Source organism: Cupressus sempervirens, chromosome 4 (assembly GCF_028749045.1).
Source record: "Cupressus sempervirens isolate cs-2001-9-10 chromosome 4, ASM2874904v1, whole genome shotgun sequence".
NCBI classification, from domain to species: Eukaryota; Viridiplantae; Streptophyta; class Pinopsida; order Cupressales; family Cupressaceae; genus Cupressus; species Cupressus sempervirens.
This window is the reverse complement of record NC_143121.1, coordinates 31440630-31584808: the sequence shown is the minus strand read 5'-3', so window position 1 is coordinate 31584808 and position 144179 is coordinate 31440630.

Genomic DNA, 144179 nt, shown 5'->3' with positions numbered 1-144179 from the left:
ATTGAAAAGGTTGTGACTGAACTTGATAAGAGTGTGAAGAAAATTTCCATTGTTTGTGAATACACTACATAATTATAGAAAGTAACAAGAAAAGATTCAAGTAAGTAATCATATGATAATCTCTGTAGTGTCTCAGTTTTGCAAAGTTACAACTCAAAATTCCTCCAAAGAAGGGATTTTCTAGTTAGGATAATTACTTGGATAGGAATTTCCATGATGATTTACTTGAATTGCTTCCAAATTCCACTACTAAAATTGTGCAAGTTAAAAAGCTTACTACATGAAACCCTAGGTTGAAAATAGCAGATGGGTTGTATGAAAAAGGGAATTGGGTCAAGGATGCCAATACCTCTCAAATTGGGCTAGACCTATTTTAAAAATGGTTTTTAGAGAGGAACCTGTTTGCCCCACATGCCAACATTTGGAATTTTGATTTAGGGAAGCTGGTGGTTCCTAGTGTTTTCATGGACTATGATCTTCTTGAACCCGTGGCAAAGAACTATGACCAAGCCATTAGAATAGTAAGAATAACTGATGGCCAAGTCCTAATTACAATTAGCCTAGATGAAATTAGGGAAGTTTTTGGTTTAGGGCCTCTCACTGATTACCATGTGCCCATTTATTTGGAAGGGTTAGAAAAAGAATACAAATCCAAGAAAGATTCCATTAGGCAAGGTGCACTAAAGGCACATATAAGTAAAATTGGGACCCTGCCAACAACAATAGTAGCCTTCAGGGAACCTTTCAAAAGGGCATACTTCAACATGAAGGCTGTAGAGATATATAGGACCCTATGCAGAGTTTTTTGGATAGATGATGAAGAGTTTATGCCTATGGATTTTATGTATATGGTTACTTAGATTTCATCTTTTGGTGTGGACATAATTTTCAATTTTTCTTCTTACTTAGCTGAAGAAATTCATAGTTCATTAATTGGGATTGGCAAGAGCAAGGTGGAAAAACTTTTGGTCATTATTCTTTGTTGATGTATATGTTTTTGTTTGAGGGAGCCACATATTTTGGTAAAGAAATGAAGTTAAATAGAGAAGAAAATGGACAAGCACTGCCAATCAAATTATGCAATGTAGATATGACTTGGGATGTAGAGAATGCTAGTTTTGTCAAAATTGACAGGTATTTTGCTTCCAAGCTAAGATGCCTTTTATTAAGTGACAATCCCATAATCCCTTATGCACTAATGGGTCTCATTAGGCCTATGGATAACCCCAGTGGTTTGAAAGTTTCACATAATTTGGGGGGATATTATCCCATTCTCAATTTCTACTATTTTTATAATTTATGGTTTTAAGGGAAGTCCTCATGTATTACTTTACCAAGTGCCCTTAGAGGTAGGAGTAGCTAAATTTTTGTGGCAGTTGGGAGGAGTAGAGGAAACCTTTTTGTTGAAAATATCAACAAGGTCAATTTTTCCAACTTTCATAGTGACCCATCATTTTGTAATCACAAAAGGGGGTTGGCTCTCTCTGAAGAAAATTTTGGATCCTTACAAGATGGCTATTTATCACCCTCATTTTTGTGACTTTGAGGGATTTTATAATTTGGCTGTAAGGCATAGAATTAAGCTTGGAAAAATTGAGCGTGAATTCTATTTTCTAGAAGATATAATAAGGAATGAGTACTCCTTGCAAGAACATGAGACTAGAAAAAAAAAGTGGAGAGTCTTCTCTAAAATTTTGAATTACATTCATTGTTTTGATGTAGATTATAGTCCTTTGGATGATGCATTTGCAAATGTAGATAAGATAAATAAATTTATGAATACTTTTCCTAAAATAATAGAGGTAATGAATGAAAATAAGCAATTCTTTATTAGATTTTACCTAGATAAGGCCAAGAAAGCAATGAGAAGATTAGGTTTTACTCCCAATACAGGGGCAAGTCAATTAACTATCTAGAAAAGGCCAAGGTATATTGTTATTCAAAATAAAAGGACCACTATGGAAAAAGGCAAGCAAATAGTTGAGTCCACCAGTGATTTCATGGAAGAGAGGCCTTTTGAACCCTCCCTTAAAAGGAGAAAGATAATAAGGGAAGAGGATCCTCATGTTGAGGAATTCTCACCCTCATAGACCCCTTTGACAATTGAAGAGGAACAACTCACTGAATGAATCACAAGGGGGAATTTTTGTGACACAATCAAAAATAAATGAAGGAGACCCTTAGGAGCCTCCAGTACCAAGTTTTGAATTGATAGTTGTAGATTACAGAGGAAGCAAATTGGACCTTGTACTAGAACAAGCAAGTCAACAATTCTTATCAGATGATAGTTTTGTTAAATCTAGGGCTTTCTGCCAATTTGCATGGAGAACCAACACGAATAAATTTGAAGAAAGATGCAATAAGTTGAGGACAAAACATCCTAAATTATAGAGGCAGCCCTAAAAAATTAGATAAAGGAACAAATGATTCAAGAGTTCCAAAACATAACCCTTAAAGAGGGGAGGCAAAGGGTAAAGGCTTCCAATATATTATTGTTACTCAATTGGGATATTATAGATGCATTGATTTTTTATTCTATTTCAAATAACTTAGAATAACAAGACCCTAGTAGAAAGGAGTTTGTAGGGAATTCATTCAATTAAGATCAAGCTACTCTAGTTATGTGTTCACTGAGAAAGGGATCTAGGGTTGTTTCATCATAGCCAGATGAATCAAGACTAATTGGAAACATCATTGTGAGGAGAGTGATTGATACCTCTCATGTGTAGGCTGCATATTGGAATGTAGATTCATCCCAATTTATTTTGCCCACTGCTAAGAAGGAAGAACAGGCCATGTTTTAGTTACAAAGTAAATATAAAGAAATTCTAGAGGCCTCCAATAAGGAGGTTCAAAATAGGATTGAACTTGAGAATAAATTAATGGGGAGGTCTACAAGACCTAGAATAACATATCCTCACCCTCCAGTGGAGCCTTTTAAATCCACTCCTCTCATAGAGATGAAAGATACCCCATAGAGGCCATAGTATTGTGATGCTGAAGACTTTGAAGAAGAAAAGAGTATGTTGTGGGCCTTACATGTGGAGTTGAATGTAAAATACAAAGATAAATTAAGAAAGTCTCTCGCATATTTGGGGGACAAAATTGAATGGCCACTAGTTTATGATCAGTTGGCTAGGGTGATAAGTATTTGGGAGGAACTAAAAGCAACTGATGAGGCTTTGAAGCCTATTGTGAATAAGTGGGTAAGGAGGAAACAAATAACATTTTTATGTCATTCTATCATAAAAACCTCATATGATCAATTTTTTTTAAAAAATGATATTGTTTCTGATCTTTCTGATTTTGACAATAAGAGAATTCATCTACAAAGAATGATAGTGGGCTACTTGAACAAGTATAAGAGCCAAAAGTTTAGGTTGTTTCATCATACCCTAGATAGAAGAAATAATTTAAAAATCAAAGATGAATGATCTAAAGAACTTGATGATTTATTATGTTTAAGGATGAATATAATTATGAATAAAATAGGACATGCATGGTGGGCTACCACAACTAAAGAAATAGTGAAAGCCCAAACATTATTTAATTCTTTGAAATAAGAATTTTTTGATATTGACAGGGAGGTAGAATATGTTATCAAGAAACAATAGGATATTTTTCATTTTGACTGGGCAAATGATGCACTTTTTGACAAATGGATGGAGGATATTGCTTCTGGTGAGAAACTAGAAGAATTTAAAAGTGATGATGATGAGATGCACAAAGATGAATTACAAACCATCAATCCACCTCCAAGTGGTTTACACATGTAACTATTAATAGGAATTGGCTAATCCTTAGGTTGTGTGAGTAATATCAATTTGGTATTGAACATTGTGTTGTTCAGTAGGTTTAAAAGACTGACAAGAGTAATAATAAGGGGTTTTGACCTAATTATAAAATACAACTTAACTTCTAGATTTCAAATCTCTTCTTAGCTCATAACATTGCTTGGCTTTCAATCTTTACAACTGTGATAGCTTTCCCTCCTTTCAAGATTCATCTCCTTGAGTCTCCATGCTCAATGTACCAATGCAATCATCTATCTCTGACCACTTATCAAAGAAAAGTCTCTATACTCTATTCTTCCTTCTCCTAAATGTCTTCTCCTTGACTCAACCACTTTGCAATTTGGCACACTAGCAGCTCTTGCTTCTTGATCTATGACTTCTTAAATAGAAATTTGGAACTTCCTTTCCTAGTCAATTCTTCTCTCTTTTAATTTCAATTCTTATGGATTAGGTAGGATTCATTGAATCTAACCCATATTATGCTCCTTTTAGAAACATCATGAAGAATCCTCTTGAATTCACTCAAAAATGGTTTACATAGAATTCTATGCCAATAAATCATCATCCTTATCCTCCAACTAGTTTACAAAATTCAAAGTAACAAGTTTGTTGGCTTAGATTTGATGAATCTTTGACTTTTCCAATAATGCAACAACTCGGCGCTATTGAAATTGTGGTGCTCGGTACATACTTTTTTACTCAGCATCAACTGTGTTTTACTGATGCTCGGCACTTGAAGTTCACTAGACACCTACTAAGATTTTTTGTTTACTCAGCTCCTTCTATATCACATAGTACTTGTAATGCCCTGCCAAGGGATCCAACGAATTAACCTAGAATTTCACTAAGTTTAGAAATATATATATATATTTTTTCATGATAGTAAACATCACATATAACTATGCACAATAACGGAAGCAATAGCATTGTCCATCTTAAAGTAAACATAACATAAATAACAGATTACATTCTTTAAGATCCCTTAAAGTTGAATTACATTCATGAATCCATCTAGTACAACATCCTCATGAAATGATAAGTCCAATGTTTATACATTACATTTCAAATGCTCATTCATCCACTGTACATGTCACAGGGTATGACAAGCTCAAAAATATACATACATAGAATAAGGTACATCATCCTATTCTAATCCATGATACATCAAAGTAGAGATAATCACATGATACAACATCATAGAGAACATATACATCCATCATAAAGATCAAACATAATAAACTAAGTGCACGGTTCCTCCCAACCGTCAATAGCATCATTAGACCATCATGGATCCTAGCCATCCCTCTGTGTGTAACATTCCAAATCACCAAAGAGATCATCGGTATTACATAGTAGGAATGTCACTCCTAATTAATACAACATCATATGTAGAAGTAATCTAACATGCAAATAAAAAAGCATAAGATAAAATCATCTAACATATGCTAATCATCAATGAAAAAGGATACATATCCACCATCATGAAGGATGTATCAGCCACGATGTCTCAATAAATCTTAAAATGATAAGAGTGGAAAATACACTACCACCCGACCGCATGGTACCTAAGTGGTCCACTCCCACCATGCTAAGGAGAAAATCTCAAGTCCCAAACAGGCTATCAAAATCGCATAGCACATATCTCTATAAGTCCAGGAATCCTAAAAGTATACTAACTCAAGGTTCCAAACACAAAATCTAACATCTAATCCCAGAGGAACACAATGACATGTAGGAACCTACTATGCAAGCGAGAAAGTGTCATCTCAATTATCACGTACAAGTTACCCTAGCAGTTAGCTAAACTCCACGAGTCCATACTGATTTCATGCAGCCACTAGTATCCTCTCATATTGATGAGGCATACTATGAAATGCAAGGTTGCAACCATGTGTCTCACTACTCCCATCCTAGCTTGTACAAGCACTCAAGGCATGGGTGAGAATAAAACACTTATCTTTTTAGGTTCATTCAGTTAGTATTAGGTGTGAATGTTATCACTTATTAATCCAACTTACAATGAGTTACCCTGGCAGCCTCTTAGGGCCCTGACCCCCATTGCAAGCCACTTCCCATCACTACATGCAGATATCCTACCCTAATGCTCATGGACTCATAAATCTCAAAATCACAAAAGATAATCCATAAAATCATCAAATATGCATAAAAGCATCAAATCTCCATGAGCTAACATCCATAGAAAATCATGAACACAACAGCTCTCTATTGGCAACTGAAGTATCACTGATAATCAAATATCTAATGGTTCTCAATAACCAAAAAAAAAAATTTATATATATCTCAATCATATTGATCGAAGAATCCAAAAATGGTTGAGTCAAACATGTCACATCATGACATCACCAAAATAAATCCACATTATAGTCCCATCATGGCGACTAGAAAAATAACCAAGGATAACTGATCGATGACTAAAATAATGGTTAAGTCAAGTGTCTCATACATAAGAATCTCAACTATAACAATCAGTAATCACAACCAATGCATAGAGCATTCCATCACATAACCATGGTTGGGTTTATAAAGATCGAGATTAAAACATCATCATGTCACCACAATCACATAACCCCCAAGCCTCTGGTAGACGTCCTATACTGGTCAACACTAGTCAACCCAAAACCCAAAACAATAGCATAAAGAATACACAATATAGACACATGTTTTCGTTTTACAACTTGAATGTAGAGATCTCAGTTTAAGTTTCCAAGTCTAAAGAATGAATCGAGGAACACATATATTGTTTTGGATAAATAAAAGTTTTCCTTATTAGAACTAAAAATCCATTTTCCAATTTATAATATTTGTTTGATACATTCCCCACCAACTATCAATCCTTTATTTAATAATTTAAAACAATTAAATTATTAAATAGTTGGAAATTATTAAAGAGTCACCTTTATGAAAATAAACCATCAATATAAGTCATTGATCAAATAATAACTTAAATTTATAAATAACATATTTACATATTACATATATACATATATATATTTAAATATATACATACATACATACATATGCAAATACGTTTTCATTTTAACAATTTTGATTGACACCACATGAGAATCGATTGTATATAAACGTTTTAACATAAACATTTTTTTTTTTTGCATAACATCAACATCAATTAACCCCCCAACTCTTGTTGCGGTACGTAGTACCTGCGGTTGCAAGCACTGCACTGACAGCGGGTACGTAGTACCCTTGTCGCCATAGACATGCAACGACAGGTCTCTGCCTTCCATCGGTGCGCCGTACGAATCGTGCCCATTTTATAATAAATCAATAATAAATGTATACATATACATATACATTTATATATATGTATATGTATGCAAATTTGAATATATAACCATGTATGTTTTTTCCACAAAGATTATATCTACAATTAAGAATAAGATATTTGCATTATAGAATGCATATTAAATTCTCCAATTAAATTAATCTACCCACATTGAGAATGCATATAAATATGAAACTTCTCAGAAGACATATGGAAGACACGAAGAAGACAGGGAATGCATGCTGCGAAAATAGCATAAATAAAATCATAAAAATCTACCTGAATTTTGATGCTAAGTCGTTCTTCCTCAAAAAATTCGTAGAGCAAGCTCCTCCCTTCTTTAGCATTCTCGAGTCCTATTATGCCCAATTGCTCTCCCAACGCTACCTCTAAGCTTCTATGAATGCCTGAATATAAAGAGCTTTTAGGAAACATCTAGAATGCTTCTTGAAATAGCTGGAAGGTGTCACGAACTAAGCATGGGTCTTTTGCAACCTTCAAGACGAGCCTTAGGGTTGTAGACACCATGTGCTTAATTGATGCACTAACCCCCGTGTTGTTAACACATGAGAAATAGAGAAGTGTGTTAATTCTCATGCAAGCTTATAACTCCAATTCGCTTTTTATATAATTTCTATTTAAATATTTATAACTTTCATTTTAACTTTATAAATTTTATTATTATTATTTATTTATTACTTTATTATTATTTTATTATTATTAATTTTAATTTCTAATTTTCTTTTATTTAATTCATTTTCCTCAATAATTCACATTTAATTAATTACAATCAAAATATCAAATAACTTGATATTTTATATTAATTTTCTCAAATAATTAATTTATTAATTAAATCCATTTATTAAGACTTAATTAATAGAAAATTCACCATAGACCTCCAAGATAAAATATGAAAACCCATCATAGAAAAAATCACTCAAAATCAATCTAAAGGGTTAAAAATCATGAATCATGTCATTCAACACATTCAGTGGGTAAAATATCCAGATACTTGTCCTACCTCACTAGGACAATTGGTTTAAAGGTTTGAGATTTGGACTTGAGAATTTATCTCCCTTCTCTTATCATTGAGATAGTATAATAGGGTACGCTCATCTTGGCAATTCAGGGAAGTCGATACTCGGTACCTTCAACTTGCAAAGAAACCATGCATGTACATACAATATATATATAATGCTAAGCTAAATAGACAATGGCAAGAAGTAGTGCATCGTGTAGATCCCGATTAAGCAGGTGACTATGACTCCCTTCCTTAACCACTTCAGAAATGCCATACAATAAGAAAACACGCACACCATACACATGCAAGTATGGGGTAAGTATCCATAATAAAACACATAAGATAATAAACCATCCATCTAATCATCAATAATAACTGAAAATAGTATAATGATCATCATGTATGCATGAAATGTAAAATCTAAATGATCTCATCATATAGCCACTGAATCCATAACATAATGTCTGATAGTGTCAAAACAATACCACTAATCCATCAACATAAAACTAGTCTATCATAGTCTGATGATAATAACAATGTCTAGAAAAGATGTGAACGAGGGTAGGCAGTACATCCACCCCCCCTTGGGTTAGGCTTACTCCTGGAAGCCTACAAACAAGTAGGGATATAACTCCTTCAATCTAGCTACATCCTCCCAAGTAGCTGAAGAATCATTAGTAGGGTCCCATTGGACCCTTACCTACTCGATGGTTCGACCCCTGAGGGTCAACCCCTGCTGCTCCAGAATATGAACTGGCTCCAAAGCCAGTTGTCCATCCTCTACCTGCAACACATTCCAATCAAGAACATGTACAATATGAGGAATATACTACTGAAGCATTGAAACATGGAAAACATCATGAATGCGAGCTAGGCTGGGCGGTAGAGCAAGACAGTAAGCAACCGGGCCAATCCTCTCTAGAATCTTGAATGGTCCCACAAAGAGAGGTGCTAGCTTAGAACCCTTTCCATATCGGAGTCGAACTCTTTTGCGGTCATACTCTCAAGAAAACCTTATCACCCACAGTAAACTTCTTATCAATCCTATGAGCATCGGCATACTTCTTTTGCCTATCCTATGCCATAGTCAAATGCTCATGGATACGCACTACTTGTTGATCCATATCACGAAGCACCTCAGGTCCCAATAGGATGCGATCCTCAAGACTATCCCAACTCAATGGTGTACGACAAGGACACCCATATAATGCCTGAAATGGTGCCATACCAATAGAACTATGATATCCGTTGTTGTAAGAAAACTCCACTAGGTAGAGATAATCCTCCTAATGTGTTTGCCTATCCATCACATACATTTGTAACATATCCTCCAAAACCTGATTCACCCCATATGTCTGACCATCAGTCTCTGGATGATATGTCGAACTGAAGTTTAACTACGCTCCAAGCTCATGCTACAGCGATGTCCAGAATGCAGATGTGAATACAGGATCCCTGTCAAAAATGATCTTTCTAGGAATACCATGTAATCTCACAATATCATGCATAAAGACATTAGCTACAGAAGCTACTATGTAGGAAGACCTAATCAGTGAAGAATGTGCCACCTTAGTCAACCGATCAATGGTGACCATGATAGCATCATGACGTCGAACTATCATAGGTAATCCCATAATGAAATCTATGGAGGTGATATCCCACTTCCAAGAAGGAATGAGATTAGGCTGCAAAAGTCCAGCCAGGTGTTGATGTTTTGCCTTAACTTTCTAACACTCAAGGCACCTAGCCACAAAATTAGCAATATCTCGCTTCATCCTAGACCAAAAGAACAAACGTCTCAAATTAGCATGCATCTTATTGACACTTGGATGTGCTGAGTAAGGTGTACGATGGGCTTCTACCAGTATCAAGGTGTGAAGCTCATCTAAAAATGGCACATAAATCCTCCCCAAATGTCTCAAAAGACCATCTGACTCTCAAACGTAACCTGCAAACTTACCTTCCAAAGATCTTCTTGAATCAATCTCTCTGCACACTTCCTAATACTAGGAATCTGTAGGAAGTGCCTGAAGAATCTAACTCCTCAAATCCACACTAAGAGTCATCGATGATAACACATGTCTCCTGTGACTCAAAGCATCTGCCACCACATTCTCCTTACCCTGAATGTACTTAACCTCAAAATCATACTCGCATAGAAACTCCATCCATCGCCTCTGGTGAACATTCAAATTAGGCTGAGTAAAAATGTACTGAAGACTACGATGATCGCTATGTAGCTCAAATTTGTGCCCCAACAAGAAATGTCTCCACCTTGTCAAGCATGAACTACTTCTGCTAACTCAGGATCATGTGTAGGATAATTTAACTCATGATCCTTGAACTTGCATGATTCATACGCAATCACGAGTCCATTCTGCATCAATACTGCCCCAATCCCTTCAAGAGAAGCATCTATGCATACCATGAAATCACCTTTTGGATCAGGTACAGCTAGTATCGATGCACTGGTCAAAAGATCCTTGAGCTTTTGAAAATCTTCCTCACATTTCTCTATCCATACAAACTTCTTTCCTTTCCTTTGAAGAGAAGTGATAGGATGTACTATCCTAGAGAAGTTCTAGACAAATCTACAATAATAACTAGCTAAACCCATGAAACTATGAATCTCTAACACATTAGTTGGTGTCAGCCAATCTATTATTGCCCGAATCTTTGCAGGATCCACTGAAATACCATCACCTGAAATAACATGCCCTAAATACTAAATCTTTGATTTGAAGAATTCACACTTAGTTGCATTCGCATAAAGCTGATTGTGTCTCAAACACTGTAATACCAACTGCAGGTGTTCCTCATGCTCCTTCTAAGTCTTAGAATATATCAATATGTCATCAAGAAACACGAGTATAGACCTGTCTAGATAAGATTGAAACACACAATTCATCAAACTCATGAAAATCGATGGAGCATTAGTCAATCCAAAAGGTACCACTGTGAACTCATAATGCCCATAACAAGTTCGAAAAGCAGTCTTGTGAATATCTGCTTCCTTAATGCGAAGTTGGTGGTATCCTGACTTAAGATCAATCTTGGAGAATACTGTAGCTCCCTTGATCTGATCGAATAAATCATCAATCCTAGGTAAAGGATACCTGTTCTTAATAGTCACCTTATTCAACTGTCTATAGTCAATACAAAGGCGCAAAGAACCATCTTTCTTCTTCACAAAGAGCATTGGAGCTCCCCATGGTGATACACTCGGTCGAATGCTCCCTTTGGCTAGAACTTCTTCTAGCTGAAGACATAGCTCACCCAATTCTTGAGTAGTCATGTGATAAGGAGCTTTAGAAATAGGCTCCGCTCCAGGAATCAGATCAATACTAAAGTCAATGTCCCTCTTCGGAGGCATGCCTGAAATCTCACTTGGGAAAACATCTGCGTACTCCTGCAAAATTGGGTGATCCAAAGTCTTCCTCATGGAATCTTCCTCATCAAGATTATTTACCATAACAAAAAATATCTGACATCCCTTATGAAAACTTTGCTTCAATTGCATAGCAAAAATCATCCACAGATATATAGGCCTCGGTATCCCAACTATTTGCACATCATTCCCTTGGTCATCTTGGCACATAATAATCTTCTTCCTTGTAATCTATACTGGCTCTATGAGATCCAAGCTAGTCCATGCCTAGAACCACATCATAGGAACCAAGGGGTATGACTCAAAGATCCACTTCCATATCAAATCTTCCTAAGTTAAGCCCACACTTATGAACTATAGAGTCTATGGAGACCTTAATGCCTGAGGCTAGTTCCACTTGCCAACCATGATCTTGCTTCACTGCATCCAACTTACACTTAGAAACTATAGATGGTGAAATAAATGAATCTATAGCTCCTGAGTCAAACAATACTGAAAGAGATATACCTCTAATAGCACCTGCCATTGTTCCTTAATGTTCTGCCTGACGCTGATCAACTGCTACAAAAACTCTATGAGTTCTACCTACATCACCCACTGTAGGCTCTGAAATTGTAGGTCTAGGTCCTGAAAACTAAGGTGCTCACTAAGGACACTGAGCTGCATAATGTCCAATCTAACCACATGAAAAGCATTTCATATTTCTACCAGAACCTCTTCCCTTAGGTGGTACATTTGATTGCTGACGATTGTTCCTGCTAACAAAAGATTGGCTACTCTGAGCTGGCTGATTGGTCTGGTTCTGTTTATTGCATTGAGCATTGTGGTTGTTCTTGATGTTAGAACCTTTGCCACCACCTTGAGCTTGAAAATTTGAGCCCTTCTATTATTGTGTCTATTGAGACTACTGCTGATACTGTTTCCCCTTAGAGAAAGAAAACTTCTTGTTACCACCTGAATTGTAGTTGCTTTTAGATCCTGATGCCGCTGGCACTCCTACAAAACCACCTTGATCAAGGTTGACACTTTTCTCAACAAGGATAGCTCGATGCACCACATCCTTGAGGGTTTTTGGCTCAAACACCTTAACTCCCCCAATAATACAGTTATTCAAGCCCCTAATAAAATGTTGTGTCAATTGAGCAGAATTTTCACTGAACCCTGAAAAAGGCATGAGCTCATCAAACTTACGCTCATACTCGATCACTGACAAAGTGTACTGTCTGAGATTATGAAATTCATCATCCCTTTGTTGTTTCTATTCCTCTGGTAGGAATCATTCACAGAAACTCTCCAAAAATAATTCCCATGTAACACTTCTCATATCGATTCCCAACTTCTTCTCCTCTATCGTCCACCAAGTGGCCCCAAAATTCTCTACATTAGTGATCACAAACCTTGCCTTAACATTGTTGTTGAACTCCTGCATGGAAAAAATCCTGTCAAGAGAAATAAGCCACTGCTCAGCCACATAACCTGAACCTTGCCCATTGAAAGGCTTAACCTTGGATCTTGGAAGATCCTTCATCTGAGTGGACTCAATGGATCTCTGACGTTCCTTCCGAAGACTTCTAGATCTGGGTCTATGCTCTTGTTCTGCCTGATGCACTTTAGGCTGTTCTTGAATAGGAGGTAGACATTCTAGAATAGTCTAAATCATCTACCTCAAGCCAACCTTTTCAGACTCAGCTTGGTCCTCTCTATGGCTCTCTTCCTGTTTCCTACTAGAGTGCTCTTCCCTACTCTCTACATGAGCCGATCCCTCATGGGTAGACTCATGGACACTGATAGTTCTGCCATGACCATGGCCTGTACCATGGCCTCTAATAGAAGACCTAGTCCTGGATACCATCCTACAATAGTACAAGGTACTAAGTTTAGTTCTATGTCTAGGTTTAAGGGAAATTTCCAATTTTGAAACTAAGTGTTGAAGTATGAAAAATACTCAAGTAACAGTTTGAGTCCTGTTCCAGTTCACCTAGATCAAGTTTGGAAAGTTATACTTAATAGTGCATAGTACTAGTTGTTCCAAAATACCCAGAGCTCCCAATGTAGAAACTCGGGCTCTGATACCAAATGTAATGCCCCGCCAAGGGATCCAAAGAATTGACCTAGAATTTCACTAAGTTTAGAAACAAATTTTTTTTTTATGATAGTAAACATCATATATAACTATGCACAATAGCATAAGCAATAGCATTGTCCATCTGAAAGTAAACATAAAATAAATAACAGATTACATTCTTTAAGATCCCTTAATGTTGAATTACATTCATGAATCCATCTAGTACAACATCCTCATGAAATGATAAGTCCAATGTTTATGCATTACATTTCAAATGCTCATTCATCGACTATACATGTCATAGGGTATGACAAGCTCAAAAATATACATACATAGAATAAGGTACATCATCCTATTCTAATCCATGATACATCAAAGTAGAGATAATCACATGATACAACATCATAGAGAACATATACATCCATCATAAAGATCAAACATAATAAACTAAGTGCACGGTTCCTCCAAACCGTCAATAGCATCATTAGACCATCATGGATCCTAGCCATCCCTCTGTGCGTAACATTCCAAATCACTGAAGAGATCATCAGTATTACATAGTAGGAATGTCACTCCTAATAAATACAACATCATATGTAGAAGTAATCTAACATGCAAATAAAAAATCATAAGATAACATCATCTAACATATGCTAATCATCAATGAAAAAGGATACATATCCACCATCATGAAGGGTGCATCAGCCATGATGTCTCAATAAATCTGAAAATGATAAAAGTGGAAAATACACTACCACCCGATCGCGTGGTACCTAAGTGGTCCACTCCCACTGTGCTAAGGAAATAATCTCAAGTCCCAAATAGGCTATCAAAATCACATAGCACATATCTTTATAAGTCACAGAATCCTAAAAGTATACTAACTCAAGGTTCCAAACACAAAATCTGACATCTAATCCCAGAGGCACACAATGACATGTAGGAACCTACTATGCAAGCGGGAAAGTGTCATCGCAATTATCACGTACAAGTTACCCTGGTAGTTAGCTAAACTCCACGGTTCCATACTAATTTCATGCGTCCACTAGTATCCTCTCATACTGACGAGGCATACTATGAAATGCAAGGTCGCAACCATGTGTCTCACTACTCCCATCCTAGCCTGTACAAGTACTCAAGGCATGGGCGAGAACAAAAAACTTATCTTTTTAGATTCATTCAGTTAGTATTAGGTGTGAATGTTATCACTTATTAATCCAACTTACAACGAGTTACCCTGGCAGCCTCTTACGGCCTCGGCCCCCATTGCAAGCCACTTCCCATCACTACATGCAGATATCCTACCCTAATTCTCATGGACTCATAAATCTCAAAATCACAAAAGATAATCCATAAAATCATCAAATATGCATAAAAGCATCAAATCTCAATGAGCTAACATCCATAGAAAATCATGAACACAACAGCTCTCTATTGGCAACTGAAGTATCACTGATAATCAAATATCCAATGGTTCTCAATAACAAATATATATATATATATATATATATATATATATATATCTCAATCATACTGATCGAAGACTCCAAAAATGGTTGAGTCAAACATGTCACATCATGACATCACCAAAATAAATCCACATTACAGTCCCATCATGGCGACTAGAAAAATAACCAAGGATAATTGATCGATGACCAAAATAATGGTTAAGTCAAGTGTCTCATACATAAGAATCTCAACTATAACAATCAGTAATCACAACCAATACATAGAGCATTCCATCACATAACCATGGTTGGGTTTATAAAGATCGAGATTAAAACATCATCATGTCACCACAATCACATAACCCCCAAGCCTCTAGTAGACATCCTATACTGGTCAACACTAGTCAACCCAAAACCCAAAACAATAGCATAAAGAATACACAATATAGACACATGTTTTGGTTTTACAACTTGAATGTAGAGATCTCAGTTTAAGTTTCCAAGTCTGAAGAATGAATGGAAGAACACATATATTGTTTTGGATAAATAAAAGTTTTCCTTATTAGAACTAAAAATCCATTTTCCAATTTATAATATTTGTTTGATACATTCCCCACCAACTATCAATCCCTTATTTAATAATTTAAAACAATTAAATTATTAAATAGTTGGAAATTATTAAAGAGTCACCTTTATGAAAATAAACCATCAATATAAGTCATTGATCAAATAATAACTTAAATTTATAAATAACCTATTTACATATTACACACACACAGATATATATATATATATATATATATATATATACATACATACATACATACATACATACATACATACATACATACATACATACATATGTAAATATGTTTTCGATTTAACAATTTTGATTGACACCATATGAGAATCGATTGTATATAAACATTTTAACATAAAGGTTTTTTTTTTTTGCATAACATTAACATTAATTAACCCCCCCCCAAACTCTTGTTGTGGTACGCAGTACCTGCGGTCGCAGGCACTGCGTCGACAGCGGGTACCATAGTACCCCTATCGCCCCAGACCTACAACAGTAGGTCTCTGCCTTCCACCGGCGTGGGGTATGAATTGTGTCTACGACATATAATATATAAACTTTGTTTCATGCGATATGAATCGTGATGCGAAATAATAAATTTTCCACTGCGATTTTATCAATCGCTCAATTCGATGCATTATATATAAATATACATAAGTATATATATATATCAGTATATATATATATATATATTTATGTATATATATATATTCAAAATTTATAATAGATCCATAATAAATGTATACATATGCATATATATAAATATATATTTATATATATGTATATGTATGCAGATCTGAATATATAACCATGTATGTTTTTTCCACAAAGATTATATCTACAATTAAGAATAAGATATTTACATTATAGAATGCATATAAAATTCTCCAATTAAATTAATCTACCCACATTGAGAATGCATATAAATATGAAACTTCTCAGAAGACATATGGAAGACATAAAGAAGACAGGGAATGCATGATGCGAAAATAGCATAAATAAAATCACAAGAATCTATCGAGATTCTGATGCTAAGTCGCTCTTCCTCAGAAAACTCATAGAGCAAGCTCCTCCCTTCTTCAGAATTCTCGAGTCCTCCTATGCCCAATTGCTCTCCCAACGCTATCTCTAAGCTTCTATGAATGCTTGAATATAAAGAGCTTTCAGGAAACATCTAGAATGCTTCTAGAAACAACTGGAAGGTGTCACCAACTAAGCATGGGTCTTTCCAACCTTCAAGATGAGCCTTAGGGTTGTAGACACCATGTGCTTAATTGATGCACTGACCCCTGTGTTGTTGACACATGAGAAATAGAGAAGTGCGTTAATTCTCATGCAAGCTTATAACTCCAATTCACTTTTTATATAATTTCTATTTAAATATTTATAACTTTTATTATTATTTATTTATTACTTTATTATTATTTTATTATTATTAATTTTAATTTTTAATTTTCTTTTATTTAATTCATTTTCTTCAATAATTCACATTTAATTAATTACAATCAAAATATCAAATAACATGATATTTTATATTAATTTTCTCAAATAATTAATTTATTAATTAAATCCATTTATTAAGACTTAATTAATAAAAAATTCACCATAGACCTCCAAGATAAAATATGAAAACCCATCATAGAGCAAATCACTCAAAATCAGTCTAAAGGGTTAAAAATCACGAATCATGTCATCTGACACATTCGATGGGTAAAATATCCAGATACTTGTCCTACCTCACTAGGACAATTGGTTTAAAGGTTTGGGATTTGGACTTAAGAATTTATCTCCCTTCTCTTATCATAGAGATAGTATAATAGGGTACGCTCATCTTGGCAATTCAGGGGAGTCGATACCCGGTACTTGCAACCTGCAGAAAAACCATGCATGTACATACAATATATATATAATGCTAAGCTAAACCAACAATGGTAGGAAGTGGTGCATCGTGTAGATCCCAACTAAGCAGGTGACTACGACTCCCTTCCTTAACCACATCAAAAATGCAATACAATAAGAAAACACACACACCATACACATGCATGTATGGGGTAAGTATCCATAATAAGACACATAAGATAATAATCCATCTAATCATCAATAATAACTAAAAATAGTATAATGATCATCATGTATGCATGAAATGTAAAATCTAAATGATCTCATCATATAACCACTGAATCCATAACATAATGTCTGATAGTGTTAAAACAATACCACTAATCCATCAACATAAAACTAGTCTATCATAGTTTGATGATAATAACAATGTCTAGAAAAGATGTGAATGAGGGTAGGCACTACAGTACTTGAAATTCACTCAACACCTAAAGTTCACTTTGCACACACTAGATTTTGCATTTGCTGGAGTTCAACTAAAAATTTTCTCAGCTTAAACTAGCTTGCTTGGCACCCATTGATGAACTTAGTTTAAGCCTTTTAGTCAACCTTATTACAACTTATTCCTCCAATGTTCCTAAGTGTGGCTAGCCTCTATATCTTCAAGTATGTTATCAATAGAACATTTAACCATTTCCTTAACTAATCCTTGTACTCCATTACAAAACCATAACTCAACCTTTCTCTTAGGTGCTTTTGTTACATCCTATTGATCAAATCTTGTTCATCAATCAACTAAGTGATAGTACTTGGATCTTATAAGAAAATTTAATTCCTACAAATAGTAGGTTTGACATCAATGAAAAAAAAATGATTAAAAACATTCTTTTAACAACAATCTCCCTCTTTCAATCAATATTCTTTATCAATGATATTTTCAATCAAATTTCTAACAATCTCCCTCTTTGGCATTGATGGAAAACAAAAATGATCAACCATCAAACTAAAAGTTTCAACCATGTTATCAAAGTTCTAACTAGGTTAGAATAGTAAGTTAAATGCCAAAAGGAAATTGTGCTACCATTAGTTATCTCATCTCTTTTTCTTGATCTACTATCCTGATTACTTTACTTCTACTTCTCCCTCTGTATGTATTACTCATCTTCTACTATTTCTTTCTCTATTCTGATCAACTTCTTCATCTTCTCGACCTACTTTTGATCAAATGCAAATGTTGTTGATTAATTTCTTGACATTTCTCCCTCTTTGACAAGAATGCCAAAGACATATTATCTTAGCATCTCAAGATGCAAATGTAGAATTTGTAGGCTCTTTTAATTTCTCCTTCTGTCACCTTTCTTGTGACTGATTTTTGTAGATTCTACACTTTGATTACTTCAGGCATGAATCTTAAAGTAAGTATCCTCTACATCAATGTGTAATATTTCAACAATCCACTCATTTGATGTAGGGCAATCTTACTTTTGCTTCAAGTAGCTTTGGCTAGGGGTATCACCCCTAACTTACCTCTAAGATCCTTAAAAGCATCTTTAGGTAGTGCTTTTATGAAGATGTCAACAATCTATTCCTTTGAGCTAACATATTCCATATTCACTTGTTTGTCTTCCACCAATTCTCTTACATAGTGATACTTAATTTCAATATGCTTGGTCTTGGCATGCATTATAGAATTCTTTGATATGTTGTTAGCAATTGTATTATCACAATAAAGTATCATAGGCTCATTTACCTCTTCCTTCATACCTTGTAACAAATATTTGATCTATAGAATATTATTGTAGTTGATAGCAGTTGCAACATATTCAGCTTTTGCTATGGACTGAGGTATAACTTTGCTTCTTGTTGTTCCATGTAATCAATATTCTTCCCAAAAAAAGTGTTCCACCACTGGTACTTTTTCTATCATCAATATTTCCTCCCCAATTTATATTAGTGTAGGCTCTTAGCTCAAAATTTTTACTCCTCTTGTAGTATAAACCAAAGTCGTCAATTTCTTTTAAGTATCTCATTATTCTCTTTACTGCCATCAGATGATTTTCTCTTGGATTTCTAGAAAATCTTTCCACTATTCCAATAGCTAATGCAATGTCTAGTCTACTATATACAACATATTGTAACTTTCCAATCATTGATATATACATTATCTGATTTACTTCAATTGAATCATCATTCTTGGATAACTTATGTCTTGTTACCATTGGTGTGCTAACTAGTTTTGAGTCTTCTAATCCAAATTTTTTGAGTATCTCCTTGATATATTTTGATTGGGTCACAAATATGCCATGCTTCAATTGATGTAGCTGCAATCCAACAAAGAACTTGATTTCTCGAAACATTGACATTTCAAACTCATGTTTCATTTTATCAACAAAATTTTTGCATTGAGCATCTTTTCCTCCAAATATTATATCATCAACAAAGATTTTAGATATCAAAATTTCTTTATCTTTTTTTTTCCTTGATATACAAGTTGTTATTATCATTTATTCTCTCAAATCCTATCTTCACAAGATATTTGTCTAGTCTTTCATACCATGCTCTAGGTGCTTGCTTCAAACCATAGAGTGCCTTGTGCAGTTTGTAGACCATATCCTTATTGTTGTCATCAACAAATCCCTCTTGTTTTTCTATGTAGACTTCTTCTTCTAGTATACCATTTAGAAAAGTAGACTTCACATCCATTTGGTAGACTTTGAAACCTTTGTAAGTAGCATATGCAAGTAGTGTTCTTACTCCTTCCATTTATGCAACAGAGGCAAATGTTTCCCCATAATTCAATCCTTCTTCTTATGCATAGCCTTTGCAAACTAGTATTTCTTTATTTCTTCTTATCTCACCATTCTCATCAAGTTTGTTCCTAAACACCCATTTGGTACCAATTACATTCTTATTAGCTAGTCTAGGAACTAGGGTAAAGGTTTTGTTCTTCTCAATCTAGTCTATCTCTTCTTCCATAGCTTTATACCAGTCATCATCTTGTAGTGCATCTTTTACTATTTTAGGCTCAACCTTGCTTAGAAGACATGATTCATTCCTTAGTCTATTTCTTGTTATTGGTTTGCAATTCTTTTCACCAATGATTTGATCTGTAGGGTGATGTCTTCTTACATACTTGGCTAATCTTGGTTCTATCCTTCTTTCCATGTTTGATCCTTCAACTTGATTGGCAACATTGTCTTCAGTAGTCATTCTTTCATAAAAGTAGGCAAAAGATCTATAATATTTTGATTGCTTGGACTAATCAACCTAAACCTAGGCATGTTCATCAAAATTTACATTTGCACTCTCCACATTCTTGTTAGTGTTAATATTCAAATACTTATATGCCTTACTTCTAGTGGAGCATCCAAGGAATATTCCTTCATCACTTTTTGCATCAAACTGTCCATTTCTAGTATCTTTAAGAATATATCATTTACAACCAAAGACTTTGAAATATTTTACATTAGGTGAGTGACCATACCACAATTGAAAAGGTGTTGCAGTTGTTCCTTTCTTGACTTGGAATTTATTCAAGATGTAAACAAAAATGCTTACAACTTCTCTCCATTACTTTAGAGCAACATTTTTCTCCATCATAAATGTTCTTACATAGTCTATCATTGATCTATTCCTTCTTTTAGAAATTCCATTCTGAGGTGGAGTTCTTGGTGTTGATGTTTGCCTTTTGATACCTTTGTCATTATAGAATATCTCAAACTCTTTTGAAGTAAACTATCCTCCTTTGTCTAATCTTAGGCATTTCAGACTCTTTCTTGTTTCACCCTAGCCAAATACCACTTAAACATTTGAATACATCAGATTTTTTCTTTAAAAACATAGCAGTCATCATCCTAGAATAGTCATCTACAAATAACATTATGTATCTATCTCCTAGGTAACTTTGCACTTCTATTGGACCACATAAATCTGTATGGACTAACTCTTGTACTTCTTGGGAAGTGTATGTTTTTCTAGACTTAGTCATCTTTTGTAGTTGACATTTTTTGCACATTGTGTTTTCAGGTTTTTTCAATTTGGGCAAACCTCTGACTTTCTTCTTTTTGGTGATGGTAATCAGATTATCAAAGTTGACATGACACAATATTTTATGCCATAAACACACATCATCAATTCTAACAACAAGACAAGTTTTATCCTCCATATCTAGGTAAAACAAGTTACTTCTAGTTTTCTCACCTTTTCCTATCAGATTTCTATCAATGTCATAGATTCTAGCAGTTTTCTTTCATAATTCTACTTTGCAACCTACATTTCCTAACTCTGATACTCTCAAAAAATTGTAGTTCAATCCTTCAACATAGTATGCATTATCACATGAAATATTCTCTATAATTTTAATTGAACCTTTTCTTTTGATTTGACACGGAGCATCATTTCCAAATCTAACACTATTTTTATCATATTTAGTAAAAGTAATAAATTTACTTTTATCTCCTATCATGTGATGTGAACATCCACTATCTATGATCCACTTTTCATTCTTATTCACATAGGTTACCAATATTTTTTCCTCATCTTCATCTAATTCATCCTTCATAGCCACATAGACTACTTCATCATCATTCTCATCAGAATCTTCTTCAAAAATGTAGCATCTTTTGCCTTTGTCCTTGTAATCTTTGTAATCATCTTTTCTTTTGTTCTTGTGCTTGTTTCCTTCTTTGTAGTTTTTCTTCTATTTATATCTTACAAAAAATGACCTACTTCACTTCAATTGAAACAAATGATAGGAAGCTTACCTTTGAATTTACCTTTGCCTCTATGGAATCTTCTAGCCAATAGTACTTCAAATTGTTTCACATCTTCCTCATCTGTGTTGCTATCGCTAGATGCATGTTTTTATTTTATACTCTTCTTATTTGATTTCACCTCCTCAATATCTTTCAAAGTTAGCTTGGCCTTGAAAGTAGATTCAATTTTCTTAGGTCTATAGTTATCAAAATTGGACAGTTCAAATGTAGTAAGTCTTCCCACTATTCCTTCAAAGGTTAGTGTGTTTCCTTGTACACACCTTAGCTTCTGGATGGCTAAAACTCTAATAGAATAGATAGGGAGCAGGGTTCTCAAGTATTTTCTATTGATAGTCTCTTCTTCCAATTGACCACCTAGACTTCTTATTGCACTTACCACTTCTTTCATTATAGATCCATATTGAGTAGCATTCTCACCTTCTTCCATCTTCATGTCATCAAACTTTCCTCTCAGGCTTTCTCTTTTTGCTCTATAAATATTTTGATCTCCTCCATAGATATATTTTAGGGCTTTCCACATCTTGAATGTTGTATCACATCCTTTGATGTCATCAAGTTCAACATAACTGAGTGCATAGGAAATCTCTACCATTGCCTAATTGTGTTGCTTCATTTTGCTCAAGTTAGTTGCAATTAAAGCTTTTTCATAATCACCTATTAATCCAATGTGTAATTTCATTAGACATTTTCATGCAATGAAGTTATTTCTATTAAGCTTGGAAACTTCTCTCTTGAACATCTTCATCCTCCTACTTCTAGTACCTTGAAACTAAATCAACACACGGCTCTAATACCAATTGTTAGAAATACTTTTAGAATAACTAAGAGAGGGGGTGAATCAATTATTCAAGGTCCAAATGTCCTATTCAAACTATTCATCAAGTAATGTATGTCCATTAAACTATTCATTCATTCAAGCTTTAACTTTCTTATTCAGCAAGTTACTATAAATCAACATGCAAGCATAACACATGAAAAGATTCAACACATAACACAATGATTTACATGGAAACCAAATTTGGAAAAAATCACTAGTAAAATGCTACTCGATTCTCACTCTTGTGAAGTGATGCCCTGTAAAAGGCCTACCTTGTTAAAGGCTACAAGAGACTGTTAAATGTGACCTAGTTAAAGGATTTAACCACCCTATTAGAAGTGGACATAGTTAGAGGACTTTAGAACATTCACTTGGAATGTCACCCTGTTAAAGGATTTACAAATGGTTATTAAACCAACCTAAGTCCATAGGATTTTTCTTTACCCTAATTGATACAATTTCTAAAGAGTGACAATAAGGGGTTTTGACCTAATTGTAGAATACAACTTAACTTCCATATTTTAGATCACTTCTTAGCACATAATATTACCTGACTTTAGTCTCTACAAATCTAATAGCTTGCCCTCCTTTCAAGCTTCATCTCCTTGAGTTTGCATGGTCAATGTACCAGTTTAATCATCTCTCTTTGACCACTTATCGAAGCAAAGTCTCTGTGCTCTATTCTTCCTTCTCCTAGATGTCTTCTCCTTGACACCTTTCAACCACTTTGCAACTTGGCAAACCAATAGCTCTTGCTTCTTGGTTTGTGATTTCTTAAATAGAAATCTAGAACTTCCTTTCCTAGTCATTTATTCCCTCTTTTAATTTTAATTCATATGGATTAGGTAGCATTCATTGAATCTAACCCATATTATGTTATTTCTATAAACATCATGAAGAATCCTCTTGAATTTGCTCAAAAATAGTTTACATAGAATTATGTGCCACCATCTCATCATCCTTATCCTCCAACTAGTTTACAAAATTTAAGACAACAAATCTATCAACTCAGATTTGTCGAATCTTCCACTTTTCCAATAATACAGCAACTTGGCACTATTAAAATTTTGGTGCTCAATAGATACTGTGTTACTCAGCATCAACTATGTTTTACTGATGCTCGACACCTAAAGTTCACTTGGAACCGACTAATATTTTCTATTTAATAAACTCCTTCTATATCACTTAGCACTTAAACTTTACTTGGTACTTGAAGTTCACTCAGCACACACTAGATTTTGCATTTGCTTGGCTCCAACTAAAAATTTGCTCTGTTTAAACTAGCTTGCTCGGAACCCACTAATGAACTTAGTTTAAGCTTTGTAGTCAACCTTATTACAACTTATTTTTTCAATGTTTCTAAGTGTTTCCAGCCTCTATATCTTCAAGTATGTTATCAATACAACATTTAACCATTGTCTTAGTTGATCCTTGCACTTCATCACAAAATCATAACTCAACCTTTCCCTTAGGTGCTTTTGTTACATCTTGTTGATCAAACCCTCTTCATCAATCAACTAAGTGATAGTACTTGGATCTTATAAGAAAATGTCATTCCTACAAATAGAAAGTTTTACATCAATTAGAAAACAATTATTGAGAACATTCTTTTAACAATAATCTCCCTCTTTCAATCAATCTTCTTCATCAATGATCTTTTTAATTAGATTTCCAATAGTGGAAACACAAAAAAGAGGACAACCACTAATGGAGAAAGAGGTGAAACAAAAATTTTGATTCATCAAATAATTAGCATATATGCCCAGCTATAAGGCCTTCTGGGTTATGGCCAAATACAAAATGCCTTCATAACCATGATCTAGTTTTAGATTCAATTTTCCAAGCACATAGCTTCCTACTCCCAATCATCTAAGTTCTACCTAAAACTCAATCCTAAACTTCCTTAAATAATTTTGAGGCCATAGGTAGGTATATTACAAAATTAAATCTTACATTAAATGAATGCATAGCCACAAGTTGGCTCACATCAGATATTAACTACCTATAATGAAATTAAATTCAAGCAAGGTCGGCCCAAAATGGAACTAAACATAGATAACTTAGCAAATAAAGACTCCATGAAATATTGGCACTCAACAACCACATGAGCTCAGCATCAAAAGAGTGACTCAGCAAGAAATATGCACTTGACATCCTCTAACACTCAATAGTAATTAGAACATAATAGCAACTGGAAGAATGAATGGAAGTATAGGATTACAAGAAAAACCATGATGCTCCTACATCAGAAAACTAGGGTTAGAAGAAATGATTCTCTTGAATCATTCAAGTGTCACAACTTGAGCTAAATCTAACTCAAATTGAGAAATCCATGTAGCACCTTTAATTGGTCTATTCTTCCACTTCACTAGATACTCATAGTAGTCATTTCCTCTTGTGCTCTTATTGACTCTTTGATCCAATATCTGGTCAACTTCTTCAATCTACTTCTTAGGATAATCTTTTGATACAACAATTTCATCATTTGATTCATGATACTTATATAGATCAACAAAATCAAATATAGGAGATATATCCATGTCATTAGGAAACTTAACTTCATAAGCATTACCACTGTCAAAAATTTTCAAGATTTTACAAGGTCAAAAATTCTTCATCTTTAGCTCACTATATGTTCCAACAAGAAATCCTTCTTTCTTCAAATGAACCATCACCTCATCATCAACTTGAAAAACATGATGGCTTCTAGACATATTAGCATTCTCCTGATACTTTTGATTACTTTGTTTAAACCTCAACTTCACTTCCTTATGTAAAGACTCCATAAAATTAGCAAATGCTTCCCCTACAACACTTCTCTTTTCTTCATAAACAACATCCCTCAAATATGATACTCCTCTAGGTTGCATTCTAGTAATAATAATAAAAGGTGTCTTACCTATACTCCTATACACAGAATTATTATATGAAAACTCATCTTGTGCCAATACCATTTCCCAATTACTTGGCTTGTATCCAACTAAATATCTCAGTAAACTACCCAAGCTTATTTTCACAACCTATGTCTATCCATCTATCTGTGGATGGAATGTAGAACAAAACCTTAATTTAGTACCCATCTTCTTCCACAAAGTTTTCCAAAAATAACCAACAAACTTACAATCTCTATTAGAAATAATACTTCTTGGTAATCCATGCAATCTCGCAATCTCTTTGAAGAAAAGTTTAGTAACATGCTTAGCATTTGATGTATTCTTACATGGTATGAAATGAGCCATTTTAGAAAATCTATCTATAACAACAAATATAGAATCATACCCCTTCACTGTGTTAGGAAATCCAAGAACAAAATCCATACTAATGTCACTCCAAGAATTCTTAGGAAAAACAATAGGTACATTCAAACCAATATTCTAACTTACTCCATTTGCAAGTTGACAAACTCCACAACTCTTTACAAATTTCTAAACATCTTTATACATTTGTGTCCAAACATACTTCTCCTTTAGCAAACTTAATGATTTATCAATTCCAAAATGTCTAGCTAATCCACCATTATGCTTTTCTTTAATCAAATTAACTATCATTGAACTTCTAGGAATACACAATTGAATACCTTTGAACAACATACCTTCCTAAATTAAATATTCATCATTCTCACTTATGTAATCTATAAAATTTTGTGCTCTTCACTCTCTCCAAACCTTAGAAAAAATAGGGTTAGTATCATACAACTCTTTCATTTCACCAAAACTAGGAACTTCAATCTTCATCTCAATCAATAAAGAATGTATTCTGCTAAATGCATTAGCAACTCTATTAGTAAATCTACTCATATGCTTGATAAAAAATGTGAAACTCTATAAATACTCAACCCACTTCATATGTCTCTATTTCAAATTATGTTGACTTCCCAAGTGTAAGGAAACTTAGGTGTAGAAACAAATTCCTACACTAATCCATTAAGGAAAGTATTGTGCAAATTCTATTTAAATCCTTAAAATTTTAGATTCAATATTATTTAACAACAATATTATAGTCAACCATGAATATAAATAATAAATAGAGAACTAAAACAAAAAGATATGCTAGTGGGGAAAAACCTTTCGGTAAAACAACCCCACCCCTCCAAAACCAACATAATGTATTATTTGTCAACACAAAGGTTACAACACACTTGCATTACAAGTTCTTTTAGGACACAAAAGACAAATATAGTTGCAAAAAAAACTACCATTAATATACTTTCACTCTCTCTTATCAACAACCCTAAACTATCTTATATCATGTGCTTTCCATTTAGGTAAACTTCCAAAGAAGAATCATATTATAGTTTTACCATTCTCCAAAAAAGTAGGAACCAAAAAAATATTGACACTACATGCTAGATGGAGACTTGAGTGTATAGTACTCAATGATCAATTTCCACATGTCTTACCATCTTCACCCATCATCATATTTTCCAAAGATAGCTCTTAGGTATGATAGGAATCTATCATAACCATTTCATTCATGATATCCTTACACACAGTTCTAACACATAAAAGTGGAATGACACATAAACATTCCAACTAGAAATGTACACTTACACTTAATTACATTATTTGCAAAAAATATATTTACAAAAGGAAAAAGAAAAAAAGAATAGGAATTATCAAAAGGTTGAGACATGTTATTTGTAACATTATCCCACTTTTCAAACACCTTGTAAGAGCAACAAGAACATAACAAGAACTAACTACTATCGGTCAAAAGGCCCATAGACTCCAAAAATCATCTGAACTTCTCTATGCCCACTAGTTTCATCAATGCCCCTACAACATTCTTTATAGAATCTACCTTCTCCAAATTTATCTTTCCATCTTCCACCATATCTCTCACAAAGTGAAACTGCACATCAATGTGCTTTGTTCTGGCATGAAAAGTTGGATTCTTTACAAGGAAAATAGCACTCTAACTATTGCACCAAATAGTAATTTGTACTACATCAATACCAATATTAAAACACAATCTATTAAGCCAAATGGCTTCCTTACAAGAATGAGTAGTAGCCATGTACTTAGCTTGTATAGTGGAAAAAGAAACCATAGGTTGTTTCTTACTCATCCAACTGATGGTACCACCAAACATAGTGAATACATAAGCACTGGTAGATCTCCTACTATCAATATCACCTACCCATGAATACAAACTAAATGCAGAGATCTAGAAGAGTTACCATAATAAAAAATGGAGTAAACTAATGTACCCCTCAAATATTTGAATAACATCCAAGATTAGCCATAAACTGGCTCAGAACTACCACTACTTAGGAAATGTTTGGTCTAGTACAGACAAAAGCATACATAAGCCTACCAACTACACTAGCATAAGGTACTCTACTCATGTCCTCCACCTCACCGGGAGATTTCGGTAAATCATCTACAGATATTTTTTTTCCATAGAAATAGGAACACATAATGGTCTAAAATATACCATGTTGAACCTATCCAACACAGACTTAACATACTTACTCTGACTCAACCAAAGTTTTTTGTTAGACCTATCTCTGCTGATTTCCATACCCAAGACATACCTTACTTCCCCAAAAGCTTTCATCTCAAAATGTACTAACAACTAAGATTTAAAATTAGAAATCATACCCTTACCCTTCCCAAATAGCAATAGGTCATCAATATATAATGCAACAATAAGAATGTGATCATTTTCAACTCTAAAATAAACACAATGATCTAGGTTTGATCTTACAAAACCAATTGACAACACAAAGGAATCAAACTTAAGTTACCACATCCTAGGAGATTATTTCAAACCATACAAGGGCTTCTTTAATATGCAAACCAAAGATTGTTTACCTTTAACAATGTAGTGCTTAGGATGTGACATATAAATCCCTTCCTCCAAATCACCATGAAGGAAGGTTGTCTTCACATCCATCTATTTTATCTCTAAATCATATGATGCAACAAGAGATAAAGAAATCTAATAGATATCAAATTTTAAATAGGAGATAATATTTCACAATAATCTATTCCATCTACTTATGAGAACCCCTTCACAACCAATCTATCTTTGCACCTTTCAACATTACCATCTACACAAAAAAATTCTTGAACACCCATTGGCTAGCAACAGGTTCTCATCCTTTACAAAAAGGTACAAGGTCCCAAGTTTTTTTTTTTATTGAATGAATCCATCTCATCATCCATGGCCTCAATCTAGGAACCCACATCTCCCATATCCACAACCTCTTTCATAGATCTAGGCTCATCAGTGTTAGTAATCAAAGAAAATGCACAACTAGAATCTAACCTAGAATAACCAAACCTTTCTAGCTACTTTCTTACTCTCATGGATCTCCTCAAGGGCTAAGGCTAAGGTTGTTCTTTCTCTCCTTCTAAACTATTAGAGCTACTAGAGCTCTCCTCATCATTAGACCCAACATGATCTTTTTGTTCAATCTTCTTAGGGGTAGGAGGCAACTGAACAATATCTTCTTTCTTCTCCTTTTCATTTGGTTGTAGCACAATAGGAGAAGATGTTAGCTCTCTAAAAATTAAATTTCTAATATACAACACCTTACTAGTTGCAGGGTTAGAAAGCTTGTATCCCTTCACACCAACATCATGTCCGATGAAAATACATTTGATAGCTTTGTTTACCAACTTAGATCATTTCTCCTTTGGAACATGGGTGTCTTACCAAGAAGGGTTGATGTAGGAGATCTATTAACTAGACTGCAAGTAGTAGCCACAACTTTAGCCCAAAACCTTTATTCAAGACCAATTCCACTAAGCGTACTCCTAGCCTTCTCTATCAGTGTCCTATTCATTCTTTCTACAACTCCATTTTGTTGTGGGGTATAAGGATTTATCATATGCCTCTTGATACCTCATTCTTTATAGAACTATTCAAACTTTGTTGAGAAAAACTCACCACCATTGTCAGTTCTCACATACTTAATCTTCTTACTAGTCTATTTCTCTACAAGAGCTTTAAATTCCTTGAATCAACTAAAGACTTGTGCCTTAATTTTCATTAAATAAATCCATTTCCTTCTACTATAATCATCTATGAAAGATACAAAAAATAAAAGTTGGAGGATTGAAGGAACTTTTATAGGAACAAATACATCAAAATGAATAAGATCCAAAACATCAGAAGATTTGTGAGAACTGGAGTAAAAATAAACATGGATTTTTTACCATAGACACAATATTCACAAAAGTCAAACTTGATATTACAATCACTTAAACCCTCAACAAGGTTCTTTTTTTAGGGTTCTTAGACCCTTCTCACCAATGTGGCCAAATCTCATATGCCACAACATTATCTTTTCTGTAGGAAGCTTTCCTTCCAATGTGTTTGCACCTTTAGGTAAACATGTTGCACTACCATCGAAATCAATAAGCATAGTATTCTTTACAACTCATTTAGATGGTGGGGATGAATTAATAGTTGCTCTCTTCTTTGAAATAGAAGAACTATTACTCTAAGAAATGCATGCATAATGCTAAAATAGAGTACCTCTCCTAGTACCCTTAGCAAGCACCATAGCTCATCTCATCATCTTACATCCATCTTTAGAAAAAACAACTTGCACACCTACATCATTCAACATACTTATAGATAATAGGTTTTATGACAAACTAAGGATGGAGATTACCCCATTGATACCCTTTACTCATCCATCAAGGAATCTGATAGTGACCCATCCTCATTGAACTATCTTTAAGTGAGAATAATCACCCAAGTACACCTTTCCACCATCAAAAAATTCATACTTTGAGAACCAACTTTGATGAGAGGTCATGTGGAAAGATCATGTTGAGTATATCAACCACACATCATCAGGTGCATGCACTGCCAAGGTTGCAATGAAAGAATAACCATCTTCTTGAGATTTCCCTAAACCTAAATTTGAAGCCTTCTTCTTCTTTGGCTCTTTATAGTCTTTTTGAAAGTGCCCAGTCTTATCATAGTTCCAACATTTTTCCTTGCACTTTCTAGGAGAATTTAATTTTCCATGGGATTTGGATCTACCCTTTCCAAACTTTTTGTCATTTTTCTTTGGATCTACAGTAAATAACAAGAGCTTCCTAAGCCAAATCTAAATACATTCTCTACATCTCCTCAGATAAAAATCAAAACACCACATCATCCATTCTAAAAGTGACTAAAGTACTTCCAAGAGCCATCACAAGATGGTCGAATGAATCTGGAAAGGAACATAATAGGGTCATACATCAATCCTCCTCCTCTATCTTGACACCAGATGATGTCAACTATGAAATTGGTAAATTGAAAGCATGTAGATGATCTATAATAGATCCTCCTTCATTCTTAGAGAATAAAACTTCTTACTCAGGAACAAATTTTTCACCAGAGATTTGGCCTGATACATAGACCCAAGGCATGTCCACAACTTGTTTGTGGTCTTCTCATCAAGAACATTCAGGAGAATAAATCAGCTCAATAGAGTCTAATGAGACCCTTAGCTTTCTGATCCTTGAGATCCCAATCTACTTGAGATATTTTTGTGGGTCTCACTTCAAGTGAAGTTACCTCCCATAGATCACGATCTTCAAGGAAGTCTTCCATTATGAGTTTCCACAACTTGAAATTATTGTCATTAGATTTCTCTACCTCCATATTTCTGTATGATGAACTAGGCATCTCAATCTACAAATAAGATTCAAAATTCTCTACAGAAAACTCCCAATTAACTTGAGATTATTTCAAAAAACCTACCCAACAACTAGGATCAAAAGTTAATCAAACTTTGATACCACTTATAAGGAAAATTTGGTGTAGAAACAACTTCCTAGACTAAACCCTTAAGGAAAGTATTGTGCAAATTCTATTTAAATCCTTATAATCTTAGATTTGAGATTATGTAAACAATAATATTGTATTCAACCATGAATATGGAAAATAAATAGAGAAATAAAACACAAACACAAAGATATTCTGATGGGGAAAAAACTTATAGTAATACAACCCCACACCTCCAAAACTTGCACAATGTATTATCTTTAGCACAAAGGTTACAACACACTTTCAATGCAAGTTCTTTTAGGACACAAAAGACAAATCCAATCACAAAAAATTACTACCAGCAGTACACTTTCACTCTCTCCTATATGCAACCCTAAAGCCCTTTATATCATGTGCTTTCTATTTTAGGGAAACTTCCAAAGAAGAACTACATTAGGGTTTTACCATTCTTCAAAAAAGTCAAAACCCAAAGAAAAATTTGGGTGATGCCCTGAACCCCATGTGCTAGATGGAGACTTGAGTGTACAGTACTCAATGATCAATTGCCACATGTCTTATCATCTTCACCCATCATCATATCTTCCAAAGATAGCTCTTACACATCATCAAAATCCATCATAACCATTTCTATCATGATCTCCTTACACATGATGCTGAAAAATGCAAGTGGAGTGTGTCATGTCCCCTTTTCAAATAATTAAAAATAATAAACTTTGCTAAGGCAGGTAGGCTCCAAAAAGTGAAGTTTTGGCAAAAGGGGCTAATCTTTGGAAAAAAATGGACTACTAAATAAAAATTATTGTTAAATTATATTTTATTAACCCCTCTTGGATGTGAGTTAGGGTTATGCCCTCTTTTAAGGGGTTTGGAGGCATTTTGGGTGGATTCCAAAACTTGATTTTTGCTCATTTCTTTGTTGTTCTTCAGAGGTTGCCAAACCTGTGGAGAAGGAGACCCAAGAATGGGAGTTTTCAAGTTTCCAAGAAGGCTAAGGATGATACTTTGAAGCCATTCCATGTGCATGCTCATACAGAGTTTTCCTTTGTGCTGAACAGTGCAGATTTGTGAGATTTCGGGTGTGATTTTTGTAAGAGTTTGGTGTTTTCGGTTTAGTATTTTATATCAGTTTGGGTTGCTACTGTATATCAGACATTTAGATGTTAAAATAGATCTAAATATATGTATTTAGTCATGATTATACTTCAATTATAGATTATCAGTGCTTTTGTGGTGTTTCCAGCTATTTTGTGTTGTCTTCGGGAGCTCGATGAGCATTATTTTTTCCCTCCATTTGGGAGTTGTTGTGTAAATGTTATACAAATCTGGAAATATCATTTTGTAGGCTGTTATACTACTAAAATTTCTATAAAAAATGTCCAATTTCAGATTTATTAATAATATGTGAAGCTATGAAGTTTTTGGCACTATTTTCGACATACCTGATTTCGAGTTTATTGAGAAATTGGTAGATCGTTGAAATATTGGTTGTTTGATCTTAAAGATTCGATTAGAGGTTTAAAATATCATACAAAATCACTAAAGGGAAATTTCAATGCTATCAGAGCTATGATCTTGCTAGCTTGAGGGTTTGTAGAATTTTGCATGTCAGTTTTGACAACTACCCAAATCTTGCATGTCATAATTTATGGTTGCATGTTGCTTCTAATTAGCTGCATGTCAAAATTTATTGTTGCATGCTACTTCTAATTATTTGCATGTTAGTTCTTGGTGAATTTTTTGGTTGCATGTTGCTTCTAATCAGTTGCATGTCAAAATTTATGTTTGCATGAAACTAAGTGAAAGAGGAAAAAGATATTTGCAGCGAAAAAAGAATAAAGAAATTTTGATCAAACTTCTAGTTGAAAGTAAAAGTACAAAATCCAAGGAAGGGAAAGGTATGTCTGATCTAGATGAGATGGAAAAGAAATTCTTCCAAGACATCCAAAATACTCAGAAGCAAATAGTGGATAGTTTGGCAGAAACTAGAGAGGCTTTGCGAATATTGACAGAAAAACTGCAAGGAGTTACATCTATTAATGAGAAAGGGAGCACTTCAGAGGAGCCAAGAAATCTAAAATACAAACCATCTAAACCAACCAAAACTATTTTCTTGCCTATAGATGAGCCACTAGTATTGAATCCAGCCCTTAATCCCGTGGAAGAGGTTACAGGTAACTTGATTGCATTAAGAGCTACTTATAATGGCTTAGATGATGACTTTCAAAGTTTGATTTCTTTTAGAGAATATGTGGATATGATGAACACTTTGATGCCCAAGAAAGAGAATAGGAGGGAGCATGAAATAAGTGCAAGAGAGCTCAAAAATAAAATAAGCAAGTTTACAGCACCTACTTTTGATGGAACAAATAAAATTTCAGCTAGAGCATGGCTACAAAAATTACAGACTTTCTTCACACTTAACCCCATTAAGGAGAGTGATGCTGTTCAATTTGCAAGTCTACACTTGGAAGATGTAGCCTATGATTGGTGGTATCATGGAATGACTACTCAAGGTCATGATCAGGTAACTACATTTGATGATTTCAGTTAAAAAGTGATAGATAGATTTGACCTCAAGGATGATGAAGAGTACTTTAAAGAATTGTCAAAGTTGAAGCAAACCAAATCAATTAATGAGTATATAGAAGAGTTTCAAAAAGAGGCTGTTATGGTACCTGATATGAGTGAAAAGAGGATTGTTTATCTTTTTCTTGATGGTTTAGAAGATTCTGTTAAGGGTCTGGTTAAGGATTTCTCACCCTCAACCTTACAGGAAGCTATCAAAAGAAGCTTGCAACTTGAAACTTGCGTGCCTCTGAAACCAGTCACTAATCAAAAAACTTCAAATCTTTGGCAACATAAGGGAAATTTTCAAAAAAAGACTTTCCCAACACTACCACCAAAATATGTGATAAATGTGGCAAAAAAGAAGGTAAATGTCTTAAGAGACTAGGAGTGAATTATGAAGGAAAAAGCTTTGTTTTACTTGTAGAGAAGCATTAGTTCCAGGACATAGATGTTTTGGGAAAGGTCAAGTGTACTATATTGAAGTTGCTTTAGAATTTGATTTAGATGAGCATGAGGAATTTCATGACACTAAGGAGGAGGTAGAAGAAGAGAAAGAAAATGAAATCATCAAGGATGACACTTTAGCAGCATTATCAGGAGTCCCAAGATACCATCCCTTTCGAATTTGAGGGGTACTAGTAGGGAAAAGGTTCATAGTTCTTCTTGATAGTGGGGCAACTCACAATGTTATTGATGAGGGATTTGTCATAAAAAGAGGGCTTAAAGAAGAAGATTTTGAGGGATTCAATGTTACTGTAGTTGATGGATTCATTATGCCTTGCACATGGGTGGTGAAACAACTCAAGATGTCCTTAGGAGATTATGAGTTATGTGATGACTTCTATGTGGTTGGTATTGGGGAGACAGATCTAGTATTGGGTGTTTAATGGTTGCACTCTATTGGAGGCTATTACATGAACCATCAAACTATGGAGTTTAAATTTCATTCCAATGGGAAAGAAGTCATATTAAGAGGCTTATCAAATGGAGCACCTAAGACAGTCTCTGGAAAGAGGATAGAGAGGACTTTTCAAAGAGGACAAGTAGCATGGGCAGCAGGAGTCATAATCCATCCAAAAAGTTCTCCAAAGAATCAAGGTAATTTCCATTTTGAAATTCAAAATATTATTGATAAGCATAGTATAGTTTTCAATGACTTGCCTCCAGGATTACCGCTAGATAGAGGTTTTGAGCATGTTATAGAGTTAAAACAGGGTGCCAAACTAGTTATAACAACCCCATACCGCCATCCAAGAGGTTATAAGGAACAAATTGAAAAAACTATTAAAGAACTCCTGGACATGGGATTCATAAGGCCTAGCTCTAGTCCATTTGCATCATCTATGGTACTTGTCAAGAAAAAAGATGGTACAATGAGAATGTGTATAGACTACAGGGCTCTAAACAAGAAGACCATAAAAAATGGGTATCCAATACCACGCATAGATGAACTCATTAATGAGTTACATGGTGTTGTATACTTCTCAAAAATTGACTTAAGATCAGGGTTCCATCAAATCCAAATGAGGAGTGAAGATGTGGAAAAGACTGCTTTCAGATGTCACTATGGGCACCTTGAATTTCTTGTTATGCCATTTGGCCTCACTAATGCACCTGCAACATTTCAATCTTGTATGAATAAGGTATTTAGCCAGCATCTTCAAAAATTTGTTTTGGTATTTTTTGATGATATCTTGATTTACAGTAAAACATGGGAAGAGCATCTAAAGCACATAAACACTATTTTGGGAATCTTGGAGTAGCAATCCTTCTATGCTAAGCTATCTAAATGTGAGTTTGGTTTGACAGAGATCCTATATTTGGGACATATTATAAGTTCTAAAGGAGTACAGGTTGATCAACAAAAATTCCAAGCAATTTTGGATTGGCCTCCACCCACTAATTTTACACAGTTGAGAGGTTTCTTCGGGTTGTGTAGCTACTATAGGAGATTTTCCAAGGGATTTTCTCAGCTTTCTACCCCCTTGACTGATTTGACAAAGAAAGAAGCTTTTGTTTGGATAGAAGAGGCACAAAAAACATTTGATAAGATTAAGGAGGTAATGAGTTCATGCCCTGTGCTTGCAATTCCAGATTTCTCTTTACCTTTTGTTGTTGAATGTGATGCTTCTGGAGAAGGTATAGGGGCTGTCCTAACTCAAAGGGGACATCCAATAGCACTTGAGAGTATAAAATTAAATCAATCAGAGAAAGGTTACTCCATCTATGATAAGGAAATGTTGGCAATCATGCATGCACTTCATAAGTTTAGACAATATTTGGTATGTGGGAGATTCATTGTAAAGATAGACCATAATAGCCTTAGGTTCTTCTTGAACCAAAGGGATTTGAATGATCATCAACAAAAATGGGTAAAAAAATTGTGAGTTTATGATTTTGATATTGAATACATGAAAGGAAAGAATAATGTGGTTGTTGATGCTCTCTCAAGAAAGCCCACTTTGTGTTCCTTAACATTTATCTCTGCTGATTGGAAAGTCTCCATAATTTCAAAGTATGCTAAAGATTCCTTTGCCACCAAGATTTTGGATAAGTTAGTGGATGATAAAAGGTACAAGGTTGTTGATGAATTGATTTATTACAAGAACAGGATCTTCTTAGTGCTAGGATAAAAAACTAAGGAGAGGATATTGAGGGCCATTCATAACACACCTTTGGCTGGTCATTAGGGATACTTCAAGACATACAGGAAAATTTGAGAGCATTTTTCATGGAAGGGTATGAAGGAGGATGTGCTTAAACACATTAAGGAATGTATGGTATGCCAACAAAGCTAGAGTGAGCAAAATTTTCTTGCAGGGTTGTTGCAGCCACTTCCTATTCTTGAACAAAAATGGAAAAGTATTTCCATGGACTTCATCACTGGGTTGCCCAAGGTTCAAAGTAAGGATTGCATATATGTGGTGGTAGATAGACTAACTAAGTATGCACATTTATTTCCTATCACATCTAATTTCAAGGCATCACAAGTGGCCGAATTGTTCTTCAAGGAAATTTTTAGATTACATGGCTTGCCTAGAAACATTGTTAGTGACCGGGATAGTAGATTCCTTAGCTCTTTTTGGAAGGAGCTCTTTCATTTGGTAGGAACTAAACTCACTCCTAGTACTAGCTATCACCCTCAAACAGATGGACAAATAGAGATAGTTAACAAATGGATAGAGGGATATTTGAGGAACTATGTTTCAAATCAACAACATGCTTGGGTGAAATGGTTACACCTAGGGGAGTATTGTTACAATACATCTCATCACATGTCTATTGGTATGCCTCCTTTTTGTGCTCTTTATGGATATGATGCCCTTTCCTTTGTTGATCTAATAATTTTCGATAGTAGAGTACCTACAACAAGTGATTTCATCAAGCAAAGCCAAGACATAATAAGGTCCCTCAAGGATAATCTACAACATGCACAAAACCAACAAAAGTTATATGATGATAGGAAAAGGATTGAAAAATCTTTTTTGGTGGGAGATTTGGTATTTTTTAGGTTGCAGCCATATAATAAAAGCACCTTGAAGAGGATTGGGGCAGAGAAACTCAAGCCAAGGTTCTATGGGCCTTATACGATCATCAATAAGGTAAGAGAGGTAGCTAATGAATTGAAGCTCCCACCAATTAGAAAAATACATAATATTTTCCATGTATCTTGCCTAAAGAAGGTTTTAGGCCAATAAACCATAGTATCTACAGAATTACAACCTCTTGATGATGAATGGAAATTAGTTTTGATACCAAAAGAGATTTTGGATACAAGAGAGAAAAGATTGAGAAACAGGAGCGTCATAGAGAATTTGGTCAAATGGAAAGGATTACCACTAGAGGATGCAACTTGGGAAGGAGTACATATTCTTGAGAATTCCAACCTTCATTTCTTGAGGACAAGCAATATTTGGGAGGGGAGGACTTGTCATGTCCCATTTTCAAATAATTAAAAATAATAAACTTTGTTAAGGCAGGGAGGCTCCAAAAAGTGAAGTTTCAGCAAAAGGGGCTAATCTTTAGAAACCAATGGACTAATAAATAAAAATTATTATTAAATTATATTTTATTAACCCCTCTTGGACATTATTTAGGTTTATGCCCTCTTTTAAGGGGTTTGGAGGCATTTTGGGCGGATTCCAGAACTTGATTTTTGCTCATTTCTTTGTTGTTCTTCAGAGGCTGCCAAACCTGTGGAGAAGGAGACCCAAGAATGGGAGTTTTTAGGTTTCCAATAATGCTAAGGATGGTATTTTGAAGCCATTCCATGTGCATGCTCATATAGATTTTTCCTTTGTGTTGAACAGTGCAGATTTGTGGATTTTCGGGTGTGATTTTTGTAAGAGTTTGGTGTTTTCGGTTGAGTATTTCGTATCAGTTTGGGTTGCTATTGTATATCAGGCATTGAGATGTTAAAATAGATCTAAATATATGTATTTTTTCATGATTATACTTCTATGATAGATTATCAGTGCTTTTGTGGTGTTTTCGGCTATTTTGTGTTGTCTTCGAGAGCTCAATGAGCATTATTTTTGCCCTCCATTTGGGAGCTATTGTGTAAATGTTATATAGATTTGGAAATATCATTTTTCAGGCTGTTATGCTGATGATATTTCTATAAAAAATTTCAAGTTTTAGATTTATTAATAATCTGTGAAGCTGTGAAGTTTTTGGCACTATTTTCGGCATACCCGATTTTGAATTTATTGAGTAATTGGTAGATCTTTGAAATATTGGTTGTTTGATCTTAAAGATCTGATTAGAGGTTTGAAATATCATAAAAAATCAGTAAAGGGAAATTTTAGAGTGACACATCAACATGCCAACTAGATATGTACACTCACACTTAATTATATTATTTTCAAAAAATACATTTACAAAACAAATAATAAGAATAGGAATTATCCAATGTTGAGACACCTTATTCCTAACACCAAGTATAGTAAAGCTTTATGATCAATATACAACAAAAACTCCTTAGAAATCAAATAATGTCTCTACTTCTTCAAGGATTGAAAAATAGCATAAAACCCTTGATCATATCTAGAATACTTTCATTTAGCATCATTCAACTTTTCACTAAAGAATGTAACAAGTTTTCCTTCTTGACTCAATATAGCTCCTATTGCAGTACCGATAGAATCACATTCAACTTGAAATACTTTATTTAAATCAAGCAAAGCTAATATAGGAAACTCAACAACCTTTTGTTTCAAATTCTCAAAGTTGTTATCAGCTCCATGTGTCCACTTGAATTCCCTTTTATCTCCTCACATTGTCTAGTCATAGCATTACAAACAGAACTGAAATTCCTTATAAAATTCCTATAGAAACTAGCCAAACCATGAAATAATCTTACCTCACCCACATTCTCAAGTGTAGACCATTCCAAAAAAAATTTAATCTTCTTAAAATCCATCTTCAAATGACCAATTGAAATCACAAATCCCAAATACATAATCTCCTCGTGCATAAAAGAAGACTTTTTCAAATTAATCATCAACTTCTCCTCTTTCAATCTCTATAATACTTGTCTAACATGCTCAAGATGTTCTTCCTTAGTCTTACTGAATATCAAAATTTTATCCAAATAAACAATCACAAACTTACCCTAAAATCTTTTCAAAATTTCATTCATCAATCTCATGAATTTACTAGGTGCATTAGTTAGACCAAAAGGCATAACCAACCATTCATAAAAACCATATTTTTTCTTGAAAGTAGTTTTCCATTCATCACCTTCTCTAATTATAATCTAATCATAGCCACACTTCAAATCAATCTTTGTACAATACTTTTCTCCACTCAAAAAATCTATTATTTCATCCAATCTGAGCATAGGAAACCTATATTTCACTATGATCTTGTTGATAGATTTGGAATCAGTACACATTCTCTATTCTCCATTCTTCTTAGGTGCTAATACAATAGGTACAACACATGGACTAAAGCTTTCTCTAATCAAACCTTTCTCCAACAATTCATGCATTTTTTTGTTAAGTTCTTCACTCTCTATAGATTTCAATCTATATGGTGCTTTATTTGGAAAACTAGCTCCAAGAATCAGATCCATACAATGAATTATACTTCTCATTGGAGTTAAACCATCATATATATCCTCTATAACAATCTCTTTATATTCCTTCAGCAATTTTTCAATTTCTTCTAGTACTCTATTAGTACTTCTAGTTGTCACTCAATCACCACTGACTAGTACTCAGCTAATACTATTTTTTGGCACTCAATTTATATTGCCATAGCTCAGTCTCCTTGGAATTATATCAAAACAAACTTGGTTCTTTTTCATTTTCTTTTCAAAATTTTTCCATTAACCATGCAAATTTTCATAGTAGTACAATTAACTTCATCTAGACTTTCAATTAAAGGAAATAATATTTGCTTCTTTCCATTCACCCAAAGATTATATTGATTCAATCTTCCATCATGTATAGCATATCTTTCATATTACCAAGGTCTACCCAACCAAATATGACAACAATCCATAGGCATAATATCACAGAAAACTTCATCAAAGTAATGTCCAATCTTGAACTTCACAAGGTATTTCTCACTTACCAATATCTTATGCTCATCTTTGATCTATGAAACATGATAGGGTTTAGGATTCTTCAACCTCAACAACTACAAATTTGTAGCTAGCTCTTCTAATGCTAAATTTTTAGAACTTCCACTATCAATGATTACCTTGCCACATTTTCTAGCCATCTTACATATGGTTTTAAAAAGACTTCTTCTAAGGAAAAGTTCCTCATCACTTCCCTTATATCATAAGGTTCTTCTCACCATTAAATTTTCCTTGAGTCACAACATTTTATTTACCTTTCCTACTTTTAGAGGATATACATTCAAAAGATCTATGCCCCTCTTTACCACATCTAAAACAATTACCATGAAAACCACCTCTAGAATAAGAATTGCCTCTTCCTCAGTAAGAACCAGTACTTTTTCAATAAGAACTACCAACTTTCCACTTAGGTTTTCCCTTGTCATCATTCTTTCATTTAGATTTTCCCTTATCTTGAACAAAATTGTCAAATATGCCACCTTCTCCATAAGATCTACCTCTGGCTCTCTAGAATCTACCACCTCTATCTTTTTTTCTTTGTTCATGTTTCTTTGTCAAGTTCTCCTCAGTTTTCAAGGCATATTGATATGCTTCTTCCACACTCTCCAAATTTACAAAACTTATTTCATCTTGAATTCCAAATCTCAATCCATTTATGTACCTTGCAATTTTCTCAACATCATCATCCACATGTCCAAATCTAATGTCCAATATATAGAATTCCTCAGTATACTCCTTCACACTCATGTCTCTTTGTCTCAAATTATGCATCTTTCTCAACAATCTAACTTGGTAATCATCATGTAGGAATCTATTCTTTACTTTTTTTATCATCTTCACCCAAGTTCTGATCTTCTCCTTTACTCTCCTTTGTCAATAAATTTTCAAATTCTCCTACTATGGTGAGGCATGACCTTTCAACCTTGTAACTACAATCTTCATGTTCCTATTATCAAAAGTGTCCTCATACTCAATGAACTTCTCCATTTCAAAGATCCAATCCAACACAACATTGGTGTCTAGTTTTCCATCATAAGGAACAACTTCTATAGCAAACTTTGAGTTTTCTCTAGACAATACTCTCAACAACCTTGCTTTATCTTGATCTTCTTCAAGTTCTAGATTAGGGTTTGGTGCTACTGGTTCATCATCAAGATGTGCTCCTCTCCTCTAGTTTGTCTCCATAGAATCTAATCTAGCTATAATTTGTCTCAATGTATCTATTATTGTATTATCAACATTTTCTCTACCTTGAACCATCATTACAAACCAAGTTCTTACAAGAGTGTAACCCTCTATGAGTTATAGTTCAAATCCACAGATTTTCAACCCTATAAACAAATTCTCGTAGGGTTCTACATGATCCAATCACTATAAGGATGAACCTTGACTCTGATACCACCTAATACAAGGAAGAATGAAGTAACTAGGGCCAAATGCACCCATCTATTGAATCCACCTACAAGAGTTATACCACCAAAAGAGAAAGAGGTGAAACAAAACTTATTGATTCAATAGATAATTAGTATACATGCCAAGTTGTAAGGCCTTCTGGGTTATGAAAAAATATGAATTACCTTTACAACCATGATCCAGCTTCAGATTTAGTTTTCTAGACACATAGCTTCCTACTCCCAATCATCTAAGTTCTACCTAAAACTCAATCCTAGACTTCCTTAAACACTTGTGCTACCACAGGTCAACCTATCACAAAATTAAATCTTACATTAAATGGATACATAACCACAAGTCAACTCACATCAAATATTAACTATCGATAATGAAATTAAATGCAAGTAAGGTTGGCCCAAACTAGAACCAAACATAGATATCTTGACAAATGAAGACTCCACAAAATACTGGCACTTGACAACCACACGAGCTCGGAATCCAAAGAGTCACTTGGCAATAACTATGCATTAGAAATCATCCAATGCTTGGGAACCATGGATGACTCAATGTACAAAGGATCACTTGTCAACCAAAGGATCACTCAGCAACCAAAGGATCACTTGGAAGTAAACAAAGAACTTGACATCAACTAAATGCTTGGTAGTACCTACAACTTGGTAGCAACTGGAAAAATGAATAAAAGTGTAAGATTAGAAGGGAACCCAAGATGCTCCTACATCAGCCTAAGCATAGGAGACCTCTATTTAGAAACCAATGTAAGATTCTTGGAAAGGTTTGGAAGGTAATAGTAGATTTGGGCTCTATTAACAACATAATATTAGAGAAGGTAATTGAAAAGCTTAAAATAACTAAGGTGAATTTTCTCAAAAAAGGTCAAAGCATACTAGTGAATGAGCATACCTAGGTTGAATTCTCCATAGAAAGGTACAAGGACAAGTAATAGTGATATCTTACCCATGGATTATTTCCTTCTACTATTAGGCAAACCTTGGCAATATGGTAGAGAGGCAAAATATGATGGCAAAGAAAATTCCATATCATTCAAGAAAGGAGGCAAAACTTTTAAAATCCAATCTTTGTTGGAGGGATAAGAACCATAGTCTAAGGTTCCTAGTATGTCCTTATCTAGTAGAAAATAATTTGTTAAGGATCTTAGATATGATAAGAGCCAGATCTATGTAGTGTTATTGAAGTCTAAGGGAGAGGATGGGAGAGTTAAGGATCCATTTCATGTAGAGTAACAAGCACTTCTTGAAAAGTACAAAGGCATTGTAAGTGATGAAACTCCTACCACTTTACCTCCCAAATGGGTGATAAGCCATCAAATAGACTTTGATCATAGTGCATCCCTACCAAACAAGGAAACCTACAAGCTTACTCCAAACAAAAACTTGGAAGTAGCAAGACAAGTGAAAGAACCTATTGATCAAGAAGAGAATAAGCCCATGTGAAATTCTTGTTGTTATAGAATCCAAAAAGGGAGAAAAATGGAGGCCATGTATAGACTCAAGGGCTATAAATAGGATCACAATTAGGTTATAGGTTCTCATACATAGGATTTTGGATCTCATGGGTTATCTTGGAGGGGAAATGTACTTTACAAAGTTGGATTTGAAGAGTGGATATCACCAAATTAGGAATAAGGAGGGAGATGAATGGAAGACATCATTTAAGACAATATATGGGCTTTATGAATGGCTTGTTATGCCATTTGGTCTCTCAAATTCTCCTAGCACATTCAAGGAAGACATAATTTAAGATAGTAGATGGGCTTTATGAATGGCTTGTTATGCCATTTGGTCTCTCAAATGCTCATAGCACATTCATGAGGCTCATGAATGAAGTTCTTAAATAATTCACTAGAAAGTTTGTGGTTGTTTGTCTAGATGATATAGTCATCTTCAACAAAACAAGAGAGGAGCACATCAAGCATCTAGAAGTAGTATCTTAGAGATGTCATGAAGAGAAGCTTGTTATAAACCTTGACAAGTGTGACTTATTCAAAAAAGAGCTTGTGTATTTGGCCTTTGTGGTGTTAAAGGAGTCCTTGAAGATGGATCAAGAAAAAGGTTGTTGCTATTCTCAACTAGCAGCCACATACTACATCTACTAAGGGGAGAATTTGTTATGGTCTAGCTCAATTCTATAGGAAATTCATTAGGAATTTTAGTGGCATATGTACAACATTTTATAGATACCATAGAGGGTGTGGTCTAAGTTTAGGTGGACCTTAGAAGTAGAGAAATATTTTGAAATGTTAAAGAACCAAGTAGCTATGCAACCTATTTTTCAATTTCCTATTTTTGAAAAAAATTTCACCATAGAGTGTAATGCAAGTGGCCTAGAAATAGGGGGGGTGTTGAGTCAAGAAGGTAGGCCAATAGCTTTCCTTAGTGAGAGAAGTAATGAGGCCAAAGTGAAGTATTCTTCCTATGACTTAGAACTCTATGCCCTACTTTATTCTCTTAGGAAGTGGAGACATTATCTACTACGCAAGGAATTTTTTGTATTCACTAACAATCAAGCTCTTAGCTATATCAATATTCAAGAGAATTTGAGTAATAGGCAATTAAAATGAATGAAGTACTTGCAAACTTTCACCTTCACAATCAAGAATAAGAAAGGGTAGATGAATAAGGTCGCAGATGCATTGAGTAGGAGATTATTAATTATCCAAAAGGTTTTGTTGCATAATATTGGGATAGAAAGCTTCAAGAGTATCTATAAGGAGGATAAATAATTTGTATAGGCATTCAAGGTATGTTCTAATTTTTATAATTTACCTTACAAAATAGATTTCTATTTAAGGGTAATTAGTTATGTGTGCCAAGGGAATCAATAAGGGAGAACCCAATTTAGAAAAAGAACAATGGGAGTCCAAGTCAACACTTTGGTCTAGAAAAAATCTAGAACTAGTCCAATCATTCTACTGTTGTCCTAAACTAGTCAGAGGTGTGACTAGATATGTATGAAAGCTAAGGGTGGTATGAAAGATGGGGCACTTTATTCCATAAAAAACTATCTATGATTCAAACCACATTGAAAATTTGTTCTTCAAAGAGGTTGTGAGGATTCATGGACTTTCATTGGGCATAGTTTTAGATAGGGATGTAAAGTTCCTGAGTCACTTTTGGAAGACTTTTTGGAGCATACTTGGTACTAATATTTCTTTTGGATTGGCCTAACATCCCCAAATAGATAATTAGATTGAGGTGGTTAATATGGTGCTAGATAATATCTTAAGGTGCCTAACTAAGGAGTATGGGAGAACATGTGATGTCATCATTCCCCAAGAAAAGTATAACTACAATGATAGTATGAATAGAACCATAGGAAAAAGTCCCTTTGAAATTTTGTATGGCATGTATACAAGGGGTGTATATGACTTGATGGATCTTGGAGGAATTAAACATAGAAATGGATATATTGAAGATTTAAGAAATCAAAGAGCAAGTCAAGAAAACTATCCAAGATAATACACAAAAACTAAAAGCTAAGGTAGATGAAAGGAGGAAAGACATTTAGTTTTTGTTGGTGATTATGTCATGGTGCATTTGAAAAAATCTAGGTCCCTAAATAGTGTGCCAACTAAGCTACAAATAAAAAGAGTGAGTCCTTGGAAAATCTTAGCCAAATATGGAGCCAATGCTTATAAGATTGATTTTCCATTAGTTTTGTACATCTCTCATATCTTCAATGTGCAAGATTTGGTTGAATTCAAGGGTACAATACCTCATCGCAGTCAAGGAGTTAGTTCTTATCTAAAACCTATAGTAGTCCCTTCATCAAGAAAGTTGGAAGTTGAACAGTTTTTGGATTCAAGAGTTAAGAAGGCAACCAGACACAAGGTGTACATGGAGCACCTCATAAAGTGGAAAGGAAACCCAAATTCAAAGGTAACTTGGGCTATTGAGGCAAATTTCAACAAAGTTAGCATCCCTCAAGACCTATTGTCCATAGGAGTGACATAGTTTTCTTTTATGGGGGAGTATGGTGTAGAGGAACCTAGGTGGGCTCATGGAAGTGTTGACCTTATGGTAAAATCATTTGTTTATTAGTGACTTAACACTTAGTCAGTTGGTTTCATTTCTTCTAAGCTCTATAGTTTCTATTGAGATTACCATTCTTCTAGTAGTGTTAACAAAGTGTTTCAGTTGCTATCAAGATAAATAGATATATTATAGTTCATGACAAGATTCATAGTATCTAGTGAGCATCTGAGATAGTTTATAGTTCTTGCAAAATTCTACAATGTTTATCGAGCTTTAGAGGCAATGTATTGTATAGATTAAACATAGTAGAGTCTACTAATCTTCCTAATAGAAGTGTTGAAGATCGTAGTGTTAATCAAACTCTATAGTGTTAACCAAGAATATCAACATCTATAAAACTCATAGTGTTAATGAAGTAAATATAATGTTGATTGAGTCATGTAGTGTCAATTGAGTGATTCAGTATCTATCAAGTTTCTCAGTGTTCACCAAGTCACACAGTGTTGGCCATGTTCCTACTACTCAAAATGATCACTATGGACTAAGCTTTAATGTGAACCAAGTGCCAAAATTTTTTGAGTGTTGATAGTGTTTTCTAAGTGTTAGAACATCACCAATTCTTCTTCAGTCAATGAGTTACAATAGTTGGGGTGACTTTGTGAATTATGGTAAATTTGGTCATGTAGCCAACTCTGAAAGATAGTCAATTAAATCGGTATATATATGTAATGTATAATATCATATCCAAGTATGTAATGAAAATTATTCAGAAGAATATGAGAGTGAATTGAAGAAGGATACAAGAAGTATATGGTATAACAAAGACTTATCTATCATAGCAAGGTGTTCATTGCATTTCAAGGTATCTCAACCAGAAAATCCAAGTTTCAAATCAAAGATCAACCATACATTCATCCAAACAAGTGCATCAATCAAATCCTTTAATAGGGAAGACTTGACAATCTTTTGCTAAATATCATAATAGAGTGCATACTTAATTGTATGTTTATAAAATCCTTTCACAAGGTGGATTAATATTCCTTATTACTCCTAGAGGAGAATATCACTAGAAGTGATCAATTGTAAGCCTTAACAAGCCAATTTATACTACAATACTAAATCTTGTGGGTATCATTCCCACCTCAGTTATACTTTCTATTTGGAAGGTCTCTAGGTCACCATATCTTGTGTCAAAATATTATGAACATTTTATTTCTTTTATTATTTTCATGCATGCAACTAGTTCAAAATGATATACGAATGATTAATTGGTGAAGTAAGTCTAAGATTTTTTTGGTTTTTGGTTCACTCTTCCCCTCTTAGTAACCAAGCCTACCTTATATTTCCAAGAATTGGTATCATAGCCATTGGTTCTCACATCAGAAGTTTGACAACTTGAGAAAAGATTAGAGGCAATGAAGGTATATAGGCTAGAAAAGGCTATTAAGAATGAGAAGTTGGATCTAGAACTAGCCATTGGAAATCTCAAAAAATAAAAGGACCATATCTCTCAATCCTTGCAAAGAAGGAAGGAACTAGCAATAAAATTGAATGACAATCTCTACACTGATGAAATCATTAAACACTTGTGTTAAGAGAAAAGTTTAGATGAAGTTGATGCAGTAATAAAAGATCTACTTGAGAAGAATCTCAATCTTCAAGAAGAAGTCAAAAAGCTAAAAGAGAGAGTAAGAAATCCAATCAATTAGAATGTGTGAAAACTTGGAACTATTGGACAAATTCAAAGAAGAGAAGAGATCACTAACCAAAAAGATAGAAGAAAAAAATAATGAAATCCATCAACTATCCTTTCAACAAATAGATTTTATTGATCAACTCACTAGTGCAAATGAAGATCTTATGAACCTTAAATCAAAAAATGAAAGTGTAGACACTTAAAATTGTCCTAAACACTATATTAATTAATTTAATATCTCCCTTGAAACTATAATTAATTTTTAATTAATTAATTAATTATAGTTTGTCATATTTTTCTACTTATTTAATTAAAATTCTTTAATTAAATAGGTTCACTTCCGTACTATATTTTGAATTTAATGCTTACCCTAATGTATTAAATTAATTTAATGCATAGTGACCTCATATTTCCCTTTTAAATAAAATCAATTTTTCTAAAATCCTCCACATATTTAAGTTTCTTACACCTAATTAAATCAATCTAAATTAATCTTAACCCTAACCTTTCCTCCACCAAAATTAATAAATGATTTCATAAAATTATTTATTCTTCTTTTATCCATCTTATCCACAAATGAATTTTTAATTCATTTATCTCTTACATGTCTTCACTTGAATTATATTTTAAATATTTTGTTTATCGTGTTCATGATATTATTCCTCCACTATGAAATGTCTTCCACTCTCCTCATTTCTTAGTTCCTCCACTACCTCATTTCTTAATTCCTCCACTATGACATGTCCCCCATTATCTTCTATTTTAAATTGATCTCACTATCTCCCTTTCTTTACTAATTTCCTTTTCCACCCTTCCATGCCTTACATGTCTCCTATGTGGCTCCTACAAGGATGCCATATAGGTGCCACCTCCCAAAACCTCTCAAAAAATCTATAAATAGAACCTTTTTCTCAAGCAAACAATCTCCCTCATTTTGCATTATTATCATGTTAGTTTCATTCTAGAGATTATAGATATTTTTATGCATTATACTAATCTTTGATTGTTGACTTAGATTTCATTGTTTACATTGGTAATTTAGCTTACATTATTGCATTCCAATTTTCATCTTGCATCCTCTTGGAATCCTCCTAAGATTGGCTTACTCATAGCCATTTCTTGAAAGCATTCCTTCACTTGTATAGGATAGGATCATTCATACTCATTTTCATATCATTGGGATTCAATCCATAGTTTTTTTTGGGAGAGCACATCCACATCCCCGAATCTTGAGCACACCAACAAGGACTCTTATGGGCACCTTTGTTGAGCTACTCTGAGGTTGCATAGGGACTATTTTTTATCGATTACATTAGTAGTGAAATACAATGTTAGTAGTTTGTCTTAAATTCAATATTGTTTATATGAACATGCTACTAATTGTTGGAGTTGAGGAAAGCCAATTTTGAAGATGCCCAAGATCACCTACATGCAAAAACCTGTCAAAGAGAAGCCAAAGAGGAGGAAGAGCATGGGGCAAGGGAAAAACCCTAGACAGACATGAGAGACAATATATGCAAACACAAGAAGAAATGTATTTACAATATGCACAAATGATGTGATATGATATGAAAATACAATGAGAGAGCCCACTTATAAAGAGCTCATGGAAGCTTGTAGAACAAGCTGGAAGGTGGTAGAAGATAAGCTTGACAACTTAGCACATATCCACAAAAGGTGGAACATGCTAGAAGGGAACAAACTCCCGTGTTGTCATCAACTAACCACTACATGCATTTACCTAAGCAAGCTTAAGTAAATAGAACAAATAATTAATAAATTAATTATTTACTCTAACACTGATGTTTTATTGTTTTTGTGTGCTCCCGATAGAGAAGGTTTTCATGAATACATTTTAGTACGCCTTGTGGGACAAAAGAAAATTCGAAGAAGTATTTGAGAAACCAAATCTTGTTCTTCCTCTTTCTTCCCCTTCTCTTCATAAGTCATTGGATTAATAAACAGATAGATCAAATAAATATATTTTGATCTAATATTTTATTGAAGGTTTTGGACGATTGCAAGAGATCACACTATAAATTTCAGATTTTTAGGATTGAAATTCTATTTTTAATAAAATAATTTATGATTTTTCATAACAAAAATTCATTTACTATCCAAATCATGAGATGAAAATCTATAAATTTTATTGCAGGTTAAGGAAACTTTTAAGATATCACAATAAAAATTTCAAATTTTCTAGAACAAAATCTATTTTTGATAATTGTTTTATGATTTTTCATGCAAAAAAATTCATTTATCATCAAAATCATAGAATTAAACTCTAAAAAAATTCCTACGAGTTTGAGGTAATGTCAAGACATCCCAATCAAAATTTTAGATTATCATGATTGAAAATATATTTTAAATAATTTTTTTAATTTTTTCCAAAAATAAAATTATGAGACAAATTGTAGAATTTGGATCTTAATTTTTTATTGAATGTTTGGGACACTTTCTAAAGCTCATAGTAAAAATTTAGGCTTTTTATGAAAAAAAAACATTTTTTTAGTGTTTTAATAGTGTTTCCTAAAAAAATAATTCATGATGCAAATCTTGGATTTTAATCAAAAACATTTTTTATTGCAGGTCTATGAAAGGAGGCAGGGAAGTAGTCATGGGAGGAATTTAAATTAGGAAGGAATGAACTTGAATGCTTAAACATTTGTCTTTGAATGCATGTTGCACTTAATTGGATAAATCAAACACACTCTTGAATGGCTAAAGTTAAAACAAGAAAATCTAATCTTGAATGCACAATTAATTGAATAATATATTTCATTCCTATGAATGTTGTTTAAAACACAATCTTGAATGCCAAAAAGAAATTGAATTATTTTCATGGAATGAATTTTCAAATACAATCTTGAGTGCCCTAAAGGAATTGACAAGTTTTTCATTAATGGATGTTTAGATAGCGAAAACACAATCTTGAATGCTTAAAGGATCAAAGAAATTGCACTGAACATTTGGATTTGGTGCTTAAAATGAACCCTTACTTAATCTCGAATGACCTAAAGGAAACTTTCTCCATCATTATCAATTTTATTATGTTGATGGCATTAGATTTACTTTTGTTTATTAATCCCCACTTTTATTATGTCAATGACATTTTCAAGTTTGAAAGAGCATTGCATGCTATAAACATGAGTGTCTTCAAATAGATTACAACACCTAAATCTCCATTGGAAAGAACAAATGTCTTTTAAACCCAAGACCACTTACATATTCAATCCTCTTGCACCTTTGGTTGATCTTGAGTGCACAAGAAATAGGTGGCCTTATTTTAATTTTTAGGAGGCTTGCTTGGGGATTTCATCACCCCTTGGGACAACCTCAACTCTAGCATTCTAGAAGAGTATAAATATTAGGAAGTGAATCAAAAGAGACCTCTCTTGAAAGTAAAATATTGTCCCAAAGAACTTTATATCTTTGGGAAGTGAAGGTGAAGATTTGGGTTACCATCTCCTCTCGATTGTGTGGCATTATTTTCTTTCATCTATAGAATTGGGCTTCACATACCTTGTGTATATTGAAGACACCATTAGTTGAACTTGTATATCCTAGTCAAAACCTTATAGGATTATTGATGTGTTAAAAATACTTGAGTGTTCAAAATCCTCCCCAGTTGAAAGGGAGACACCATCTAAGATTTTCTTGTATCTATTTCAATGTATGCTTTGCATGTTATGTTTCAAAAAAATCCAAAAACATCATAAAGGTTCAAAATCCAAGAACATTTCAAAAATAAAATTACAAAAAGAAGCTCTAGTTTTCTACATCACTTCTCTCCATCAAGTTAATTTCTATCATACATTTCTTTTCTTAATCATTCAAATCATTCCTCATTTCCTTAAATCATTCAATCAAATCCCTAATCTTTATCCTAGTCATGATTCATAATTCATGTTGAGATCCAATACCTTCACTCAATGATTCATCCTCATGATTCTAATCCAATCCCTTGTAAAATTCATTCCTTTCTAATCCATTCCTAGTTTAGTCCATTTACATCTTCATCCAAAATCAATCTTTCTAATTTTATTCATTCCAATATTCTTCTAATTCAATTATCCAATCTTCTACTTTGAACTTAGGAGCACCATCATAATCCCTATACTTTACTCCTAGTTATCTTGAATGAATCAAAACATAAGATTTTTATTTACCTTGAGGTTCTCTCAAACATTCATCCAATATCAAATCAAATTAAATCAAACACAAAGTCTAAACTTTATCCTAGTCCCAAGTTCATATTTATTTTCTCATCAAACCTCTCATCATTCCTCGCCTAATCTCAATGGATATGAATTGGCTTGAACAAATGATTGGAGACCTTCAAAGGAAATGTGGAATGAGAGCTTTGACACAATCCCCATATCAAATCAATCCTCAAAACTTCATATCCAATTCTATTCTATCTCACATTTATTATTCTTCTCCCTTTGACAAGGGAAATCCACCTCATTACCCTTGTTGGTGTTTTGAAATGTTATAGGTTTCAAATTACCTTGATGAGAATATGGTACATCTAGGGGTAGCTAACTCCCATCTTTAACATATCATTTAAGACACCAAGACAACTATAAGGCTTGACCCTTCTTCTAGTTCAAGCTCTGCAAAACCTAGGTGGGTGGACCTCAAATTCAATTAATATGGTACTACTGCAAAAACATATTTTTGAATCTAATAAGCAGATTTAACCATTAATTCTCCTATTAACTCGTGTAATGATATAGATCTATAGTAGCTAAATGCAAGATAATGCAATTCATAAGTTGAGTGAGGGAATTCTATTGTAGGTCTTCAACATGAAAGGGAAAGACATTTGATTAATGATGTTGAATATCAACATAACCCCAAATATGTAGCAGTAATAACTAATGATCATGTAGCTGATTAGCCTTATCTATTGGACAACTCCATGAATCAAATACATACATCTATGATATCAAGGAAATATTTCATACACTAAGACACCAAATCTATCCTATCACTTTTTGAATCATACATTAGTGTTCATTAAGACCTCATTCTCATGAAATATCCTTCTCAAATAACCAACAACCTTGTCAAACACATCAAGAATTTACTTGGCCCTTTATTTCAAAAAAAAACCATATCTAACATACAATATTAAAGGAATGGAAATTTATCTCAGCTCTTTGTTCCTATACCACATAATACTATAGATTACTAAGATAGGAGATGAGAATCAGAATGAAACTAAAGAAATTTTGGCTCATTCGTATTAATTTCTTTGAAAAAATACATTCAAATGCATGAAATAAAAACATAGAAGCACATAATAGATTTGAACTTTATGTATTCTCTTCACTACTACTATTCATACAAGAGAGAATATGCTGAAGAATGTGGTGTCACAGTAATGGGAACACATCAAGACTACAACCCTAGTTTCACAGATCTGAGTAAACTCTAGATTGGAACACACATGGTATCATAGAAATGAGTCATTTTTTCTCCAAAAATTAGAACCAATCCCTATACAATGGATGAGAGGAAGAAATATATAGCCAAGAAGTGAATTCTTGAATCTAATCTGAAGGCAACACATGTCCACTTAAAATTCCCTCCTTTGTAGTGAAACGAATCTCTCTAATCTCTCACCCCTTTGATCTGATTTGGTTTTCATTCATCTTCTATAATTGACTTGAAACATTTCCTATTAAATGATGAAAACCATTCTATTTGCCCAAAATTTGAAAACCTCATGAAATGCTAGTAAAAATTTGGGTTTAAACTGAATTAAGGTGATCAAAATTGACCCCAACTACATTCTTATCATATTTTACCAATCCTATAATTACATTTTCAATTTTACCTCATTTCATTAAGAAGGCCCCAAATTTTTCATTTCTCCCTGAAACTTGAACTAGTGAGTACCTGTGTAAAAACTAACCTCATAATCAAAAACATCGTCTTCTCCCAATTTTAGTGATACACAATATCTCTATATTTGCCTCTGGGAAACCCCCTAAAAGTAGGTTTGAAAAAATATCCCCTGCTATGGCTCTATGATTGAACTTTTAAAATTTTTTAAAAATTAAAAAGGTCAAAAGTGTAAACTTTAGAAAATACCTCTTTTGCATTTAAATTCTTGTACATGCATTTAGTTTTGAAAAATAATTAAAAAGGTTTATTTTTAATTACTTTTTGATTTTCCTCACCCTTGAATTTTGGGGTCAAACCTAGTTTGACTGGCTACCACATGGTAGCATCTGATTGGCCCATCTATCCATCCAATCAACTGCCACCTCATCTCTAACTTGGGCCCACTACCACATGGTACCAGGCACATTCCTTCCTTGCTTAACCTTCGCGCATCTTCATATTGCAGGCAAGTGCCCACCACAGGATGCACCATGTGGTGCAATCTTGTGCATTAGTCTTGAGCTCAGTATTCAAGCACCGCATCATCTATGGGTGAGGGCCTGTTGACAAGTGTCAGCTAGGCACTTCCCCACATTATAGTTAGTAGGGTGCTAATTGTGCATGTGGGGATGCACCTATGTCACATGTGTCCCCTGTTCCATGTCAGTACACCATATTTTGCACCAACTTGAAGGTCTCTCTAACACTTGTCATCTACTACTTCTCCTGAGATCACCACATGTCGATCTTTGATTCATTTGTAGGTCCAGTCAACATGACCTAGTCAACATGATGTCAACACTTTGGTTGAAAATATTCCTCCCCTCCAACTCTGGCCACAGGTGGGTCCCTTTGTGCTTAGTTATCTTCCTTTTGAAAAGCTTGTGTCTTAAAGACACTTAGCATTATAGTTCTTGGATATATATAAAAATGAAAAGCACTTGAACTACTGAATGTGGGACTAAAGAGTTACAAAAAATTTTATCACCAAGTGAACCACTACCTCATGGCCAAGCCCTCACTTGACTTCCATACACTGGGTGAACAATAAAATTGACATTGAAGGAAAATACCTCCCTACTGTGGGCATACACTTGCTGGGGATTGAATTTAAGAGTATTAATTAGTGTCCCACCACATTTTTCTCGATAGTGTCATGCATTTACTTCTGAATTCAATTGCTTCATCTTCTTGTGATGTCCACCCATCACATATAGCAATAGTCAACTCAAGAAGATGGGGAAATTTCCCTTATGCATCGCCAAACATCCATTGGAAGTATACAATAGGAAATACTTATCATTTGAAAACTCCAATTTTATAAAAGATGTACAAGATGTAGCAAGGAAAAGTGAAACAAGTACCCAAAATCATTTTGGTCTTCTATCATGTGGAGTCAATAATTGTTGGTGCCCACTATTAAATACCTCAAGCACTCTTTCATACTCATCTTCATGTGATTTGACTGGAGTGGTAGGAACTCCTTCTAGTCTTCAAGCATGTATGAGAGGGCTCATATCTAATCCTTGGCATTAATCTTTAATTGAAAGAAAAGCACTTCCTCTCCATCACTGTGGTTTCACTTAAAACAAAAACTTGATTTTTCCTTTCCATTAGTTTTGCTACTAGCCACATGAGTTTGGCCAAAAAATGGATTCTATACTGACACCTTCTCCACATGAACATATAGATATTTCATCTACTCGAGCATAGGTTACTTGGGTCAAAGCCACGTCTTTATCCAACATGCTCTTAGACAGATTTACATTTTCAATATATACACACCCTATGCATAGTGCCTCTCTTATGGATTTCCACTTCTATCCAAACAACAGGTGCATGCTACAGTTATAGATGGGAAGCTTCATGTGACTTAGGGCTAGTTGTGGCCCTTTCATTTTAGCTCTCGCAGGAAAATATATGATCCTTCTATGAATCATTGAGAGATTATACTACTTGGGATGCAAGAGGGTCAGACTAGTCAAAATTCTGTGCTTCAAAACTTCCTTTTCATTACTCCCGAGTGTGGGAACTCGAGTCTTGAATTATATTTTCCACTGACTTATGCTAGAACTAAATAAGAAAAGTCAAACATAACCCAAAGCTTCAAATCTCGATCTTCTAGATTTGTGGATGTAAGAATCATCTACAAATCATAGATAAATGGGAACAAACATGAAACTGAGTCAACATTCAATCTTTGATATGATGCACAGTTGGTTGACCCAAGTTAAAATCACTAGTAATGATGTCCATCATTTACGATAGAGAAATTCCCAAAGATGTACTAAAGTTTTCTCTCAAGCAATGTGGATGTTGATGTCACTTATGCATAGATTAGGTTCATTAATGTCTCCCCCAGCCAAATTATCACTGGTTGCTTGGATTGGCTTGAAAGTGATTTTCCACTCAATAAACTTTACCAGACAACACGCATTTGTTTCCTTGTGAAGTATCTTTGTTGTGTTGGTTTCTGGTTCTTCATTAAACTTGTCACTTTGTTTGTATTATAATTCAAAATGTAGAGCACCCACACATCTCGTTGGTTTTGCATGATAATAAGCATGCATCAAGACCATATAAAAATCCATGTCATTGTAATCAATCCTTATAAAACATCATTAATCCTCTCAAGTGCAATAAATTTGATGAAATTAGTTGGGCCCTAAAGTGTGTTTGACTAAAAAAAACTGTTTTCAAACACCTTAACTGTCAAAACTAACTCATTCACCCTCTAGAACTAATTTCAAATAAATTCGACCATTGAAAGCGAATTTGAAGCTCATTTTACATCTTTATGCAAACTATCAATTTTGTGTAAGGAGGTCCTTTGACTGGCCTTAAAAATAAACACATACCCTTGATCGAGCTTTGAAATCTGACACTCTAATTATTTGTTCTACATACTCCTACCTTGTCAAATCTTGTCTCATGAAAAATTCTCAGGAAAAAGATATTAACTGTAAAAGTTGCCCTCTTAGAATTGCCTGCAAGAAAACATGTCAAAAACAACAAAACGTGTTTGGAATTGGCTTCAAAAACTAGGTAAATAGACACTTGGGGGCATGAAAACTGGGATGTTGGTTTACTATCATGAGGAGAGTATAAATCTAAAATTTGGGTTCATGATGAATAACAAGACATAAATGGAAAGCGGTCAAAGTGAGCTACTTAGAATTTACAGACTAGAAACACTAGTAGAAAAGCATTTTTTGCAAATAGAATTGACTTGAAAAAGTGTGTAGATGGATTCATCAAGACTTGAAAATTGGCATACTTGAAGTAGTTTTAGAGTAGAAGATAGTGGTACAATCCATTCAATCTCCCCCATCACATATTTTGAGATATGACATCACAAATAGGGGTTCCAACAAATCTGCATTTACTAACACTAGTAAAAAGTTACAAATTGTAATTGGAATTGCATTTGAAAATTGAACAAAAAAATTCTTCATAAGCTCAAACTTGAACCATAGAAAGTCGCTAACCTCTAAAATTCAATGTAAAAGGAATTATCTCATTTTGGTCAACTAAGTCAAAGTGATAACAAGTCAAACAAGGCTTCCCAGAATTTAGAACAAAGTGCATCAGCATGAGATAAATAAATGACCAAATTTGAGGGATTCAAAACCTAGTTAAATAGATTCGAAATGACTTGAAATCTAAAAAATGGGCTCTTAGGTATGGACACTAAAATTTCCAAAATTAGAAAGTCATGAAATGTTACTAGGTGTGAGATATTCAATTGCAAATACGACCTCCTATCGCTATTTGACACCAAAAATGCAAAATTGGTCAAATGCTCAGAACAGGACTTCACGAAATGACTTGGAACTAAAATTTATCATCATGGAACAAGGTTTTAGAAACATTGAACACCTCTTAGGCCTCAAATGGATAGTCAGGTATACGTACATTTAAAAGCATTTATAGGGCTTGATTTCTTAATGGTACTCAAAATTAGGGCTTCAATTCTGAGTCCCAACAACCCTTCAGCCACATATGATTTTGTTCCTAGCCCACACAATTCCTCAAATAGAAATCTCATTGCCAAAGAAATTGAGGAACTGTAAAATTCTATATTGAGCCTAGCAAATCAAAAGCAAAAGTCCACCTTCCAAGACATATGTCCTCTTCCCCCATGTTTCCAAGACCATAATCCTCATGTCCCATCCAACTAGAATCCTCCATATAATTCCCCATACTTTTAGTTTAATGTCCAAAACCATCATCCTAATCCTCTACCCATGCCTCAACCTCCACAAAATTCTAATCCTCTAAACTCAACATCATCCCCACCTAATTATAAGCATATCTCACTAGAAACCTTGTCTAAGTACTAAAATAAAAATAAGGTGATCCAATCACCCAAAGTCATACAACCAATTCCATCTCAAGAGCCTATTGCAACACGTCATTATATATTCCTCTTCTCCTCTAGATCTGAGCATTCCTCCATCCTATTATTACCATATCCCTCCATATCTATTTACCCCACTTAGTCAATCTTATGGTCCCCTTCCTAATCAAGATCAAGGCATTCCATGCACCATGCACATTGCTGATTCCATTCCATCTCAAAAGTTAGCATCATATATTCTCCACCTCATGAAGATGTTCCTTTTATGGAATCCACTAGCTCTCCTCCTTGTCAAGATCAAAATGTTCCATCTCATAATTCCAATCCATCCATTCAATTATATGATCCTATGTAACTAGATGATCCAATCATTATTTTATTTCCACTACATGATCATCTTTTAAGTCAAGATCAAAGTACCCCTTCATGTACATTTCATGATGCCAATCCATTTCATGATCCTATTATCCTTGATGATTCCTCTCATGATACCAGTCCTCCACCAGCTCCTATCACACCTATCCAATCCACTTAGTAACCCCCTATACATGGACTTGTATCCTATATTGAAAATTATAATTGTCTCATTGAAGAAATAATCTCTCAAAATGTTGGTACACCTTCCCCTCCTTTGAAATTCAAAATTCCTTCATCAAAACCTAAATATTCCCACTATCCATTTTCCAAGTCCATTTTTAGCCCTTATATCATATCCACAATCCTTCCTTGTTTCCATCCATTTTGTGTCCTTATGTTCCAAAGCCAACCTCTTCATTCCTTCCATCCATTTTGGTTCCATAGATGCATTGATCTACCATATCCAATTATTTCACTACATCCCCTCATGCTCCTAATAAAGATCAACAAGGACACACATCCTTGAAGTTCTTCCAATATTTACCATCCATAAGCTCTCCATCCCATTTTTCCTCATGCAGTCATACCTTGATCAATGGAAACAAATTGGATGCTAAAGATAAAGTGGATGAAACCAAAAATCTACAAAAATCCAAGATCAACATGTTCCCTCTAAATGACATGTTCAAGAAAATAAAAATATGATCCAAAAAAATCAAAAAATCAAAAGGTCACAAAGGCTCAAAGTTAAAAATTCAAAAATAATGTGGATTCCAAATCTAGTTAAAGCAACAATGATTCTCAAAGAAAAGTCTAGTGTGGCATCAATTTCACTAATCCAAAGGCTTCCCTCATTCATAAATCATCCATACTTCCATTTTCCAAATCAATTTTGGGTCCTTCTATAACCAAATCCACCATCCTAAATCCATTATCTCCTTTATCCATTTTGGGTTCTTATATCCAAAAATTTCAACCTTTCCATCACCCTATGTGTCAATGACGATCTTTCCATCTCCTTCATCTACTCACTCACAAATCTTCCAACCTAGCATCCATCAACCATGTCTTCCTTCAAATCACTCCACCCTCTTAATCCAAACTTTTTCATAAATCCTTGACCTTCATTTCCCAATCCATTTCATCCTTCTTTTCACTATCCTACCAACATCTATGAGCTAAAAAATAGCAAAAAATTATTTGAAAATAATGAAGAAAGATAAATAAACATCAAGTGATACTATCCATGTATTTAGATGCTTGAATACTCCTTTTTTTTTCCTATCATATATTCAATATCTTCCACTTCCACTTATCCATCGATTCACTTTTCCTCTTCCACTTGCACTCTACATTGGGGCATTTTCCATCCATACCATACTACCTTACATATCTTGCATATTTCCATCTAACCTTCATCATCCACATTGAACTTTGGACTTGAATCTCCTTTACCTTCTGCCCATCCATATGCTACACATATCCCTTGCTCCTTATCCATATATTATCTACATACTTTCATGATTCCATTCACATATTTGAGTTTGGCAGTCTATACATATTGTGTATCCCATAGCACATTTTATTTTCATATCCTCTATCCTCTGTACATAATCCTACATAATTCCATTCTCCTTTCATATATCTTTATTGTTGATTATCCAATCAATTTCCTGCATTTATGTTCCACATTTCATTCATATCTTTCATATCATTCTCCTTATCATATTTGAACCCTCCCTCCTATATCCATTATTCATTCTACTTTCATGCCTATGCTCATGATCAATATTAGAAGCACAATAACAAAATTTTCATACATGCTTTGGAGATACACATGCCTTCACTTCCTCCATGCACTATCCTTTGCACCATCTTTCCACATTTAGGCATCATTTCTCACCATTATTTCCTTCCATTTTCTTATCCTTGGTATGGGGCTTTTTCAATAACTCCTTTTTAACATGGTCCTTGGCTCCCCATTGTCATATTCTCGATCCTTTTGTCCTCCATAGTATTCCTCCATTTAATATCCCACCCCTCTCATCCATTTAACATTCCTTGGATCTCCCTTGTCACTGGTCCCACTCCATCATTTTCATCAATTCAATGAATTGATTTCTCCTCTAATCTAATCATCTTCCATTATTCTAATCATTTCATACAAATAAATTTCAATCTTATCAAAATCATTCAATTCATTCACTAAGTTCTTCAATCATCTTATCATATCTTATCCAAATTCTTCTATTCATCATCATGTCTCATGCACTAAGCTTCACCCCAACAAACTAATCTTATCAAAATAGTGATTGTAAAAAAAACTTACACAAATTTACACCTAGACTAAATGATTTGAGAACCTTGTTCCTTTCACATAACTTTTAGTGATCAATCACAAATATTTCAATCAAATAATCAAATTTTCTATCAAAAAATAAATTTTCACCTTACAAGATGTATCCTTCCTATACAGGCTTAACATCAACTTTCACTATCAAAATAAGGTTCATGGAAAGAACTATGGATTAAATGACTACTTGGTCATGAGGTCTTTTTGGGGATTTTATCTTTCTTTGTCAGTGATAGCTTCCCAAGTGTTCCTTGATCTTCAATATCTTAGTATAATTTGAATGGCTTATCCTAATTACACATGTCATTTTCTAGTATGATCTATTTTCATGAGTCTTTAGCACATCTATATCGGTTTCAACTTATGGTTATGCATTTCTCATGAGGGGCAATGGGTTAGCACACTTACCACCAAATTCCATCAAAAGAATTTGGATGTCCTTAGACCTAGCTAGTGTGTATATGTCATTTTTCCATCATGACTTTGAAACCTGCATCTCTATGGTGTTGAGAGTCTAGTCCACACAGAGGAACCTTCTCATCCATGCTACAATAGCATTTGGTGCATCACTCCTTTTTTAATATCAAACCAGGGTATGATCCACATATGAACACAATTAAATGTCATGCATTCATGTAGTTAGGTTTCATATAGACTTGGGCTTCATTTTGAATTATTTGAGACAAGGGAACTATTTAAGCCTTTCTTCTTTCCCTTTTCCTTCCCATGTCTATTTTCAGAAAAATAGGGGAAAATATATTTCTTATTCACCCCATTTCCTTGAGGGGGTACCCTCCTCCCTTGTTGTCACTACAACACAACTCTTCTAACTCCTCTCATCACTTGGGAAACCTATGTTTTCTTTTCTTTGATGTAATGCCATCCTAACACTACATCAAAGAGGGGCAAAATGCAGACACTTAAAATTGTCTTAAACACTATATTAATTAATTTAATATCTCCCTTGATGCTATAATTAATTATTAATTAATTAATTACAGTTTTTCATATTCTTCTACGTATTTAATTGAATTTACTTGATTAAATAGGTTTAGTTCCCTAATGTATTTTGAATTTAATACTTCCCCCTAATGTGTTAAATTCATTTAATGCATAGTGACCTCATATTTTCCTTTTAAATACATTTAATTTATTTAAAATCCTCCACATGCTTAAGTTTCTTAAATGTAATTAAGATTAATCTAAACTAATCTTAACCCTAACCTTTCCTCCACCAAAATTAACAAATGATTTCATAAAATCATTTATTCCTCTTTTATCCATCTAACCCTCAAATGAATTTTTAATGCATTTATCTTACATGTCTCCATCTGAATGATATTTAAAATATTTTGTTTATGAAATTTATGATATTATTCCTCCATTATGGCATGTCTTCCACTCATCTCATTTCTTAATTCCTCCACTATGACATGTCTTCCACTCTCATCATTTCTTGATTCCTCCACTATGACATGTCCCCCATTACCTTTTATTTCAAATCAATCCCACTATCTCCCTTTCTTTATTAATTTTCTTTGCCGCCCTTCCATGGCCTATGTGTCTCCTATGTGGCTCCTTTGTGGATGCCACATAGTTGCCACCTTCCAAAACCTCTCCAAAAATCTATAAATAGAGCCCTTTGTTTCAAGCAAACAATCTCCCTCATTTTGCATTGTTATCATGTTAGTTTCATTCTAGAGCTTATGGAGATTTTTATGCATTGTACTAATCTTTGATAGTTGACTTATATTTCATTGTTTCATTGGTAATTTAGCTTACATTATTGCATTCCATTTTTCATGTCACATCCACTTGGAATCCTCCTAAGATTGGCTTACACATAGCCATTTCTTGAAAGCATTCCTTCTCTCATATAGAATAGGATCATTCATATTCATTTTTATATCATTGGGATTCAATCCATAGTTGTGTTTGAGAGAGAACATCTACATCCCCAAATCTTGAGCACACCAAAAAGGACTCTTATGGGTACCCTTTTTGAGCTACTCTAACATTGTGTGGGGACTCTTTTTTATCAGTTGCATTAGTAGTGAAACACAATGTTAGTTAGTAGTTTCTCTTAAATTCAATCTTGTTACATGCACATGCTACTAATGTTTTATTGTTTATGCATGCTTCCAATAGAGAAGGTTCCCATGTATAAAGAAAGACTATAGAATGATCTCAACATTAAAAAGAAAACTAATGAGAGGATGTGATGGGGACACAACCCAAGAACATAATGGACACAACAGAAAAGGGAAATTGTATTAACTAAGAAAATAAGCTATTACAAATAGTATAGAGAAAATAAACTTCAAAACATGCCCTAAGGGCTTACAATGGCATAAATCTAGAGATAATTTCTCCTTTTAGTACCTCCTCTCAAACTCCACTCCGAACTGCCTTTTACAATGCCAGAAATCTCCTTAAATAGACCCCGAAGGGTTAAGGACTAGGAGTACATTCTAGAAAGTTCTAGTAGGCATCCACCAACCAAATAGAAGGTTCCAGAAGCTTCGTTAGAAGTCAGCGTAAATCTAGAAGAATCCAGAAATGGTAACCGAACTTTCGGGAGGCATAACTTTTGAACCGTAGCTCTGATTGACAAACCGTTTACATTTTTGGAAAGCTCTCAAAGTGCTCTATAGCCCTATGGAAAAGCTTTGCTCATCCCCCATTTTTTGACCCTTTTTGATATTATTTAATGCCCCTAACCTGACTTTGAAGCATTCTTAGGAGGTCTCCAAAACCCGAAAAATTGCAATAACTTTCAAACCGTGGGGCCTTTTGACCTGATTCTTTTTCTAGAATTCTCTAAATCACAATTACTTTCATCTGGCCAATTCACACCTTCTAGTTCACCAAAATGATGGCCAAATTACATGCTCCTATTTTTTTGGGATTTTGAAACACACTGATAGTGGAACTGTGAGAGTTGGAACCTTTATTTGACCCAAATGGGTATCCAAAAATGAAAACACATGAAATAGAAACTAAGTATAAGTATATTTTTTTGGGTGACACAGGATTGCCCCTATACCTCTGGATCCTCCTGCATCAGGATGTTGAAATCTCAAGAAAGCATGAATCAGTTGACTGAGAAAAATTAGTATAGACACAAAGGAAAATTTCGATTAGAATACATAGAAGAAGGTGAATCATCTTAGCAAGGAGCTCAAAAGAAAAAAAGACCTACTTGTAATCATTGTGGTAAGATAGGCCATACCTCAAACAAGTGTTGGAGTAATTGAAAACCAAAATTCAATGGAAAGTGCTACACTTGTAATAAGCATGGACATAGAGAAAATGAATGCAAAGAGAAATCTAAATTTTAAGAGAAGTATTTTAACTACAACAAAAAAGGACATAGATCTTTAGAATGCAAGACCAAGAAGTCAAATCCAGCACAAAAAATTGTGAAAGTAATATTTGGTTGGGATTACAACACATGGTGTAGATGTCACTACTCTAGTGAGTATGGGCACATTGGAGAAAATTGTATATGACATCACATGAGGAAAATAGACACTACTAAAATATGTTTTGTTTGAATAGAAATTGGACATTTGGTCAAGAACTGTATGAATAGAGGAAGAGTTGAAGATGAAAATAAAGAAAAAGCTGATAATATCAAAAGATAAATGAGGTAGAAATGGGTGTATAAATCTCTAGAGAATACAAGCCAAAGTCCTTAAATTGTTAACAACCAAGTCAATGAGTTGGGTAACTCAACCATTTCCACTTAGACATCCATGGAGATTACTAGAACTAAGATTCACAAGCAAACATCCTACATCAATTCCAGTTAGCAAGAAGAATGATCTAATTAGAATTCAAGATGCACAAGGATCTCTAAGTAATGATGAAAGTAGGAGACCTTACTAAGAAATGTCAATTCACAAAAACTTACAGATGAGGTCGACATGTATTAGAGCTTTGGATGTAGACGCCAATTTGGTGACTCTACTCAGTACCAAGTTCAGACCAAGTGGTGGAGGCCTTGCCAAGTTGAAGGTGTCTTCTAAGCATTAAAGACCAAATTGAGTGGAGGATAGCCTATCACTAAGTGCATGTTTGTACAAATAATTAATGGCAATAGTAAAGACTGAAATTTGTTAAAAGAAGAAAGTTCATCAATTCATTTCACCATGAATTTCTAGAGCTATTAGTGAAGAGTGATTTTAGAGCCCTCAAGTGACTTAAGAAGTTATTGTTGAAGATTTATCTCATGTATGAAACCCTACTGAGTGATGGAATCTTTGAGCATAAATATTAAGAAAGGGTTTGAGATTTTGGTTCATGGAGTTGATTGCAAGGCTCTCACATTCAAGTTGAGTCCAACAATTGCAGAGGTGCTTGACCCTATTGGAGCCCAATCTTAGATTCCACCTAAGGTACTCCTTGTACATGAAATTTGATCATTTTATCACTATTCTATTCAAGAGTTAGGAACCCTAGAAATTAATGAAGCATACAACTAACTATGTGTGGATGGTGTTTTGAAATGTGAGCACAAACACATAGAGACTAATGGTTGGACACATGTTTTGTGTATGCCTAGGGAATTCTAAGTAAAGTGGATTAGATTTATCTTGAGCCATGTTCATGACATGTAGTTATGGTTAGATCATTTTATTTTGTTAGCAAAGAAGATGATATAGAGGATTACTAGATTATCCATGTTAAAGAAAGAAAATACTATAAAAACCCTATGTTAGGTTGAACTAGCAAAAATTACTCTTGCTAAGTGGGATGGAAGAGGCATGAAACTAAGTGTAGTGGCTGACATGGAATTCAATTTTAGCATCCATGTAATAGCTCACAAAATATATAGTTTGAGTAGACTCAACAATGTTTCCTATGAAGTAGTGGATCTAACACTAAAGGTGGTAAAGAACAACTTATCATTTGACCTTGCCAAGCTATTGTTGAACTAGTTGGGGAAAAAATGGAGATCATCCATGTCTCCAAGAACAATCCATATAAGTTTGGTTCTCTTTTAACTAGTTTATTCTTCTATGTTCAATAGTTTTTCCCTTCTATAGGAAAAGTACTATGGAAGAAAAATACTCTGGTGTTGTACCAAATCAATGAATTTGTAGCAAAAATGGCAGAAATTTTTGATTGTATTATGGATAACTATTTTGAGACATTTAAAGAAAAGATGTTGAGTAGATATAGGATTATTAGGAAAGTAGTAAAGAATATTATAAGAAAGATAAATGTTTTCTAGTGGATTGTGATAAGGTTTACATTCAAGCAATAAGACCGAGAGTGGCATGGGTAAAACCTTTGAGTTATGAAGTTAATATTGATGATACTAAAGATATTATTGAGGCTCTTCTTAATGAGCCTATGGATCCTAAGGTAGCATACCTTGGAACATATGAAGAGGCAAAGGAAAAAATTGAGCTTGAGAGCAAGTTTCCCTAGTAGTAAATAGGGGAAGAAAAAGAATTAAGAAAATAATGAAGAATATCAAAGCATCAAGCTCTCCTTTAATGCTTATGAAAGGAAAAGGAGATGATATAGAAGAAGAATGATGTTGAAGAAGATAATATAGAAGAGGAAGTCAAAATCTGAGATCATGAGATAGATAATTTATATCTTGTGTATGAGGAAGAAGAACAAGAAGCTACTGGAGGAAGTCTTCTAGAAGTTTAGAGTATTAAGGAATCTGATGCAGAAAAGATTGTAATAGAGGTTATGGCCTCCTTTCCTCACTCTCTGAGAAAAGTCTTCTTGCAATCAAGATCAAAGAAGGTTTCTACTAAGTTTGTTTTGGTTAAAACCAGATCACCTAACACCCAACCAATCTTTGTAGTTATTCTACCAAGTGTTTCAATGACAAAAGTGTCTACCACTTCATTTGCCAAGCAACAAGTCATTCTAGCATTAGGCTTTATCAAGCAATAGGTGGGTATATCAAGTATTCTATCTATCACTACATTTTTTGATGTCCCTACTTTTTCTACTATTGTTACCATACCAAGTATGTCTATAATAAGTGTAATGATAATTGAGGTTAAGCCTCAACTGAGCATAGAAGTTAAGAGCAAGGGAAAATAGATTGTTTCTTCTACTATTTTTATATAAAAGGGTATAGATGAAGAAATTTATTTGGATGAGGAAATTTTTATTCCAAATTGGGATACACCTAACCTCAATCCTAAAAAAATGGATTCCCTTGGAGAGTTATGGAAAAAGAGGGGTAAACAGAAATAGCTTAGAGAAGAGAGGAACAAGAAAAATCAAGTCCTGGAGGACATGAAGAGCATATTTATTGATTCTTTGAGTATTGAAGTTGATGAAACTCAACCCATTATGGATTAGTTAATTGATATTTTCCAAAAATTAAATAAAGAACTAAATAGATAAGAAAAAGTGTTGTAGACAATAGATAGAAAATTTGAAAATAATTTTTTGCAGAAAGTGGCAAAGAAGATTTCTATTAACCAAGTAGAGTTACCTACTATTCTCGCTATAGTGGAAACATATGTAAATAATGTTGGTTCTTTATTTTTAAATTTAATTGATACATCTATATTCACAAAGGAGATAAAGGAAAAATTATCAAAGATAGATGAGGATATGAAGGCAAGTGCAAATCATTTGTCACTTGATCCTAGTGGTAGTTCTTCACACCTTACAAAGATCAGATACTTAATAGATCTACAAGAAGAGTTGTTAAGGGAAGAAGCTAGAATTGGAGCTATACTTACATATATTCAGGGCATGATCCTTCCCAATATGGATTCATTATAGAAGCATATTATAAATGCAAAGGCATTGGTTCATGACAAAAACTTCTCCATGGAAAACCACATGATGGAACTTTCAATATAAGTTCAAATAGCCTTCCATGCATCTAAGGTATTGCAAGAAAATTGGAACAAGACCATGGAAATCATTTTGAAGGTACACAATGATTTCTTGTCCCATTTTGGTATTAACTTGTAAATATTTCACACCTGTGGCATTTATGTCAAAAAGGGAGAAGATTATATTAAGAGGAAGAAGATTATTTTATACTTCATATATATGTACAGAGGAGAGATATATGTATGGGGGAGTAGTAGTATAAGAGCACGTATAGATAGAAAAAATATGTTTACAAAAACAATTTTGAAAATTAAAAAAAACTAGAGGCTACCTAGCTACAACAGTCAAAATCAAGTTATAGATTCAAAATGTTGATAAAGGGAGTTTTGACTTGTAATATTGAGAATTCAGATTTTTGGTATGTTAATTGTTTTTGTCACTAATGTCAAAGGGGGATATTGTTTACCTTATGGTCAAATCATTTTTTTATTAGGGACTTAACACTTATTTATTTGGTTTCATTGCTAACAAGCTCTATAGTTTCTACCTAGCTTACCATTCTTCTATTAGTGTTAACCAAGTGTTTCAATTACTACTGAGCTAAATAGATAGATTGTAGTTCATGTTGAGCTTCATAGTATCTACCAAGCATCTAATATAGTTTAAAGTTCTTGTAAACTTCTATAAAGTTTACTAATCTTCAAAGGCAATGTAAAATGTAAATTAAGGGTAGAAGACTCTATCAAGCTTCCCAATAGAAGTGATGAAGATCATAGTGTTAACCAAGCTCTATAATATTAACCAAGCATATCAACGTCTACTGAGAACATAGTGTTAACGAAGTGAATCCAGTGTTGACTGAACCATGCAGTGTCAACTAAGTGATTAATTATCTACCAATTTTCTTAGTGTTCATTGAGTCACGTAGTGTTGACTAAGTTACTACTACTCAAAGTGATTAGAATGGACTGAGCTTTAGCATCAGCCAAGTGCTAATTTTTTTTGAATGATGATAGTATTTTTCAAGTGCAAAAACATCATTGAGTTGTCTTTAGAACTCAAGTTACAGTAGTTGGGCTAACTTTGTGAATTATGGTAAATTTGGAAGTGTAGCCAACTCTAGAAGATAGTCAATTAAATTGGTTTATATATGTAATGTAGTGTATCATATCCAAGTATGTAATAAAAAAATTCAAAAGAAGATAGGAGAAAATTGAAGAAGGCTACAAGAACTATATGGTATAGTAGAGACTTATCTATCACAAAAAGGTGATCATTTCATTTCAAGTAATCTCAACTAGTAAATAAAAGCTATAAATTGGAGATCAGCCATTGATTCATCCTAACAGGTACATCAGTCAAATCCTTTAACTAGGTGGAATTAAAAGTATTTTGCTAAATATCCCAACAAAGTGCATACTTCTTTGTATATTTGTAAAATCCTTTCAAAAGGTGGACTAATAGTCATTATTGCTTCTAATAGGGCAAATCACCAGAAGTGATCAATTATAAGCCTTTATAGGCCAACTTTATACTATAGTACTAGAGCTTGTGGGTGTTATCCCCACCCTAGTTTTACTTTCTATTTGGAAGCTTTCTAGGTCACCATATCTTGTGTCAAATTGTTATAAATATTTTATTTATTTCATTCTTTTCATAGATGCAACTAGTTCAGAATAATATATGAAGGATTAAATGGTGAAGTAAGTCTAAGATTTTATTGGTTCCTGATTCACCTCTCCCCTCTCAATAACCTTTCCTACCTTATATTTCCAATAGGAATAACTAGGGATCCTATTTTATTTTAGCTTTTAATGGTGCTATCCACACCAATAGGTGAATAATAAGGCTAACCTAGTCCTAAGTTGATGTGATTTAAGGAGAGCAAGCCTCATAAGGACTAAATTGCTCATAGTTTCTTAATTAGGTCTAATAGAGAATCTTTGTGTTTTGAAGGGTAGGATGGAAAAATAAGTGTTTCTAGAACCTTTTTACATGTCTTGTATCCATTTAAGGCTTTTCGGTAAGTTTTGGTAACCTTAGGAGTAAGTTTGAGATTCAAACACTTAAAGTTGCAAAAATTGTTAAAAAATTATCAATGTTGTCATTGACAACATTGATAACATTTTGTTGCATTTGAGAAAAGTTTCAATTAGAGCTTAGTAAATTTCTATAGAAGTTGGGATATGAGTTACAATGTGTTCATAAGGCCATCCTCAACCTTTTGAGAGATTTAGAAGATTGAGTCATTTTCATATGTACGGACTATCAACAAGTTAAACAGTTGTAGTTTTATGCTTTTGTGCATTTTTGCACTTTACTAAATTAAATTTGGATCTGTAGAGCTTGTAGGTGTTAGAGGATTTTTTTAAAATATTTTGTACAACTTTAGTTTGTGTATTTTTAGGTTTTTATTTTCTTGAATAAATTGTTTTGGTTTTTGAGTGCTTGTTGTCCTAAACCAAGCCATTGGCCAAAATGGAGTCATAACGCCTCTTCCCACTATAGGATATGTATGGTCTTTTAGGTTTAGGAAGATGACTCTTTTTACATACTGTATAGTGAAGGAGAGTCCCTTGAAATATAAGGAAGAATTTTAATAATGATTCCATATGCAAGCTAGTGACGCATGGCTAGGGATCATAGTATATAGCAAAGGTATTACGAGTGGTTGAATGTTTGAGATACTTAAATCAAATCTTGGAGTGTGTTGAAATAAGGTGTGGTGAAGCCCCAACTTCAAGGGGAGGAATTGGTGAGATTTCCATGGAGGGAAGAACATACTTTTTATTAGATATCCTTTTGAACCCTTAAAACCCTTGGTTTTAAGCTTAATTTTTAGTTTATTTACCAAAAAAAATTTGTTTCCTTTGAAAAGGGTGTCTAGATTTTTGGTTTATTTACCCCCTTGTTAAGTAATTTTTGAAGTTATTTGTAGTTTTCTTCATTAGTAGGGCTAATTTCTTGTAGCCCCATTACAACCATTATTGTGTAATCTTGCATGATTTTTGGAACTCAATTAGGGTTTCAAGTTTGAATGTGGTTATGGACCTCCAAGGATTCCAAATGTCTTCCTAGATGACCATTCATCCATTGAGGGTGTCGTTTGAGTTGTTGGGGTTGGCTATAGTGTTGATGTGAGGAAGGAAGGAGAGATAAATCAAGCTTGGGGAATGGTAATGGAGAATTGTTGTTCTTGCTCATTAGTGTGCATTGGTTAAATAGCCTAGGACCTCACTATTAGTATCCTAAGGAGGATAGGTAACTAGTAACCCTATTAGGTCAAGAGAAATACCTAAGGTGACCCTAGAGGAAGCTAGGGTTGAAGCAAGAATTGTAGTCACATCTTATTTTCTTTCAAAAATTATGTTTCTCAGGTGCAAGCCTATTAGGGGCAATAGAAATGCAAGTCTATAAATATTTCTCTCATGTAGGTAAATGACCCTGTATAATGAAACCTTCTCATAATGGTGCACAAAATTTTGGAGAATATCAAGAATATTACACAAAGTCTATGGACCTTCCTTGATTTTATTGATGTTAGCAAAAGAATGGCAAGCTCAAAGAGCATGAAAAGATTATTTTGAAGCTTGATCAGCAACCTCCAACCAATGGAGATGGGCCTTGATCTAAAATCCCTAAGCTACATATATATGTGGAACTTTCCTCTGGTGATGAAGGTTAGCAAGCTATATTTGAAGATCCATATTGAAGTGGTTTATGGCTAAGGCTTTAGAGGTGGTATAGATATCATTGATGATATCCTCATAATATCTTCAATGGTATTTGGCAAACTATCTTGTATAAATGAGAGGAAACCTTGTATTATGGGTGATGGCATCATTGTACCATTGAATCCATCCAACATGAGTGTGGGATTGAGGTTCAAGATTCTAGATACATAAGATATGAGAAGAGGTGGAAGCATGGGCTAACAAAGAAGTCTTGAGGAAAAATTGCATGTCATAGGTATAGGGCTAAGATATTTTCCAAACTATAGAAAATAAAATGGGAAAGTGATCTAGTAAGGTCACTTTCACCAATGGAATGACAAGTAATTCATAATTTTGAGAAAAACAAAATATTGAACTATAAACATGGCACAATCAAGCCTATTAAAAGAACACTATTAGTACCAACTCAAACATTGGACCAAGTATGCCAAATCCCACCAAAATGATCATGGTTAGAATTGGGATAAAAAGTAACCAATTTTTTTTACATGTAGAACTAGGCTTCTCTTTCACCAGCAAACCATTGAGAAGAAAAATGACCACCTTTATTAGTATCTAGCTCAACCATGTTAAAATTTGCACATAACACCCAAGTGGTAGGTGGCACATGATTCACCATCCAACACCATAGATGTGACTGATCCACCACGTCATTGGAAGCATAGACATTAACAATGCCATAGGAATGATTCTTGAAAAGATATAAAAAAATCCACACATTTTTTTGGATGTGATCTTAACCATGAAAAATAATTGAAGAAATAATGCAAGGTGAGAGAAGAGTTACTATACAACCTCAGCTAGCCTCATGTTAGGAAGAAAACATGGCACTATCCAGATAGATAACATGGAAGGTTGAGTTGAGAAGAAATCTAGAAATTTTGACTTCTTGTAGGAAAAGGAAATCCAAGCTACCAAGCCTACACCTAGTATCATGAATAGAATGTTTTGGAGGGAGGTCTATTATCCCCTGCACATTCCAAGATAACTAAAAACTTCATCATAAACCTTCTTGTATGTCATCTTCATCACCAAGAGAAGAGAAAGTGTTATGCAAGGATAAGGTGGGAGAGTTGAGAGAGGGATCTCCAATGGAGATGAACCTTCATTTCTGCTTATTGTCAGAATGCTCAATTTGGTCATCTGGGTTGTGAGAATGGTGAAGAGACTATGTAGAAATCATGGAGGTCTCTTATGGAATATGGACCAGTTGGGCTAAGGATTAGTACCAACATAACCTAGCATCCCCTTAGAACAAGGGATTGAAGGAGGTGATGACATGAGAAAAGGAACCAAATAAATAGATAGTGCCACACTAGAGCTGGTCTGACCATTATCTTGAGTGGAGAAATTTTTTTTAGCAAAGGTATTTCTTTTACCCTTCTTGATGATGGTGGTCTATTCATCCTTTTTTTAGCCTTAGTAGGATTATCTTCCTTGACTAGCTTCTTATTACTCTCAAGCAAGGTAAAATCCCTAATCTTGTTCTTAGTGGACTGACAATGATGGAAAGTATTCAGAAGGCTTAGGTAAAGAACCTTTTAGATGAAGGTTGTGTTACCAATCTGCATATCCATAGTTTCCTTTAGGTCCTAAGATAGATCAACCTTAATACAAACCCTATGTTGGGAACATGAATTGAAAAACTTTTCAGGATCAAGTCATATCAACTTGTTAATAGTTTGTAGAATAGGCTACAAGAACCACCAACTTGGTATTGGGAGCTCGAGAAATGCAACCCAAAGTCAAACTTTGAACTTTTGGTGATATGATACATCAATTTTTTGAGACCATTTCTAGAACACCATTAAGGAATACCTAATAGAGCAAGGGCCATGGGAAAACACATGTTTATCTTGGCTAGAGCTTTCAAAATAGAAAAAAAAAGAAAACCTTGGTGAGGCTTTGAAGACCCTCATGGAAAAAATCCTAAGGTGTCCAAACTTTGGAAAGCCACTCTCTAAGCATGCTTTCAAAAGAAGTGTGGCCAACAAAATAGCCTACCAATTTTTTATGCTCAAGCAATGCACATGAAAAATCAAAATCTTTTGCATTAAGAATAATTTTAGGAGAGGAATAACCTCATGGAGCATCTTAGGAATAAACATGCATAGATATTTTCTTGGAAGAGCCATTAGTGGCAATAACAACAAACCTAGCACCAACATCAACTACTAGGCTAGAGAAGGCCAAGACCATTATGACCTAAAAAATCTCCCATAGTAAATGTGGAATGATAGGTGACAAAAATGAAAACTTTTAGAATGAATATGTGCAAACCCTAGTAGGGCACACTCTCAACCCACAAGCCAAAGAATAAGTTGTAAAAAAATAACTTCTTTTAGATTCATCTTCCATCACTTTAGGTTCTTGAAATAAACATATCCAATTATACAATCTCAACTTTCTAGCATTTTTATCACCTTTGAATCTAGATTCCAAATCTCAAAAAAAAATTATGTGTTGAATTTAAATATTTTACCTAAATTTTCAAGAAGAGTTGTTAAGAGTGTTTCTCTAGCAAGCATATTACACATAAACAAATATTCTTGACCTTTTGTACAAGATTCAATATTTTCTTCATCAACCAATTTCTTCTCATTTTTAGTGATCAAGTAATATCCCAAACCCATGTATAGAAAATGTGTTTTCATCTTCTCTTTCCAAATGTCATATTTAATTCCATCAAACTTCAAACTTTCTTTTTTTAAATGACTTGCCATAGATCTCCTTAAGCTTTTCCTTCAAGGACTTGATTCTTTTATTTCAATTGTTAAAAAGTAAATTCCACCGAGATAACTAAAAGGGAGAGATGGAGGGGAGGGTGTGAGGGGGCTAAATCAGCTATAAAATTAAAAGAAACTCTCAATAACCTTATTAAATCCAAAACATGAAAATAATAGATATAGCAACCATAGAAAGATAACTTTACATAATAACACATAATTTGTTAACTAGGGAAACCCTTGATCATAGGAAAAACCCCAATGGGGATGGTACCCAAAAAGTAATGTATTAATATAAAAATTCCTTGTATGAGGATGGACCCTATTAGGAGTCAATGAAATATATTTTGTACATATTAGTTCCTATTAAGAGACTTTAAATCCCTATTAGGAAATTCCAACCCTACTAGGAGTTGTGCCAAACTTGTTAGGATTTGTGGAAGGTAGAAGGACACACTTTCCAAACCACTTCAGAGGAAAGACCATCAAACTCACTTCCCAATAGGCCTTAGTACTATTCTTCTCAAAATAATACTAACAAACCACTATCTATCACAACATCTTTGCCAAATATAGTCTCTCTATAATCTTAGCATGTAAGTTTACATACTTTTATAACACAAAATATTTTGTCTAGATTATTATAGCTTGTTGAGAAAACATTGATACAAGTATGAGAATGTGTTTCAATCATCATTTTGTCACAAATGTCAACCCTACTACCTACTGGTAAGACAACTACTTAGATGATTTGAGTACTATCATTTGTTTTATTGATGAAGAGGATTTGATCAAATGTAATAACAAGAGAACCTAGAGGAAATGTTGAATTATGGTATGAAAAAGGAGTACAATGATAAATTAAGATAGTGATGATATAGTGTATTGATTATCTACTTGATGCTCCAAAGGTTGGATACATTGATTAAGTCTAGAAGAACAAGTGGTAACAATTGTGTCTACCAAGAATGAACAAGTGCACAATAGATGTTGAGAAAAGTTAGTGCAAGCTGAGAAGAAAATCATTTGGAACCAAGAAAAATGAAGGATCAATGTATGCCAAGTGAGCATAGTGTAAGTTGAGTAAAGTTTAATTGGTGTTGGGCATCAATAAACTTTAGTGTGCACTAAGAGAATTGCTAATGGATGTTAAGAAACACAATGTGTGTTGAGCATCAAAATTTAATTAATGTTGAGTGATAGCATTGTGAGTTTGATCATGAATTCATGAATCTGAGTTGACAAGGTCAATTTCTCGGATTGTGTGAATTGTGTACAAGATAATCTTGATGAATAGGTGGCATATATTTTAAGGTAAATAATTTTGAGCTAAATTCAAGGAGGATTTAGAAGGAAGTTTCTAGAGGGAGTAAAATGGAAAAGTGAGAAGATTCAATGAATTTGACCTAACCCTAGAATAGATGATTGTGATAAAGTGGGAAAATATCTAAATTATCTTTACAAGGGGATACAAGGCATGAAGTAAATTTGGATAGTTGGCTAAGTGTTGGCATGTGAAAAAGCCCAAGGTAGACAAGGAGTCTACGGTATTGCTTCATATGGAGGCCAAATTATAGATTCTGCAATTGGCATGCAGAGCAAGAAGGCTTAAGAGGAGGAGTGCTTGAAAGGTGAACAAGCTATCAAAGTTGAAGTGAATGAAGCCAAGTAGAATGAAGGATTAAAATAGAGATCCATAATCTGCAAGTGAGCTATATTCTACCATTAGATCAAGCCTTATTGTTACTCTCTAATCATTGTATTAGTTTGGGTTAAAATCCTTTGGATTAAGGTTGACCTAACAGTTATTTAGAAATCCTTTAATTGGGTGAAATTCTAATGGAATGACTTGAAGTCCTCTAACAAGGCTCACTCCTAATAGGGTGATTGAAATCCTTTAACCATGTCACATTTAATATTGTGTATTGTAACCTTTAATAGAACATCACTTCATAAGAGTGAGAATTAGTAGCATGTTACTAGTGGTTTTTCCTAAATTGGGTTTACATGTAAAATCCTTATGTCATATGTCTGAATGATTAATTTATGTTTCATTTTTACATTCTTTCAAAGTGATTTCGACCTAGGACAATAATCTACAACTTCAAGTTTTGAATGATATGATAGATGCATGCAAGATACATGATAAGGAGATATATGTATGAGTTTTGTTAAGCATTGAAAATTTTATTTGGGATTTTTGGACCTTGGATAATTGATTCACACCTCCACTAGTTATTCTAAATTATTCCAATAGTTGGTATTAGATCATTGGTTGCCTATGAGAGATAGCTTCAAGGCACTATAAGTCAAGGATCAAAATTCCTAAGAGAGAGGTACCCAAGCTTAACAAGGAGAAATTTCTTGCATGGAAAATTTTGATGAATCTACATCTAGGAGGACTTGGTGATAATGTACAAACTACAATTACTATTGAACATGTCAACCCTACTTGAGCCCTCACTACTGAAGATCTAAAAAAGAAGAAAGAACACAATTAGGAAATGTTGGAGATTTCATTTTCCCTAAGTTACTTAGAGTTTGATGACATCAAGAGTTGTGACACTGCAAAGAAAATGTGGGGTGCTCTTCAAACCATCTATGGAGGAGATGAAAATGTTTTAAGAGCCAAATCTTAAAGTCTTAGAGGTAAGTTCGATTATATGGGAATGCAAGAAGGTTAGAACACTTTTTAATGCATTTGAAATCTCTAATTATGATAAATTCAAATTTAAGAATGTTGAATTTGCTTTTGAAGCTAAGTTGTTACTGAAAGAACCTAGTGAAAATAAAAATGAAAGGAGAAAATATGTTTCTAGTGATAGTAATATAGATGAAGAAGATGTAGAACATCTTGAAGTATTCTTGGATAGGAGATTTCATAGGGGCAAAGGAAAATACAAAGGTAAGCTTCCTATCATATGTTTTAATTGCAATGAAGTTGGTCACATTGTTGCTAGATGTCCAAAGAAGAACAGCAAAAAAAATGGAGACAAATTCATAAGTAAAAAAGATGAGAACAAAAAAGATTACAAGGAAAAAGGAAAGAAATCCTTCTATATTACTGAAGAGGAATCTAATGAAGAATCTGATGATCATGAGGATGAAGTTGTCTATGTTGTAATGAAGGATGATTTTGATGAAGATAAGACAAGCTCACCTGTATCTTATGTGAATAAGAGTGATAGATGGATCATTGACAGTGTATGTTCCCATTACATGATTGGAGATAAAAGTAAGTTCAATTCCCTTGTGCATTATTATGGAAATAGTGTTAGATTTGGGAATGATGCACCATGTCATATCAAAGGAAAAGGATTAATTAAGTTAATAGATAAGATTATTTGTGATAATGCTTATTATTTGGAAGGACTAAATTATAATTTTCTAAGTGTATCACAATTGAATAGTGTTGGTTGTAAGGTTGAATTTGGAAATAGAAAATCCTAGATTTATGATGCTAATGGAGAGCTAATTGGCAATGGTGATCAGACTAGATGTAATCTTTTCTATATTCATATGAATGATGCTACTTGTCTAGTTGTACAATTTGATGTTGTGTGCCTATGGCACAAAAGACTATGTCATGTTAATTTTTATAATTTGGTTAGTATAAGAAAGATGAAGAGAGTCGGAGGTTTACCAAAAATGAAGAAACCAAAAAAAATAATTTGTAAACAATGCCAGTTAGGCAAGATGACTAAATCAAGTTTTAAAAGAAAGACTCACACTTCAAAAGGACTTCTTGAGTTAGTTCATACTAATTTATGTGGACCAATCAATGTGCAAAGCTATAAAGGTGAAAAGCACTTTATCCTATTTGTTGATGAGTATTCTAGGATGATGATAGTTATGTTTTTGAAGTAAAAATCTTATGCATATCAAATGTTTAAATCATACTTGGCTAGAGTGAAAAAGGAAATTGGTAAAATCTTGAAATGTTTGAGATCTGACAAAGGTGGAGAATTTACATCAAATGAGTTTGAGATATTCTGTAATGATAGAGGAATCAAAAGATAGACTTCTACACCAAGAACCCCTCCATGAAATGAAATTGCTAAAAGGAGGAACATATTTACTATGGATTGTGCTAGAACACTGATGATAGAGAAGAATGTTGCTTTGAAATATAGGAGAGAATTTGTAAGTACAACTTTCTATACCCTAAACTGTGTTCAATTCAAGAAAGGTACTCATTCAACACCTTTTCAATTATGGTATGGATACTCACCCAACATAAAATATTTTAAGGTATTTGGAAGAAAGTGGTATATTCTAAAGGACAACAAGAATGGAAAATTTGATGCTAAAAGTGAAGAATGTATATTCATAGGCTATAATACAAGGAGAAAAGTTTATAAGTGTTCAAATACTAACTCTTAAAAAGTTGTGGAAAGTGAAAATGTGAAATTTGATGAATGTACAAAAGTGCACGAAGTTGAACCTGCAAAACAACTTGAAGATTAAAAATCTTTTGTGTATTTCTATGATGACATGATTGATAAAAATTTTGTGAATCAAGTTACAAATCAATAAGAAAAAGTTTCTATGACTGCTGAGTCATATACATTGATTGTTAAGTTGCATTCAAGAACCAAATTACAATTAGGAATCAAGTTGCAAAATAAAGCTGAGTTACATTCTGATAATTGGATTAGTTCACATGAAAGAGATGTTCAATTACCTAAGAGAGAAGCAAATAGTGATTCTAAAGTAGAAAGAACTATTGAAGAAAAGAAAGAAGAACCAAGATTGTAAAAGTATGTTAAGAGACATCACCCTACTATACAAATTATTGGAGATAAAGAGGCCAAACCTATGACAAGAAATAATTTGAGAAGTGATACATGTCTTTTGAGCATGCACAAACCTAAAAATATTAGCAATGCACTTTAGAATGATGACTTGCATAAAGCCATGAGAGAAGAGATTGAGTAAATAGATAAGAACACAACTTGGTAACTTGTATCTAGACTAGAGAACAAGAATGTTATCGGTACCAAGTGGGTGTTCAAAAACAAGTTAGATGAAAATGGTGAATTCATAAGAAATAAGGCAAGACTACTTGAAAAGGGTATGCTCAAGAAGAAGGAATAGACTATGGGGAAACATTTTTCTTTGTTGCAAGACTAAAAGGAGAAAGAACTCTACTTGCTTACTTTGCACAGAAAGGTTTCAAAGTTTATCAAATGGATGTGAAATTTTCATTTCTAAATGGTATATTAGAGGAAGAGGTTTACATTGAACAACCTAAAGGATTTATTGATGCTAACAACAAAAATATGGTATGTAGACTACACAAATATTTATATAGTTTAAAGAAAGCACCAAGAGCATGGTCTGAGAGACTTCATACTTATCTAGTGAAGATTTCTTTTGAGAGAATTGATCAACAACAATTCATGCTTGAAGACTAAAGGTGGTAAAGTTATTTTATTAGCTGAAATTTTTGTTGATGATATCATATTTGGGGACAAAATGTACTTTGCAAGACCTTTTTTGATCAAATGAAGCAATAATTTGAGATGTCCATGTTTGGAGAAATTAAATTATTTGTTGGCTTGCAAGTGTATCAAATGCAATATGGTATTTATATCACACAATCAAATTATGTGAAGGAAATATTGAAAAATTTTGGATTAGAAGATTTGAAGCCTGTTAGCACACCTATGGTGATAGGACACAAACTATCAAAGAATGATGATTATAGTGATGTGAACCAAACTTTGTACAGATCTATGATTGGAAAATCACAATATGTAGTTCATAGAAGACTTGATATTGTATTGGTAGTTGGGATTTTTGCAATATTCTCTAAAAATCCCAAGGAGAATCATTTGATGGTTGTTAAGAGAATAATGATATATCTAAAAGGAATAGAGGACTTTGTTCTATACTACAAGAAAAATGAGATATTTGAATTAAGATCCTATATAAATGTTGATTGGGCTAGAAATGTTGATAATGGGAAAAGAACAAGTGGTGAAGCATTTTTCCTAGGGAAAGGACTAGTTATTTGGACTAGTAAGAAACAAAATTGCATATCTCAATCTACTGTTAAAGATAAATATGTTTTTTCTATAGTAAATTGTACCAATATTGTATTGATCAAACAACTACTCAAGAGAATGAAGGAGGAAATAACTAAACTTGTTATACTTTACTATGATGACACTAGTATAATAAACATATCCAAGAACTCTATGATGCACACAAAGACAAAACATATAGCTATCAAGTATAATTACTTGAGAGAATTGGTTCTAGACAAAGAGGTAAAGATGGAATATGTGAATAGAAAAGAATAGATAGCTAATATATTCACAAAAGCTTTACCTAAGGACGCTCATGAGTATCTAAAAGGTAAACTAGGAGTGATACCCCTATCAAAAATTTTTTATGAAGCTAGAGAAGTGGCCTACATCAAATGAGATGAATGAAATATGTTACACATTAATACAATGGGCTTTACTTTAGGAGTCATCTAAAGTAATGAAAGAGTTGGAATAGAAGATTAGTCACAAGTTAGGTGATAGAGGGAGAAACTAAAATTGTTAACATTTTCATGTTGAGATGACAAATCTTTGGCATTTTTGTCAAAGAGGGAGAAATAAAATAATACCAATCAAGTGAAAAAGAGGGAGAAATAATATAGAAGGAGAAAGGAATTTGAAATATCTACTCAAAGGTAGAAATAAGTATAGATAAAGAGATAGATACCTGAATAGTAGAAAGAGGGAGTGATTAGAGAAAGTCAAAAGGAGAAGCCTTGCAAGATGAAAGATAAAGGGATTCATAAGATAGAACAAAGTTTTGTAGCCTATACAAAAGATGAAAGTTATTAATAGAAGAAGAGATTTGAATACTAGGAATTATTTTCTTTTTGGCATTATTTTCTGTATTGGTTTTCTATTAATACCAAAGAGGTAGATTGTTGAGAAAAGATTGATACAAGTATGAGAATGAATTTCAATCATTGTTTTGTCACTAATGTCAAACCAGCTACCTACTAATAAGAAAATTTCTTAGATGATTTGATTATTATCATTTGTTTGATTAATGACGAGGATTTGATCAAATGTGATAACAAGAGTACCTAGAGAAAAGGTTGAGTTATGGTATGAAAAAGAAGTACAATGATCAATTAAGATAGTCATGATATAGTGTATTTTTTATCTACTTGAGGCTACAAAGGATGGATACACTAATTAATTATAGAAGAACAAGTAAGAAGAATTGTGTCTACTAGGCTTGACCAAGTGTATAGTAAGTGCTAAGAAAAGTTAGTGCAAGCCAAGAAAAAAAATAGTTGGAGCTGAGAAAAGTGAAGATTCCATGTATGCCAAGTGAACATAGTGTAAGCTAAGTAAATATTAGTTTGTGTCAAGCATCAGCAAAGTTTAGTGTGTGCCATGTGAATTGCTAGTGGATGTTGAGCAACATAGTGTGTGTGGAGCATCAAAAATTAGTTAATGTTGATTGATAGCATTATGAGTTAGATCATGAATTCAATGAATCTGATCCAACAAGGTTGATTTCTTGGATTGTGTGAACTATGTAGAAAATAAGCTTTATGAGCTAGTGGAACATAGTTCAAGATAAATCATTTTGAGGAAAATTCAAGGAGGATTGAGAAGGAAGTTTCTAGAGGGAGTAAAATGGAAAAGTGGGAAGATTCAATGAATCTAACCTAACCCTAGAATGGATGATTGTGATAAAGTGAAAAAAGATCTAAATTCTTTTTATAAGGGGATACAAGGCATGAAGAAAAGTTGGATAGTTAGCTAAGTGTTGGCATGTGTGAAACCCCAAGGTAGATAACGAGTCTAGGGTATTGCTCCATGTGGAGGCCAAACTATAGAGTCTAAAATTGGCATGCAAAGAAATAAGTCCTAAGAGGTTGAATTATTGAAGGGTGAACAAGCTATCACAGCTGAAGTGAATCAATCCAAGCAAAATGAAGGAATAAAATAAAGATCTATAATCTATACTTTAGTTGTAATTTTTTATCAGATCAAGCCTTAGTGTTACTCTCTAGTCATTGTATCAATTTAGGGTAAAATCCTTTATATTAAGGTTGACCTAACAATTATTTACAAATCCTTTAACTAGATGGCATTCTAATGGAATGACCCAAACCCCTCTATCAAGGCTCACTCCTATCAGGGTGATTGAAATCCTTTAACCAAACCACATTGAATATTTTCTTAAAATACAATAGGAAAAGTAAGCTCTGAGAGGAGGGGGGGGGGGTGAATTAGCACTTCTAAAACTTCAACACTAAAATCATTCACCACACATCCATCTCTAGCATGTAAACTAAAATACTAAATTAAGCATATACATCCATAGTATGTAAACACATAAACATTCACACATATAAAACCAATTATAATTACCCAAAAATCCTCCAATGAGAAGGTAAAACTAGGATACACCCACAAATATTCACTACTAAAGTTGTAAAATGTATCCAATGAAGGTTACTTGTTAGTTGATTACAAAATATGACCCTGTTAAAGGTCTGCCCTATTAAAGGCATACAAAGATCATTAGATCTTATCCAGTTAAAGTATTTCAACACCCTATTAGAAGTATTCCTGGTTAAACTCACAATTAAGTAAGCATCCTGACAAAGGATTTAAAAAATCTTATTAAGAATACTCTATTTAGAGATTTAACTGATTCACCTATTAGAATGTCTTAGCAATGATCATGTGGTTAGCACTCTATTGTTAGATAATAGATCACCTATATGTATGTATCCTTAATCCTCTCTAATCAAATGTATCTCTTCTATCATCTAATTCCTTTCCTCTACCCTCCTCTAACTTATGCTACAATCCAAAAACTAGGATCACTATTTCTCTATCACCTCTAAAAGCTCTATTTGTGCATGCAGACTTCTCTCTTTGCTCACATTCCTTCTCACATAATGTTCTAAGGTTACTCTTCCTTATAAAGATCTAGGTGATTAGGGTTAGGTATGAATCAATGATTGTAATTTATCCATATGGCCACTCAATTTATCCCTTTATATGATTGGTTGCATGTATGGAATATGGATCATCAATTAAGATTTGATCTTATCATCTCAGATCCTCAACTTGGCTTCAAAATAGTTTACATAGATGTTAGTGCCAATATAAACAACTATGTCAAAATTGTATAACTTTTCATTTGAAGTCCTTGATGGATGGCATCAACTACAACTTCAATATTGTCACTCAACATCTAAATGAATCAACATGCACTTCTTACTCAACACTTGAATCACCTAGAAAATAATGACTACCCAACATGCACTGTCTGACATGTTATGCTTGACATGCATTATTTTTTTGGTATGGAATAAGTACATAACTTACAAGTGACTTAAGTGTATAGACACTCATTTTTCAAAACCAAACTGAGATAAAAATATCTCCCTCTTTGACACACAAGTGACAAAAACTCTTTGTCATGCATGAATGATCTTAAATTATGATCATAACTCAGATATTCAATATATTTATTCGGCATATGTACAAAATTTCAAATTTTCAAAATTTTGTAAAACTTGACTTAATAGACATACCTCAAAATCTCATAACTCCACCTGAGTTGATTGTGTTTTTTTGAATCATAACCAATACTCCTACTAAGTAGATATGCATATGTTGAATTGTGATGTACTTTATTTCTGTGATTTTGTCATTAAATCCCCCTTTTTCTAAACTTCCCCAAAACATATTTCTCCTCTTATGTCTCCCCAAAACTTATTTCTCCCCCATACCTATTTCTATTGAAAATAATTGGTCAATTATATATTGGCTTTGATGTTACATAAAATGTCATGCATTCATCACTCAATGTTTACTAAGCTCACTCAAGCAATCAAGAAAGTTTTATGTGGCTGTCGAGCATTCCTGTGTTTGCCAAGTTTAGTTGATAGTGTCTACCAAGTTCACTTGGGAGACAAATGAAAGTTGAAAGGTGAGAAGTGTTAATTAAGCTACTTGGTTACCAAATAAAATTCATTGAAGACAATGTCTACCAAGTTCATCAGGAGATAAAGAGAGTTGGCATGAATACCAGTGTTAACTGAGTTCACTCGGTTAATAAAGGAAAAATCTCTCTAAGATAATGTCCATTGAGTAGGGTGAGATATTGAAGAAGGATTTTTTGATTTTTGTTTTACTAATTTAAATAAATTTGTTTGATGGTTTTAGGCAAATGAGAAGATAAATATTATTTATAGTAAGTTGTATTTTAATTGACTTGGTAATGTGTAAGATATATATCTAATGTCAAGTAGTGGGATTGAATGTGAGATTGTGTGTGAAAAATAAGAATGCTTAGAGGAAGAAAATTTGAAGGATAAGAAGAATATCCTTGTGGAGCTACAAAGATACATTTGATCAAGAAGGATCAAGTATTGAAGCTAGAATTGAGATCCATAATCAAAAATTTAGTTGGATCAAAAATTAGGTCATTCTCATTATTACTCTCTAACCATTGTAGTAGTGACCTAAATCTCCTAATAGAGTTGTCTTAATAGCTATTTGTAAATCCTCTAACAAGATGGCATTTCTAGATTGAAGTGTATAAAGTCCTCTAACAAGGCTACTCCTAAAAGGGTGATTAAATCTTCTAACAAGGACACACCTAATTATCTATTTTGTAACCTTTACTAGGATTGGCTCCTAATAGGGATCACTTTAGAAGAGTGAAAAATAGTAACTAGTTGCAATTGGTGGTTTTTCCCAAATTGGGCTTCCACGTTAAATGTTGGTCTCACTTGTGTTCATGCTATTTAATTTCATGTGTATGCAACTAAATTTAATTAAGGTTAATCATAGTTAACATTTTAAAGACCAATATTGTCAAGTAACAGTTAATTTTCAATATTTACTAAGTTACAAAATCTTTTAGTGTTAACTGAGTACCTATGTATTTCCAAGTTATAGCATCTTCTAGTGTTAACTGAGTGCTATGTTCTTACGAAGTCACAAAAAAATACAATTTATCAGAGTTTATATTTTAAGTTGTATTATTATTATTAATTTTTTCTTAGACTGCAAGAATTGGGTGCAGCACAGCCCCCCTATAAACTACAGTGTGCTAGGTAAGCTTTTTAACATGACCGGTAGTGCTAGCACAACACACCCACTAGTACCACAGGGATAGGGGAGACTAGAACCCATGACCAACCCCTTGCAATAGGGAAGATTTAGCCAATCGAGCTAGGGCCCCTGCCCATATTTTAAGTTGTATTGACATCTAAGGGACTTGGGATTTTTTTTTATGGTAACTAATTCACCCCTCCCCTCTCGGTTACTCTTATATCTCCAAAAATTTATCCCCCTTTTTGACACTTATGTCAAATAGTTATACATTTATAGTTTGTTTCACCAAAAAATATTTATTGACCTCAAGTATTATTTTTAGGGTTGCATCCTAGTTATCACATGCTACATCCAATTATTATATTTGGATAGATAGCTTGGTAGCAAGGTGTACTGGGCCTTCATGAGTAGAAAGATGTAGATCTTTCTACATTAGTGTCTCTACAAAGGCTAGTACCTTATGTAATATCCCCATGTGTGGGTTCAACATGGATTGGATGCTAATTAGTGTGGCCTAAATGTTTTCATCTTTTGTTTGTAGAGCTACCAACTAACCTTGGGAGTTTAGTAGATTCCTTAAGTGCTTTTGATCAAGAGTTGGAGATAAACAAAGAGTAGTTCCTACTTTTTGTATAACTCCCTCCAGATTAGTAATATGATGTTGCATTTCTTATGTGAACAGAGTTGTATCACACAACTTGGTGTAAAGAGAGAAAATATTCTCCAAAAATTTCTTTACACTATCAATCGTAGTTGCTAACTCAACTTGATGAAGTGCAATGGCACTTGATATCTTTTCATTGATTTATTTTTAGAATCTCCTTTCAGATCATTCAAGTAGTTTTACATTGGATTTTAGGTTTGTATCATTTATCTTTTCTACTATGATGGTTAACTACTCTATGATAGGCTTGGTTTCTTCTAGTGGGTAGACTGAATGCATTAAGAAAAATGTCCTTGATATCTTCTGATGCTTGCTTCTACCTAAGTTCCCTTCTTAATAGTTCTTGGTGCTTTTTCTTTGCAAGAGCATCCTGAAGTATGCCCCTTTGTTCAATAGTGATTGTTGCATGATCAAACTTTGGCAACACAATCACTTCATCCAAGTTAACATCACCAAATAATATAACTTCATCTACCTTGGATGTGCTAGGAATAGGTCTTGATGATTTTAATGGTGTAGCTTCTACACTTGGCGTACGAAGAGCTTGACTTGGAGGAGTAGCATTTTCTAGAAAAGTGACCAGTGCTTGTATTGTTAATTGCTTCTCAAGCTTTGTAGTCAATTATAACTCTTCAGTCCCATTCTAATCTTTCTCTTCATGCTTGATTACACCTTGAGTTTGTTTTGTAGGTGTAGGAGTAGGATCCTCACTTTTTTAAACATGTGTACTTTCATTTTCTTCATTTCCATCTTCTTTATCTTCATTTGACTTGTCCTTATCATCTTCCTTTTCTTTTTCTTTTTCTGAGACTAGAGCACTTTGTACCAATGTACTAATAGCAGATGTTGTTGTCTCTTTTCTTTGATACACTACAATAGGTGTTGTAGTTTTTACCAATGTAGATTAAGGAGGGGTTTAGATGTTTCTTGTGTGTAAATTTTCTCCCCTACAAATGCCTTGTCTACCTTCTCAATCTCATCAACATTCACCAGTATAGGATGAATACATAGTTGTTCCTTGGTGGTGGATTCTACCAATATATTTTTCATGTCTTCCTTTCTAAGGGGATTTATTTTTTGAGTGGTAGCATTATAAATATCCTTAATCTTTACTATATCCATTTTTGCATCTAAACCATGTTGTGGACTAGCACCCAGCACTAGTGTATCTAGTACACTTTGTTTTGTTTGGTACTCATCTTTAGTTGTTGCCTATTTGTCAATACTCATTTATATGCGTTCCACATGTGCATCTTTTTTAGTATCTCCTTTAGTAACCTCAATTACTTCTTGTTCACCTTTTTCCTCAACTACCTTAATAGGTGACTATTCAACTATCTTAGGTGCTATCACACCATAAAATGATTTCTACAATTGTGTGGTATTTTCTATAACATCCTCAATCTTATTTTTCAATATACTAAATGCTCTTTATTTATGAGAAAATCTCCCTGTGTACTTCTTAGTTTCCTTTTTCATTGTTGCCTTATCCAATTCTAGCATCACTTGAGCAAGTGTAGTCTATCTAATTTGTCTTTTTGTATAGAGACTATACTACCATTTTTTCTCAACTCTATCATATAAACCTTTTGGTAATGAGTTGGAAATCTTAATTGGAGTCTACTTAAATGTTTCCATCATGGCATATAGTTACTCTTCTACTTGGTTCTTCTCAATCTTTCCAAGTTTATCAAACTCAATGTGTGTGAATCCAGATAAGTTAGTATGACTCTTTATATTTTCACACACAATTATCCAAATCAAAAGGGCTATGACTTACCACTTTGAATTGAATTTTTTCATTAGATTATGTCCTCTCTTCATCTAATTTAGGTTGAGCAATGTATTTTCTCCTATGTTTCTTCTTAGACTCTCCTTTTATGCTAGTTTTCCTAGCTCTCTTTCTCTTTGGATTTTTTGCTTCTTGAGTATTCTTGTTAGTAGCTCTTGTGCTAGCCCTAGTAGTTGGAATTTCAGGCTTAAGTTGTGTAGATTTTACAACCATCTTTAGCTTTTTTTACTATTACATCTTTAGCTTTCCTCTTTTTCTTCTTAGTGGCTATAGGTGCTTCATTAGCTTCTTCTCCATTGGCACCTTCTTTAATTTCTACCTCTTCTTCACCTTGGTCTTCACCTTCACCTTGTGTTATGGCCAATGGTTCTTGGGCAGTTACATCTTCATCTTCTCCATCATCATCTTCTTCTACCTCTTCACCAAATTTCTCTTTGATTTTCTTAATGATTTTTTTCTTCTTCCTTATTAAGAAGGTTGTCCTAAATTCCGTAGTAATTTTATATTTGGCCACATCACAATTCCCAAAGGTTGTAGCCTTTCTATCTACATCTTCTGCCAATAATGTTGTAATTGTTGTAGAGGCCTCTTCCACATTAATCTCATAGCCTAGAGGTCTTAGCCACCTCACTCTTGGAACAATATCTTGAACATATGTGAAATTGGTTTCAACTAGAAAGAAAACATCATTGAAATTTTCCTTAACTGGTGAAATTGGTATATTGAATCTTTTCTTCATTCACCACTTAAAATCTTCAAAGTAGCTCATCATTATAGACTCAAAATTTTCTCCAAGTTGTTGAATAAATTCACCTATTTGCATTGCATTATATTTCTTTTTTCCATGCAACTTTACCAAAAGTAGGAAATGTATTCTTTACATAGAAAAATATACATACAACTATTGAACCAAATTTACATTGTGCACTTTTGGTTTCTCCTTATTGCTCCCAAAATTTCTAATAATTGTTACAACTACAACTCAACAAGGCCATAAGACTAATCCTTCTTAACTATCTTGTATCCTAGATCAACATAAATACAAGGTACACTATTTAGCCTATTAGATTCAAAAAATTTATGTGCAATTATCCTCACTAAAAAATAAATTAGGAGTTCTCTGATGGTGTCATTTGTCATTCCTCTTTTATTCCATACTACCCCTATGTTTTTATCAATGACTTATTTTGCGTCACTTCTCATGGTTCTTGATCTAGCTAGGGTTGGATATCCTATTACCCTCTTGATGTAGGAGCATCTTGGGTTTGCTTGGTGACTACTATGGAGTTCATGGGAGGAGGCTCAGTAGTTTCTTTGGCGGGTGCTTGGACTAGTACTTAGTCAAAGAAGGACTAGTGCTTAGCATGGTCTAGGAGCTCAACATGTTCTATGGAGCTTAGCATGGTCTAGGAGCTTAGCATGGTCTAGCTTCTTAGCATGTTCTAGGAACTTGGCATGGTCCTTGGTTGCTCAGCATGGTCTATGGTTGCTTGGCATGGTCTTGGAGGAGCTCGGCCTTACTTAGGAATTTTGTGCCTATTGCAGGCCATGTAACTAATTTTCCACAATGAATTAGAGGATGAAAATTTTAAAAATTAAAGAGGGACTAGATTAATAGCTACAGTTTGAAGCAAAATTTCTAATTCATTTGGAGCTAGGAGATATCACGATTTTACTTAGACATCTATTTTGGGAATTTAATTGTTGTTGCGGGCTGACTTGTGGCATTTGATTTATGAAGTGGAGAAGCTTGGAAGAGAAAATTTGGAGAAGAGATAGTAGTTGGGGCTTGGAAACAAGGAGATTTCTTGGTGGGCTTGTCAGTACAAGTTGAGATCTTCCTTGGGATTTTCTAGTAGAGTGTGGATCTAGACTAGCTAGGGTTGAAGTGGATATTGAGGGATCTTTTTGAACTATTATTGTAATTTCTATTATATTTGGTCATAACTGAGAAGGCCTTATAGCCCAACACATTGCATGTAATAGTTATTTTATAAATAAAGAATTGTGATTTGGTATCAGATCTTGCATTATTGTTTCTTGTTGTTGCATTTTTGCTGGGTGGTTATATATCTGGGGGCTAGGACATCTCCTTTGGGGATACTCCTGCCTTGCACTACATCACCTCTACACTATTTTCTTGGTAATCTTGATAGGTCCATTCTCCAACCATATAGAATTGTCATACATTCAACTTAGAACAATCTTTATCCACTCTATTCTAAAGATTTTGAGGAAATCTAGGGCATGAGTTAAACCTTTTCTTTCTAAAATATTATTTTATTCCTTTAGTTTCCCATTTTCACACAATTTTTTGTATAGGCCTTTGATTCCTACACCTATTCTACCCACCTTACATGTATAACAACTTCTTACATCTTGAACCATTAAAACTTGTGGTGATATCATTAATAGCATGCTAGATGGATCTTGCTTATAAGTGATGTCAAGAATAGCTCTAAAGTTTGGTGGTTTAATCTCATTACTAGTTAATTGGACATTTAAAACTTTTTCCCCCTCTTTTTCCTTAACAATAGAAGAATTGGACACCATAGTGATTACCTACGATTTGTAAAATTTAAATAGCATAGCTTAACACATGTTAAATACCTTTGAAAATTTGTTGAATGATGTCAAAAAGTCATTTAATTTGATCTACAAACACTTCAAACAATCTCTTCAAATTTTAATGATGTCAAATGAGTCAAAAATTGATCATATAGCCCTTAGAACTTCACAATAAATGCTTAGTGCTTACACAGTTGTAAGCTTAGCTTTAATAGAAATTCCAACTCACTTGGCTTCCATGTGATTTTCCTCATGCTTGGAAAGCACTATCTATTATGATAGCTCAGCATTAACTATATTTCACTCAGCAACTTCAGTAAAACTTTTCTTGCTCAGCTGCAACATGAATACTATAAAAACTTAAAGATTTCTTCCAGGTTCTAATCAACACTTTTCATCTTTCTTTGTGCATAAATAATATTTTTAGGACTAAATCCATGGAACTAAATTGAAGTATATCTTTTAAATTATTAATTCCACTCATACCTCTTGATTTCTTAATTGGAGTTGGTGTGATCACCTAACCCATTGGGTGAAGTGATCCCATCTAAACTTGATGTACTACAATCATCCTTCTTCTTCCATGTTCTATTCATCTACACCTTGACTTCTTCAACATCAACCTTTCCTTTACCTTTATTGAACTCATTGCTTGGTGCCTTTGACCATGTTGGACAATGTCTACTTATGTGACCATTTTTCAAGAAACTAAAACATGTGGTTCGACTTAACCATCTACCACAATCACTTCTAAAATGTGTTCTTATACAATCATCAGGAACATGTCCATACTCTTGACAATAATTATAACTATACCTAGTATTGTAATCCCAATTGTAAGACTTTCCATTGTGATTTACCTTTGTCTGCTTGTTTGATGACCATTTGGGCTTGGATCTACATTTGAGTTCTCTATGTCCATAATTCTAATAATTATAATAGTCTCCTTCAAATCTTTCTATTCTCATTGTCTTGGCTCTGCATTCATGTGCCCAATGTCCTTTCTTGTTGGATTTGTGGTAGTGACCCATGAATTTATGCTTAGGATTTTGATTTGTAGTCTTTTTGTTGCAAACATTTGATGTATGTCCTAGCTTCCCACAATTATGATAAGTAGGTTTTTAGTTCTTACCTTTTTTACTTTTTTTACCAATTATAGATGATTCTCCTTCTTTAGTGCTAGTGTAATGTAATCCAGTAGTGTCATTATTGGATCTAGGAGACCTCATCAATCTTTCAAAGTACTTGATGGCTTCACTTGGTTTGTTGAAAATTTCACCAAATTATCTTTCTCTCCTTATACCATTACTCAGTTGTTCATTCTATAGTTTTAGGTTTTTGATCACTATGTCTTTACCATTCAATTCATGACATGCAATCATGACTTGATTTATTGTCTCTAGTTGCATGTTAGCAATTCTTTGCACTTTTGATGTCTTTTCCTCGAATCTACTGGTCAATGTCCTTTTTTCATATTATATCATGACCTTGTCTTCCTTAGCTTTCTTTTCGTACTCAATCACTTCACATAGCAATGTTGATTGAGCTTCTTGTTCTATCTTTAGTGTTTTGACCTCTTCAATTAGGGTTCTATTCTTCTCCATCATATCTACAACTGCTACATTAAATTCACTTGAGTTTCCTTCAGTAAATAATCAAGTAGTGTCAATATCTCTCTAATGTGTGTCATTTTCTTTAGTAGTTATATCTTTCCTTCTCTTTAGTGAATGCTTTAGGTTATATCTTGCTTCATTTAGTTGATGTAGTGCAAGTTTTATTTCAATCACTTGATCCTCAATAGTCTTTCCCAACTTGTAGAATTCCATTTCCAACATCTTTCTTCAAAGCTGCAAAGCTTTTACCTTTCACAAAAAAAGGCTTTGATCTACCAATTGCTGGAAATATAAAATAAAAAGTAAACTCTGAGATGGGGGGTGAATCAACACTTTTAAAACTTCAACACTAAAATCATTTACCACACATCTATCTCTAGCATGTAAACTAAAATATCAATTTAAGCATATACATCCATAGTATGTAAACACATAAACATTTGAATACATATAACACCAGATATGATTACCCAAAAACCCTCTAATCAGAAGGTAAAACTAGGGGGAATGATACCCACAAATCGTCACTACTAGAGTTGTAAAGTGTATCCAATGAAGGTTACAATTGTTTAATCATAAAATATGATCTACCATGTTCAAGGCTTACAAATAGTGTTAGATCTTACCCTATTAAAGAATTTCAATACCCTATTAGAAGTGTGCATAGTTAAAGGACGTCAACTCCAATTAAATTCACCTTGTTAAAGGATTTACAAAATCTGATTAAGCCTACTCTATTAAGATATTTAACTAATTCACCTATTAGAATGTCTTACCAATGATACTATGGTTAGTACTTTTCTACTCAATAACATATCACCTCATTGCATGTATCCTTGATCCTCTCTAATCAAATGTATCTCTTTTGTCCTCTAATACCTTTCCTCTATTCTCCTTTAACTAATTATGCAATTCATACACTATGATTACTATCCCTCTATCACCTCTACATGTTTTTTTTGTGCATGCAAACTTCCCCCTTTTCTCACACTCCTCACATAATGTTCTAAGGTTACCCTTCCTTATAAAGATCTGGTTGATTAGGGTTAGGTATGAATCAACAATTATAATTCATCCATCTAGTTACTTAATTCATCCCTTTTTTTTTTATTGGATACATGTATTGCATATGGATCATCAATTAAAATTTGATCTTATCATCTAGGATCACAAAAAAATCCTCACTTCATCTTCAAAATAGTCTACATAGATTTTTTCCCAATACAAACAACTATGTCAAAACTATATAACACAAAATCTAAAGTCCCTGATGCTTGGCATCAACTACAACTTCAATGTTGTCACTCGACATGCACTGCTTACTCAACACTTAAATCACTTAGCACATACTGACTACTCAATACTTGAGTGACTCAACACTATTTTTTTACTTGGCACTTACTAAGTGTCACACTCAAAATGCACTATCAAGCATGTTATGCTTGGTATGCATTATTTGTTTGACATGAACTAAGTACATAACTTATAAATGACTTAAGTGTATAGAGATGCATTTTTCAAAACCAATCAGAGATCAACAACAGTGTGTATTGTAACCTTGAATAGGGTTGGCCTTTCATAGGGAATCACTTTAGATGAGATAGAATTAGTAGCATGTTACTGGTATTTTTTCCCTAATTTGGTTTCTATGTAAAATCCTTGTGTCATATATGTGAATGATTCTATTATGTTTCATGTTTAGATTCCTACAAAGTAATTTTGACCTAGGACTATAATTTGCAAGTTTAATTTTTGAGTGATATGATGGATGCATCCAAGATAAATGATAAGGAGATATATGTATGAGTTTTGTTAAGAATTGAAAAGTTGAATTGGGAGTTTTGGACCTTGGATAACTAATTCACCCTCCCCCACTTAGTTATTCTAAATTACTCCAACACAACCAAATAAATCATTGTTCCTATATCAACTCCTAAAACTAATTATTGAGTTGTCCTTGAGGATTTTTCCAATTTACAATCATGTTATAGGACCATCCTAAGATATTAGAATACATGTTACATTTCAATATTACATATTTTCATAATTACAACCACATTATTTGCATATAGTTTGCATAACTCTCCACATGATGTTCATTAGAATGTGTGCATTTGACCACCACATCTTCATCATGTCTTCTACATTTGTCCAAGTCCTCTTAACTAGATTCAATTTCCATGAGGAGATATAATCAAAATATCAGCAACTACATAATGAGTAACTCTTTTTTAATGTTGTCTTCAATAAATCTCAAATAACTATCAACTATCTTTAACGTTCTACACACACTCTAACCAAAAAATCAAGATACATAGTATAACATCTAGCTAAGTGTACATAGCCTCATCTTTTATCAAAAATCTATGTGACCTTAATCATTGTATGCTTCTCTACCAATCTTTGTAGAATAACCAATATGTTTACATCAATGACAAATACAGTCATGAATGCAAAATATGACCATTGTATCATACCTCCATCAATCTTAGGATACTCCCCCATAGGAATACCATCAACATTCATGCTAACAACATCTATAAGATATGAGAAATAATTCAATTTACCACTTTTATCTCCACATGGAGGTAAGGATTGAATATTATATACTTCTTCAAATGTGTGCCCACTCTAACCCATAATAAAGACAAAATTATGATGATTCAAACCTACTATATGCATCAAAAATGATGTTTTTTGGAAAATTAAAATGAACCCAAACATGCTCAAAAACTAACTTGATAGTATAATCTATAGATATCATCATTTTACATGCCACCATAATAGTCATTTTATAAAACCTATTCTAAACCACATCTATACAATCATTTGTTTATTTCCTAGCTCAAAGAACAAAAATAAAATGCATTGGAATAACCTTTTATGGTTTATCAGGAATAGATAATGGAAACTATGGGTCCAAATTATTATTTTTTGGCTTTTCAATTGCATAATCTACACAAACTTATATTCATAAAATGACATCTTATTTAACCTTTGGCCAATAGAATAATTTTGAAGGATAGAAGTAGTCTTTTGAATATGAAAATGTCCTACAACATGATTGTATTTTTCTTTCCATTTCATTATTTTCCATTATTTATTTGGGACACATATATGGCCAACATGATAAAGGAACCCAAATAGCAAGTCAAAATTGGAGAACTAACAAGGTAGGAAAACCTTTCTCTTAGATCGTGTGTGGACCTATCCTTAAGAACATGGATTCTCTTTTGGTCATTTATTGATTCTTTGTTTTCACATCTAAAAAGGGGCTTATTTTGTAACTAATTTCCTTTTGCGGTCATGTTGGCTTTGTAAGGAATTGGACTAGGTTTAGGGAAGTAATTATGGTATAAGAGGAATGAAGAAAGTATGAAGATAGAAAGATTTAAGCTTTTGAATTATAATCCTTTGCATTGGCCACAAATAAGAAGGGCTTATAGCCTAGAATACATATTTTATTACATGATTTGTCTAATCAATTAGTATCTATTCATGAATAAAGTTGGTTCTTCTTTTCTAGATTTGTGTTGTCTTCTATGTCTAATCTTGGTGAAGTGTTAGGTGACTAAGATTTGTTCCTTCCTCTTACCTATCTTGCATCAAATAAACTATAAATATTAGAAAAATTAGGATCATCACCATATAGTTAAGCCCATGTTTCTAACTAATTTCCACATGATTCCAACACCTTTGTTAAGCCTAAAATTGGAGGCCTACTCAAACAATCTTCCACTTGTTATCGCTTTCATATTTATGAAAAATGTTGAGGAGAAATTTTTGTTGATAAGTTTCACCTTTGATGCCTATTAATATTCAAATCCCCTTTTGTTTGCAAGATCTAAAGAAGTTTATGATTTGGATGTAATAGTTTTGAATCTCATTAGATAATGTTTCCATTGTTTGAAGGATAATAGTTTACCTAACTCCTTATCAATGGTAGGGTATCTACATTATAATTAGAAAAAAATTCACTTTGATATAAAATCTTATATCCAAATTGGATGAATACAACATCGAGCACATAATCATATGCATATGTTTCTATTAGATCTAAAAGGATCAATATTTTCATTGAATATACTTTTTTCTTTAGTTACTCAAATTTCTGTTTCTTTTATTCTATCTATTGGAATTATCCTTGTGCTTCACCCCCTTAGTAACTGATTAAGAGTCCATGATAAGTGTGAGAATTCAAACAAAAATATTTGATGGAAGTTGGTTAGGGAAAAAAAACTAGAAATCTTTGTAAAAAATATAGATGATGCCCAATATTGACATATTTATACCTTGTTTGGGTTAACATGAACATTCTCACAAACAATGACATGTTCTAAGTTGAATAATTTGTAATCCAAAAGATTTTTTTTCAATATTTGCATAGATTTTATGTTTTTACTAAGTTAAGAGAACTTGTTCAACATGAGGATAGTTAAACCAAGTTTTTCGAAAGATGCTTATTTCATCCAATTAAACAACCACAAAAGAATCAACAAATAGTGTGAGTACATCATTCTTCAATGTCATAAATGTGGAAGGAAGGTTTCTACAAAAAGGCATAACCAAACCTTTTTCATGTTTGAATGTGGTATTCCACACATCTTCTTGATTAGTTAGTACTTAGTGATATCCAAATCTCATATCAGTCTTTGTAAATAAGTTATTCCCTATAAGTTAGTCCAAGAGGTCATCAATTTGAGTGATTGGATGTCTAAATTTTATTGTAATTTTGATCAACACCCTTCAATTAATACAAAGTATCTATATCATATATTCCTTGTAAGGAAGAATAATTGGACTACCATATGTTGAAGCACTTGGGTAAATGTGCCTCTTGATTTCATCATTTTCCAATCCTAACTTCTTATTTTATTGATCATGTACTGGTGGTTTCCATATAATTGTATCAATAGAGTGTGTCACTTGGTAGTATATTAGGACCCCTATTGGTGATTTAAAAACACTATGATATTCATTCAAAATATTATCCATTTTATTATATTTTTTTACTATTTAGGACAACAAAATTTTTATCTTAGAAAGGATCATGAGAATAATAAACTATCTAGTTTAAGTAATAAAATGTTTATGTCTATATGAACTAATAAAAGAATCAATTTTGGACATTGTTAATTTCATTGCAAAATATATTTTCTATTAGTGTCAAAACACTTCATCATTATGAAAATATAGCACTAGATTAAGTTTCCATCCTATAGTGCTAACCAAACCCACAAAGGAACCAAGAAAATAGTGTTAACCTTGCAAGAAATGTCAACTAAGTTTTAGTCTAACCAAGTTGATTGTTCACACCAAGTTATAGTGTCAACCAAGTTAGAAGAGTTTTCTAGAACAATAAGTAAGATGGAAGAGTAGTGAAACCAAGTTAGAAGTGTCTACCAAGTGATTAGTATGAACCAAGCATCTAGTATCAACTAAGAATCAAAGCTAGCCAAGGTGATAGTAGTGCCTGAGTAAGTCATTGGACCTAAGTTCCAGTACCAAGCTGACTTGATGATTAGTTTTGGAAATTATTATGTTTTAGTCAACCTATGTAAGAAATATTTTGATGGATATAAGTATAAACAATTTTGGTTATCCAATAAAAAAATAACTAAGTTGAAGAATATTGTATAAGAGAATATGGAAGAGTAGACTGTCTAGAAGGCTACAAGAAACACAAGGAAAGGAAGAGACTCATCTATCATAGTCACATGATAAATTTTACTTAAAAGGATCTTCATCAAAAATCATAATTGCATTTTAGATATCAATCCACTTATTTATCCTACTATATGCATCATTTCCAAATCCCCTAATTGGGTGAACCTAACAATCCTTTGCAGAAACTCCTAATAGAGTGCATACTTAATTATACTATATAAATCATTTCACAAGGTGGACCTGACCATCCTTATTAATTTTAACTAAGTAAGGTCATTAGAAGTGATCAATTGTAAGCCTTAATAAGCCAATTTTATTACTGCAGTAGGGAAGGATTGTGGGTGTCATCCCCACCAAAGTTTTACCTTCTACTTGGAGGGTTGCCAGGTTACTAAATATTGTGTTATGGTGTTGTTAATTTATAGCTATATGTTTCTTGCATGAAAATAGATTAGACAACTTAATAAAGTGGATTAAAGAAATTCAAGTCATTCTTGATTCACACACCCCCCCCCCCCCCAAGTCATCTAGTTTGCATTACATTTCCAATAATTAGTATCAGAGCAAGGTTCTCTTATTAGAAATTTTAGTAGCTTGAGAGAAAAGATCAAAGACAATGGAAGTATACAAGCTATAAAAAACCTTTGAGAACAAAAATTTGGATCAATAAATGGCCATGGAGAAAGAACTAAAGGAGAAACTCTCTCAATCCCTAAAAAGAAGAAAAGAATTAGTAGAATGGATTAATGAGAATCTCTACATAGAAGAAAGAATTGAAGATATTTGAAAAGAAAGAATTTTAGATGAAGAAAATGTAGAAATAGATTATCTACTTGCAAGGAACATTATTCTTCAAGATGAAGTCAAAAAATTGAGAAGAGAGTAGGAGATTCATTTAGTTAGAATATGTGAAGTCATGGAACAAACGAACCAAGCTAAAAATGACAAAAATATGGTAGAAGTAGAAAAAAGATTACTCAAGACAAGGATAGAAGAAAATAAAATGAAATGCACCATTTTTCACTATGTTAGACATATATATAAAATTAGTTGAATAATGTAAATTAAGAAGCCATAAATTTAAGGACTAAAAATGAAAGAGTCATGAATGATCTTAGAGTAGAAAGAGAAACTAATGAAATAATGATGAGATCAAAAGCAAGCATGGATCAGCTAGCTGAAATATCTTAGAAAATAAAAAAAGGGAAATCGGGCTACATTGAACAAGGAGAGTCATCAAAGCAAGGAGCTCAAAATAATAAAAGACCTGCATCAAATATTTATGGAAAGACATGGCATGCTTCAAATAAATGTTGGAGCAATGGAACATCAAATTTTAATGGAAAATGTTACAGTTGTAATAAACATGGACATAAAGCAAGTTAATCCGCAAAGAAAACTAAGTTTGAAGGAAAATGTTTCACATGCAACAAATGAGGCCATAAATCTTCAAAGTGTAGAACCAATTATTGGAATCCTACTAAAAAAATTGCTAAAGAAATCTTGGGTTGCGATTAAAACACTTGGGGTAGATGTTATTTATGTGGATAATTTGGAAACATTGGAGTTAATCTCACGAGAACTCTATTGGAAATTTAGAAGGAGTAACTGGGAGGTGAATCAATTACCACTAAAATACTTTCCAGATCCCTTAGATGTCACCAATAAAATTTTAACTGATAAATCTAATTACTGTTGTTATTTGATAAACACATAAAAAATGTTGTAACTCTGTAAATGTAGAGTGTGATTTACTTTTAGTTGATCTTAAACATTCACAGTGATTAATTTGCAAGCATAAGAGAAATAGCATGAACACATGAGACACCAAAATTTAACATGGAAACCCAATATGGGAAAAACTACCAATGTAACTAGATACTATTTTTCACTCTTCTAAAGTGAGCTCTATCAGGAGCCAACCTAGTTGAAGGTTACAAACCACATTGTTAGGTGTGACCTTGTTAGAGGATTTAATCACCCTGTAAAGAGTGGCCTTGCAAGAGGTCTTAAAAAAATTCAATGGAATTGTCACCTTGTTAGAGGATTTACAACTAGTTGTTAAACCAACTATGTTAAGAGATTTTAGATCACTGCTACAATGGTAAGAGAGTAACAATGAAATGACTTGATTGTGATGCAACTAAATTTTTTATTATAGATCTCTATTCTAGTTCATACTTGATCCTTCCTGATTGAATAACACTTTTCTACTCCACGAGGATACTTGCTTATCCTTCATGTTCACTCTTACTCTTTTCTTCACAATTCAATTAACACACTTGCATACACACTAAAAATATCAACTTGACCTTTTATTTATACCATCTAGATTGTCAAGTCGGTTCAAATTCATATTACAATAACCAATAATCAATGCCATAGTCAACTAGAGACAATAATTAAAATAATTAAGCTTCTTATGCCAAAACAACAAAATCCTTCATTGGTCAACCCTACTCGGTAAACATTGGTTCTAAAATGATTTCCTATGTTAACCAATAGAACCTTGGTTAACACTGTGAACTTAAAAAAATCCTTTGGCAACCGAGTGAACTCGGTGAACACTGACTCTATCCAACTTTTCTTTTGCTAACCATATGAACCCAGTTAACATAGTTTCCTGCCTGAATTCCTTCAACGCTCGAGTGAGCTTGGTAGACACTATCTTTGTAGAATAATCTTCATGAATGCTTAGTAGACAAGAAAAATTGTCTTGTTGACCAAGTGAGCTCGATAAGCACTAACTAACAACTAATAAGATATTTATGTAACATCAGAGATAGCACACAATTAGACAATTATATCCAACAATCTCCCTCTTTGGCATTGATGGCAACACAACATGTCATAGCACAATGAAATTTAAGAACAAGACTTTCTCTGATAAAAAGTTTCTCCCTCTTAGATTTTCACCAAAAAATTCTTCTCTTTCATGCAATAATCTCCCTCTATGAAGGAATTACATAATTTATATGATAGAATACCTCTTCCTCAGAAAGATATAATTTTTTTTTAGAAAGATATGATAGTAATATTCTCCCTCTTTGACAAGACATGCCAAAGACAACACATACCAAATTAGTATCAATGTACCTTGAGTATTGATTCATATGCACTAGTCCCTTTGACTATGCTGCATCAATTAATTGATCTTCAACTTGGTTCCTGTTGATGCATCACTAAAACTTTATTTAGTGAGCTTCAAATAGGGGAATGACCCTTAACTTACCTCTTATATATAGGAATGCATCCTTAGGTAATGGATTGGTGAATATGTTTGCAATCTATTCTTTTGTGTGAACATATTTCAATCTAATTTCTTTGTCTTGTATCAATTCTCTAACAAAATAATATTTTATGGCAATTTGCTTAGTTTTGGAATGCATCACTGGGTTCTTTGATATGTTAATTACACCGGTGTTATCACAATACATGACAACTGGTTCTTTGATCTCAACCTTCATACCTTCCAACAACTGTTTAAACCAAACAATATTAGAACAATTTACAGTTGTAGACTAGGATGTGCAATTTTGCTTCTTTCTTGTCCAAGATACCAATCTTTTACCAAGAAAGAATGCTCCACCACTTGTACTGATGCAGGAGCATCCAGAGGTATAAGGGAAATCCTGTGTCACCCAAAAAAATGTACTTAGACTTAGTTTCTGTTTCATGTCTTTACATTTTTGGATACCCATTTGGGTCAAATAAAGGTTCCAACTCTCACAATTCCACTATCAGTGCGTTTGAAAATCCCAAAAAAATAGGAGCATGCAATTTGGCCATCATTTTGGTGAACTAGAAGGTGTGAATTGACCAGATGAATGTAATTGTGATTTAGAGCATTCCAGAAAAAGAATTAGGTCAAAAGGCCCCATAGTTTGAAAGTTATTGTAGTTTTTTGGGTTTTGGAGACCCCCTAAGAATGCTTCAAAGTTAGGTTAGGGGCATTAAATGACCTCAAAAAGGGTCAAAAAATGGAATACAAGAAAATCTTATCCATAGGGCTATAGAGCACTTTGAGAGCTTTCCAAAAATGTAAACGGTTCGTCAATCAAAGCTACAGTTCAAAAGTTATGCCTCCCAAAAGTTCGGTTACCGTTTCTGGATCCTTGTAGAATTGCACCGACTTCTAACACAACTTTTGGAACCTTCTATTTGGTTGGTGGATGCCTACTAGCACTTTCTAGAATGTACTCCTAGTCCTTAACCCTCTGGGGTCTATTTAAGGAGATTTTTGGCATTGTAAAAGGCAGTTCAGAGTGGAGTTTGAGAGGAGGTGCTAAAAGGAGAAATATTCTCCAGATTTATGCTATTGTAAGCCCTTAGTGCATGTTCTAAAGTTTATTTTCTCTGTACTATTTGTACTAGATAATTTTCTTAGTTAATATAATTTCCCTTTTCTGTTGTGTCCATTCTGTTCTTGGGTTGTGTTCCCATCAAGTGGTATCAGAGCGGGTTTTCCTGAGTGTGTAGACAGAACGCCGATTGTGAGACAGTTTGCACCAGGACTGCATGGTTGTGGGTTCGAGTTAGAAGATGCCTCCATGAAGAGAGCATGGTAGAAGGGCTAGAGTTATTGATCTTGAGGAGGTTAGAGCCCTCCAGAGGTAGGTACAAGCATTGCAAGAGGAGCTTCATAAAGGAGCAAATGTTGCTACAGGTGACAACAGTGAGGATGACAATGAAGAGGAAGTAATGGAACCAAAAGAGGAAGTTGATAGGGAAGTTCTAAATCCTATAGAGGAAAGGCTTTTTAAGGCCATTACTAAGTTTGGGAAAAGACCTACAATTGAAGTGGGTATATTTTCAAGAAATCTGAAACCAGATGAGTTGATCGATTGGATCAATGAACTGGAAGAATACTTTGAGTATGAGGATATAAGGGACCCAGATAGGGTTAATTTTGCAAAGGCCAAACTAAAAGGCCATGCCAAAATTTGGTGGCAAGAGGTTCAACTAGAAAGAATTAGAAGAGGAAAGGAGAAGATCACAAGATGGGATCGCATGGTGGACAAATTGAAGAAGCAGTTCATTCCTGTGGACTACGAGCTTGATTTGTTTAAGAAGATGCATGGGTTAAAGCAAGCAGGAAGATCAGTCCAAGAATATACAGAGGAGTTTTACCAACTCTTGATTAGAGTGAGGCATGCAGAAGAAAATAAGGAGAAGGTTGCTCGTTATATCAGTGGGTTACGACCTAGCATCCAGGAGGAATTAAGTCTAGTAAGAATGACCAGCGTTGAAGAATCATACCAGTTTTCCCTATGAGTTGAAGAGAAGCTGAGTAAAAGGTTTGAAGGAAGACAAAGAGGGCATGGTCAAGGAGGAAGGGGAAGTGGTAGATCATCTGGATGCCACAATGAAACCCAAAAGAAAAATGAAGATGTGGGTACTAATAGAAACCAGAGGAATGAGGGTTTCAACCGCAACCATGATCAAGACTTTGGAAATCAAAGAGGAAGAGGTAGAGGATGTGGAAAAGGAAGAGGAGGCTTTCATGGTACCTGTTTCCATTGTAATGAAGAAGGTCATCATGCCTTTGAATGCCCTCAACGACAAGGAAGGACAGATAGGAGAGCTGAGGGCCAAGCTAGGGTTGCTTATGTGGATGAGGATGCACAATCATCACATTCAAAGGATGCAGAAAGAGGAGAGACCTTGGTAAATGAAAGAGTCCTACTAAGTGGTGAGAATGAACTAGGACAATGGAGGAGTTTGTTCTGTACCAGATGCAAGTGTGAGGATAAATGTTGTGATGTGATCATTGATGGTGGTAGCACTGATAACTTGGTATCAAAAGAGATGGTCTCTAAGCTGAAGCTCAAGAGGGAGAAACATCCCCAGCCCTATCGAATTTCTTGGGTAAAAGATGATCATAAGGTCCTGGTAAGTGAATAATGTTTAGTAAAATTCAAAATTGGGAGTTACCATGATGAATTTCTCTGTGACGTTATTTCGATGGATGTTTGCCATCTATTGTTGGGTAGACCATGGCAGTTTGATAGACATGCAATACATGATGGACATGCAAACACATACTCTCTGACAAAGGATGGAGTTCGCCACAAATTGAAGCCCATGAAAAAGGAAGGTGAAAAGGTATGTAGCCGTGCTAGGATTTGTCGTGTTGATGGAAGGAAGTTTTTAGATGGCATGAAACATCAGCATATGTGCTATGCTTTGATTCCTAGGAAAGATAAAGAAGGTAGTAGTGAAATACCATTTGAAGTTTCAGATTTACTAGGGGAATTTGGAGATATTATCTCTGATAATGTTCCAAATGGATTGCCACCAGTAAGGAAAATCAGTCATCAGATAGATCTGATTCCAAGAGCTAGTTTGCCTAACAAGGCTGCTCACAGGATGACTCCTACTGAAATAGAGGAGCTAAATAGACAGGTTTAGGAGCTATTGAGGAAGGGCTTGATTCAAGAGAGCCTGAGTCAATGTGCAGTGCCTGCAGTACTCGCACCAAAGAAGGATGGAGAGTGGAGGATGTGTACAAATTCCTGAGCTATAAATAGGATAACCATAAAGTAATGGTTTCCTTTACCAAGGATGGATGATCTTATGGACTACTTGAGTGGAGCTCAGTACTTCACAAAGATAGATCTAAAGAGTGGCTATCATTAGATACAGATTCGAGAAGGAGATGAGTGGAAAATCGCCTTCAAGACCAAGGAGGGTCTTTATGAGTGGTTAGTCATGCCCTTTGGATTGACGAACGCCCCAAGCACCTTCATGCGGCTCATGAATGAGGTACTTAAGAAGTTCTTGGAAAAATTTGTTATTGTCTATTTGGATGATATTTTAATTTTCAGCAAGACTTTGGAAGAACATTTACTACATATTCGTAGTGTCCTTGAAAGGCTAAGGGAAGAGAAACTGTTAATTAATCTGAAGAAGTGTATCTTTGCAAAAAGGGAGTTAGTCTATTTGGGGTTTGTTATATCACCTGAAAGTCTTAAAATGGATCCAGAGAAGGTAAAATCCATCTTGGAATGGCCTACTCCAAGGTCTGCTACTGAGGTAAGATCATTTCATGTTCTGGTTAGTTTTTATAAGAAGTTTATTAAGAATTTCAGTGGCATATGTGCACCCCTAACTGATACAATAAGAGGGGATAGAAAAGAGTTCAAATGGACTGCAACAGCTACGAGAAGTTTTGAATTGCTGAAGAAGAAGGTGACAGAACAGCCTGTGTTGGCACTTCCAAATTTTAGAAAAGTGTTCCAGGTGCATTGTGATGCTAGTGGCAGTGCTATTGGGGTTGTATTAAGCCAAGAAGGTAAGCCTATTGCATATTTTAGTGAAAATTTGAATGATGCAAAGAAGTAGTATTCTATTTATGATCAAGAGTTCTATGCAATAGTTCAGGCCTTAAAGAAATGGAGGCACTATTTATTACCAAAGGAATTTGTTTTGTATACTGATCATCAGGCATTGCAGTACCTAAATAGCCAAGGTAAATTGAATCAAAGGCATATGAAGTGGGTAGAATTCTTGTAGAGTTATACATTTTTGTTGAAGCATAGAAGTGGAAAATCTAATAGGGTTGCAGATGCACTAAGCAGGAGACAATCATTGCTTACAGCAATGCAGGTTGAAGTAGTTGGGTTTGATGAACTCAAAAATTTGTACCTCGAGGATCCTGATTTTGCTAAAGCATGGAAAGCTTGTAAAGAGCCTGTTGTTGTAGATAGAACCAAGTGGTTAGATTATTTGATTCAGGATGGCATGTTTTTCAAAGGTAGTCAATTGTGCATTCCAAGGAGTTCCATGAGGGAAAATCTGATTAAGGATAAACACAGTGGAGGGATGGCAGGACATTTTGGTCAAGATAAGACCATTTCCATTCTTAGAGAACATTATTTTTGGCCTCAAATTTCACAAGATATGAAGAAGTTCGTACAAAGTTGCCAGGTTTGTCAAGTTGCCAAGGGGTTTAGTCACAATACTAGTCTATATCAGCCATTGCCTGTTCCATCAAGGCCATGGGAGGACATAAGTATGGATTTTGTTCTTGGATTGCCAAGGACACAAAGGGGTAATGACTCAGTATTCGTGGTGGTTGATAGGTTCTCCAAAATGGCACATTTCATTCCATGCCACAAAACTCATGATGTTGTCCATATTGCAGACTTGTTTTTCAAAGAGCTGGTAAGACTACATGGTCTTCCAAGGAGTATAGTTTCTGACAGAGACACTAAATTTGTGGGGTATTTCTGGAGGACATTGTGGAAAAAGTTGAGAACAGACTTGAAATTTAGTTCCATGCATTACTCCCAGACTGATGGCCAAACAGAAGTGGTAAACAGAAGTCTAGGAAATTTGCTAAGATGTTTAGTTGGGGATAAGCCCAAGGGATGGGATTTGATTCTACCACAGGTAGAATTTGCTTATAATAACTCTATAAATAGGAGTACTGGAAAATCACCATTCCAAATTGTATATGGGAATAGCCCAAGGACTGCACCAGAGCTGAGGAAGATAGAACAAGGGGAGAGGACAAGTGTTGAAGCTGAGGAATTTGCTAAACATATCAAGCGTCTACATGAGGAGGTTCAGGCACACATAACCAAGATGAATCAAGAGTATAAAGCTAGGGCTGATCAAAGGAGAAGACATAAGGAATTCCAATTAGGAGATTTAGTCATGGTACACTTACGAAAAGAAAGATTTCCAGCCAGTACTTACAACAAGCTGAAAATGAAGAAATTTGGCCCTTACAAAATTTTGAAGAAACATGACTCAGGAAATGCATATGAAGTAGAGTTGCCAGATGGTATTCAGATTTCTCCCATTTTCAACATTGCAAATTTAACAGAGTATCATGATGATGGTGTAGATGAGGAGCTGGTGTTAGAGCCATGTCCTATTCCTGCTTCTAAGAAGGAGGAGATAGAAGACATTCTAGATCATCGTGTGGGTAGGAGTACTAGAAACAGGCAGTATGAAGAGTATTTAGTCAAATGGAAAGGACGGCCAATCGAGGACTCAACTTGGATTTCAGCAACTGAGGTTTCCCATTTGGGATTTCCTCTACCATCCATAAAGTGACAGGGTCACTTTTCAATCTACCCTGGTTGTCTGATGCAGGAGCATCCAGAGGTATAAGGGCAATCCTGTGTCACCCAAAAAAATGTACTTAGACTTAGTTTCTGTTTCATGTCTTTACATTTTTGGATACCCATTTGGGTCAAATAAAGGTTCCAACTCTCACAATTCCACTATCAGTGCGTTTGAAAATCTCAAAAAAATAGGAGCATGCAATTTGGCCATCATTTTGGTGACCTAGAAGGTAGGAATTGACCATATGAATGTAATTGTGATTTAGAGCATTCCAAAAAAAGAATCAAGTCAAAAGGCCGCACGGTTTGAAAGTTATTGCAATTTTTTGGGTTTTGGAGACCCTCTAAGAATGCTTTGAAGTCAGGTTAGGGGCATTAAATGACCTCAAAAAGGGCCAAAAAATGGGGGACAAGAAAAGCTATCCATAGGGCTATAGAGCACTTCGAGAGCTTTTCAAAAATGTAAATAGTTCGTCAATCGGACCTACGGTTCAAAAGTTATGCCTCCCGAAAGTTCGGTTACTGTTTCTAGATTCTTCTAGAATTGCACCAACTTCTAACGCCGCTTTCAGAACCTTCTATTTGGTCGGTGGATGCCTACTAGCACTTTGTAGAATGTACTCCTACTCCTTAACCCTCTGGGGTCTATTTAAGGAGATTTATGGCATTGTAAAAGGCAGTTTGGAGTGGAGTTTGAGAGGAGGTGCTAAAAGGAGAAATATTCTCCAAATTTATGCTATTGTAAGCCCTTAGGGCATGTTCTGAAGTTTATTTTCTCTATACTATTTGTACTAGCTTATTTTCTCAGTTAATATAATTTCCCTTTTCTGTTGTGTCCATTCTATTCTTGGGTTGTGTTCCCGTCATGTACTTTTTATGTCATCAAGATTGCTTGCCCAATTGACATCAGTGATTACCTTTAGGTATAAATTTCCTCCAAGTTTTTACCATAAACCATAGTCTTAAGTACCTTTTAGATATCTCAAAATTCTTTTGATTTCCATCATGTGATTTTCTCTAGGCTTAGCTAAGAATCTTGCTACTACCCACCTACTAAAGAAATATCAGGCCTTGTATGAACTCCATACTAAAATTTTCCAATCATTGATCTGTATAAGGTCAGATCTACCTCTTTTGAATCATCATCTTTGGTAAGCTTTAATCTAGTACACATGGGGGTTCTAACTAGTTTAGAATCTTCCATTCCAAATTTCTTGAGTATCTCTTTGATATACTTAGATTGAGTAATTTAGATACCATTCTTGCTTTGTTGTATCTGTAGTCCAACAATAAAATTTGTCTCACCAAACATGGACATTTCAAACTCTTTGTTCATTTGTTCTAAAAATTCTTTGCATGGATCATCATTCCCTATAAATAGAGTGTCATCCATAAATATTTCTGCCAATACAATCTTATTATCTAGTCCTTCCTTGATATACAAACTACTATTATCATTAGTTCTCTAAAAAACTAATCTGTATAAGGTAGTTGTGCAACCTTTCATACCATGCTCTAGGAGCTTGTTTCAAACCATACAGTACATTGTGTAATTTGCAAACCATGTCCCTTTTGTCTGGATCAACAAAACCTTTTGGTTATTCAACATAGACTTCTTCATCAAGTATACTATTGAGAAATGCAAATTTAACATCCATCTGATATACTTTAAATCCTCTATGAGAAGCATATGCAAGAAGAGTCCTAACACCTATGATTGCAACAAGAGCAAAAGTCCCACCATAATCAATTCCTTCTTCTTGAGAGTAGCCTTTACACACTAGTCTTGCTTTGTTTCTTAATACTTTTCCATCTTCATTCAACTTATTTCTAAACACCCATTTTGTTCTAATCATATTTTTATCTTTAGGCCTGGGAACATGGGTCCAAGTTTTTTCCTTCTCTATGTTTTCTATTTCTTTATTCATAGCCTCAATCCAACTTTAATTTTCCAATGCATCTTTAACACTTCTAGGTTCAAAATCAGCAAGTAAACATGTACCTTTTAGCTTACTTCTTGTCATAGTACCTTCTAATTTATCTCCAATAATCTAATGAGGTGCATGATGCATTCTGACATACTTGGCCAATATAGGTTCTTTTCCTTTTGAATGAACTACACTGTCTTCATTTTGAATTTCAACTTCTGGCTCAGATTGCTCAGATTTAGTAGGCATTGGCTTGGTAGTTTTAGAATGTGACTCGGGTCCTTGTGACTTGGTTTTAACTTCTTATAACTCAACAACTGAGGAGAACTAAGGAGGTGAAGTCTCCTTATTAATAGATGTGTTTGACAATGTATCAAGTTCAAAATAAACAAATCTTCTGTAATCTTATGGTTCCTTTTTGCTTTCTTCTTCAATTCTTTTTGCAAACTCATCAATTCTCACGTGTGCACTTTCTATAATTTTATGAGTAGACAAATTCAAGCATCTATATGCCTTACTTCTGCAAGAATATCCTAAGAATATACCTTCATCACCTTTCACATCAAACTTGCCTTTTCTAGACTCTTTCAAGATAGAACATTTACTTCCAAATACTTTTAGGTAACTTACATTAGGTTTATAGCCATACCATAATTCATAGGGAGTTTTATATGAGTCCTTCTTGAACTATACTCAGTTCAAAGTATGAACTACAGTGCTAATGGCTTCCTTCTAGTATTTGATAGCAACATTTTTTTCGATCATTAGAGTCCTTGCACAATCCACAATGAATCTTTTTCTTCTTTTAGATATTCCATTCTGCTCGAGAGTACTAGGGGCTGATACCTATCTTTTGATTCCTCTTTTAATGCAAAAGTTATTGAATTCATTGGAGATTAATTCACCACCTTTGTCTAATCTTAAGAATTTCAGCCTTTTCCCTATTTCCTTCTCTATTCTTGCTAGATACCATTTAAATTTCTCAAATGCTTTTGACTTTTCTCTAAGATACATAATAGTCATCATTTTAGAATAGTCATCATCAAAAAGAATAAAGATTTTTTCTCCACTATAGCTTTCTATTCTAATGGGTCCACATAGGTTAGCAAGCACAATTTCCAATACATCTTTAGACTAATAGTTTTTGCTCTTGAAACTAGTCTTTCCTATTTTGCCAATCTAACAATTCTTACATAAACCAACATCTAGTTTCTTCAAACTAGGAATACCTCTTACTTTTTTGAATTATCTTATCTTGACCATATTATCAAAGTTTACATGGAATAATCTTTTGTTCCATAACCAACTTTCTTCCATTTGAGAAATAAAACATGAACAATCACCAAGAAAAAGATAGAGTAGGTTAACTCTTGTTTGTTTGCTTGATCCAATTATATTGCCTTTGTCATCTAGTAGTTTTACCTTTCCATGCATGAATTCTACATTGAATCCAATTTTGATTAGTTGTGCCACACTTAGAAAATTATGCTTTAGTCTTTCAACCCAATAGGCATTGCCACATACAAGTATTTTGGTTAATGAGATTCGGTCTTTCCCTTTTATGCAACAAAGTTCATTGTTTCCAAACCCTACACTACCTCCTTCATAGTCTTCACAGTGTTCAAAATTTGTTTTCTCTCTAGCCATATGATTTGAACATCCACTATCTATGATCCATGTGTCATTTTTACTAATATGAGAGATAAGTACCAGCTTATCTTCTTCTTCATCAGATTCATCTTTCACAACAATGTATACTATTTCATCTTCACTATTATTAGAATCTTTAGCCATAAAACAAGTCTTCTTACATTTTTCCTTGAATGATTTGTGATTTGTGAAATCCTTATTTCCATTGAGCTTGTGACTTTTCTTCTCATCCTTGCTTTCTTTGTTTGGGCATCTGGCAGCAGTATGACCAATTTTTTTTACATGAAAAATAGATTAGAGGAACTTTATCTTTGTATTTTCCTCTACTTCTAGAATATTTTCTTACAAGTAAAGCTTCAACAACTTCAAGATTGCTATAGAACTTTCCTTTGATTCTTCTTCACTTTCTCATTAAATGTCCTTCATTTTCTTACCTTTCTCTTTGAGTGAAATTTTGGCTTCAAATGTAGATTCAATATTCTTGTAAGCTAAAACATAATTGTCATAGTTGTCTACCTCAAAAGTTGTCAATATTCCTACTATGGTATCCAAACTTATCTTGTGATTTGGCTCACACCTCTTTTCTTGAATAGTAGATACTCTAATTGCATAGATAAGAAGGAATGTTTTGAGAACTTATAACAATTTCTTCCTTGATTTCTCCTTTAGAAGCTCTGATTGCACTGACATTAGATTTGATTCTTTCCACATACTTAGCAACATTTTCATCTTCTCTCATTATCATTTGATCAAATTGTCCTCTAAGGCTTTTTTCTTTAGCTCTCCTCATATTTTCATCACCACCATAGATGTCCTTTAGCTTATTCCACATATTAGAAGTAGTTTTTCATTCCTTGATATCATCAAATTCATCATAGCTAAGAGTAGATATCATATCAATCATCATGGTATTATGGTTCTTTTTCTCAGTAATGTCTCCAATAGATAATGTACCAGTAGGGGTTGTGTATTCTTCATCAAGGTATTTCAAGCCTAAATCACTAATGGAGGCTAGATGAAGTCTCATGAGTCACTGTCATGCTGAAAAGTTGTCTCTATTTAGCTTTGGAATCTCTCTCTTGTAAGACATCCTGATCTTTAGCTTACGTCCTTAAAACCTTTTCTACAAGCACCAAAATCTCTAATACCAATTTTTGGAAATATAGAAGGAGTAACTAGGAGGGGGGGGGGGGGGGGGGGGGGGGGGGGGGGGGGGGTGGGGCGGGTGAATCAGTTACCACTAAAATATTTTCCATATCCCTTCGATGTCACCAATAAAATCTAAACTAAGAAATTTGATTGCTACTATTATTCAATAAATACATAGAAAATCTTGTAACTCGATAAATGTAGAGTGTGATTTACTTATAGATGATCTTAAAAATTCATAGTGATTAATTTTCAAGCATAAGAGAAATAGCATGAACACATGAGATACTAGCTTTTAACATGGAAACCCAATATGGGAAAAATCACCAATGTAACTAGTTACTATTTTTCACTCTTCTAAAGTGAGCTCTGTTAGGAGCCAACCTAGTTAAAGGTTAAACACACTGTTAGGTGTGACCTTGTTAGAGGATTTAATCACCTTGTAAAGAGTGGCCTTTCAAGAGGTCTTAAAACAATTCAATGGAACTATCACCTTGTTAGAGGATTTACAACTGGTTGTTAAACCAACTCTGTTAAGATATTTTAGATCACTACTACAATGGTAAGAGAGTAACAATGAAATGAACTAATTGTGATGCAACTAAATTTTTGATTATAGATCTCTCTTTTGCTTCATACTTGATCCTTCTTGATCAAATAACACTTTTTTTCTCCACAAGGATACCTTCTTATCAACACACTTGCATACACACTAAAAATATCAACTTGACCTTTCATTTATACCATCCAAATTATCATGTCAGCTCAAATTTAGATTACAATAACCAATAATCATCACCATAGTTACCTAGAGATAATACTTAAAATAATTAAGCTTCTTATGCAAAAAAAACAAAACCCTTCATTGGTCGACCCTGCTCAGTAAATACTACTTCTGAGATGATTTCTTTTGTTAACAAACAAAAGCTTGGTTAACATTACAAACTAAAAAATATCCTTTGGCAACCAAGTGAACTTAGTGAACACTAACTTTGTCCAACTTTTCTTTCGCTAACCATGTGAACTTAGTTAACATGGTTTCCTACGTAAATTCCTTCGATGCCCAAGTGAGCTCGGTAGACACTGTCTTCATAGAGTAATCTTCAAGAGTGCTCGATAGACAAGGAAAACTATCTTGCTAACCAAGTGAGTTCAGTAAGAATTGACTTAAAACTAATATGACATTTGTGTAACATCAAAGAAAACACACAATTAACAATTATGTCCAATAGACTCATCTTAGAAAAAGAAATCTTACCAAAAGATGTTATGTATGCAAAAAACTTGGTCATCTAGTAAAGAACTAAATGAATAGAGGTAAAATTGAAGATGAAAATAAATCAAAGGCTGATAATATCAAGACTCAAATAAAGAAGCAGTGGGTGAGGAAGTCTCCAAAAAATTCAAGTGAAAATAGTGAGGTTATTGACACCCAAAACAATGAAATAGGTGATCTAATTTTCTTTGCTTGAACAAGGAAGGAGACTACTAGAGCTGTGATAAAACTCATATAATACATTAGTTCTAGTCTTCCAAGAAAGATAGTCTAGATCAATATATCAGGTGCACTTGGATAGAAGAAAGACTCATACCAAACCAAGTTCTTAGTTTGAACTGAGTCATTTATTTTGCCTAATCGAGCTATTAGACCAAATCAAGTCACTCCTTAGACCTAACTAAGCATGAGAAGACTTGACAGAGTGACTGACTCAACCAAGCATGGTTGGTTAGTATTTTTGGAGCATTTAAGGGTTGGAGACTGAACTAAGCTTCTCTTGCCTACCCAAGTATAGATCATTAAATGAATCACTAAAATTGAAAATTGATAAAAAGGAAGAAATTGTAGTCTTCTTTTACTACAAATTTAGGATTTTATAGAGAGTGTAGCATTCCTTGAGCCTCCAAAGTGATTAAGCACAAGCTTGTTCAAGGAAGAGTTTGAGGTGAAGTCAGTACTCTTTATATTATTTATCAACCAAGCATAATCACAACATCTTTTAGTATAAAGGTCAAGAATGGTTCATAAATGTTGGTGAAGAGTTTAGATTACATTCCTCTAAAGTTCTCACTTTATCTAGCAATTATCAAGGAGAAGGATCCTTAAGGGGCACACTCATAGATTCCTCCAAAGGTACTTCTAACCCATGACATCAAGTCATATTAGCATTACTTTATTCAAGAACTTGGTAATCTTGAGCTATCTTAGGCACATGGTGCATTATGAGATAATCATGTACTGAAACTAGAACACAAACATCTAAAGGTCAAGGGTTTGACCTATTGGTGTTTTTATACTATTAAGCAACCAAACACTTAATATTAGGATGATGAAAAATACAATAACCTAAGGATTAGCTACTTCCCATAAACAACTATATATTTTTTCAGATTTGGACCCAACTTCAACAAAATCATGAAAGATTTTCTACTCTTTTGGCTCTACAAAACTAGGGCAGGTCCACTTGAGGGATAAAATTTTCACAACCTGATTCTACATTCATCTTTCATTTATTCCATGACATTTTATAACAATATGCATCCCTTGTAGCAGATTGGTCACAATTCTTCTTGGATCTACAAATAACTCTAAACAATAGCAGCTAATAAAACTCAAAAATTAAGTGTAAACAAGTACTAACTAGCTTTGACATTCTTCAAACATTAAAGTAAAATTTATTTGATTTTAATTTTGATGGTTATGCATGGTTTCTTCATCTATAGATTGAACCAGTTGATTAGTGCCTCATCCATTGGGATCTAGAGTTTACCTAATTTCTCGACCTGATCGATTACATTACAATCAACATTATTAGTAGTTCTTACTAAAAATCATTCTTACACATATTCTTCCTACAACCTATATATCCTATCACATTCACTAAAGCATTTACCTAATTCATTGAATTAAAAGCAATAGTGAGATGATATATAATTCATCCTAATTACATTCAATTGAACAAGCTTTGCTCATGCAATCTCAGGATAACCAAGTAATAAAAATGAGACAAGATTTAAAAAGAAGATATATGGGGATAAATCATCTTTGTATTAATTCTCTTTGAAACTTGTATAACAACTAGAGTAGAACTCAAAACAATTCAAAAATAAGACACTGTGATCCTAAAACATTAATTTATTCTCCAATTTTGATAGAGAAATACATCATAAAATTTGCATCAAGAATTGGACCAAACAAAGCTTATTAAAACTAAAATTATGCAATGACTCGAACCCTTTCTCTAGCCCTAGAATCTTACTTGTATAGTGTGAGATGCAACAAGCATCAATGCATGGAGAAATTGAAAACTATCCTTAAGAAAAAAAGGCATTTACATTGTCACTATCATAAAAAACAAAATTTAGTGAAATAAAATGTCTTTCATCATAAATATTGTTTAGTGGGGACCACTTTCTACTATACCTTTTTCTGTGAAGGATTTTATGATTGGCTTCATGATTGTTGTTCTTCCTTAGAGTGTGTGATAGTTGGTTCTGCATATGATGAGTCTTCTTCTTGTACTTGCAAACTAAGCTAAAATTGAGGTATCTCATCCATTTCATCTTGTACTAACAAACTAATAGTCACCACCAGTTGTCTTGTTGTCAAGTCATCACTTCAAGACCCAATTTTGTTAACTACAATTGGGTGTTCACCTTTGTCCTCTTCTAATTTTATTGAAGAGTCAATTATTTGTACTTCATCCTGTTCCATTTCATCATCATCAATTTCACCACATTCTAACTACTTTGCATGAATGAATTTTGTCATTCACTTGTCACAAAGTGTGTCATTTAGCCAATTAAAGTGTAGAATATCATCTTTCTTTTTCATCGCATACTCTCCAATTTTTTCAATCTCAAAAAAATCTTTCCTCAAAGAATCAAAGAATAACTAAACTTTTACATCTTCTTTAGTTGTGGTTTCCTACCATGCATTTCCCTTTTCTTTTATGATATTATTCATTCAAAGGTATATTAGATCATTAAATTATTGGGCAAATTCCTCCTTATTTTTCAACTTATCCTTTTTATCTATGGCATGTGGGAAGAGTTCAAAATTAATACTCTTATATTTGTCAAGATAGCTTATGATCCTTTTTTGCAATATAACTCTCTTATCATCAAATTCTAATAGATCATTGATTAAATCATAAGTCTTCTCTATATACTCATAGGATAAACTAATAATAGAAAAACATAGAAGAGTAAAATTCTTACTCCTACTCCATTTATTGACAATTGGTTTCAAGGCATCATCGTTTGCTTTTAGCTCTTCCCATGTATTTACTACCTTTTTTATCTACTCATAGAAAGTTGGCCAATCAATTTTATTGACTAAATATATAATGGCTTTCATTAATGTATCCTCATATTGGATCTCCAACTCTACATGTAACACCCATAGTTTACTCTTTTCTTCTTTGAAATCGTATGTAGTGTAATACTAAGGCCTTTGTGGTGTTTTTGGAATCTCAATAAGAGGAGTGGATTTAAAAGGCTCCAATGGTGGATAAGGATAAGTGATTCTATGCCTACTAGACTACCCTTGATGTCCCATCACTTTAGTTTCCAGTTCAATCCTCTTTCGAACTTCTTTATTATAAGCAGCTAGAACTTTCTCATACTTCTCTTGTAACTCTAACCTTTCTCTTTTCTCTCTTTGAGTAGTGGCAAAGGTGAAGTTGGCTAATCCAAAACCTAACTCTATAGCCTCTTCACTAGTACTTTCCTCAAACTTGTCTTGTAACTCTAACCTTTCTCTTTTCTCTCTCTGAGTAGTGGCTAAGGTGAAGTTGGCTAATCCAAAACCTAACTCTATAGCCTCTTCACTAGTACTTTCCTCAAATATTTTCATAATTAAGTTTCCTATTAGGCTAGTGTCATCAATCTAGGAAGAGCTAGTCCTAGAACCTTTTCTCATTGACCATATTACCAGTGCAACATGGTCTTCACTGAACTTGGCACCTTTCATTTATTTCTTCCCTTTCTCCTTTGTACTTAATTTCTTTCTAACAAAATAAAAAATCATTACATCTATAATATCCTAATTGATTAGTAGAAAAACCCCAAATGCTTTTATCATTTGCCTCCCCTATTTAGGGGTCAAAATTTTAGACTCTTACATCATTTCTTCCTTTATTTAGTTCTGTATATCTATTTCCTTCATCTTGGGATGCTCTATTTTCAATTTACTACATCTTTCTTCGAACAATCCAATGTTTGTTTTCTAAGTAAATTGATAGAATGCTCTAGATTTAACAAAATTGTCATCAGAAATGAACTCATGGCTTGCCTATTCTACAATAGGGTCCAACTCTCTTCCTTTGTAGTCTATAATAGTTAACTCAAGGCTTAGCATCGGAGGTTCCTAGGGATTTCCCCCTTCTAATTTTGATGTAGTAATAAAATTTCCCCCTTGGGATCCCAATTGTTCCACCTTCTCCTTTGTGAGTTGTTCATCTCCTATGTGTAATGGGGATTGGGTGGGTGAATACTCCTCTATTTGAGGCACTTGTACTTTTTCTATCCTTTGCCTCTTGGGCATGAGCTCATCAAGTCTCTCTTCTCGGATAGCACTAGTTGACCCTATTATTTTTTTTCACTTATCTACTATGGATCTTTTATTATAAATTATATTGTAACTAGGTCTCTTTTGAACAATTAATTTCCCTAATCCTACTATAGGGGTAAAGGACAACCATCTCATGACCTCTCAAGCCTTTTCTAGAAATGAATTAATAAAGAATAGTTTTTTCTCATTCATGAATTCCATAATCTCAAGAAAAGTAATTTATCTACCTCTATTTTTGCATCATCTAGAGGCTTATATTTATTATCAAAACAATTAATGAATTCTAAAACCCTAGAATAAAGCCTCCGCTTCTCCTTTTTTATCTCTTGCTCTTGCAAAGAGAACTCATCTTTTATTATATCTTCAAGGAAGTAGGGTTGATGCTCTTTTGAACTAGTTTTAGCCCTTCACCTAAACACATCAAAAAATCCCTTAGTATCACAAAAGAGGGCATGGGATACATCCATTTTATACTATTCCAAGAATGTATATAGGAATACCCAACCATCCTTAGTGATTATGAACTAGTGAGCTATAATACAAGTGCAGAAAATTGAGCCCCTAGATCTACTAGCTAATTGTGCTTGCTCCAATCCCCCTATCTACCATAGCATTTCAGCATTCCCTATCTTTAGAGGTACTTGGTAGGATAGTACATGGAAAGCCCCTTAGAAACCATAAAACCTAAAAACTATAGAAATAGAGTAAGGTATAATATCAACCCAATTGTGAGATACTTTCAAACTACAAGGATTGTCCATAGGCCTGATAAAATCTAGCACTACCTTCAAAATTCTAGGATCATCCCTCAATATGAGGATTCTCAACCAAGATGTGAAATAGCTATCAAATCTAAATAATCTAGACTCCTCTACATCCCAAGTCATATATGAACTCCATAACTAGATTGGCAAAGCTTTTCCCTTGTATTCTCTATTCAAAACTATCTCCTTTTCAAAGTAGGTAACCTGTTTAAACAAGAACATGTGCATCAACAATGAATAATGGCCAAATATTTTCTCCACTTTACTATTTGAAATCCCATTTAAACCTATGTAAATTTCCTTCACTAAGTAAGAAGAAAAATTAAAAATGATATCTACACCAAAAGATGAAATCTATGTCATCATATGCATGAACTTTATTGGCATAAATCTTGTTCATCCTAAAAAAGAACCCTACATAAGGTCTTGTAAATGTCTATGGCCCTAGTACTAAAAAAATGTTTCTTGAAGGGCTCCTTAATTTTTGTAACAAAATTCAAAATCCCAATAGTAGCCAAGTGCTCTCTTAATGCACCCTACCTGATCTAATCCTTCTTAGACAAATATTCTTTCCCCAATCATGCCAAGTCAATGGCTTCATGATAATCTATAGGTGGCTCCAAACCAAAAACTTCTCAAATTTCTTTAGCATTAATCCTTATTAGAGGCTTCCCATCTATTCTCCTTACTACCCTCACTAAGGAGTCATAATTCTTGGCTATGGTTGTAAGAAGATATAAGTCCATGAAGACCCCATGGACTACTAGTTTTCCCAAATAACTTCCTTTCTGAAAACCATGTCCTAAAAAGATGGAGCCCTATTTTGGAAGTAGTAGCATACCTAACCTAATTCCCTTTATCATATAGAACATCAGGTCTTGCCTTAATATCTCTTCCTAGGAGGTCACCATGTCACCACTAATAAAGTTCCTACAACTTCTTGTAGCGACGTAGTAACCACTGTTGATTTGAAGGAAATTTGATGGTAAAGATCAACATCACTTTCTTGTTAGGATATTTCTTTAATTGCAACTAACATGATTGGCATTCAATAATGTTGATCAAGCTTATTAAAAGAAAGTATAATCATGGTGCCCATATTTAGAGTTTATCCTACCATGCTTTCTCTTTTATGGAGGTCTCTATGTTGCTAAGGGTAAAAACCTTGTGATTTCTCATAGCGACAACATGACTACCATTGATCTTAAGAAGATCTGATGATGTAGGTGATCCACTTTAAAACCATGCTTATTCACTAACTAGGTCCCACATGTAATAATTTCTTGGTCACCATATTGCTTGCAATAAAATGCATGCAAGTTCCTATAACAACATGGTAACCACCGTAGATTTTGAAAAGATTTGATGGTAAGGGTTATTTCAAGTATTTTATGGAATGAAATGCATAGCATTTTAGAAAGTTCTTGAAAAAGGGTAAGTTTATAATGATTTTCCCACCTAATTAAAAGGAAGATGCAAATAACATAAAAGGCTTGCTTAGGGAAAAAATTTGTAGAGCACTAATTAGGAATTTCTTAGGGTTACCAAAATTTAAAAAGGATAAAACCTTAACTTGCACAAAAAGAACCAAGAATATTCACTATGAAACACACTCAAAAAAATGTGAAGTGAAAACATGACCAATATCATCTACATGCCAAGGAACTTCTAAGCCAAATGCTTCAGGCCTATACTAAGCCGAGTCTAAAATATGTCATTTTGGTTCAAGTAGACTTATCCTTTCACCAAGAAGATGATGTTTCATAGGATAGAAAGGTATGCATTGATAGAGAAATCTACGACTACCAAAACCATATGTTAGGAAGAATTAACTTGGCTAGCCCTAGTTGAATATGATGGAAGAGGTATGAAGCTAAACAATGTGATAGACTTGGAAATAAAATTTAGTATCAATGTTATTGGATACAAAATCTAGAATTCAAGTTGTAAAATTATCAAGAAGAATCTATCTTTTTACATATCCAAGCATTAGCACACCCAACTAAGCAAGAACATGGAGATTATTTAGGCCTCAAAGAACAACACATTTTTAAAGTTCAGTTCACTCTTAGTCCATTTTTTCTTTTATGTGCAAAAATTATTTCCTTCAAATATAACTGTTTCTTGGAAGAAAGATACATTAGTTCTATATCAGATAAATGAATTCATTAGTGAGATGGGTGACAACGTTGAGAGCATCATGGATGCATACTTTGACAATTTCAAGGAGTAGATTCAAAGTAGGCTTAGGATTCCTAAGAAACTTGTAGAGGATCATGAGTAGGATATATATTTCCTAATTGACTATGATAAAGTTCACATATAGACAGTTAGGCCTAAGATAGCATGGGTTAAACCTCTATCATGTGAGGTAAATATTGATGAGACAAGAGACATTACTGAGGCTCTCATCAATGATATAACAGACCCCAAGGGTACCTATTTTGGGATATATGATGAAGCTAAAAACAAGAATCTCATGTGAGATTTGGGTCCCTAAATTTGTAAAAAGAGGAAAGAAGGGGCTAGAAAGCATTGATAAGAAACTTGAAAAATCATATTCATCTCCTATGATCACTAAAGGAAAAGGTGATGATATAGAAGACGAAGGTGAAAAGGGAGATGAAGAGGAAAACAAAGAAGAAGAAGAAGAATAGGTAGATGATCCTCCCAAGAAGAAGGGAAAAAGCCCATCTAAGCTACCAAAAAAGATTAAAAGGTCTACTCCTATGATTACCACCTCCAAGCCAAGAAAAACGAAGAGAAAACTAAAGATACAGGATGAAGATGAAGATGATGATGAAGAATAAAATACCCCAATCATATCCTTGAAAAAGGAACCTCCTACCTTTGAGAAATAACTTAACAATATAAGGGAATGAAGGGGTATGGTAGGTTTTAAATATTTTAGGTATGACCCCAAAACTAAAGAAGAGGAAAAATAGATTGAGGAAGCATTACTTGAGAAAATGGCAAGATGGAAATATGACCCTTCTGAACTTAAAGGGCATGCTCATAAAAATCTACTAAATGTCATTTCCAATCTTTGGGATAATGCAACAAAAACATATAAATATATCAAAGAGCATACCCTAGGGATTCTTATGCCTAATCTCTTTGATAAGGAAATCAAGATGAAAATGTCCAAAAATAAAATCAAACAAACTCCAAGATTTAAAACTTTTCAAATTTTATCAAATAATATAGAACATATTGTGCAATCCACAAAAAAGACATGGAAGAAAATTTTTGACATCAAAGAAGGAGGACACCTACCAGAAGTTCAAACTATAGAGAACTTTGATCCTAAGAAGATTGTTGTAGAGGTAATAGAATCACTCCCTACCACATCACCTAAGATAGTACTTGAGCAACAACCCATTAAGTTGAACCTAGTTCAACTGAGATATGAAGTGAAGTTTGTTTTACCTTGTTAGAATATATAGTCCACTAATATAATTGAGAGGTGGGGGATGAATTAGTTATCCAGCTATTATCACAATCATCAACATTACAAAAAACTTAACCATATGAGTAATATAAATTGAAATCACAACAAGATATGCATACACAATTAACACCAGATATGTTAACTAGGGAGACACTTGATCAGAGGGAAAAAATTGGTGGGGATGATACCCACAAGATGATGTACTAATATAAATATTTCTTGTTAGAGGATAGACCCTATTAGGAGTCTATTACAACAGTCAGTACATATGACTCCCTATTAGGAGTCTTTGAATCTCGGTTAGGAGATTCCAACCCTATTAGGAGTTGTGGAAGATAGATGGACCCACTACCCAAATAGCTTCAAGGTTAAGACCAATGAACCCACTATCTAAATGATCTCTACATTATTCCTTATAGAATAATAGAACTGAAATGTACTTCCTTTCTTTATCTCTATCCTATCAACCAGACTTCTACTCCTTTGGATCTTGTAACTAGATCTCACATCCTATAACCCATTGGATCACTTACTTGTATTTAGCAAGCACTCTACTCCTTTTCACACTTTTAATTCATACAACACTTGATTCTTGATACTTTAAAAACAAGGAAAAAAACTTTTCTTTATACCATACCTTCATAATAATTTCTTGAGTCATCCTTGAGGCTTTCCCAATTAACTATAATAAGATAATTAATTGAATTGCAATTATAATAGCACTATCATCTCACAGTCTATAAAAAACCTCACATGTGTGATACTAGCATGCGTGTACTTGCTGGCATTACCAAACTACTATCCCTTTTCATTGTCTGACTGAGTACTTCATTACATCTCAAATGAAAGATAATAATCAAACATCATAATAGTGTTCTTTAATAATATGTTTCTATATTGCTCTCAATAAATTAGGTACAACTGTTAGGAACCTGTGTGTTCCTTCTGTTTATTTTGTTAGAGTAGTGTTGTTGGACGCATATGCTTTGTAAGTCGTCTCGTGAGTATATTTTATTATCCCACATGCATAGGTAGTATTACTTTTCTAGATCGTACTCAGTATATAAGAATAGGTTGAGGCCCTTGATGGGCACGAACAAATTTATTGTATTGAGCTTGCTCAAAGGAGGTTACCCCCTCGAAGTGGCCTGCGATCAGTAGATTCATTCTGAGTTCTGCTATCACTTTGTATTCTGTTATTTCGAGCATTCTCACGATATTGCTATAAGGAGGTTCATCACATCTGGTATCAGAGCACTCTCTTGGGCTCGCTGGGTGGAAATTACATCAAATTTTTTTTCTGTCGTGGCCTTCAGGTTCCTCTCACTTCTAATATCTCTTGTTATTGCAATAACTCTTTTCAGTTGTTCTGTCTGTGAGTGAATTTTTCTAAGTCGACTGTTCAAAAAAAAAAAAAAAAAAGAGTAAAAATTTTTCTATTTTTTAGTCGTAGCTTCCTTGTTTGCTTTCTGTTTCTGCTCATACTTCCGCAGAACGTCTGCAATATCATTTCGCATACTTCCTTCCTTGGCGACCCAACCCCAAATTTTACATATCAAAGCCCTAAATCCCTCATTTATCTAATTTTAGGGTTTGCCCTATCTTTTTCACCTCTCATCCAATCGCCACCAAACTGAGCCACAAGATTCAATTCCTCATTTTGCTCCCTTATCCCTCTTGGACTGTTCGCCTCATTTCGCCTCCCTACCCTTGAAACCCTCATTTTTCTGTTTCCCTTGTCCCTAGATAGTCTCCCACCACCCGTCGAACACCCATTTTCTATCTGAGTTTTACCCAAATCCAAGTTTACCGTAACTAAAAAAGTTTTTATTTCTCATCTTCTACCCATTCCAAAAAAAAAAAAAAAAAAAACCTTGCTTTATGGTTGTTACGCGTACAGGAGCAAAAATCATGGAAGAAGAAATGGCATCCCTCAAAACCAAACTTCAAGATCTGGATGACAAAATTCTGGGTCTTAACTTTCAGCAGTCAGCCATGAGCCGAAACCATTCAGGAGATATTGGGTCCTCTTCTGGCAATTTTCGTGGACCAAAGCTTGATTTTCCACGCTTCGATGGTTCTGATCCATCCCTGCTCTAGCTTTGAAGTCATGATTGCCAATGGGGGCACTTTACCTTGTAAAGGGAAATGTCACAATGTGCGTCTCTCTATTGGCGATTATAACATGCGCTCTGACATGTTTGCCTTACCCTTAGGTGGCTGTGATGTGGTTTTGGGTGCCCAATGGTTACGCACTCTTGGCCCCATTCTCTGGGATTTTGCTGAACTTTGGATGCAATTTTCAGCTGAGGGGCACCAACACACTTTGAAAGGCTTACAACCAGGGTCTCTCAGCATCATCAGTTCACACCGTATGGAAAAACTTCTTAAGAAGAATTCACATGGTGTCATCGCTCAGCTCCATTCCATTCAGATGCAGCCATCAGCAGTCTCTAGCACTCCTGCCGATCTCCAACACATTTTGGACAAGTATTCTGGTGTATTTGCTGAACCTGTGGGATTACCTCCTTCTTGTCCAGAGGACCACCATATTCAGCTCCTTCCTAGCAGTGTTCCGCCCAACATCAGGCCCTACCGCTACCCATTTCATCAGAAGACCGAAATCAAGATACTTGTCCGTGACTTACTGAAGCAAGGTATTATTCGCCCTAGTACTAGTTCCTTTTCTTCTCCAGTTCTGCTTGTTCGCAAAAAAGATGGATCATGGTGACTCTGCATTGATTTCCGCGCACTTAATCATCTCACTATAAAGGACAAGTTTCCCATTCCAGTTGTTGATGAACTTCTTGATGAACTTCATGGGGCTCATTTTTTCTCCAAGTTAGATCTTCGTTCTGGTCTTCTTTGATGATATCCTCATATATAGCAAAACTTGGGCTGAGCATCTCCATCATCTGGAGCTTGTCTTGCAACTTCTCTCTAATCATCAACTCTGTGCAAAACTATCTAAATGTGTGTTTGGCCAGGAGGAAGTGGAGTATCTTGGGCATATTGTTGCACACCATGGAGTGCGGGTGGATCCTACAAAAATAGATGCCATGAAAACTTGGCCGCATCCTAAAACTCTCAAGAGCCTTCGGGGTTTTTTGGGGTTGACTGGCTACTACCGCAAGTTTGTCAAAGATTACGGGAAAATTGCAGCACCATTGACAGCTCTGTTAAAAAAGGATGCCTTCTCCTAGACCCCTGTTGCTGAGACTGCATTTGAACAACTGAAACAGGCTATGTGCAGTACACCTGTTCTCGCAATGCCAGATTTTTCCAAACCCTTCACTATTGAGAGTGATGCTTGCGGCAATGGATTGGGTGCTGTTCTCCTGCAAGATGACCATCCTATTGCGTTCACTAGCAAAGCCCTCTCTGGTAAGAATCTAGCCCTCTCTACTTATGAAAAAGAAATGATGGCTATTTTGCATGCCGTACAGAAGTGGCGGCCATACCTCTTAGGGAGTCATTTTTGCATCAGAACCGATCACCAAAGTCTGAAATACTTCCTGGAACAACGGGTATCCTCTCCTACACAACAGAAATGGGTCAGCAAACTCATGGGGTATGATTATGAGATCACCTACAAGAAGGGTAAGGAGAATATTGTGGCAGATGCTCTTTCTCGCACATTTGATAATCAAGCTTCCCTTTCCGCTATTTCTATGCCCATTCCCAATTGGTTAGCGTCTGTTCAGCAGGGCTATGACAGTGACTCTTCTTTATCTCAAATCATTCACCAGCTAGCCAATAATCCTTCTGCTATACCACATTACTCTTGGGATGGTGCTTCTCTTCGATACAAGGGTCGGCTAGTGCTTCCTCAGAACCCAGCTCTACATCAGGCTATTTTTTATGAACTCCATGCTTCTCCTTCTGCAGGGCACTCAGGCTTCCTCAAAACTTATGAGCGAGCAAGGAGAAACTTCTTTTGGAAAGGGATGAAACAGACGATTCAACAGATGGTGGCTGAATGTGATACTTGCCAACGCCACAAGGGTGAAACGACCCTCCTTCCTGGCTTGCTCGAACCATTGCCCATCCCTACACGGATTTGGACTGATATTTCTATGGATTTCATTGAAGGGCTTCCTAAATCCGGTGGCAAGACAGTGATCTTGGTTGTGGTTGATCGTCTCTCGAAATATAGTCATTTTTGTGCCCTCAGCCACCCCTATACTACCTCCTCTGTTGCACAAATCTTCATGGACCAGATATTTCGTCTTCATGGACTCCCTTCTTCCATTGTCTCTGATTGTGATGCAACTTTTACCAGTCATTTTTGGACTGAACTGTTTCAGAAAACTGGCACCAAACTGAAGATGAGTTCGGGCTATCACCCACAAACTGATGGTCAAACTGAAATTGTCAATAAATGCTTGGAAACTTATCTTCGTTGCTTCACTTCCGAACAGCAACATCAGTGGGCCAAGTGGCTCCCTTTAGCTGAATGGTGGTACAATACCTCTTACCACACTGCCTCTAAAATGACTCCATATGAAGCAGTCTATGGTCAGGCACCTCCAGTGCTCCTTCCCTACACTCCCAACAGCTCACCAGTCCAGGCAGTTGACATAGTTCTCCGCAGCAGGGATCAGATTCTTCGTACCTTACAGGATAATCTTCACATGGCCCGTAATCGGATGAAACAGCAAGCAGATCAACACCGTTCTGAGCACTCATTTCAAGTTGGGGATATGGTTTTTCTTCGTCTACAGCCATACAAACAATCCTCCCTAAAGCTAAAAGGGCGTCATAAGCTGGCCCCAAAATTTTATGGGCCTTATAAGGTTCTGCAGAAGATTGGTTCAGTTGCTTATAAACTGGAACTTCCTCCTTCTTCTCGCATTCATCCAGTCTTTCATGTTTCTTGTCTAAAGAAAGTTCTGGGTACCACTGTCAGAGCACAAACTACTCTCCCTGAAATGGATACGGAAGGATCCATTATCCTGGAGCCGGTGGCAATCATTGACCAGCGCACTCGTCAGCTTCGCTCTCGCTCCATCTCTGAGGTCTTGATTCAGTGGCATGGCATGCAACCAGAGGATGCTACCTGGGAACCCCTTCTTCAGATTCAACAAAAATTTCCACACCTTAAGCTTTGAGGACAAAGCTTTTTTCTAAGGGAGAGGGGATGTTAGGAACCTGTGTGTTCCTTCTGTTTATTTTGTTAGAGTAGTGTTGTTGGACGCATATGCTTTGTAAGTCGTCCTGTGAGTATATTTTATTATCCCACATGCATAGGTAGTATTACTTTTCTAGATCGTACTCAGTATATAAGAATAGGTTGAGGCCCTTGATGGGCACGGACGAATTTATTGTATTGAGCTTGCTCAAAGGAGGTTACCCCCTCGAATTGGCCTGCGATCAGTAGATTCATTCTGAGTTCTGCTATCACTTTGTATTCTGTTATTTTGAGCATTCTCACGATATTGCTATAAGGAGGTTCATCACAACAACTATCATGCATCATCAACTTAAACTCTACACACTTAGCCACATCATCAAGATATAGTTTGGAACATGTCCTTAACCACACATCACTAAAAAATTAAACCATTATCCATACTTGTAATATTTCTTATTGTTGTTCTACTAGTCTTTATAGAAACATTGTTATGTTGACATCAATGACAAACATAGTCATGAATGAAACATGTCAATACTCTCCAATGCTTAGGATGATCCCCCAGTGTCAGGAAAAAACAAAATTATCAAAATAGATGAAAAAAATTCAAGTTCCAAGAATACAAAATAGTACTTTGTTGATGTTGTTATCTCAAATCCTCTTCATCAATCTAGATTCCTCTAGATTCTAGAACTGGCATCAGTTATTCACATGCTAAAAATCTCAACACAATCGTGCATATCCTCCCTCTAGATGACATCAATTGTTCACTTCACACTAAAAATTCACAATACATCAGATGCACATTAGGTGCATGCTCCTACTTCTTTACATGAATCTTTCTAAATCTCCCTAAAGAGATATCTCTTCCTCATACATACTTATGAGTTCTTCTCCCCCATTTCTTAGGAGGTGTTTTCCATTCAAATTCTCCCCCATTGACAACAATGTCAAAGGCCTCAAAAAATACAAAAATATTAATTGTTATAACTACTTCTTCAACTCTTCAATTAGCTCAAGTGTCCAAAGACACTATCCAATTCCAAATACCAAATACCAATAGTCCACAATGAATCAATACATACAATATACTCCCCCATATAGGAAGCATTAGCATTTAGTCTAATCTAACCATTGTGCTTTGTACCACTTAACTAATGCATTATCTACGTCATCTACTCAGATGTAGGTAAGGGCATAACCCCAAGCATACCTCTTAGGTACTCAAAAGTATCTTTAGGAAAAGGCTTGATAAAGATATCTATGATCTAATCTTTAATACTTGTATACTCCAATCCAATGTCCTTTACTACTATCTTCTCTCTCAAATACAAATTACCATTTGTTGTACCTTTAATAAAACCAAGTTTTGTCAAATACCTATAAAACCTTGAATACCAGGTTCTAGGCACTTGCCTTAGTCCATACAAAGCTTTCTTTAGTTTGCATACCATCTTTGTTAGAGGTAATATATCAAGCTTCTCAATGTATACTTCTTCTTCAAGTTCTCCATTTAGAAAAGTTGACTTGACATCCATCTGAGAGACTTTGAACTTCTTACTTGCTGCATAAGCCAAGAACATCCTTATTGCTTCCATTTTGGCTACGGTTGCATGTGTTTCCTCATAATCTATGCCTTCTTGCTATGACTACCTTTCCAAATAAGTTTGGACTTGTTTCTTACAAGTTCTCCTTGTTCATTCATCTTTTTCCTAAATACCCACTTGGTTCCTATTGCATTCTTATCTTTAGGTCTAGGAACTAACTCCCATGTCTCATTCTTCTCAATCTAATCCAATTATTTCTTCATTACTTGAATCCAATGATCATCCTTACAAGCTTCATCTATACTTTTAGGTTCCACTTGAGAAATTAGACATAATTCTTCATTCAGTTTGTTCCTTTTCATCACATCTTTATTTTTACTCCCAATTATCTGCTATGGAGGGTGATTCTTTGTCATGTTTTTCCTAGAGGTATGATTTGACATCTCAATTGTTATCTCATCTCTAGGTTCAAACCTCTTATCTTTTCTATACTCAATAGATAACACATCATTCTGCAAGTCATTGTTAGTCTCAAAGAAAACTTTAGCATTCTATCTAACAATTCTAGAATTATCATCTTCTTGATCTAAACTATAATCTACCATATTTTCTTTAGTATCAAAATTTTCATCAATTATATCATTTTCACATTCAATTATTTTCTTAGTTCTATAGTTCAAATATCTATATGCCTTTCACTTTAATGAGTAGCCAATAAACATACCTTCATCCCTTATAGGATCAAACTTACCAATGTCATCATTACTGTTAATGTAACATTTTCTCCCAAATATTCTGAAATATCTGATTGATGGTGAATGACCAACCCATAACTCATAAGGTTTCTTGCTCATACCTTATCTAATATGCACTTTGTTCAAAGTGTGCACTACTATATTAACTACTTCTCTCCAGAACGTCTTTGAGACATCATTCTCAAATAACATTGCTCTAGCTGCTTCTATTGTTGATTTATTTCTCCTTTCAATAATCCCATTTTTCTTAGGTGTTCTAGGTGCAGATAGTTGTCTTTTGATTCCATTCTCTTGAAAAAAGATGTTAAACTCTAGAGGTAAATTCTCCTGCTCTATCTAGTCTCAAACACTTTATCTTAACATGAGATTCATTCTCAACTCTATTCTTAAATATCTTAAACTTGTCAAAACCTTTAGATTTATCTTTAAGAAATGCTACCCACATCATTCTAGTGAAATCATCAACAAAAATCATAAATTACCTTTCACCATAGGATCCTCTTGTTCTTGAAGGACCACTCAGATCTATGTGAATGATCTCCAACTTGTCTATGGTAGTGAACTTCTTGTTGGGAAATGACACTTTCCTATGTTTAACCAAGATACATTCCTTGCAAACAACATTAGTAGGTTTAATAATCTTAGATATATCTTTGATTGCAAATGTTCTACTAACCTTCACAATATTATCAAATTTTATGTGACAAAACCTTCTATGCCACAACCAATTGTTGTCCACTTTAGCTGCCAAACATGTCATTTTAGTAGGGTTCAACTTAAATTCATTACCTCTTGATCTTGTTCCTATTCCAATTATCTTACCATTATTATGTTTGGTAATGCAAGTCATCTCAATGAACTATAATTGGTAATGCTTATCCATAGACTATCCTACACTCAACAAGTTATGCTTTAACCCATTAAAAAAATAAACATCATCAGTGTTAGTTTTACCATCAAGAGTAATAGATCCAATTCCTACTATATGACATGTTACATTGTCACCCACTCTAACAATACCTCCATCATGATTCTTGAACGTCAAATTTTTTTTCATATCACCTATTATGTGATGTGAACAACCACTATGAATTATCTAATCAGACTTCTTTAAATTTTTGGGAAACTAAATCTCTTTCTTCTCTAATTTCTCTATACAAATCATCTTCCTTGATAGCCACAAATCATAATTCATCATCACTTTCACTTTGACCTCTTTCATCATATTCTTTATCTTCATTTGCATACAAACATTATCTATCTCTTTTAGGCTTACACTTACCTCTGTACATTTTCTCTCTTTTAGGAAATTTAGATGTATAATGACCAAATTCATTACCAATCCAAAATTTTAAGATTTTCTACCATCTTTTTCTCTTCTTACCATAAGGGTTATACCTTTCTCAATTTTTTTATCTTCTTCAAATCTACTACTGCTAGAAAAATCTCTTCTTGTTCTTACACTCGTAGACAAATTAGGTTGAATGTTTAGAGCACCAAAATTTGTTTTGACTCTTTCTATATCTCTAGACTATCTCAATTCTACTTCTATAGACACTAATCATTCAAGCAACATTTTCTTTGTGAAATATTTAATGCAGGGAATTACTAGCTAAATCATCTATGTAATTTGTTGGAATGGTCATGTCAATCTTTTCAAGATCTTCCATAAAATTTCATCATCTTCCTTGGTTCTACCAAGAGACCAAATTCTTGCAACAATTTTTGATGTTCTACCAACATAATTTCTCACAGATTCATCATCTATCATCTTAGCATCTTGAAATGTACAAGTCCAATTTTGTAATCTCATTCTTTTGCATGATCATCAGCTTCAAAAGTAACTTCTAATGCTTTCCAAATTTCATAAGATGTTTGAAGTGATTTTATCCAACTATATTAATTCTCTAGAAGTGCTGACAGTAGGGCTTCTCTAGCTCTCATGTTACACATGAACTAATCTCTTTCTCCCTTACTACATTCCTTGAGCTTTCCTTCATTGAAAATTGTCTTATTACCTTTTTTCAAAAGCCAATATCCTTGACCCATGTACAACATATGAGTCTTCATATTTTTCTTCCAAGTATAATAGTTGGCCCCATTGGATCTTGGACTATCCTTCCTAAATAAATTTGACATCGATCTCCCAAAGTTGTTAAACTTTCTCTTGAAGGGCTTAATGCTCTAATACCAATTGTTAGAATATATAGTCCACTGATATAACTAAGAGGTGGGGGGTGAATTAATTATCCAGTTGTTATCACAATCATCAACCTTAAACAAAATTAACCATATAAGTAATATAAACTAAAACTACAACAAGATACTCCTACATAATTAAAACTAGATATGTTAACTAGGGAAATCCTTATTCAGAGGGAAAACCCATGGGGATGGCACCCACAAGATGATGTACTAATATAAATATTCCTTGTTAGAGGATAGACCCTATTAGGAGTCTGTTACTGTTAGCCTCAAAATATTTTTTGACACTTGAGTGCCAACACACTTAATCACTTTCTACACTGAAGCCTAGATCACAATATATTTTGAGCCACAATATGTGTGCCAAGGAAGAAAAACCAATAGGTGTCAAGTGATCTTCAGGTGCCGAGAAGCCTTCAAGTGCCGAGCAGCCTTCAAGTGCCAAGTGACTTTAGGTGCCGACCATGATCCAAGTACCGAGCAACATTTAGGTGCCGAGTTATAAAGGGTGCTGAGCATTTGGAATTAGCAAGTGCCGAGTAACAAAAAATCAACATATGAGTTTTTAACTTCACAAACTCATATGTAAATCATTTTCATGGCTGACATATGATGAATCTCGAAGGATTAAAATGATAAGATCAAATCTTTTGTATTTCCTATGCAATCTACATGCAGCCAATAAGAAGAATGGAGAAGGCATGCAACCAATAGAAAATGTGCAAGGAATGAGTGGGAAAGTAGAGATTCAATATAGATCATAGATTCATACCTAAACCTAAGTCTTTGAATATCTTTTTAAGGAAGATAAAACCACATTTTAAATATAGATGGATGAAGAAGATAACATAATCATAAGTGGAGCTCTGAGTAGAGAGTAGTAAGACTTAGAGAAAGAGATTAACAATTAAATATCCAATTAATCAAGGACAAAGTGACACAAATGAGTATCAGATCTCAGAGGATCAAGATCAAAAGAGAGCAGATCAAGTGCCTGTATTCAGCAATCAAGGATTGTAAACTATCAGGTTTATCATACCTAATACTCTCTAGCAATTGTATTAGAAAATAAATTCTATGATTATAGGTTAGCTTAATAGCTATCTTGTAGATCCTTTAAATAGGTGATTAAATCCTTTGATAGGGTAAACACTTCATGTAAAGTGTTTTCAAATCCTTTAACTAGGTCACTATTAATACTCTGTAAAAACTTTAACAAGGCAGGCCTTTAACAGGGCAGACCATTAGAAGTGGTCAAATATTATTACTACAGTGATTTTGTGGGTATCATCCCCACCCCAATTTTACCTTCTTATTCCTAGAGGGTTTCTAGGTTACCAAAATCTCAAGTGTTATGTGGTGATGCTAATTTGCTTTTTCATAATTTCTTAATGTTTACATGCATGCATGTTCATTTCAAAGATATGTTATTAAGGATTTAAAACAAGTGAAAGTGAGAAGCTAGTACTTTTGATTCACCCCCCCCCCCCCCCCCCCCCTCTCAGAAGCATTCTTTCAATTAATATATTCCAAAAATTGGTATCAAAGTGTGGTTTCTCTCGAAAAGGAGCCTAACAGCTTGGAGGAAAAGATCTAAAGATGAAAGTTTTCAAACTTGGAAAGATCATTGAGAGCCAGGTGATAAATGTGCATCTCACTCTACAAAAATTAGAGGAAGCTAGAGTGGAATTAAGAAAATCTTTGAAAAGAAGAAAGGATATAGCCATAGCTGAAAATGATAAACACTACAAGGAGATTGATACTACACAAGTGTTTGCCAATGGAGACACCAAAGAGTTTGATGCAGCAATAGCAGAATTGATAAAGAAAAAAAAGTTCAAGCAAATGAGATAAGATCTCTCAAGATGGAACATGAATCACCGGCCATAATGTTATGTGAAATCACTGAACAAAAGAAAAGAGCAGTTGAGGACAAAGTTATGATGGAAGATGATAGAAGGAATCTTGCAAACAGACTTGAAGAAAAATGTACTGAATTATCAAGGATCTCTAACATGCAGATGGATACACTAGCACAAATGATGAACCTTCATCATGAACTCAATGTGAAAGATATTGAGATCTCTACTTTGAAGATACAGAATGAACAACTATAGAATGAATTGAATAGAGAAAAGGAGGTAGTAAAAAATCTCAACAAATCAAGTGAAGCCATCAAGTACTTTGAATAGTTGATGAAATTTTTGAGATCAGCCCATGATACATCAAGACTTGGATACAACGGTACTGAAGTTGGTGAATCATCAAAGAGTGTTGAGCAAAGAAGTTACAAAGGTAAGGATTCTAACCCTACTTGTCACTATTGTAATAAAAAGGGACATACTGCTAATGTTTGCAAGAGTAGAAGAATCAATCAGACAAACACACCCAAAAACAAGAGTTACTATCACAAGTGCAACATGCAAGGACATATGACACAAGACTGTAGATCCAGAGTTACAAGAACACAAAGATTTGATGGACATTGTCATAATTGTATGAAGTATGGACACAGAGTATTTGAATGCAGATCAAAGCATATGCGGACATCAAATCAACCAACAAAAACAAAAGGAAATGAAAGTCAGTACCATTGGGACTACAACACCAGGTATAGCTATCATTATTATTAGGAATATGGTCATATACCTCAGAATTGCATAAGAACACATTTTAGAGGAAATTATAGGAAATGCCTGAGCCAAACCACATGTTTTAGTTGCCTAAAAACTGGTCACATCAGCAGAAACTATGCTACAAGGTCAAAAGCACCAAAAATTGAATCAAACAAGGGCAAAGAAAAGATTGAAGTGGAACACATAAGAACAAACATGAAGAAGACATGGCAAAGAAAGAATGAGTCAAGTACATCAAATGAAAGGGTCACTTTACCCACAAGGTCAAGTGATCATTTCTCATTCAACTAAATCTCAAGATAATTCTATAGGGTTGATACATATAAGGAAGTATCACACATCAAGCCTAAACCACAAAAATATAATGCAAAATATAAATAAGTATGAAACAAGATGCCAAGACAAAATTTTAAAAAGGTGATGCCGAGCTATCTTTAGATGCTGAGTAAAACTCCAACACATGCCAAGTTCCTAATAACAATCAAGTTGATAGCTAATGCCGAGTTGAGTAACTCCTATGGAAGCTGACTGAAGTTGAAATGTAGTACAAGTTGAGTAATGTTAAAAATTCTTTAGAGGTCAAGTTTGTAATTGAGCATTTAATGCGATGAAAATAGTGTATATTATCATGATTTCAATCATTTTTCTTCATCGCGATTAAGAAGCAGAGAAAGGAAAAGGAGCAGAACAACTTCATACCAGTGAATCCAACATTCCAAGCATATTACAACCTCTTATAACACATTTTCATCGATCTTGAGGTATTTTCATTTGTGTCGAGCTACAAAGTTTCATATTTTTGTGAAAAGGAAACCCTAGTTTGCATAAATGGCTTCAAGTTCCAAGACAATCAAGGACAAAGAGTCATTTGAAGTCCAATTAGTATCTAATGAGGTTAGGCAGCCCAATTTTTTCCCTATCCCTAAAGTTGCATACAAAAATGACCCTGTCGGAGCCCTTTCTTGCATATCCCCAAATGTTGTTATGGTTTAGGATGTAAGAAAATGCTATAATTGCAAGATAGGATCCATAGGGGACATGGAAATAAGAGAAGCCTTTGCTAAGCTATGTGTCGATGGAGTCTTAAAAGATGAATACAAAATTGTTGAAAGGAAGGGTTTAACCTGAGTTTTGAGTTTTCCCACTGTGTTTAAAATAGAATGGATCAGACTCATGTTGAGCAGAATTCATGATGATAGTCTATGGTTAGAAGATGTTCCTGTCAAGATCACAAAAGGAATCATTCATAGGATAACTGGATATCCTACCCTAGATCGATTCAAGACCTTGAGAAGTGAATCAAAGGAGGCTCTTGAAAAGAAAATAGGTGCACAGTGGAATAAAAGAGGAATGACAATTCACACCATTCAAGATCCTCTAGTTGAGTTTGTTGTTAGAGTTATTGCACATAAATTCTATCAATCCAATAGACTCAATAGTGTGCCATGTATTGCAATAGATGTAGGCTATGAACTAGTGAAAAAGGATCATACTTATGATCTTGTAGAACTGCAACTACAATAGATTATGAGAACCTTGCCACTATAAGAAGGACAAAGGGTGCACAATGCAAATTTGGAGCAATCTTGATTTGTGCATTCTTTTATGTTCAGAATGAATTTCCCTCTTTTGGAAAAGTTACATGGAGAAGTGATAAAACTATTATATCCCAAATTAATGAATATATAGAACAAATGGGAGACAATTTTGATACCTTAATGACTAGCTATTTTGAGGATTTTAAGAAATCCATGAAGCAAAGGGTTAGAATACTGGTTTCCTTAGTGGAAAAACATATTAATGATATATGTTTCTTAGTTGATATTGACTTCACATATATCCAAGCATCAGCACCAAGGGTGAGATGGCTAAGGCTATTTGGTTATGAGATTAACATAGATGAAGCATCTGTAGCTATAACTGCATTATTGGTAGAAGAGATAGATAAAAGTGCTCCACACTTTGGCACTTATGATGAGGTAAGGTCAAAAATAAATATGGAATTAAAGACCACCTCCACATTAAAGAAGAAAGATAAATTTATGAAGAAAATCAAGAAGAAATTTGGTGAAGGAATAGAGGCTAAAGCAGAAGAAGAAGATGATGATGACAATGATGATGATGAGGATGAATAGGAGGAAGGCCAAATGGGATTAACTGAAGGTCTAGGTGAAGACAAGGAGAAGGGTGCTAAGGAAGAAGAACCCAAGGAAGCACCAATCCAGGCCGAGCCAAAGAAGAGAAAGGCAACAGAACAGCCTCCAGCTTAGGCCAAAACAAAGAAAACTGACACATCATCATCTCAAAAGCCAACAACCAGAGCTACAACAAGGGACTCTCCTCAAAAGGCCAAAGAGGAAGCCACAAAGAAGAAACCAATTAAGAAGACTCAGGAAGAGCCAAGGAAAAGAAGAAATTATGTAGCTCAACCTGATACTGATGAAGAAAAAGATCAAATTGAAAAGGTAAGCCATTTTTCAATTGATACAATATGCAAAAAGATTGAAAATGGAGATTTAAGTAACATAAATAAAGTTGATTTCAATAAGTCTACCAAAGAGGAACAAAATAGAATAGAACAATAAATTTATGGAATGATGGCATAGTTCAAGTATAGTCCTCTTGAACTAGATGGACAATTGCCAGATGAACTGTCGAAAATTGTAGAAGACAGATGGTATTTTTGTTTAAGAATGGAGAAGGAAATGAGAGAATCAACCCTAGCAAGCATAATGCCTGATTTGACCAAGGAGCAAATAGAGAAAGCAATAAAAAGGAATAATACTAGGTTTACACCTAAGTACAGGGCATTTTTCATTCTCCAAAATAAAATGGAAGAAATTGTACAAAGAACAAAAAAGTCATGGAAAAACTTGTACAAAAAGATTGAAGATTTTCTTGAAGAAGAATACAAGGAAGAAGCCACTGGTCCACCGAAAGAGAGAAGAAAATAGAGAGAAGAGAAGACAGTAGTAGAGCAAGGTAGTGAAGAAAAGAAAGAAGAAGAAAAGAAACAAGAAGAGTAAAAGAAGAAAGAAGAAGAGAAACAAGACAAAGAAAAGAAAGAAGAAGAGAAGAAGGAAGAAGAAGAGAAAGAAATAGAGGAGGAGACACAAAAGCAAGATGAAATGGCAATAGCTGACCAAGAGCAGCAACAAGATTAGATTGTGGAAGACACACAATCACCATCCTTAAGCCCTCCTCATGTACCCATTACACCTGCAAAAACTATAACAATACAAGATATTCCTTACATTTCTATTCAGAACATCAATCCATTAATTGCAGAGGATCTCAAAATAATCCTTGACCAATCCACACAACAAGAAAGATTATGTACAAATCCAGTATTGGTTAGTGTGGATGAATTACAAAAACTAGTAGAAAATACAATAAGAGATAAGGTGAAACCACAAGAACCACCTTCCATCATCTCTACAACTACTAGTGGTCAACTTCCAATGCCAACAGTTGTTTCACCAGACATAGTTGACACAACAATACAAAAGCTGAGTGCAGAAGGAGACAAAGGAATAAAACAAACATGACAGACTATAACATCTAATCCTATAGCACAAATTCAAGGTGCACTTCTTAAAGTTACAATAATTGATCAAGGTAGACAGTAGGAGTAGAAAATAGTGGAAACCCCTAAAGAGTAGGAGTTAGTACAAAACATTGATAAATTTTCCTACCTTGGGGGCTCCCTCACAATAGCCACTACAAATCTCTACACCAGGATCTAGTTCCACAAAATTTGAAAGGGTACTTCACTATGGAGACCCAAAACTAGATCAGGAAATAGTCATACCAAGTTATGACTCAAAAATAATAAGCATTGATCAAATCAATGAAGTGCAAGAAGCCTCAAATAAAAGAAAAAGGCAAGAGATACTCAGGAAGGAGTATAAACAAAAACAAACACTGCATGAGATTAAAGACATCTTTATGGATGCCTTTAGTATTCAGTCACCAGATGAATCCATGAATATAATAGAACAATTGACAGACATTGTAGAATAGGTGACAAATGTAGACCATGAAACAAATGCAAAATTTATGGAATGGTCAGAAAGAAAATTTCAAGGAAAAATTAATGAGAAAATATCTAGTGAAATAACACTTTCACAGATTTAATTGGCAAAGGCCATAGACAAAGTGAAAAAGGTACTTGAGAATATATTCTCATTGTACAAAAAGTTGTGTGAATTTTCTTACTTCACACAAGAGACCAGCCAAAAGATAATGAGCCTAGAAAGGAATTTCAATATTTCTAGCATGCAACTGCCAAATGATCCAACTCAAAGTGAGAAGCATTTTGCTCAAACGCTTCACACTTAGAAAGAGATAGCTGTAGTAACAACAAAAGAAGTCACCATCAAGAGAAAATTATTACAGCTTCAATCCTCCATTACCCCACATTTAGAGATTCTCCATAAAGAACAAGTCCATGCTGAAACTGTTCTCAAGAAAGATCCTAATCTTTCTACATCAGAAGGACTTATTCAACTTGTTGTTGAGACTTCCATCTAGCATAAATCATTGGAGATTGCTTTGCACAATTGGGATGCATCTCTTAGGATGATTATGGAGGTAAACAACACATTTTTGGTGAAATATGGTCTTAACCCTTAAAACCCTTTCACATAAGTGTCAAAAAGGGGGAGATAAGATAAAGGGGGAGATAATATATGAGGGAGATCATACAGAATCAAATTTTGGTTACCAAGATAGTAAAGATAATGGCACAATTAACTCAGGGGAAGTAACAATCGTTTGAGGTACATATATTGTAAATTACAAAATTTTGATTAAGATATTAAAACCTCTGTATATACATCAAGCAGATTAGAAGATGCACTCATTAGGTCAGTTAAGTGTTTTTGTCACTCATGTCAAAGGGGGAGATTGTTAGCCTCAAAAAAAATTTTGACACTTCAGTGCCAACACACTTAACCACTTTCTACACTAAAGTCTAGATCACAATATATGCCAAGCCACAATATGTGTGCCAAGAAAGAAAAACCAATAGGTGTCAAGTGATCTTCAGGTGTTGAGTAGCCTTCAGGTGCCGAGCAACCTTCAAGTGCCGAGTGACTTTAGGTGCCGACCATGATCCGAGTATCGAGCAACATTTAGGTGTCGAGTTATAGAGGGTGCCAAGCATCTGGAATCAGCAAGTGCCGAGTAACACAAAATCAGCATATGAGTTTGTAACTTCACAAACTCAGATGTAAATTTTTTTCATGGCCGACATATGATGAATCTTGAAGGATTAAAATGATAAGATCAAATCTTTTGTATTTCCTCTGCAATCTACATGTAGCCAATAAGAAAAATGGCCAATAGCAAATGTGCAAGGAATGAGCGAGAAAGAAAAGATTCAATATGGATTGTAGATTCATACTTAACCCTAAGTCTTCAAATATCTTTTTAAGGAAGATGAAACCATATTTTAAATATAGATGGATGAAGGAGATAACATAATCATAAGTGGAGCTCTGAGTAGAGAGTAGTAAGACTCAGAGAAAGAGATCAGCAATTAAATATCCAGTTAATCAAGGCCAAAGTGACACAAATGAGTATCAGATCTTAGAGGATCAAGATCAAAAGAGAGCAGATCAAGTGCCTGTATTCAGCAATCAAGGATTGTAAACTATCAAGTTTATCATACCTAATACTCTCTAGCAATTGTATTAGAAATGAAATCCTTTGATGATAGGTTAGCTTAACAGCTATCTTGTAGATCCTTTAAATAGGTGATTAAATCCTTTGACAGGGTAAACACTTCATGTAAAGTGTTTTCAAATCCTTTAACTAGGTCACTATTGATACAGTGTAAAGCCTTCAACATGGTAGGCCTTTAACAGGGCAAACCATCAGAAGTGGTCAAATATTATTACTGCAGTGATTTTGTGGGTATCATCCCCACCCTAGTTTTACCTTCTTATTCCTAGAGGGTTTCTAGGTTACCAAAATCTCAAGTGTTATGTGGTGATGCTAATTTTCTTTTTCATGATTGCTTAATGTTTACATTCATGCATGTTCATTTCAAAGATATGTTATTAAGGATTTAAAACAAGTGAAAGTGAGAAGCTAGTACTTCTGATTCACACACCCCCCCCCGCCACCAGAAGCATTCTTTCCAATAATATATTCCAATAGTCATAACATTTAGTACTTATGAGCCTTTGTTAGAGACTTTGAATCCCTATTAGGAGATTCCAAACCTATTAGGAGATATGGAAGATAGTTGGACACACTTCCCAAACAAATTTGAGGTTAAGACCAATGACCCCACTATCCAAATGATCTCTATATTATTCCTTATAGGATAATAGAACTAAAATATATTTCGTTCCTTTATCTCTATCCTATCAACTTGACATTTTCTCCTTCAGATCCTATAACCAAATCTCACATCCAATAATGCCTTGGATCACTTACTCACATTTAGTAAGCACTCTGCTCCTTTTTGTACCTCACAATTCATACAACACTTGATACTTGATACTTTAAAAATAAGGAAAAGAACTTTCCTTCATACCATATCTTCATAATAATTCCTTGAGTTAGCTTTGAGGCTTTCCCAATTAATTTTAATAAGATAATCAAATAAATTACAATTACAATAGCATTGTTATCTCATAGCCTATACAAAACTTCACATGTACAATATCAGGGTTTGTGCACTTGCTGACATTACCACTATTAGAAATAATAGTCCACCAAGATAACTGAGAAGGGGGGTGAGGTGGTGAATCGGTTATCCAACAATTAAAACATTTATCTTCTTTAAACAAACTTAATCATTCAACCAAAGTAAATAGTAACCATAATAAAATTCTCATAGACAACTACACTAGACATGTTGACTAGGGAAACCCTTGATCAGAGGGAAAACCCCAATGGGAATGATGCCCACAAGATGATGTACTAATATAAATATTCCTTGTTAGAGGATGGATATTGCTAGGAATCAATTACAAAATTTAGTATAATGAGTCCCTATTAGGAGACTCTAAATCCCTATTAGGAGATTCTAACCCTATTAGGAGCTGTAGTATGATGTATGCAAGAAGAGCCCACTACCCAAACATGCAATTTCAACTACAAGAAGAGCTTACTACTCAAACAAGTAATTTAATGTTATCTTCTTTCCTTTTCTCTTTGCTCTTTCCTCTATCCTATCAACTAGATCAATCATTTTCAGACCTTGTAGACCAGATCACAAACCTCAGATCCAAATACCAAACCTTGAATCACTTAGCAAAACCTTAACAATGAATTTTCCTTCACTTCCACACTGCCCTACTCAACTTTGCATTTATTCTTTACTTCTCCTTCTCAATAATTCAAATCCACATATTTCCATACCATGATAAAGAAAAATTTCCTTCCTTTATACTAAATCCATAAAACAATTCCTTGAGGTGGTTGTTAGACATTCTCAATTAATTATTATAGGACCACATTAAGAACACATTACACTTAGCGATAACATTAATCTTCTACCTTGCAACTTGAATAACTTTCTATACACACAATATTATGATGAGAAATCTTAGACACATCATCCTCAAATGTTGTCTCCATGTCCTCAACCTCAATCCTCAAGATATCAACTTTGCTAAGAGATATAACAAGTTTACTAGAACATGCCTCTGTAAAATCTATCTCAAAACAAATATCACCAAAAATTACATAACTTCTTCTAGATTTATCCTTTCTTCTTTCAACATTAACTCCATATACCAAATTCTTAGAAGTATCTCCCATAACCTTGGGTGGTTATAATTCTCAACTAGTCATCTATGCCAACTTGATCTTTCTACTTTTCCTCTATCAAATACCACAAAAAATTGCTATGTTGACATCAATGACAAACTCAATCAGCAATGTAACATATCATCATAGTAGTACTCCCCCATAGGAACATCATTAGAATTCATGCTTCCAAACAATCTTTCAATAAGATTCCCAATCTTTCTAAAATCTACCCCTTTGGCATTGATGGCAACATAGATGAAAAACATCTAGTTTTAGGAATACCAACAAAATACTATTCATCTTCAAATCTTCTTCATGAATCATACTCCCCAATTGATATATCTCAGTGTGCTCTATACCAAACTATTATTTTGCATACTGTGATTATGCCAAACATCTTCCTCAATTTAATTTTTTTCATGTCAAAATTCTCCCCCATTAACATCAATGTCAAAGGTTTCTCCAACAAATATCTCTGCATCAAAATCTACAAAAAGACATTGTTCAAATATCAACAAGAGTCCTAGATGACTATGTCCATCACAGATACTCCCCCATTTAGGAAGCATTAGAATTTAGTCTAGACAAACAACGGTGCTCTATTACCCTAGAATGATGCACTCTTGCATCTTATAATTAGATGTAGGAAGGGGCATAACCCCAAGCATACCTCACAAATACTCAAAAGTCTCTTTGGGAAGAGGCTTAGTGAATATATCTACAATCTTCTCTTTAGTACTCACATACTCCAATCCAATTTCCTTTCCTATAACATTTTCTCTCAACATATGATACTTGTTGGCAAATTTCCCCCCCCCCCATTCAGCCCATCATCAATAACCAATCTAAAAGATCTTTAATGGACTAGATTCTTTGATGTGGGTTAGCACGCTTTTCGGTTAGGTTAACATCTCATGTTAACATAGTTTCTTCATGTTTTGAGCTAGCTAAATTCCTTCATGTGTTGAGCTAGTTCAATTCCTTTGTATGCCAAGTTGGCTCATTTTTTTCTTCATGTGCCAAGTTGTGGATTCATGCACATTTTCTATTAGTTTTAACATTTCACATTAACCATTTTTGCTATTTCAAGAACTAACATTTCTTTCTTCTGTGAAATCACAAAATTATATGCTAACTCTTGGGAAATTTTTTGATAAATGAATTAGTGCCAAGTGGTGGGCCAATTTATATTTTGTTTTCTAATGCAAATTAGAAAAATTGTTTTTGCTTTTTTCTTTTAGGATTTGCTCAATATTTAGTTAAAGTTACAAAGTGATGAGTTGACACATGGTAGGTGGGTCCATTCCTTTTGAGGGCCATGGTGTGGTGGGATAGTGTTAGACAGGTTGGCAAAGGATCATGTTTCTATTGGTTGGTGCACTGATAGGTTGGGTGTACCTCTGAAGCTATTAGAGGGAGGACGATTGACATCTCTCACTTTTTCAGTAAGGAAAAATGATCGACCTTTAGCTATAGCAAAATATCGAGCTCTTGCTACATGTCCCAGTGGGCCCAAAAAGGTAGTCACAATTAAGGGCCAACCATTATGTGACATCGTGGTTAATCTAGAAGGTGGTGTAGTCAAGGTGTTATGGTCATCAAATGCATGCAAACTTTGTGGGGTGGTAGAAAGAAATAACATAGTTGGCCCATTTGTTGCTTTCTAATTGTGTGACTAGGTTGACCTTCTGCTTTTGTTAATTCATAAGCTAGAAATAGGGGAAATGAATGATTTTCTTGCATGATCTAATCTTCATTATCATTTCTAACCACTTTTCAATAAATGTCATGTCTAGTGAATGGAGGAAAACACTCCACCACCTCTATTTTATCCATCTTGGTTAGAGTGACTTAAATGGCACTATTCTGCCTTCTCAAGGCTATATGTTGGTAAAATACTAGATTTTTTTGTATTTGAATCTATGCCAAGATCAAATTTTCTCCAAATTTGTAGGATTTTCCTCTACAATCTTAAATGGTAGTGGTTGAGTTTGTTGTAGGGTAGAAAATATCTTAGTTATGCCTGAGCTATAAAGGCAAATTTTTTAATTTTTGTAAAGGTTGAACCCACTCTATTTTTCTGGCATTGCTTTGGCTTGCTACTATAAATACCCTTTTCCTCTTAACTATATGACATTATGCTTTATCTCCTCTAGCCATTGATATATTGTGCAAGAACTATTTTCCTCTCATTGGAGTATTGTAGATATTTATAATTTAACATGATTGTATCTCTCTAGCCTATGAATGATATATAAGTGAAACTCATTTTCCTTGCATCATTTATTTTGGTTTTTTGATCTACATGTGATTGTTGGATTAAAACAATTTTGGATGTGTATATCTTTTGGTGTCATTATGGTTCAAAAGTGCATGTATGGGAAAAGATTGGTTTGACCACTCTATTTTGGTACATCACCTCCTTAGAATAGATTAGGTAGATTCTCTTTCTAGCATCTCATCCTCCCTTTTCCTCTCAAGAGTAGCTAGTTGTATCTTGATAGAAAAGGAAGCCAACCTTCTCTGGAGACTCAACCTCATAGTTCAAGTCCCACATCTTGGAGGTTGGTTCCATGTTTTACAAGGTTATCCTTAAGTAAAAAATTTGGACAAGTGTGCAAACTTCTATGACAACAATTTTTGGCACTCTCACTGGGATTCTATTCATGAAGATTTCAAGTCTACTGGTGTCAAAATAGAAGAACTTCAAGTTGATGCTAAGGAAATAATTTTGCTCTCAGTATTCCAAGCCTTCAAGAGACTCATTTCTACAAAGCACTTAGTGACTCTACACCCTTCATATTTGGTTTCTAGACCAAGGTTGCTAAGATTCGTGCCCAAATCTCAC